This window comes from Peromyscus eremicus, chromosome 4, assembly GCF_949786415.1.
Source record: "Peromyscus eremicus chromosome 4, PerEre_H2_v1, whole genome shotgun sequence".
NCBI classification, from domain to species: domain Eukaryota; kingdom Metazoa; phylum Chordata; class Mammalia; order Rodentia; family Cricetidae; genus Peromyscus; species Peromyscus eremicus.
The window spans coordinates 55,393,604-55,505,814 of record NC_081419.1 but is presented as its reverse complement, the minus strand read 5'-3'; the positions used below and the strand labels follow the sequence as shown (position 1 = coordinate 55,505,814).

The 112,211-nt window shown below is 42.4% G+C and overlaps 1 protein-coding gene and 1 pseudogene across 3 annotated transcripts; one reads left to right on the top strand and one right to left on the bottom strand.

The window, feature by feature from the left end:
• Nucleotides 1–5,365: 5,365 nt before the first annotated feature.
• Nucleotides 5,366–101,908, top strand: Sestd1 (SEC14 and spectrin domain containing 1). 3 transcript variants are annotated; one of them, XM_059260772.1, is made up of 18 exons: nt 5,366–5,459; nt 45,230–45,309; nt 48,554–48,662; nt 56,105–56,195; nt 59,104–59,217; nt 64,462–64,575; nt 65,874–65,971; nt 68,616–68,671; nt 71,567–71,778; nt 79,167–79,289; nt 86,844–87,038; nt 87,515–87,629; nt 90,295–90,454; nt 94,499–94,580; nt 95,300–95,422; nt 96,120–96,311; nt 99,333–99,454; nt 100,732–101,908. In XM_059260772.1, the coding sequence occupies exons 2-18, from the start codon at nt 45,255–45,257 to the stop codon at nt 100,859–100,861; spliced, it is 2,091 nt and encodes a 696-aa protein (XP_059116755.1). In that variant the 5' UTR covers nt 5,366–5,459; nt 45,230–45,254; the 3' UTR covers nt 100,862–101,908. The 3 variants fall into 3 exon arrangements, with proteins under 3 accessions (XP_059116755.1, XP_059116756.1, XP_059116757.1); XM_059260773.1 differs by lacking the exon at nt 59,104–59,217; XM_059260774.1 differs by lacking the exons at nt 5,366–5,459; nt 45,230–45,309 and having other exon boundaries at nt 48,563–48,674.
• On the bottom strand, nt 92,249–93,110 carry LOC131909277 (nucleophosmin-like; annotated as a pseudogene).
• Nucleotides 101,909–112,211: the final 10,303 nt, after the last annotated feature.

Here is a 112,211-nt window from a genome sequence, read left to right as displayed (position 1 = left end):
AGGCTGTGGTATTTTGTTCAATGACTCTGGAGTTGGGTTTGTTGCTTAGCCTCTCTGTGTTCCATGAAAAACAGGACATTGGAATAGAGAAGGTTTCCAGCTTTAAAAATAATCCTATGACCTCATGACTAGAAAAATAAGTCAGTTTAGTTTTAAAATGTTTTGATGATTAGCAACAGCAACACCAGATATTACTTTTTACTGTTTCATTTGGCTTGTTTATAAAACAAAACAAAACAAAATAAAGCCAGTTCACACACGTAGAGACAAGCTTACATTGGTCTTACATTGGTCAATGTAAGCTTGGTCTTTTCCTAAGACCAATGTAAGCTTCCGTGGGGTGAAGGTCTCCAGTCATTGGTTTACATGAAGAGGCCAGGAGAGGATAAAACAAGCCAACGAGCTCCTCCAACTTAAAAGTTAGATTCACAGAGATTCGGAATTATGAAAGAATATTTAAAAAGATGACCTGATTTTTATACCTGTCTCATTGAATGAGAGAAATTCTGATCTGGATATTAAAATGTCAAATCTAAAAATGATAAAATTAGACACTCCATCATTTTTGTAAAGCTATTAAACATTTTTCTTTAAAAAATTTAATGATATATTAAATGTGCACTATTACAATTTATGCCATCTAGTTCAGCAATTTTCTTTTCCTTTCCTTTTCTTCAGAACTGAGGAATTGAGTCCAGGACTTTAGGTGATTGAAGCTAGCCAAGTGCTCTACAGCTGAGTAGCATGCTTATTCCTGCTTGGACAGTTCCCAAATTTTGATTTTTACTTGTTAAAAAAGTTCCTAAGGTTCTGTTTTTTGTTTGTCACTAAAGGCCAATTATAGGAATCAGGCCTTAAGTCCAGTGCACAGCGGGACCTCCCTCATAGCTTGTTTGGTTCTTGTTTAGTTTGTGTGAAGAAGGCTCAGAGCCAGGCTTTGGGTGCTCAGTCCCATATTTCCTGACATCTGCTCCCATGGCACCTGCCTCGTGAGGACTCCCCAACTGCCTGGATCCCTCTGTTTCTACCCTGTCTCCATGTTTATCTTATCTTTATCCCAGGCCCTCACAAGCACGTAGTAGTGTCTCCTCCTCCACCGTGGAACCTTCTCAGTGAGTTCTTCCCTGGCCTAGTTATAACAAATGTACTCCACTCCCTGTATTTTTTATTTGTTACATTGCTTATCCAGCATGCATAGTCTTCTGATATGTCATGTGCTTTTCTTACTTATTGTGCTTGTGGTCTGTACCCCCACTGAAAACATGATTCCCAAAGCAAAGTTTTTGTTGTGTCTGTACTGTATATGTAACCCCAGTATCTAAGGTAAAGTGGGTGCCTAATAAATAGTGTGGATGAGTGAGAACAGATGCTCTCTGCTTAGTCACACTGTGGCTGACCTTAACTCCTGTCCAATAGTGCTATGTCAGGGCTCTTCGTGATCCTGGCTACTCTTGTTTTTGTTTTTGTTTTGTTTTGCTTTGTTTTTCAAGACAAGGTTTCTCTGTGTAGCTTTGGAGTCTGTCCTGGAACTCGATCTGTAGACCTCTAGACCAGGCTGGCCTCGAACTCACAGGGATCCACCTGCCTCTGCCTCCCTAGTGCTGGGATTAAAAGCGTGGGCCACCACTGCCCAGGAATCCTGGCTACCTTTGTATCTCTTTTTCCATTAGGCTTCGCCAGCTGATTGCTTGATTGGACCAACTTTTTTGGACTAAACTTTTCCCCCCAGGTCATTTTTTTGAAAAAGTGTGACCTGCCTGCTCATTACACCCAGTAGAAATCAGTAATAATTAGGGAGCACACATATAGCCCAAGAATACTTCCTGGGCACATCCCTTCAGCAAGGGCTAGCTATGGGAAGTATAATTTCTACAGGAAGTCAGTTTTAGTGCTAGTGGTATAAGAGGTGTTTTGAAAACTGCCTGTAGCCAGAAGGTTTCTCCGGTCCCCACCAGCCCCACAGCCGCTTATATAATCACTCAGAGGCTTAATATTAACTGTAAATTATATGGTCTATGGAAGGCCTCTTGCTAGCTAACTCTTATATCTTAAATTAACCCATTTCTGTTAATCTATGTTTTGCCATGTGTTCCTGGGCTTACCGGTCCGCTGGCATGCTGTTCCTTAGGTGGCAGGCTGGCATCTCTCCAGACTCTGTCTTTCTCTCTCCTATCTCTCTCCTTGGATTTCCCGCCTGCCTCTAAGCTTCCTTGCCATAGGCCAATGCAGCTTTATTTATTAACTAATGGGAACAACATATATTCACAGCGTATAGAAAGACATCCCCCAGCAACTGCCCAGTGCTCCAAAGCTCCAGTAAAAAGGCATTAACAATACTGGTCTGCCTTACCTTGATGAATTCTAAAGAGACCCAAACATACCATGCATGGAACATTCTCATAAAAAGTGGTTTCTGACATTAGTTTGTTAGAAAAAGGAAACAAGATGAGTTTAAGAATTCACATCCTTTAAAATGATATTTAAATGCAGCTTTAAGAAGCTCCAGGGAAATTGTACAGGAAAACATGAAATTTAGAAACATTTTACTTAAAGTGCCCTTCGGATTCTTTGTCCCTAACCTTGAATGTTCTTCTCCTTGCACACTGCTATCTACTTGGCAGGGGCTCTTCGTGCAGAACATCTAAAATGATATTTAAGAAGCACTAATGTAAAGATCTCCTCAGAGCTACAAAATGCAGTTTGGAGAAGATATGTTTTTAACCACTGTGTCTGTGGTAAAGACCTAAAAAGATTTGGGGATAATTTTGCTTCTTTTTAGTTGATGATACCTTGATATGTATGGATAGCACAGGGAGGTAGCAAAGCAGTCATGTGATGTCAAGCCTGGTTTTAAAATGCCATCATTCACAGGCAGAACTGGAGGTTCTGTTTTGGGCACAATTTAAGAGTCACTAACTAGATGGAGAAGGTGGGTGCAGTGTGAAGAAGGGGCATGGATGAAGGAGAACATGCTGTGATTGCTGTTAGCAAATGTTCCCAAGGCTACATACAGAAGAACCTGGCTAGTCTGTTCCCGGAAACATACTTCAGTTCTAGATTCAGGTTTGTGGACACTTTGATATACTTCGTTTCATATTTTATCAGAATGACTTAGAGTGCAATCATTGTTATTACTACTCCCTTTTAGGGTAGTCATCCTGGTAGCGTTTGTGCTTGTCCAAGGTCACAGAGCTAGGCAATTATAGATCTAGGAGCTGCCTACTCTACTTAGAATTAGAGTTAAGCCAGGTGATGTTTCTACCAATACCATTGTCTACCCACTACATTAGTAGAAACACACAGTTTAGTTATACTGAGGAGGTGGCAGGACCTTTCAGAGAAAAATGACACTGGGTAGTGAGGAATGGTGACTGGGAGCTCAAGCAAGGGATGGATACTTGTTTTGCAAGGGTCACTATAGTAATCCCATCCCCCCCCCCCCCCATTTTACACATACACACTCCAAGTGCTAATACAGAACCAAAAGAACTCTGGATGTGGGGCCTACTCAAATGAAATGATGGAGTTAAGCTCATTTTGTTTGCCACTGAGAGGTGCAGCATCTTCAGCCTGTAAATTCACAGTCTGGTATCTTTCATTTGGTTTTGTTCATTTCTCTTGTCCCTTATCAAGTAACTGGGTGATACAGCACGGAAGGGACCGGTAGGAAAAGTGTGCATGAAAAAGTCAGGGTGGTGTTGTAAGTGACAACACATTCTTCTGTTATTAGGGTAAGCAAAGACTGTGAGCGGAGAGAACAGGTTTTTAAATGGTAAGCAGAGAGTCCCACGTAGTAGAGGGAGGAAAACCATCACACTGGAGTGGTGATTTTGTTGTAGTTCCTCTTCTTTAAATGGATTGATGCTTAGTACTTTTTTGTTGAATAGAAAATGACTTAACCTCAACAGTTAAAGAAGAACTTTCCTCGTGTTGTGCACTGTGTTATGTTCTGAGGAATGCAAAACGAGGGAGGTTAAATCTCCGTCCTTTTAGGGATCACATGATCCAGGAAGTAAAGACCACCAAAGAAAGAAATGCGAAAAGAAAAGTGCTAAGGATAACCATAGGAAATCAGGGGCTCTATGAAAGTAGAGAGGAAAGAAGGTCTAATTTAGTGTGTGGGGTGAGGATTTGGGCTGGTGAAAGGATGGTTTGTGAGTCAGTGCTGGGAAGAGGAAGCCCTGTGTTGTCTTTGGGGACAGTCGACATTCACCTGGTTAAGCAAGGGGTAGGTTCCAAGCAGGAGGGACTAAGGGAGCACAGCCTCCGACCGAGCCTGTGGACTCCGTGTGGTGTGTGGATATGGAAAGAAATGGCACTTGAGTTGAAGAGGGAGAGGAATCAGACCCTAAAAGGGTTTGTCTCCTGCCACACTCAACCTCTGAGGATTTTAGAGGCAGATGTGGCAATGCTGGGCTCCGTTTTTTGGAAGGTTTGTTAGCAGTTGCGTGGGACTCAGGCAGAAGTGAATCTGGAAAGCCGTGTGGCCCTCCGTGTGGCCCTCCGAGTGCTAAAAAGCAGGACTTCTTAATCCAAGTAGCAGTAGATACAGATTGGACCCCTAGAATTAAGAGGAAGGAATCTCCCTCGGATTTTCAGCCAGAGAGCTTAAATAGAGGAAAGTTGGGTGTCTATTTGGAATGGAAAGAGTTTCTCAACTGAGCTGGGTGATACTGGAGTGACAGTGTAGTTCTATGGAAGGCCTGGAATTGGGACCATGTGGCCATTGTGGTTTTGTGTGGATGACTCTTACGAATTGAATTCAGGAAATGACCTAAAAGTGACTTGTGCAATAAAATAAGAAAGAAGACTCTGAAGCAATCCTCATCAGAAAGCCCCATTTGTGAATTTTGGATCCTCCAATGGAAAGATCCCCAGAGCCAAACAAAAGTCTGGAATCCCACCCAGCCCTTCCTGCCTGCAACCCTTTTACCTCCTTGGCTTCCCACCTTGGGTACATGGGACCACAGGCATCCCAGCACAAAGGGGTCACCTTAGACCAAGGGGGACCTCGGAGACCCCGGGAGGTGGATGAAGCAGGAGGAAACAGACAAGGTGTCGGGGCCACTCCAGCTCCAGCCACACTTCCTGACCCCCGTCCGGGGGGGCTGCTTCCACCACCCACGCGGTCCGGCTCCTCCCGGTGGGGACCACCGGACGTCAATCCCGGGCGCCCCGCCCCCTTCCGTGCCGGGCGGGGTCTCGGCGCCTCCGCCACCGGCGCACGCGAGGTCGCGCGGACGGGGCCGGGCCGCGGGTGCCGGGAGGTGGCCGGGCCACCCGCGCCGCCGCCCCCCAGCCTGACGCACGGAGGGCCGGGCAGCGATTTGCCGCGGGCCCGCCGCCCGGGCCGCTCCGCCCCCGGCCCGCCTCCCTCCCGCCTCGCCCAGCTCTCCGCCCGCCGCGCCGGCGTCCCCGCGTCGTCCCCAGCGCCCGCCAGCCCGGCCCGCGCCAGCCAGGTGAGTGCGGCCGCGCGGGGCGGGGGGCGCAGGCCACGCGGGGCTGGGACGCGCGGGGCGCGGGCGGGAGGGCGGGCGCGGTCCCCCCCCCCCCTCCCATTCTACGCCGCCGGCTGCTCCGCGCCCGCCGCAGACAAAGCGCCCGAGGTGCGAGCCCCGCGGGCCCTCCCCGCTCCCGCCGCCTCGGCCTCGGCCCGCACCCGTTGCGCCCGCGTCCTGGCGGGGTCCCCGGGCCCCGAATCCAGCAACAGGTTTGAGTGTCAGCCTGGATTCACGGGGTCCCCTCCTTCCTTGCGTGCGGGCATCCCGGGCAAGCCCCTGCGTCTCTGCGTCCCGGCCCGCTCCTTTGTGTGCGCTGGTGGCCGCCGGTGCGGGACGCGGGCTGCAGGGCCCGAGCTCAGGGGTCGTCCGTAGGACTCGGCTTCCTCGGGGCCTGCGGGCGGGTCACAGCCCTCCAAGCCCTAGATGGCCACAAAGGGAGGCCCGAGGTACTTGGCCAGGGTGCGGGGACAGTGTCCCCTAGAAGGAAGGCGAGCCGCAGTCTGCCTAGCTCTGGAGGGGATGGTGGGATTCACCCTGCCTGCGGCAGGGGCATGCAGACACTGACAACCCGGTGGCTTTCTGAGCTTTGACATCCTCTCACACATGGCCCTCACCCAGAGAAGTTGGGAGTGCTGCTGTGGGAATAACTAGGCAGCTGCTCTTTGACAGGTCCTAGCTGTCTTCAGGTTTTGTCTGTATCCAGCATAACCCACCATGCCTGCTAGCAGTATAACAAGCTCTCACATTAAAATTGACACTCAGGGTACCCCCATGTTGGAAAATTCATGTGGTTTTCTTTGGTTGGATCAATTTTATTTTCTTAGTGGGATGGATTTACCCCCATCCAGGAAGAAATCTCAATAAAGAACAATTTATCTTTGTTTACAAACCTTGGGTCTTGTCACACCTCGCTGGTTTCATTGGTATGCTATTTTAGTATAACAATACTAAATAGAAGGAAAATATCTTCCTTTTGCTTTAGGCAATAAAATACTTTCTTTGTTCTAGCACCAGGAAGCCTTTATGCATAATACTTCTTGTGGACAGAACTTGGTGGCTGCTTTTACCCTATGACAACAAAAACTCCAAAGGAATTGCAGAGCATTTACACTTCTCTATGGATTGTTTTTATATCCCGAATTCCAGGAAATCATTTTGCTGAATATGTATTCAGACATTCCAGATGAAATTGAACCTTAAAAACTGGTCCTACTCTATGCATGTAAAGAGTTTGCCCGCATTTTAACCACTGTGGATGAGCGCTGGAATAGTCCATGGAAGAGAATAGGATGCAGTGATGGACCTGGCAATCTGAAAGCAGAATGCAGAACGTTATAATGAGGACAGAAAAGTTGGGTCTGCCTGGGTTTCAGGTGATTGGCAGGTGCCTAAAGGTGTTTTTAAACAGGCATTCTTACTGATGATGTATCTGAAAAGTCAGAAAAAAAAATCACATTTTGATGTATGTATATGTATCCTATAAGGATTCCCTTAGAACAAACACAGTCTCTAAAGTTTATTCTTTTTAAGGAATGAGATTATAGCAGATTAATCTGCTTTGTTCAGTGTCTTTGGAATAAGTTCACTTTATTAAAAACACCATTTGTGTGTAATATCTAACTTCAAAAAGCTTTTTCAGCTCTTGCAGGCAAACAGGAGTAATCTCTTGGGGGAAAGTAGGCCGTTTACTTAGTGTTCTCGTTAGCTTTTGTCAGCTAGACTGAAACTAGAATTTCCTGGGAAGAGGGAATCTCAGTTAAGGACTTACTTCCATCAGATTGGTCTACTGTAGGTGAGTCTGTGGGGCCTTTTTATGATTGGACTGATGCTGTTGCCGGGTTGGTGGTCTTGGCTTATATAATAAGAAAGCGCCGGGCGGTGGTGGCGCACGCCTTTAATCCCAGCACTCGGGAGGCAGAGCCAGGTGGATCTCTGTGAGTTCGAGGCCAGCCTGGGCTACCAAGTGAGTTCCAGGAGAGGCGCAAAGCTACACAGAGAAACCCTGTCTCGGAAAAAAAAAAAAAAAAAAAAAAAAAGAAAGCAAACTGAGCAAGCCATGGAAGCAAGCTGGTAAGCAGCACTCCTCCATGGCCTCTGCTTCAGTTCCTGCCTTGAGATCCTGCCCTGATGATGGATTCACACCATGGAATTCACTCTTACAGTGTACAGTTTTGTAGTTTTTGTATATTCACAAGATTGTGTAAACGTCACAGCCAGTTCTAGGCAGGCACTGCTATTCCATGTCTCTGGATTTGCCTTTTCTGGACATGCCTTAGGTGGAATTATGTGCTGTGTGGTCCTCAGTCCTTTCACTTAACATCATCAGTGTTCATCCATATTATAGTATGTGCCATTTTTATGGGAGAATAATATTCCATTGTGTGGATATACCACAGTTTATTAATTCAGCTGCTGCACATGTGGGTTACTTTCACTGTTTTGTATAATGCTTCAGTGCATAGTCATTTTCAAATATTTTATGGATATATTTTTATTTCTCTTGGGACTATACTTCTGTGTGGAGTTTCTGGTCACAGGGTGACCGTAGCATTTTGAAGGACCGTTCCCAGAGCTGCTATACATTGGCATTCTTATCACTAATGTATGAAGGTTCTATTTTCTTCTATTAATTTGTTTTTGATGTGGTCTAGGTGATGACACTCAGAGTCTTGCACATGGAGGAACCTTACCATCTGGGCTGTACCCCCCCATACCCGAGGGTTCCCCCTGTTCTGTATCTTCCCTGGTAAAGATTGTCTTTTTGATGAGTCCTGTCAGTCCTAGTAGTTGCCAGGTGATGTGTTTTTATTTACATTTTACCTTTTTATGTTTCTATGGTATTTGTGTATTTTCTTTGGAGAAATGTTTATAGCTTATGTCTTCACAGGTATTTCCATATTTGATCTCTAAATCATGCTAGAAGGTAGATTTTATGTAGTTTACTGGTAGGTGCAGAAAGAGTCTATGCTTTGCTTGTTTTTAAACTTTACAGTTAGAGACAGGGTCTGAATGTGGACTTCTGTCTTTTGACTTTACTTCCTGCATTCTTCTACTTGGTGAGGCGTGCAGAAATTACACTTTGCTTGGTTAATGAATGACAAAGTTGGGGGAAAAAATTAAACCAGATAAAAGGAAGCAAGTGTATGAGCATACTGCTGTGTTACCAGATTTTGTCATGCTTTTAAGAATAAATTGTTTTCTCCCATCCTAATAGAGGGAAGGCATGGTTTCCTTATTTCAGGTGGGGAAACAGAGTCATGGTTGTATCTAGTATCTGCTTCTTCATGCCTGCCTGATCCTAGAGCCCTGTGTTCACTCTCTCAGCCGGTGTGGCTTCTATTTTCCTATTAATTTGTACCTCCAGGGCTAAGATAATTGAACAGTTTTGTACAAAAAATAATGTTGTTTCTGTGGATCAAACGAATTCAGTTTTGTATTGGAGGGTACAGTTTAGCTTTGAAGTTTTGGCTCTTAGTCCAGCTTTTCTGCACCCCTTAAAATTCTAATGTGTGGGGATGCCCAGCTCCGTAGAATCTAGGCAGGAACCAGATAATATTCATTCTTCATGGCAAATCCATTGGCAATGTACCTGACACATAATCAGGGACTAATATTTGTCAAATGATTATAAATACATTTAGTCATTGGAAAAATGATAATATTTTTGAAGTATAAGATTTTGAAAATCTGGAATGGATACAAATTAGAAGTTGAACTCTCTCGTGTCTTACAGAAGTATCTGGTCTGTTTAAGAACATGGCGACTAGCATGCTTGTTTTCCAACTTAACTCAGTAGACATATGTAGTAGTTGGACCCTGGGTGTCTGTTGAATGAATGAAGAAAAGAATTAGAGTTGGTTGTACTAACTAGAGCAGCTCTAGGAAATGAATAGTTGGGTTCTGCTTTTAATTTGTATTTTTATTTATCAGACATGGAGCATGCTAATTATAAAAACCAAAAGGATCATGGGAATATAGATTAGAAGCTGAATGTCTCCCCCTTCACTTCCTGTCTCTCTACCCCTTTACCCTGCAGTCACTTGTGTCTCAAGCAGCGTCTGTTAACAGTGGCACTCACATTTCTGTACCTCTGTCTTTGTACTTGTGTGTGTGTAAACACATGTTCACATGACCCACTACACATATATGTAGCCATGCATTCACAGGCAGCTTTTATTTCACAGATGGGATGATAGTACATGTATCTTTTTGCTTTTCACATAAACATATCAAGACCTCTGCACTGTAGTCACACATGATAAGCATAATAATAAGCATTGTGTTCCTTTTTTCAGTTTGTCCTTGCCTGGTTTTGGTGTCCAGATTAAACAGAGCCTTCAGAGATTAGTGGGATGCTTTCCCTGTTTCTGAGCTCTGGGACAGATACAGATGCCTGTCTTGTCAGTATGCGTTAGCTATCACCTGACACCTGCAGGGGATGGAGCACTCTGAGGTGACCTTTCTGATTTTCCCCCATTTGTTCTGGACTATCAGATTCCAGCATTTGCTTCCTGTTACACTTTATGAGTTAATGAAGGTAGATAATTAACTAGGTTAGCATATGTAGGGTTAGCGTGGCTGTCCTCACAGAGGTTGATAACATGAAGTCCTACATGCCTGTTTCCTGGCTGTGAATCGTAGGCAGGCTTCTTTCTCCTCCAGAATCCCACTGTCTTATACCGTTCAGTACTTTCTACTCACAGGGTCTGACTGTCTTAAATGACATATGAGGTCATGTATGAGAAAGCCAAGTAGTTGCATGTAATACAAATTAAAAAGACTGCATAGTTTAGTTGCTAGAGTGCTTGCCTAACATGCTTCATGCCCCTGGTTCAAGCCCCAGCAGTACATAAATCAAGAGTGGTAGCACATGCCTGTAATACCAACACTTGGAGGTAGAAGCATAAAGTTCAGAAGTTCTGTCCTTAGCTGGAGAGGGAGTTTGAGGCTAGCCTGGCATACATGAAACCTTTTTAAGAGAAATGAAAAGGGGGCGGGGGTAGTAAGATTTCTCAGTGGGTGAAGGTGCCGGAGGTCATGAGTTTGATCCCTGAGACCTACCTGGTGTGAGGAGAAGCAGTCCTCACAAGTTGTCCCTGACCTCCACAAGTACACCTTAGCAGATGTTGCCCCCTCCCCCGCAAGAAAAAGAGAAAAAAATTAAAAGTTGTCTAGTAATAAACTGCTGCATGCCTTTAAGTATAATTTGTTACTGTGGCTGTTAAGATTATGTTTTAGCTTAGTAAGAACAGACTTAAGGGGATGGAGTGACGGCGCTTGGCTGGTTTCCAGAGTTAGAAGGAGTTACAAAAACTCCTAGGCTATTTAGGCTTTACTTTTAGCAGACAGTTCTTTCCAAACACTGAGTCTTGAGGCAGGCTAGTAGGGGAAATGGTAGAGTGCACAGGCCTCTACTGTGGGTTAGCCTTGTGTTATCTATTATCTGTTACCTGTTATCTATTTGATTTCAGAGAAGTGAGTGACATGTTGGCATTTGAATACTTTCTTTTGTCTTTCTTTTTTTTTCCCCCAGTAGTTAGTGATGGACATTCAGGTCACTTGGATGAGTAAGATGAACCATAGGCCTAAGTCAGAGTTGTAGTCCATATCACATTTGCTAACCATGGATACCTTGGATATGTCACCTACCTTCTCAAATCCTTACATGCAGGAGAGCTGGTCTCTTTCTCACCTGTCAGTTCCTAGCCAGGTCTTGTCATTCATTATAGCTGTGCCCTCTGGGGGCAGGCATACAGGGAGTTAAGTGTGGAGTGTCCTGGAAACTGAAATACTGATGTACAAAAAGCCCATCCAGGTTCGAAGGAGACTACTTATTTATTAATGATTTCCACGAATAAAATACAGATAGAGGATTGTTAATGTGTCCTAATGTCTGTGCTTAGGAGTGGTCTTTTTTTTTTTTTTAATACTTTGTTTTGCTCATGATGGTTTTACCTACATAATTTATTACTTAGTACTCATTCCATTTTCCGTTGTGCCCAGGTAGGGGGGCTGGGGTAGAAATCCTAAAGGGAAACACAGTGTTCTCTGACAGTGGGCTGTGCATGTATTCGTGTTAAGACCCGGACAGGACAATTCCTGACAGTTGAGGATTTGCAGAAAGTGTAGCTCCTTGGAAAGATGTGGAGACAGTCTGCCTGAGACTTCCCATCTTCCCTGCACTTGCAGAGTCATTTAGAAAGGAGCCTGCTCCTGTCAGCTGCTGTGTAAAGAGCTATTGATTCTATTCTTGAAAGATGGTAATATTGTTTTTCCTTTAATAGGGATTGCTAGAGCGTTTGCTTTTCTTTCAGTTTCATTGATTGGATATCTTGGCAAGCTTTGAGTTAGGGATATGCAAAACTAAAAATGGTATTGGAAGATCACAAATGAAATTGATGCCCAATAATCCCACAAAAGGACTGGGAAACTCCATGGAGGCTGCAGCTAATGTCTGCTTAATGGGGGTGGAAACTGCAGTGTTTAGGTTAGAGAGAACTTTTGCCAGGGAGAGCTCAGATTGCGTCATGTAGACTTTCACTTACATTGAGGGAAGAGTTCATTGTCGTCGTCCTCCTCCTTCTCCTCGTGGTGGTGGTGGTGGTGGTGGTGGTGGTGGTGGTGGTGGTGGTGGTGGTGGTGGTGGTCGTCATCGTTGTCTTCCTCTTCCTCTTCTTGTAGAACGAAAAACCCATTGGAACTATGGGTAGGCATTAGAAGAGGTGAATCTTGTCTTCATAGAGCTTATCATTTAATTGGGAGGCAAGGAATGAAGATGCTAAGTATAAAGACAGGGCTGTCAAGCTTGTGTCTGTTCTTTGTAAAACCAGTGCTTTGGTAAAGTGTCAACAGTCCCCTGAGGAACACTGACAGGAACAGTGCCACCCTTTGAAGAGGTGCTTGTGTGTCTTGGTTGTTTTATAGATGTTGCTTTGCTTTATGTAATAAGTCTCTTTCAAGAATTATTCTATGTGGACTGGGTATCCAAACTGGCTCTGAAAGCCAAAGCTGGATTTGAAACCCACCCCGGGGTGGCCCAGTAGGTCTTAATGCTGGACAACTTGTAGCCTTTGTCTCAGCACCAGCCTAGGTTCTTTGCTTTACATTTTTAATAGTTTATATAGTCTTACGTCCTTAGTCCTTTTCTGAGCAGAATGTGGTATAAATACATACACACGAACTCCATGGAGGAGGACAGGAGGGCAGATAGACTCATATAGCAAGGGCCAGATATGGTGAATGGGTTTTGTTTCATGGGCCAGTGTGGTGGGAACGCTACTGTGGTCACTGAGCAGGGCTGTGGTCATGGGTGGGAGCCCTGGCATCGTGAGCCTTGGTACTTGCTGTCCCTGGTGTAGATAAGATACACAGAATGCTAAAAAAACCATAGGTGGGTGGCTTTTAAGTTTAGATTTTTCAGGGAGAGAGGCCAGTTTGAAGAAGCAGGGGACAACATGCTGGATTGGCAAGCAGCCCCACCCAGCCAGGATCCATGTACATTTAAGGAGACGCAATGTTGGTGGGAAAGACTCACCAGATAGAGGAGGAAAGTGGAGAGTTTCTTTTCATTTCTGAATTTGGATTTCTAATCTCTCCCACTCCCTACATTATTTTCACAGTTTGTCTTGGTGCAAGTCCTTTTTATTATAAAAAGCTAATTGTGATTTGAATAGGTAATACGGCCTACATTTCAGTTTATAAGAGGCAAGCAGACACGTGGTGTAGAAGACTTACTTTTATTCTCCTTCCTTGAATCCTTTCTTTTGTGAAGTGGCCGGTCTTAGGTTCATGTGCCCTTCCAGAAGTATCTGTTTTATATCCATGTGCTTTCTTATCCTTTTGACATAAAGGACACCTCAGTCCCTGTGCCCACACTCTCTTCCAGGACAGTGTGCATACTGTCTGACCTTGACTTCTTTTCCTCTCATGCCAGGACATGAAGAGCCTTGTTCTCCTCCCCCTTCCCTCTCTTCTCTTCTTCCCTCTCCTCTCCTCTCCCCTCTTCTAGCACTCCCTCCTCCCTCCCTCTCTCCCTTCCTCCCCTCTCCCTCCTCACTCCTCCCTTCCCCTCTCCTCTCCTCTCTCCTTTCTTTTGCTGACAAGGTCTCCTGTAGCCCAGGCTTGTCTGGAACTCTGTGTAGCTGAAGATGACATTAAACTCCTAATCCCCCTGCCTCCACCCCCAAGGACTAAGATTAAGTGTATGAGCCTCAGCACTTGGATTATTTATTTGTTTTTTTTTTTGAGACAGACCTTGCCATTTGCCCAGGCTGCCTTTGAGCTACACTGGGTCCTCTCTTAGCATCTTCTTTTTGAGAGAGAGAGAGAGAGAGAGAGAGACAGAGAGAGAGAGAGACAGAGAGAGAGAGAGAGAGAGAGAGAGACAGAGAGAGACAGAGACAGAGAGACAGAGACAGAGAGACAGAGAGAGAGACAGAGAGAGACAGAGACATAGAGAGATTGATTGATTGATATTATTATGTTTGGTGCTGGAGATCAAACTCAACACCTCATGCAGGACAAGTGTATGCCTAGCCTCACGTGGGTGAGTGCTCTGACACTGAGCCTATCTGTAGCCTCTTGGTCTGGAATAGTTTTAGATGTATTATACAAGGTATCCCTCTCATGTACCTCACCCAGTTCCAGTTTCCTCCGACTTTATCTTAGAATAGCAGATTAGTCAAAACCAAACATCATCGGCATGTAACCAGTGACTAAATGACTCAACTTCAGGGTTTATCTGGACATCATCTGTTTTTCTACATATTGTCCCCTTTCTGTTCAAGGACCCCTTAGAATACTAATAAAGTAGTAATTGCATTACTACTTTTCTGTCAGCTTAGCCTTGTGTTTTTGGATGACCCTAAGAGTTTTGAGAAGTACCAGTGAAATAATTCTATTAGAATACCCCCAGAACACCCCTGAATTTGTGTGTGTGTGTGTGTGTGTGTGTGTGTGTGTGTGTGTGTGACATTTTCCTCATGACCACAACAGTGCTGTGTACATGTCCTGCTATTTCTGTAGTCCAGCCTGCCGCTTGTTTTCTGTAAGCCTGCCATGTAACAGTCACTAGGTGATTTAGGAAGTTATAGTGGTTAGGACTGGGTTTTGGAGCTTGATCACCTCTGCCCAAACCCTAGCTCTGCCCCACAATGTCATCTTGGGTTTCTTTTCCCTGGCACCCACTTTTAAGAGTTGTGGGAGGATTAAATGAGAAAATGTGTGAGATGCCTAGGGAAGCATCTGATGTGATTCTGATGCTAGATGCATGCTTATTATTATTATTAAACTTTTACTGTTTTGGTTGTTAGAATAATACTGTAATCATTCCTGTTTTGTTATTTCACAGATAATGGAGAGGGAAGGTGTATGTCAGAGTAGTTCTAGAAACTGGAACTTAGGTCTCTAGTAGTCACTTTAGAGGAGGAGCGCTGATAGAGTGAAGAAATGGATTCCAAGGGGATTTGTTAGATTGCTTGACAGGATGCGGTCTGGGCAGCCCAGCAGTGGCTGTCTCGTAGTCACTCAGTACATGACATGGATGGCTGAGCAGTCCATTCTAGCACTCGAGCCTGGAGGATTCCTAGAGAGCTGCTGGTCCTCAGTCTGTGTTGGAATCCCAAAGAAGTTGGTTCTAATAGCGTGGAAGGAGTGCCACAGCAAGAGGACAGATGAACTTCACCGAGAGTGAGATGAGAGCAAGCAGGCAAAGAGCAGTGTCCTTCCCGACCTTCTGCGTGGATAGCCACCAGGATGTGCTGCCTGGAGTTAGGTTGGGTCCCTTACAGCACTGTGGAGGTGGCTTGTGGTGCAGTTGATTCTAGATATAGTCAAGTAGACAACTGAGATTAGCCACTAGGAGATTCTTGGCACTTGCAGTTCTAATCTCTGGAGGTAATTGCCGAGTTTCCCTTCATGGAAGTAGTAGTTTGACTATTGGCCAGGGGTATCTGAGAAGAGTGGTGTTACCGTGCTAATTTTATAAACAAATTATTTGATCTTTGTCTGTTGGTCACTTCTTTTGTTATGAATTAGTTTTAACATCTCTTCAAAGTGAAGTATTTTAGAGTTTAGGATTTGCTTATGCCTATAATCCTAGCACTTGGGAGACTGAGGCAGGAGGATTGCCACTGAGTTCAAGGGAAGCCAGAGAGGCATATCGAGTTACAGTTACAGGCTAGCCTGGGCTATATAGTGAGACCCTGTCTTGGACAAACAAGCCATCAAACAAGCATAAGCTTTGGTTTGGATGTTGACTTTTCAGAACTCATTTGTTCCTCGTTAGCTGGGAAGTGACAGGAAACTGTTGAGGTGAGGAAAGCTTGGGAAAGACTAAAATACTGTAGTTGCAGGGCAGACCAGCTGAACATTGGGATCCCAAATTGCCGGCCTCCTGACCTGGCCAGCTTGGTGACTGGGGATGCTTAGAGTTTCAGGAGGAGCGGCCCCGCTGCTTTGCAGCTTTGTGATTGACCACGAGGAAGATGCCCAGAGAGGGCTGGGAGCTCAGAACACATCAGTCCGATGGAATTCATAACATGCAGATTTATTTTGCATAATAATCAGGCATGAAATAACAGCCATTTGCATATATAACCATGATTAGCAGTAACAGCCACTTGTAGAAGTTTGCCTTCTCTGTCGTGTGCTCCAGCATGTCTGACTGCTGCCAGTCAGTTGGGACTGATACTTCTGCTGTCCAGTAGCGTCATCATTAACCTGCCTTCCTCCCCTACTTCCCATTGCTCAAAAGCCAGGGCAGAGCCTGCTTCCCCAGCTTGCTGTAGTTCGGGTGTCTGCTTTTGTTTTCTTCTGTAGCCCTGGGCATTCTGGGCGAAGCTTGGATCTAACATATTTGTCAAAGGCCCATGTGTCAGAAGCTGGAGCCTGGCCTGGTGGTATTGACAGGTGGTGGAAACCTTAAGAGCTGGGGCTGGTGGTGGGTTCTTTGGGTCATTGGAGGCAAGTCCCAAAGGGGTCTGGGAACTCTCTTTTTCTGCCTGCTGTTAAGGGGAACAACTCGACTCTGCTTACCTGCCATAATGTCCCACCCCACCCACTGTACCTCCAAGTAGTAGCGCTCCAGTAGTGGGCTACAGCCTCCAGCCTAACACAGACGAGCCTTTTCTCCTGACAACCTGCTGCCCCTAGGGTTTGTTAGAGAGATGGGCAGCTGGTTAGTTCTCAGCTGGCTGGGGTTAGCATGATCAGGCCTTTGCTGTTTCTGTGTTTTGTTTGTGTGTGTGTGTGTGTGTGTGTTGGAGAGTCTGTGAGGTAAGCCTAGCACATTATGTGTGTCTCCTACTTGATCCTCACAGGATGGACACTCCAGCACTCTGGAACACGTTATTGGCACTTAGGTGACAGTGTAGTTACAAACGTGGCCACCATGCTGAGGAAAGGAAAGGGATGGTAAATTAGGAGGGGAGGTAAACACTTCAGTGGAATCTGAGTCTGTTCTGAAGCCGAGTGACTCAGCCAAAGGGAAACACCCATTGCCATCAAGCCCGGCTGAATCCAAGAGTCAGAATTTCTCTTAGTTGCCTTAAAATACAGTTCAATCCCGTTTAAGTCTTTTTGTCCTAATTTGAGAGGAGAGACTACAGACTACTGGGGGCTGGCGATCCCATCAACACGGATGCCCTAGAGCACTTAGGAGACAGGAGTAGGCTTTAATGGCAGCTGAGGGGACCAGCGCAGAGTTTACAGATGTTGGTGGGGCTTGGATTGTCTTTATCCAGACAAGAGCTTCCGTGCTAACTATCTCCTCTCTGTGGGAAAGGTGGCAAAGCCCCTTCAGGATCTGGGTTTGTAGCAAGGAGGAAGGTACTATCAGTGCTTGGTGATTTAGGACTTGTATCCCACTTACATCCTAAATACTAGAACTACCAGGTTAGAAACGGGGCTGGAGGGTGTGATAGGCCCTGGGGCAGCTGAGTTAAGTAGATGAGAGAGAGCACTTGGCTTCTGTTCTGTACACACAGTTTCTGTTACAATGTCCTTTGGGTGAGTGTTTTTGTACCTTGGGACTATTCAAGCTCAGCAGTTACTCATATGTTAGTGTGAGTCATCTTCGCAGATATTTGTTTTTTTTTTTTTCTTTTTTTTCCTAATACTTCCTTGAGATCAGATATTTTAGAAAAAAGAATGTTGGTAGGACAGAAATTTTCATAATTTACATCTGTTTTTGTTTGTTCAGGCTGCTATTTTTATCTAGTTTGTTTGTTCAGGCTATATGCTGGGTGTGTTATAAGCAATACAGGTTTATTTTGGATGCTTCTAAAGGTAGGAAAGTCTGAGAGATAAAGGCAGTGTCACATTTGGTTTCTGATGGGATTCGTAGATGGCCATCTCCTTGTCGTGGCCTTGCCTGGAGGAAGGCAGGAAGGGGCTTTTTGGGATCTCTCATGTTTTGTGGCGTTGAGAACTGAACTCAGGATCTTATACACACAAGACCAGGTGCCTTACCTCCACACTGTATACTTGGCCTTCTTTGCATTTTAAAAACGTGAGATAGTCTCAGTAAGTTGCCTAGGCTGGCCTTGAGCTTGCTTTGCAGCCCAAGTAGGCATTAAACTCGAGGTCTTCCTGTCTTTGCTTCCTCTGTGCTTGGGCGCAGGTCATGTGATTTGGACATCTCTCCCAGGGGGGTGCTAGTCCTGTCCTCACGACCTAGTCAACTACAAGAGGCCCATCGCCCAGGACCCTCACTTTGAGGGTTAGGACTTTTGAGGGACCCTAGCATTCCGTGTATAGCACATCTGTTGTGTAGGCTGGTGCCAGGGCCTGCAGCTGCTTTGGTGACATTTGAGTGCCAAGCTCAGGCTGATGAGGGAAGCATTGGTAACACAACCACCTGTGCGTGTTCATTACTCTATCAGGCGATTCAGTGATTCAAGTCATAGAAGAACTGAAATGGCAGTGCTAAGGATTGAACTCAGGGCTTTGTGCATGAAAATATGTGTTCTGCCTCTTAACAGCACTTCTAACACCACAAAGAAACTTTAAAAAAAAAAAAAAGACAAAAACCCTGATCTTATCCTATTCAATATAAACAATGCCTACCTAACCAGCAAGAAATACTTGCTGAAATGAGGTCTATAATGGGAGCCCAGTTCTTACATCACACGTAAGCTCAGAGTTGGAGCGAGGCCGACTGCGGGGTAGGTTCCCAGTGAATTGTACCTTCACCCCGCTTTGGTCACCGTCTTCCTGAGGATTATTTGAAAACTGCTCCTTGGCTTTGAAAGAGTGGAAAATGTATTTCCCTTTCATCTTTGTTACTGATTTCTGGCTTGTTACATTGTGATCAGAGAGTACATTCAGTCTGATTTCAGTTGTTTTATGGTTCCTGAGGCTTGCTCTATTGCCTGGGGTCATCTTGGGATGTCGTCCATGGGCATTTTGAAAGATATGCAGAGAGGTACATTCTGCTATTTGATACACTGTCCCATACATGTTGGTTAGGAATTGTTGGTTGATCCGGGACTGTTGGGCTCTATATTGTTTGTTGTTGGTTTTCTGTTTATGAACTTTTGAGGGGCCAGGGGCAGGGTGACAGAGGGTGGGGGGAGGAAGAGTGAGGGGGAAGAAGTGGGGTACAGGAGGGGTGGAAGAAAGGGAGGGAGGCTGACAGTTGAGTGTCCAGCTGTGACTGTGGGCTACCTTCTCGGTTCTGTTTTTCCTGAGTTTTCCAGCCCTGCTGTTTGTCGGACACACGTTCGGGTGTGCTGTTTCTTGATGGAGTAGCCCTCATTCTGTGATGGACTTCTCTGTCTGATGGTCCCATTGCTCTGAAGTCAGCTTTCGACATTGTTAGAGCTCATCCTGTATTCCTTTGGCTACTATTTACATGATTAATCATTTTACATTCTTTTACTTTCGGCCTGCCTCAGTAGTTACTCTGTGGTGAGCTTGAGTTGGGGTAGGTGCTGTGTGTTCTAATTTTGTTTAGTCAGGAGGCGGAGGCAGAATCAGTTTGAGGTGTGCTTGAGCTGCAGAGTAAGTTCCAGGCCAACTTAGATCTTGTCTCAAACTAAAAAGAAGAAAGAAATGAGGCTTGCTTCTAGGTCAGTGATAGAGTGATTGCCTAGTGTGCCTGAGGCCTTGGATTCAATCCCCAGTTCCATAAATTGTGACGGTTGTTACAGGCAGCGTACAGTTGGGTCATGTTTCCTGAATATATTCTCAGTATATTTGGATTATTTATACTTAGTGTATTTGCTGTTAGGGCAGAAGTCTGTATTGTTGGTTTGTTTGTTTTGTTTTCTGTTCCTAGTTGGTGCAGAGAGGCCGAGGCTGGTGCTCAGCTCAGGTCTTTTCATCCAGGCCTGGACTCCGGCCCATGGAATGGTGATGCCCACATTGAAGGGTGTTTTCTACCTCAGTAAACCTAATCTAGAAATTTCCCTCATAGACATGCCCAGAGACTTTGTCTCTCAGGTGATTCTAGATGTTGTCAGTGTTCATCGTCAGAGCATGAACTTCCTGTAGCCCACTGTCACTGTTTACCAGTGTGGTGAGATACGGAAGCCTCACCCGATTCGCCCCCTCTGCCTTTGCGGTCTGCCTACAGGACTCCTGGCAGCCCGAACGACTGAGGGGAGGAAAGATGCTTCCGTGCTCACGGTTTCAGATTTCTCCTCCATGTGGCAGGCAGAGCTTGGAGGAGATCCAGGCGTCAGGGGCATCCCACAGCAGCTCTTCACATCATCGTGGGGACCAGGAGACAGAGCGGCAGGAACTGGAGGCTGGACTCAATGTCCTACTTCTACCAGCAAAGTCCTGCCTCCTGAAGAGAGCCCTCCCCAACCAATAGCACCCTATGCTTTAAAATATTTCCCATGCGCGCCGGGCGGTGGTGGCGCACGCCTTTAATCCCAGCACTCGGGAGGCAGAGCAAGGCAGATCTCTGTGAGTTCGAGGCCAGCCTGGGCTACCAAGTGAGTCCCAGGAAAGGCGCAAGGCTACACAGAGAAACCCTGTCTCGAAAAAATTTCCCATGCGCAAACCACTCTGCTTTAATTGTCAAACACAAGGACAGAAAAAGTGTATTCACCAATGTTTTTGCTCATCACATTGTTTCCTCATCAGGTACGGTTCCCTCTTTTGTTAACACAAATTTCTTTGACCCATTCTTTTAAACTATGCCTGTTGTTGACACATTTCTTCAGCTTCCTTTCATCTCTGAATCTCTTAATTTTTCCCTTGAGCTCAACGTATTTTTTGTTGAGTATAGGTGTTTGGGTTGACAACCTGTTTTTTTTTTTTTTTCTTCAGCATTTAAATCATATTGTGCGGCTGGTTCCTTCTGCTTACATGGTGTCTGAAGAGAGGCCTGCTGTCACTTGAATTGTTTTTCAGAACACTGGGGAAGATCCCATTTTTCTCTGAATGCGTTCTTTGTCCTTGGTTTTCAGAAGATTGATTATGCTGTGGCGTGAGGCAGATGTGTTGGGTTCTGTCCTCTTTAGGTTTCACTTAACTTCTTGAACCTGTGCGTGTGTATCTGTCTCCTGCCAAATGGAAAGCCTTGTGATTTCTCCTAGTACATTTTTACCCGACCTTCCCTTTCCCTCACTCCTGGGAGCAGGCTGACGTGGGCGATTTTTGTTTTGGCCCCTTGGATCCTTGGAGATCTGCTCTCCTGTTTTCTCCCTGTTAGAGTTGTGTGCAGTGCCCTACCCTCTCACTGAGATGTCTCACCTGTCCAAGTGTCACAACACTGCGTGATGGCCCAGCCTGATGTCACTATTCAGTACTGTCAGTTCAGTAACCCCTCTCATTTTCATGATCCTTCACTCTTTTTTTTTTTTTTCATTGCGATTTAGTCTATTTAACTTGCCATGTTTCCCGGTTGACTTCAAGCTCCCCATCCTCCTGCCTCAGCCTCCAGACTTCCGGGATTACAGACACTGTAGGTTGTGCACTGTGTCCAGCTCCCCTTTCACTTCCTTGGAGCTTTTGTTTCTTTGTTAAGAGTTTATGTTTCTTTAGTGAGACTTTGTTCTTCTCATTTGTTTTAGCCATGGTCAAAATGGATGGTTGGAGTTTTTGTTTGTTTGTTTGTTAGACCAGACCCGCCTTAGGGTTTCTATTTCTGTGGCAACTCTTATTAAAGGAAAAACATTTAATTGAGGTGGCTTGCATTTTCAGGGGTTTAGTCCATTGTCATCCTGGTGCAACATGGTACCTTGCAGGCAGACATGGTGCTAGAGAAGTAGTCCAGTGCCCTACATCTTGGTTTGCAGGCTACTCACTGGGAGTAGCTTGAGCATAGGAGACCTCAAAGCCCACCCCCACAGTGACACACTTCCTCCAACAAGGCCACACCTCCTAATAGTGCCACTCCCTTTGGGGGCCATTTTCTTTCAAACCACCACAAGGTCTTGCTGTGTTGCCAGGCTGGTCATCCAACTCCTGGGTCCAGATGATCTCTTTGCCTCAGACTTCCAGTTACTGACATCACAGCTGTGTACCACCATGCCCGGCACCGAGGCTGCATTAGTCTTTGATGGAATTCTAATGTGGTCCTCATGTGAGTTCCACCTGCACATGGGGTGGGGATAAAGGGACATGGGGAAGATGAGACTCTTGGATCTCTGTGGCCTTGTGCAGGTGGGGTAAGGCTGAGTGCAATGTTTCCTGTCCTGTCTGGCTGGGGGGCAGCGTAATTACTGTCTGAAGTTTGCTGCCCTGCTGCACTGCCTGTCCTTGTCTGGCCCAAGGCTGCAGTTGTGTTAGTAACCCTTCTGTTGGGGTTTTCATTGATAGCCGTTCACCTTGGCGTCTGAGATGCGGTGAAGGGACAGCAACTCTGCTGAACGCATGGTAGGTTGTTCTTTGGGTCTCATGGTCCCCAGACAGGCTCTTGTCTGTTCCTTTCACTGACTCCTTATGCTTGTTTTGGTAAATGTCTTGTGCATTTATTTGTACCCAGGAAGAGGAAGAGGAAAAGAAAAAAAAATACTTCCATACTCTTTTGGAAGGACACCATGCCACTCCTTTTAAAACCCTGTGCAGTGACACTTTCTTTGCATGTAGACTAATGTTGTCAGGGTTTCTCAGTCAGATGTTCACCCCTTGACAGTCTACTTGACCTTCCATCTCCTCTGCACTTCAGCGTCTCCTTCCTGTTTGTCTCCGTAACACCATCAAACGGAGGGTCTAGTTTGTTGAGTATTGGATTTAAACACTGGAATACAAAATAAAGATTGGCATTTGATTGAATGACAGTTCTTTTAAAATAAAGTATTAGTGCCAGTTAATACTTTAATATTTGAATGTATTAATTCTTAGAATTGGCCAATAATTTTGAATGCATTGTGGTCAGCTCGTGTAGACAGTTGTTGAAAACTCCCTCTATAACTCTAATGTGGAGTCTGGTTAAAATACAAGTGAACACCCATGGCTTTTGCTGCTCAAAACTTCTGTCCTGGAATGCTTCCATTTGCAGCCTTTAAGTTTTGTTTTTTAAAGTCTTTGTCTTTAAAATTTTTGCTTTGAAAATTCAATTGGGGCTTTATAGTGGTTAGTATTGTCAAATTGATAAAATCTAGAGCTATCTGGGAGACAGGCTTCTGAGCAGGCCTTTAGGGGGTTGTCTTGGTTACATACATGGAGATGGGAAGCCCTGCCCCCTGTGGGTGACAGCATCCCCTGACTTAGATCCCGACTGGAAAGGTGGAGAAGGGAAGCTGAGCAGCAGGGTGCATTGATCCCGCAGTGTGAACAGCTGCTGCCAGTTCTGCCCCTTGACTTCCCTGCCATGATGTCATACCCCAAACTGTGAGCTAAAATAAACTCTGTCTTTGTTAAGTTTCTTTGATCAGAGTATTTTTATCCCAGAAACAGGAAAGGAAACCAAGACACACATCCGGCAAATGGCTTACTTACCTTGTGGAAAGCGTTATATGAAATAGTATTTGTTTTGCAAAGAGAAAACATCAGTTTGTGAAACTAGATATCCATATTAATTATTTCTCTTGTTCTTGTGACAAAATACCTTTCACAGACAACTTAGGGAGAGCCGGGGTATTTTGGCTTACAGTTGCAGGGTCCAGCTGTCACCGCAGAGAGGCCAGGCTGCTTTGGCACAGAAGCAGGGTGCAGAATGCTGCTGCCCAGCTCACGTGCCCTGTGCCTGCAGTCCTGAGCCAAAGCCCAGGGAACGGCGCTGCCCATTTGAGTGGGATGTCCCTCTCCATTGAACCTGATATAAGCGTTCCCTCACAGACTTGCCCATAGTGATTCTAAATTCCATCAAGTGGACAGTCAGTATTATAACCATCGTCATGTTTTTAGGCAACTCAAAAATGATAAAATCCTATATTAACTTTTCAAAGATATGTTTTAATTCCTTTGTGTTTTTAAAAAGGTACTTATAGGAACAGAACAGACATTGTAAAGTTCTGTATATATTATTTAAATGAAGTCAACTATCGTTTTCCTTGTTTGCTGTTTATTTTGAGACAGGGCTCTCACTATAGACCATGCTGTCTTGGATCTTGCAGTGAGCCCAGGCTCTACTTGGGCTCTTCCTGCCTCACCTTCCTGGTTGTTTGGATTACAGGGTACATAACCAGGTGCAACTGAAATTCGTAGTTCTCTTTTTTTTAAAGAGCCTTTCTCATGTAGTTTAGACTAACCTCCACTGTACTCTGTGACCCAGAGGCCTTAAGCTCTATATTCTCCTGTCCCTGCCCCCAAGTGCTAGGATTATAGATGTGTGACACCATGACCAACTCCAAGGCAGTCTTAATCTATTTAGGATTTCTCTTTGGTCCAAACAATAACATACACAGCTACTGAGACTAAGAATCTCTGGTTGCAGACAAGGAATTGGCAGTTGACCGTGGTAACGGTTGGTAAGGGGCACTCCAGGGTCTTGTGTTAGGACTCTAGGTTGGTGGCTTTGTTTTCTAGTAGTGGTAGGAAAGGTGGTTCAGCCTGAGGAAAGAAGGGGAAGTCAGAGGAAGACAGAGAAAAGAGGCCAGTTAATAGAGAACATGGAGATAAAAATAGGAGACAGATAAGAATTCAATTAACTTCTGTGAGGGTGCCTTTCCTCTGAGGAAGGAGTTTGCGTTCTAGTTCTCTCGTTTGGGCATGCATATTTAGCTCAGGTCTTTGTGTATGACCTCTAGAAGTAAGATGCAGGCAGAATTATAAAGTGATACTAACTTGCCTCTACTTAGTCATTCATCAAACATTACGTTTCCAGTTTCTGAAGGAAACCAAGGCTGAGAGCCTACCACCACCAAGGGGCTGGTGCATTGTAGTAGATGACGGAGACTTTACTGCATTGTTGTCAAATTCTCACCAGCTTTTGTTTTTCTAACAGTAGTAGATGCTGTGTGTTTTCTTTAACATGTATTTTTATAGAATCTAAGCCTTTCCTATGTGTTAGTTACTATGTGGTATAGTTATGTACTGTCTACAATATCATTTCAAAATTTCAAAAAATCCCTGATTGGATCTCCATCTTTGTGATGGGAGTATGGTTGCCAGCTTCATGGACTCTTGTCTTAGTGTGTGGAGGCTGAGTCTCTGTATCTCCAGACACTGAGGGGAGGGTCTGAGGTGTCATGGCACTGGAAACAGGCCTATCGCTGTGTTAGGCATATGTGGTCTAATTATCCACACTTGTCGTAGACTGTAAACACTTTCGTAATTCCTATAGAAAGCAAAGTAAAGCCTTATTAAAACTCGCCATTAACAAAAAGTCTCTAGTTCCCTAGACAGGGCTCAGCAGATAAGCCCGGGGACCTGGATTCCATTCATGAGACCCACATGGTGGAAGGAGAGCCGACTCCCTTGGGTTGTCCTTTGACTCCTGGGTATACATGTGGCATGTGCCCTCTTCCTCCCCCAAATAAACACATGTAATAAAGCCTCCAAACTAACTCAGCCGTTTGCCTTACACTCATTGTGTTCGGTCTGTGTTGTAAATCTCAGGACCCATGGGGAGAGGCAGACATACTGATAACTGAGGTTGGCTTAGTCCCTTCGCTGCTCAAGCAAAGACATTTAGTGGATGCTCAATGCCACATCGACTCTGATAGGAACACATGGGAAGGACAAGGTGGGTAAAGATGAATCCCACAAGTCAAACTGGTTATCAGCAAGCTTGAGAAATGTCAGGAAGCCTCCCAGGACAGGGCTAATGTCTGTGCTCAGGGTTTTACACACTTAGGTTTTACAGGATTTTTTTTTTTTTCCTAGAGAAGTTTTAACTTGGATCATTGTGTCACTAATAGCTTAAGAATGTCTGCTTTAAGACTGAAGTAATTCCGTTTCTCCTGTATTGTATGCAGTGGAAAGAAGGGCAGCTAACACGGATAATGCTCCCTTTGACTGCTTTTCTGATAAAAGATTATACATAATGGGTTTGGTTTTAGAACCAAGACAGTACGATTAAGGACTGGATTTTTAATAGAACTGAATTTAGAGTCGGGAGTCTCATCTCTTAAAGCACCTTGACAAAAAGATGGTGGTTGTTCTTAAATAGTGCAACTGCCTTCGGTTTTTATGTCATTTTACTCACCGTGCTCATTTCCACCTCACCTCAGTTCATGATTTAAAAGGCCGTGAGCCACAGTGTCACAGTGCTGGCTAGTTCTGTGTCAGCTTCACACAAGCTAGAGTCATTTGGGAAGAGGGAACCTCAGTTGAGAAAATGTCCCTACCAGATTGGCCCATGGGCAAGTCTATGGTACATTTTCTTAGTTAGTGATTGATGAGGAGGGCCCTGCCAGTTGTGGGGGGGTGCTACCTCCAGGCAGATGTTCCTGGGTTCTATACTAAAGCTTGGTGAGCAAGCCACGAGGAGCAGCCAGTAAGCAGCACTCCTCCATGGCCTTTGCATCAGGTCCTGCCTCCAGGCTCCTGCCTTAAGTTCCTGCCCTGACTTCCCTCAGAGATGGGAGTATGACTCAAGAGCCTTCACAGCAATGGACACCCTAAGACAGTGTCCTTTACCATAAAACTATGGAAATTAAATGTAAAATTTGCATCAGATAAAACATTAAGTGTGGGACTTGTCGTTCTTACATTACTTAGTGAGCAGAAGCATGTGCCATTTCTCTTGGCGATGTATCTTTGACTTACAAGTTTTCAAAAAAATTCTTAGCTTTCTTCATTTTTCAGCAAAACATTATTGGGCCTTCTTAATGTCTTTATGCTTTACTGTGTGCTCTCTGCATGTGTGTATGTGTCCATACAATTCCTCATATTACTGAACACTATCTGAGGACTTTTTATATTGAGTAATTCAACTATGAGCTCACTTTAGAGGAGGCCGCCCATCTGCCCTCACACTTCTCAGGGAACGCTGTACTGCTGCTGAGGCAAAAGGCAAGGCTTTAAAGGCAGATAGGGATTCCTCAGAGCAACCGAGCCATGTAGAAGAAAGTGTTGCAGGAAGATGGCAGCAGAGCCCAGGGCATCAGTGCAGAGGTGGGATCTGTGTGTTGCTGGTGAGAGGCACACAGCTGAAGAGTCAGGGTCATGATCCCACAGAACTGCCTTGTGACAGTCCAGTGGAGTTCGACCACTTCACAGCAGGCACAGCAGTAAGGGGACAGATTGTTTTGCAGCTGCATGAAGCTTGGTTGAAAGGGGTGTGCAGTCAGGAGGTCCACCAGAGGCTGTCCAGTCAGGAGGCAGCGGTGCCATTGAGAAGGTGGAGACGCAGCCTGTGCAGCCTCGATTGTGTGGAAGGCACAGCAAACAATACCATGGACTTTTCCATTAGATTTTATGATGTGTGTGAACTTGCATGTGTGCTGTGGAATAATATGGGGAAACTTCTGAATACTGGAGTTTTACTTAAATTGCCTTCATCTTGAAATAATTTAGGGTTTAACAGAACAGTAACCAAAAAGAATCTGAAGAATTCTTATATACAGTCTTTACCTTATGGTCTCCTAATATCAGCTCCATATCTGTATTTAATTTTTCCTGTGCTGGAACTAAACCCCAGGGCTGTGCACATGCTAGGTAAGTGCTCTACCCGTGAACTGTATCTCTTGGTCTTGTCTCCTTTTTCCCATTTTAGTTTTCAGTTAGCATACAGAGTAACAGATTTCCTTGTGACATTTTGTTGCATATTTAGTTTTGGTTACCCCCCTCCCTGTTGTCCCCCACTCTCTACCTGGACTCTTTAGTTCCCAGAATTCTCCTTTCATATTGCACATGTTCTGTTACCTTCCCCACAAGTCTTCCTCAGAGACCCCTTTTGACCTTTCATGGGGCCATTCCTAAGTTTCCTGCCCTCTACTCACACTAACATCCACTTACACACACATACCCATACCCACTTAAACCCACACATACGTATGTAAATGCACATGTATATACACACATGCACACACATGCTTACTCACTAGAAGCTACGGTTTATACAGGAGAGAGAATGCAATATGGTTTACCTCAAGTAATATTTTCCAGTTCCATTCATGTTCCTGTGGATTTCATTTTTCATTATAGTGAATAAGATTCCATTGTGTGTCTGTGTCAATTTTCACTATTCATCTGTTGATGGACATCTAGGCTGATCCAATTTCCTTGCTATTATGCATGGACAGCAGTGAACGTGGACATGCAGGTATCTCTGTGGTAGGTATAGACTCCTTTGAGTATGCTAGGAGTGTGATTACGGGGTCATGTTGTTGTTCTATTTTTGGTTTTGTAGAACCCTCCAGGCTGATTTCCATGGTGGCCACCCCAGCATACACTCCCACCAGCAGTGACTAAGGGCTCCTCTTTGCCACATTCCCAGAGCCATTCCTTGTCATTTGTGTTCTTGATGAAAACCATCTGACAAGATGAGAAAGAATCTCAAAGTAGTTTTAATTTGCATTTCTCTAATTGCTAAGGATGTTGAACAGTTGAAAATTTGGCCATCAGTATTCTTTCTTTTGAGATTCATCTGTTTAGCTCATTGGTGCATGCGTGTGCACGTATGTCTGTGTGTGTGTGTGTGTGTGTGTGTACACACACACACACACACACACACACACACACACACACACACACACGCTCGCGCATGGTCACGTGCATTCATGTACTTGCATGTATGCATGTATATGGGGCCCAGAGGTCAACACTGGGCATCCTCCTCATTCACTCCCTACCTTATTTTTGAATCTGGAACTCATTGATTGATTGGCTGGACAGTGAGTCTCGGCATTCCCCTCTCTCTTTCTCCTCAGTGCTGGGATTGCAGGTGTGTGCCATGAGCCTGACTTTTTATTTTTACTTTTTTAATGATCAAAAAATTGCCTGGCGATGTTGTAGGGCCAAGCTTCACCGCACAGGTTTGGAAATCCAATGTGCTCCGACTGTGGAGAACATATCTGAGAGGAAATCGTAGGACTCCAGTGGAAGTGGGGTTGGAACCTGGAGGCACCCTGGCGCTTGTCACCTCAGTTCCTTAGGAACCCATGAAGATCTGAACTCAGGACCTCATGCTGGCAGGACAAGTCTTGACGGACTGAGCCGCCTCCCAGACCCCAGGCCTCAGTGTTCTGAGACAGGATCTTGTTATGTAGCCAAGGCTAGCAGCAAACATTCGGTCCCTGAGTGGTGGGTCACAGGCGTGTGCCACTATACCCAGCACTGTATTTACTCTTCATTAAACAACAAAGGGATATTATTTCTCTCCGAGCCACTTGAGATCAATTTGTATATATTGTATTTCTTTACTCTAAATATTTTAGTACTTACCTTTCCAGAAATACAAACTTGGGCATTTTCTTATATAATCATAATATAATGTAAAATCAGGGAATTATTATGGATAACATAAAGGTTTTGTTCAAATTAGTGTGTCCTTTTGAGTCAGAGACGAACCTTATTTTCTTGGCTCTGTTTTATGTTCAGTACTGCTTTGGTGTCATGCTCTCTTCCTTTAATCAGAACACTCTCAGTCTGTGTTGCACAGACATTTTGGGAGAACACTCGCCAGCTCCCTTTTAACACACCCCACCACCGACGTGGGTGGGATACTTCCTCATCGTTAGATTTGGGCTGTGTACTTTGGCTGTGGTTCTGCTGCAGTGATGCCCCATATCTTATCAGGAGGCCTGTGCTGGTGTATTGTTCCATTACTGGTCATGTGCACTCATCTCTTGGTTCTGGCGATGCCTGCCAGGTTTTCCCTCTGTCAGGTGACTGTCCCTTCATAATTAATAACCCTACCTTGTGGGATGGTATTTTGAGTCTGCAAATATCAGAGTTCTCATATTTTTACTTATGAGTTTGAACATACAGTCATGATTCTTACCTGGATTGTTTGGTGTCCTTTTGACAAGGGCTCATAAATCTTTTAGCATTTACATTCTGGCAGGCATACCACAGTCTCCCATACATGCCTTATCCACCTTTGGGATCTGCTAGAGTTTCAAGGAATCCTATTTCATTTCATTTCATTTCATTTCATTTCAAGGAAATGCTATTTAGAAATCAGGATGTGGGCGCTTGCATTATTGTTACAGAGAGAGAATTGCTTTTAGGCCCTTATATTAATCAGAGTTCTCTGAGAAACCAACCCAACAGGAGATATGTACGTCTGTCTATACCTGTGCCCATGTTTATTTCATTGTCTGTTTCTGTGTATTGATGGAGGCTTGAGAATTGCAAGGTGAGTGTGGGCCAACTCTCAGGGTGTGCTGATGTACTTCAGCGGTGGTCAGGCAGGAAGGGCTGACCTCGTAGAGCAGGTGTGAAGGCTGTATACCTGCTGCAGAGGGGCTCTTAACTGGGGTTAGAATTTTTGCCTATTAATATTCAGGATTTCAACTGGTTACATGAGGCCGACTCATTATGGAAAGCAAACTCATTTACTGTACAAATTAGATTGTTAATGTTATCCTAAAATACCCATGCAGAAACCCAGAATAATGTTTAATCAAGCAGGTGGGACTCAGTTTCTGGGTCACAATTAGCACATGAAGTAACCATCAGTGCTCTCAGTGGACCGGGCTGGGGTACCCTGCTCCCCCAATCTGTCTCTGTACATCAGAAACTGTATTTGTTTTCCCTAATCCAGCCATCACTGAGGATCCTGGGAGTCTCCTCCTCCTTCCCCTCTTTGACAGTAAGACACCAGGCTCCTCTCTTCCATGACCTTATGGGCTCAACCCTAGAACACACAGCTGGCAATGTCTGCTGCCCCCATGTATTGGACCCCAGTGTGATCCTGTAGCTCTCATGCGTACAGCCTGAGAATATGTCTGAAAAGGAGCTTAAGAGAAGCTTGGTTCCGTGCGTCTCCCCCTTGAGTGTCAGTCAGTCTGTCACCTGAACTTCAGCTGTGACTGCTCTTCTGCTGGATTCCATCCCAGAGGTCCGCATCCACTCACCTCGCTGGTGTTCCTATCTTCTCCACTTTTTGTCAGTGGTTTCTCCTTTGTACCGTCTCTCTTTACACAAATGGAGCAGGTGAATGAGCATCGTGTTTCCTTTGATCTGCTCAGCATACTTAGGTTTTTCCTACTGTGCAGTGCTTACAGGCTGGCCATATTGTAATCTTTATTTCATGTGTATATGTGTTTGGCCTACATGTATATCCCTGCATCACATGGGTGCAGTGTCCACTGAGGTCAGAAGTGGTTGTCGGAACCCTTGCAGCTGGAGTTACAGATGGCTGTGACCACCATGTGGGTGTTGGGAATTGAACCCAGGTCCTCTGCAAGAGCAATGATCGCTCTTCACCACTGTATTGTCCCTGCAGCCCCTTCTGTTTTAGCATGTGAAATGTTAATACATTTTAAAAGGCTGATACAGAGGGCTGGAGACCGCACATTGGGCACCCTTCTGCTGCTGCTGCGTTCCAGCTGTTCTCCCTTACCCCACCTTCCCCGCCACCTCAACAGGGGTTACCCCACCTTCCCGCCTCCTCAGCAGTTTCTCTAGCTGCTCCCTTGTATCATTTTGCGCCAATGGAGCCGATAGATGTGTATCATTGTTCATTTTTTGTTTTGTTTTTAAATATAGCCAGTGTTTTTATTTTTTAGATGAAATGTCTTTATATTTATTTTTTCCTTTTATTGAAAATAGTTTCTTTTTTCACATAATATATCCTGATTACGGTTTCCCCCACCTCTACTCCTCCCAATTTCTTCCCACCTCTCCCCCCTGCCCAGATCCACTCCCTTTCTGTCTCTCAGTAGAAAAGAACAGGCTTCTTAGGGATAATAGTAAAGTATAACAAAATAGAGTATAATAAGATAGAATGAAAACCATCACATCAGGGTTGGACAAGACAAGCAAACAGGAGGAAAACAAGCCTGAGAGAAGGCCCAGGCACCAGAGGGCCACTCCTCCCTTTATTTACTAAACATTCTTAGGTTTTCCCTTCTGTGGGGTGCTTACTGTCTAGCTTTAGACCTATGTGCCAGTCCATTGTGGTGTCCTTATTTATTTATTTATTTTTTATTTTCTTAGCTTTTGTTAGGAGAAGGTCTCGCTGTGGTCCTCAGTGGCTTGGAACTCATTTTGTAGGCCAGGGTGGCCTTGAACTTATAGAGATCTGCCTGCTTCTTCCTTTACTTCTAGGATTAAAGGCAGGTGCCATCAAGCCTGGCTCCATTGTGTAATTTCATCCACTCTTAGTTCAGCCAGTCTTCTGTCTATGTGAACATAGGCTATTTCCAGTTGGACTTTCCGATCATGAATAGTGCAGAAACAGAGTCTTAGGTAACATGTCTTCTACTGTGGTTGAAAACATTCCTTCCACTTCTTATTTTAATATTGTGCTTTTTCCTTTTGTCTTTTCTATATGCACCTTGCATATTTCCTTTTTTTTTTAAATGAAGCTGGTTTGAAGTTTAAGACGTTTTATTATTTATTTATTTATTTTTAAATTACCTCTCTGTCTGTCCATGCACATGAATGTAGTGCTTTCAGAGGCCAGAAGAGGGGATCTGATCCCCTGGGGCTGGAGTTAGAGGCAGCTGTGAGCTGCCAGACATGGATGCTGGGACTAGAACTTCACTCTCTGGAACAGTAGTACCCGCTCTTAACCTCTCTCCATCTTTCCAGCCCCACGAAATGTCTTCAGTACAGGTTTAAAGATGAGGGCTAGGAGATGGCTTAGTGATGAAGAGCACTGCTCACGCAGAGGACTGGGGTCCAGTTCTTAGCATTCAAGCGTCCACACAGTGTCCTACCCGTAACACTGAGGGTTTGACACCTTTCAAGGGCACCGGGTTGTCACATGTGCACATACACATATTCGGGGAAAAACACTCATGAAATAAAAACAAACCTTTTAAATGTGGTTAGTAACGGGGGAGGGGGGAAGAGACCTGTAAGAGGGCAGTAGTGTGTGTCAAAGTGAGAGTGTGCTGCTCGAGACAAACGTGCTGTAATAACAGCGGAACAGGTCGTTTTGTTGGCTTTGGAAGTTCCATTGCTGAAAGAATCGAAAAGATGAGAAAGTTCCAGTTGACTTTTGCGTTTTCCTTTGTGTGGATTGTGTTATCTGACAGTTTCACACAGGTACCTAATGTATTCGTACTGCTGTCTTCTTTCTCTTTCATCCCTGGTCACTCCCCAGTTCCTTTCATGGAACACGGTTGTGGGTTTTGTTTTGTGACCCATTTAGTTTAAGCAGGCCATCTGTGTGACCACCAGGTTGCCTTTTATTTAGTTTTTATTTGAGTATATTTAGTAACTTAGTCTGCCTTCAGCGCCAATAAGACCTTCCTATTTTATTCTATTTCTTGGCTGTGGTCAGTCATCTCATTGCTTTTTGCCATTGCTTTTAGACTTAAAATTTCTGATCTAAGATGTGTCTTTTCATGTCCCCAAAATGTTTGTTTAAAGAGAGAGAATTCCATTTGGCATGGTTATTAAGGCCTTTTACTCTGTTCTTATTAAGTTTTTAGCAGTTTGCATGTTCTAATTTTATTTTTATACTAGTTTATTGTAAATGAAAATACAGTCTTCATATAAATGAAGATGACTTCTGGCTGTATTTGTAAACAGGACAGTTTCTTTAGTAGACTGACTTAAGGTTGCTCTCATTGCCAGTGTAGGTAAATATGGTTGTTTCTCTTACCTCCTTTGGAGAGGAGTCAGTCTCCCTCCCTCCTTCCCTCCCTCCCTCCCTCCCTCCCTCCCTCCCTCCCTCCCTCCCTCCCTCTCTCTTTTTTCTTACAATAAATGGAAGCACATAGTAATGGAGGCAGAAGTAGGACCAAAGGAGGGAGAGAGCTATCGTGCACTCGCTTTCTCTCTTGCTGTCTCATAGGGATGGAATCACACAGTTATGGAGGCTGAACTGCCCCAGGGTCTGCTGTCTGCAAGCTGGAGACTCAGGAAAGCCTGTGCTGTGCCTTCCAGTCTGACACTAAAAGCTTGAGAACTCAGAACAGCAATGTTGTAAGTTCTAGGTCAAGGGTAGAAGAATGAGGTGAGAAGAATGACTCGCCAGGCCATTGGACAGACAGTTCTGCTTTTCCTTCCTTTTGGGTTCTGTTTGGTCCTTCAGTCTGTTGAGTGATTCTTCTTATGAAGGAGAGAGCAGTGTTCTTTGACTAGTCCTCAGTGCAGATGCTAATGTCTCGAGAAGCATTCTTGAGCGTGTAAGACATCATGTTTAGCAGGCACTGACATCCTCTGGTCAAGTTGGTACCTACACACCTTTGAAGCTTTGCCCTCCTGAGTCTGCTGCTGGCCAGTCTTGATAATGCTGCTACTGTCACAACTGTTCTTCAGGAAGTTTTCACCTAGGGTGGCCCTGCCATTCTGGATGATTCTGGTTAGTGTCAGGTCTTCTGTTACTGTCTGCTTTCTTCTACATGACTTTCCTTTTCTCTTAGATCCACTCTCATTCTCTAGGGGCTAAGGGAAAATCCTTAGAACTATCTCCACAGAAACATGGTTTGTGTTTTCTACCTTAATTAAAGTTAGTAGTTGTCCTGGGGTGTGGTGAAGGTGCAGACTTAGTGTGGCTTTACTTGTACTCCTTAGTCTGTCCAGACTGTGAAAGACATATTGGGAGATGCAGACTTGCATGGTCACCAATATCTTGCTTAATTTATGAATTGTGAAACTGTGTTACATGATACTTTTCCTCCTACCGAGAACAGAGTGGGCATCTGATTCCATAACACAGTGTATAGTAGCAGCTAGCATTCCCGATGGATGAACTTTGCATGCTTTTTCTTATGAAGACTAGTCCTCAGGGATTTCAGCCTTCCACTTTAATAAAGTCCAGCCCACTTTTACTGCTCACCCTTTGTGATAACAGGTAGAACCATCACAACGGTTTCTCTTTTTTTGCTACGGTTTCACAAACCCCCAAATAGAACTTCTCACCTCCCAACACACAGAGGGTATCTTAGTTAAAAACGTCGTACAACCCCTCAGCACAGAAGCATGGAAGAAGTATGATGTCTAGTCTAGGCCAGAATAGTGGTAAGGCTTTCCATGTCTGCAACACACACACACACATGCACACACACACACACACACACACACACACACACACACACACAGTGTCTTTTATGCCAACAGAAGTTGCCTGGCAACTCATGATGTAGCGTACACATTTCCATTGAGGGTTGGGTACCATGAGTAGACTGCTGCCGTAGGTGGTTGACAGATGCCATGGTAGATTCCCAGGCATAGAGAAGACCACAGGGGAGGGAGTCCAGAAGAGTGATTGTTTTAGCTTTGGTCCTCTTCTTTATTTAAGCCTTTAAGTCTGTGTGAGTAAGTTTGAGCTAAAAGGGGGATTTAATAGAAGAATTCTGTCATACTATTGTAGTAATGCTGAGTGGGAGGCACAGTCAGGATTTGACTCCTGTCACTTGGCTCTAGATCTGATCTAGTTGTCACCCCGTTCCTGTTTAGGAACAGAATGCAGCAGTTAGGGCTCAGCTAGCACTGCAGTCCCTAAAGCGGAAGTGCTGTCTGGTCCCACCTGCTGAACTGGTATCTTCTGTAGTGGGGCAGTGATACTTGGAAAGAGTCCCCTGAGTCTTCAATTACTTTGCGGCACTGTTGATTGAATCCAGGGCCTCATGCATTCTAATTGAGCTACATCCCCTGTCCTTTCTTTAACACACACACACACACACACACACACACACACACACACACACACACACTGGTCCAGGAGCCTTAGATTACTCTTTGTATAGTAAATAATTGCTATGTTTTTTATATTAAAAAAAATTTTGCATGTTGCATGGCCCTATAGTAGATATATGTGTATTTTCTGTTGTCAGCCATCTTGTATGTAGAGTTATAGTAATTATGGTGCTTGATAACCAAAGCGAGCTTTATTGCTTCAAATATTGGGAGATACTTGCCAGTAAAAGTTTTTCTTTTTAACCATCCAGAGGGACCCTAGATTTCCCTCTGCAGTTCTTTTGTGGATAACAGATCAGATTATTTTGCCAAGTGGCAATGGGGTGACAGAGTCAGAAGCCATCTAAATGTTACCAGGAAAAGCTACAAGTTGCAAAGCATTCTAGGTATTAAAGTAAAAAAGTGAGATGGGGGTCATGGTAATTATTGTAATAAAAGCTAAGGTATAATTTCAGGAAATGGAAAATGTGCATGTTAAATACTGATTTGTGTGTGTGTTGAAATACAGATAATGAAAACTCAATGTGTACACAGTGAAATCAAGTAATCCATTTCCAGAAGCCCAAAGTTAGAGTTGGCTCAGCATAAAGAGGGCTTTATAAAGTGTCTCTCTTCATTCATGATCCTAATGGGCCAGGGCCCAAGCTGTTTCAGCAAATATCCCTGAACTATGTAATTTAATATTCTGTTCAAAGCAAATACACACTCTATTCATAATGCTTGGGCTAGTTTAAAATTATCTAAGTTTATTTTCCTTTACTTCCTAATTATTATGCTAAATGGCACCAAAACGAGAGAGCTGCTGTGATTATGAGCAGGGAGAACAGTCAACAAGTACTTCCTGTGCACTGGCCGAGTGAGGGCCGTCCTCCTAGGCCAGCAGGTAGGACGTTCAGACAGTAGAGCCACATCTGCTTTGATCTCACAAAGAGTAACTGCTTTGTTTTTATTGACCACGTAGGCAGGAGAGATTGTTAGTCCATTCAGAACATGTCCTTAAATTTTAATATGCACCATGCACACAGTTTGGAAATCTATTTGTCTGACTCAAACTATAACATTTATGACATTTGTTGATACTTCACTTAGTCGATCCACCTGCTTGTCTGACCAGCCACTACTTCCTGTCTACATATCACAGCGAATAGGTACTGTGGACATAATATTTTGCTTTTCCTAGTAATTAATCACCTGAAAAGAAGTGTGTATGGTGGTGGTGATAGAGAGGGCGGCGTCTAAGAAGATGACTAGCTGCAAAGTGAGAAAGGCGGAGACGTTAGAGTGCCAAGAGGACGGCAGAGCTGGAGCTCTGTGCACTCCACGGCTGCCTCCCACCCCTGTCTTACTCTCTGCCCGTGGAGGTGATCAGAATAGGTCTCTGCCCTCCTCGGCGATCCCGAATGGGGTTCACATGCTTAGTCTTTGCTCACGAAGACCTTTAGACTACCATGGTGAGTGTGAGAACACTGTAAGGGCGCATGCAGTCTGTTTCTGAATCCTCTTGATATTTTTGTTTGTTTGAGACAGTTTCGGTGTATAGCTCAGGCTGTCCTCAAACTCAGTCCTCCCGCCTCCACCCTCTGAATGCTGGGATGATAGCCATATGCTGCCATATCTGGCTTCTCTGTTGATTTTGAAATGTAAAAATAAAATGCTAACTGGGAAGTGCTGTTAAAGGATTATGGCTCCTTTTTCCACAATGTTCGTGTGTTTAAAGATTTGGATTGGGCATTTATCAGGGGCATCTTTAAATATAAAGAAACACAGGGAAAAAAGAAAGCAGTTTTACCCATCATTCACTTTGAACAATTATTGACAAGTGGTCAGTTCTATTCCAAGTGTATGTCCCTTTCCAGATCCCAGTGCTGTGACGACTCAGTGTCCACCAAAGTGGACTTAATCCCTTTTGTGGAGGTGATAGGCAGTATGCTTCGGGAGGTGATGGATACAGAGGCTGCTGACCTCGTGAATGGGACTAGCACTCTTACCAAAGGACTCCAGGTTAAAGGGAACAAACACTCGTTTTCGCTCCTCTGTCCTGCCTTATGGAGATGTAGTGTTTCTCCCTTTGCCCTTCCATCCTGTGAGGATACCCAAACAGTGCCATCTGTGAACACCTTCACCAGGTTCTGAACTGCCTGGAACCTTGAACTTAATTTCCCCATTTCCAGAAGAGATAAAGGACTCCTTAGAAAACATGACCTTAGTGTCATCCAAAGTATGTGCAGTGTTGAAAGGACTTTGTCTTTGCTGCTGAAGCTCTTGGTAGCCTCCTGCTCTGATCACAACAGAGTTGGGATGAATTGCTAAGCATTTGCAGCACAGTGAGTGGACTTCTGGGAGCATGTTGCTTATATATTTTTAGTTTTTGTTTTTTATTCCTTAAATGCACATCATTTGTATCCAGATTTTTCCTGACTTAAAGTGGATACTTCTGTTTGTGTAAATTTCTTGACAGCTTTAGCAAGGTAACATTTATATACCATGAAATCCAGCCATTTTAATTGCACACACTTCAGTGAAATGATGCAAAGGTGGTCATAGATGATCCACTGGTTCCACTTCTATGGGTTGTGATCTGTTCATTTGTGTGGCCTAAACAAATTATTCCTCTGGCCCTCCTTTTCTCCTCTGATAAAATGTGGTGCTTGTAGATATTGGTAGAATGACCGATGAAGGATTCTTGGGCCATTGCAGATTGTCTGGACATGTGTTATTTATTTATAACATGGCTGTGATAGTGGGAATGCCCTGACTGTGGCCTCAGTGGTGGTAACTAGCCATGAATGGAGGAAGGAAAATTTAGCTATAGGTAGTAAGCAGTGTTCATTGAGCAATTACTATTTTATATGCCAGATTATATATACATAAATAAATTATATATAAATAAATAAACGCACCCGATCTTCAATCCTGTGAGCTAGTTTCAGTGATTATGTCCATAAAAGTAGAGAATTCTCTGGGGCTGGAGAGATGGCTCAGGGGTTAAGAGCATTGGCTGCTTTTGCAGAGGACCAGAGTTCAGTTCTCAGCACCCATATGGTGGCTCACAACTGTCTGTAACCCTAGTTCCAGGGTGTTGGGTGCACTCTTCTGCCTGCAGGCATGCACACACTGTCCATACATACATGTAGGCAAAACAGTCATATACATAAAATAAAAATTAAAAATAGTTTTGATGAGGGGGCAGCTTTTAAGGTAAGGGTAATCCTTTTTATATTATGTAAATAAACACTCCAAAAATGTCAATGCATATTATAGGTAATATTTTATTTGAACAAAAGTACTCTTCCCTTTGTGATATCTGACATACCAGTAACAGGATTAAAGCTAATTTATGTCCTTACTGTTTGTAATTTGGGGCCTTGAAACACATCTGGCTGAACCTCCCTTGAAATGTATTAGGATCATCAGTGTCTAGTAAATGAGATTTAGTCTGAGTTTAGCCTGATAGAATGCGTATGTGTCTTTGTTGAGGCTAGAAAACCAAACAACAGCAACAAACCAAGCACTTCTTTCTAGAAGCAAGGCCAGGGGAGAAGAGAGATGATCATAGCCCAGAGAAATTCTGACCCGGCCAGGCCAGGACCACCTGCAGCAGGTGAAGGGGGGTTGGAATCTGGAAGTCCGAGGGTGGAGGAGGATCTTCATAGATCCACGTGTTGAAAGACAGCCATTGTTCACTTAAAGTCTTTCCAGAGGATTGTTGTTCTTTCCCTTGAAACTGTCACTGTTGTTTAGAACTAGGTTCCTAATCAGCACGGCACCTGTGATAACAGAGGTCACATGACAGTTCCGCTGTGTCATCCTGGTGCTGAGCAGAGCTTGTGCCTGCACTATGCCCTGTGTGGGGGTGGTGGGCCAGGCAGGGAAGCAGTGAGCTCTGGCCTGTGTCTGTGCTTGTTCTCATTTCAAAGACAGTCGAAACTGTTCCCAGCCTGCTTTTAAGGAGAGCTATGTTTCAGTATTTTCCTGGAAATACAAGGCTAAGGAGCCTGTGTTCTGGTTTTGTTCTTCTCCATTATGTGTCTACATGATGTAGATTTATTAGAGATGATTTAGTTAGCCTCAGGCAATCCTAATGGGTTTTCTCTGGTTGTTAAAAAACACTCTTCAAAGAATCTAACTGAATTTTCCTAGCAGACCGGTTGATTTATCCTTATTGAAAGAAGAGTTCCAGTACCCCGCACATATCATCAATTACAATCTCTTTTGAAGTGTAATTTGCCGAGTCTTGATTAAAAGGCCTGTAATTGTCCTGTCCTGCTGCTCGGGACATGCTCTGCTGCCCTCTAATGGCTGCCCATTGATGGCAGTTATTGACTTTTCTGGCCACCTTCAGAATTAGCCTCTAGGTATCCAGTGACTCCTGTGAGCTGCTGAGTCTGTGGGTCTGTGGGAGGCTGTCTCGGTGGACAGACAGCTTGGTGGGGTGTGGGTGTGGGTGTGGCTGCCATGAGGATGGGGCATTCAGAACTTAGGTTGATTTTGTGCAGGCTCAGGGTTGAGTGTTTTGTTGCATTATTTTACATCCTTTTGTTCAGTGGTCCATTGCCGATTCTGGTACTTCAGACTGCCAAGGATATCTGGTACCTAGCCATGCCTCCAGCTAGTAACTTGTTACATAGATATGTCAGGGAGTGGGTGAGAAGATGCAGACCTAAAGATGCTTTTCTATGCTCTTGGGGACGACAAGATGTCCACAGAACTACTTGATTGTCCTGCTCTTTCAGTTGAGATCTTGGGGATCAAGCTAGAGTGTCTGCAGTTATTAGGAGAAGGTTGTCTCCGTGCGTTTCTGTCTCCCAGATTTTGTCACTTCTTGCTTTAGAAGGAACCCAGTGGCATTTAAAATTTTTGTCAAGAAATACATTAAAATATGACTTCATTACTTAAGCTATTGAGACCGAAAACAGTACAGACACAGAGCACTTCCCTGCCCACCCTCTCCTCGGTTGAAGTTGACGGGCAGCCAGGAGTGGATTCCTTTACCCTCACCGCCCTCCAAGGCTATCTGTTCCTTTTTGTATAGTAACCTTTTATTGATTTTATTTTTATCTAATAACTGTGTTAGGAAGAGGCCTGCTTTAAATGACCACATCTTATTTTCTGTTAAGCATGTTCTATTATACTTGGCAAATTTTTAAAAAGTCTATCTTCCTATCCCAGTTTTCAGTGTCATACCCTTGCTGGCTTTGTGGCTCATTCATATGTTTGGAGTGAGTAACCTTTTCTTATGAAAAATAATGCTTGTCTTTGCCCCTGTGGAGAGAGCAGGAGCTGGTGCCTCTGTCTTATCGAATATCTCACTCTGGAGGGTCCTTATATTTTATAAGAGCTTTTCTTTATTTTCTGTACTTTATACATAGTTTAACTCTTCCACAAGGCATTAACATAACCTAGAGAAGAAAATTAAAAAAATGGTTCTGTAAACACTTGAAAAGCTAAGCCATAACAACTTAAAAAAGAGATTTGTATGTTGTGTGCGTGTGTGTGTGTGTGTGTGTGTGTGTGTGTGTGTGTGTGTGTGTGTACCAGTGAATGCCACGGAGGGCATCAGATCCTCGGAGCTGCAGTTACAGGGAGCTAAGCTGCCTGACGTGTGTGCTGGGGATTGAACCTGGGTCTCCTGGAAGAGCAGCAAGACTCTTATGGCTGAGCCGGCTCACTGGCCCCTAGGCCGTTACTTGAAGATGGAGGTCGCGGTACAGTCACCATTTTTGTGGCTCATTTCCTTAGTGGCAGCAGTGGAGGGACTGGTAGGAGGAGGCTGTCTCCACGGCTTCACATCTTATACTTGGTTGTACTTGATTGTGGCCCCTGTACCCTCAAATGTGTGTTTCTCATTGCCTTGTCATGTTCAACGTGAACCAAAGCGAACAAGAAGCTGTTGGATAAAAAGCATTAGTACTCTGCCACACTGTAAAGGAGATTCAGCTGCCTCCGAGGAGAAAGGGAAAAATCAGAAGGCTGCCTCGGGACCAGCCTGACAGGGGGAGCCTGAAACATAAGATGGAAATTTATGTTTAATCCTTGAGCACAGGAAAACTCACTGGTTAACAACTAAACTTCTATATTAATTGGCATAAAATCCATAACCTGGCTTGCAAAGCTCCAGAATCACAGTATGCGTGCCCAGGCTCTCTTGTAGTCATTGTTTCTTGTGGCTAGTGGGGTCTCAGGAGTCCAGATAGTGTTGTCTCCTGGAAGACCCAGGTTCGGTTCCCAGCACCCACATCAGGCAGCTGATAGCTCCCTGTAACTGGAGCTCCAAGGGCCTTGCCCTCCATATATTGACTGATTTTTTAAAAATTTTTTATTTTATGTGCCTGAGTGTTTATCTTTGCATCACCTATGTGCCTGGTGTTATGGAGGCCAGAAGAGAGCATCTGGTCCCGGACTAGAGTTCCAAACCATTGTGAGCTGCTTAGGGGTGCTGGGAACCAAACCCAGGTCTTCTGTAAGAGGAGCCAGTACTCTGCACCACTGAGCCAGCTCTCCAGCCCTGACAACAGACTTCCTAATAAAACAGGAAGTGATGAGAGCCGCTGTCTGCTAAGTGCTGAATTGCGGTGTTTTTCCCTGGTTCAGTCACAGTCCCCTTGACTGAAAGAGAATTCCCCACTCCTGTTGACCTAAGCAGAACAAAAGAATTTACTGGAAAAGTGTCGTACAGTGCATGGAACTGATGAGAAGGATGGAAAAACAGACTTCAGAACCAGAAGGAATTAAAGGCGGCTCAGAACTTGTGCTTGAAACCAGATAGGAACGACCTGGTTAGGAAGCCAGCTTTACTGCATGACTGAGGGACCTTGAGGCTGAGCTTGCCCTGTGGGAGCATCTTACGGATGGTCTCTCTGTCTCAGCAGCTCTGTTTCTAGCTCTCAGAGAGGTCAAACTTACTTCTGGTAGTAGGTGTTATTTTCGCTTCTTATGGTTTTGTATCATGTGCATACGTATAACTGTCATTACCACATACTTCTGACACTAAATATAAGGGTTTTCTCTCATAATCAGTTCTCTAAGCACTGTCTACTGTCCACTTCGCTTCAATTTGGCATGAAGTTCTAGAGTTAGTGTCAAACTCCTAAGTTTAAAGGCTGAATTTCACTTGACTGACCTCAATTTGGATGCCAGGAGCAGGACTGGGTCTTAGGCTACTTCTGTTTATAGGCTCCAGATAGAGCTTCACAGGACCTCCATAGGTTTGCTCATTCACTAGAAGGACTCAGGTCCCAGGAAAGCTGTTTCCTTGATATATAATGGACACAGCCCAGGAATAGCCAGTAGATGACACACGTGTGGTAGAGTATTGAGGGGATCAGAACCACAGCCTTGTCCGGTGTGCTGACTTCTCTGCACCCTGTGTGTCTGCTGCCTGACCAACAGATGTCTTATTATGTGGTCATGACTGATGAAATTATGGGATACTGGTGATTGATTCTGTTTCTGTTCCCCCTCCCCCCTCAGAGTTTTGGAGAGTGTGGTGGCTGTTCAGGCGTCCCCTTGAACTCATGGAGACTCCACCATAATTTGCTCTATTAGCATGGGGTATTTAGGAAGGGGCACTTTAGCAGTGACAAAAAACATTCCCTTCTATCACTCAGGAAATTCCAAGGACAAAGACTGTTTTGCTGTATATCTGTTATTTGCATCCCGTCTAGACAAGTTTGGTGTTTAATTGCCTAGAAGTCACTGTATATTTTCAGAGTTGTTGATTGGTAAGCTGATGGCATATTAGGAAAGTGGCCTTGATGGAACCAGACTGCCTGAGTCCCAGTTTCCACACTCACTAGCTCTGTGATGTTGGAGCAGCTAGCTCTTACCTCAGAAATGCTGGGAACATTAAGTCAATACTAGAAGTCATTACAGGGCACAGTTTGTAATAAACACTTGAGTGTAAGGTACATGTTAATTAATGTAATCATTATTAGTGTCATTGTCAAACCTCAGATTAGGGCCCCAAGGTGATCACGGGGTAGGCTCTAGGATGTGAACACAAGTTTCCTGCATTCTTGATTAGCTGATAACAACTGATCAAACGCAGTATTGATTTAGAAACATGAAATGCTATAAATTTTCTAGCAGAATGTAAAACTGTGAGCTCGTGTGAACTCCTTTGTGGTAGCTGGGCTAATACAGAATTACTCTGAGAAGAACAATTGAAAACAGTGTTTAAGGAGTAAAACTTAAAGGTACATGAAGTAGTTTGACAAGTTGTTTTCTTTGTAGGCAGGTGGGAACAGCGGTGGTATTTTTTGTTTTTGTTTTTCTCTTAACCACAAAGCCTGTAAAATGCTTCACTGGCTTACCTAGCCTTGTTTAATTAGCCATTATCAGATGACTGTATAGATATTTCTTTTTCAAATAAGGGATTTCTTTTTTAAAGAGTGTGTTTTTTGCAGGACAAGGCTGCAGCTTGAGTGTTTTGTTCAGCCGACAGCACAGTGGCTGAAATGGGATGGGCTCGTGGTAGGTCCTGGCTGGACACGGAATCCACAGTCAGATTTTCCTCTCTGGAAACCTGTTTTGAAGAGAGCAGCTCTCCCTGGGTTCTCACTCTCCAGGACCCGCCTGCCCTGTGCTGGATGGGGTGAGCTGCCGTGCAGGAGGGAAGGACGGACAGTGATGGAGACTTCTCTCTCGGACTTGCTGCTTAGTTTAAGAGGGCAGTAAAGCTGAGCCTTGCTTTTTTTTTTTTTTTTTTTTTTTTTTTTTTTTTAAGGTCTTGCTCTCTTCAAATTCTGTCTAGTAGTATGGAGGGCTGGCCAGGTCTCAGAATGCCTGCCCTGCCAAAGCCTCCTTTTAAGGAAAACTGCCTTGCTCCCAGCACTGACTAGTGAGTGTTCCCTTTTTGTAGGTAGCCATAAACCCTGGCTGTGACTGAGTAGACTCTGGAAAACCAAACAGTAACCGTGGCTTGCCCTAGAGGATGAACTCAGCCCAGCACTCAGGAGGCTAACAGGAGGAATGGTATAGGTCCAGGCTAGCCTGGGGTACATAATGAGTTCTTGTCTCAAACAAAACCAACAGTAGTCACTACAAAGCAAAAGAAATGAACTCAGCCAATAAATAGACCCCACCCGTGGAGCATTTAAGACTGAAATGTGGAAAGATGAAGCGAGTAACTAAGACTTTGTTGAGTTGCACCTTGAAGTAAACAGAGGTTCCAGTCTGTCATGAGGTGTTAGGGAGGGAGACCGTGGGAAATTAGAGACTGCTGTTAGTACTGTAGCAGAGGGAACCAAGTATTAGGAACAAGCTGTGTAATGTGGAAAGCAATGGAGGATTGACTGGCTACTTGATGGATTAATAAAATAACTGAAGTAAGTTTTGAGCTGTTGCTGTCTACAGTCAGGATGCTGGCCCAGGAGTGTTGCTCTGGAAAACATTTAAGCCATTGTTTTTCACCCAGCTGCAGTGGTGCCTACTAAGGAATGTTTGGCAATGACTAGACTTAGGTTGGCTGTCACAACTGGGGATTGGGGTGTCCCTGGTATGCTACTAAAATGTCTGCAGCTCCCTGAAAAAAGGAAAAAAAAAAGGCTTACCTGGATAAACCACTATGAGTATGAGTTAGAATAATTGTCGTGTTGCAGTTGACATTTCACTCTGTTTTGCAGAGGCAAGGACTTTTGCTGGGGTGAAATGGAGGCCTCGGTGATACTGCCTATCCTGAAGAAAAAGCTGGCCTTTCTTTCAGGTACGTGTGCTGCTCCAGAACTCTTCCATGTGTAAGCTTCCTTTGATTGGTTCAACGGATGCTGTAAAATTCCTTTTATAAAGGTTTGGTTTTAGGGCATTTCTTTAATGAGTTGTTGAGATCCGTTGCTGCTGGTTCACCATGATCTGGTTTTTATTCTGTTCTGTGATTTGATTAAACTGAGCGCTACTCTCATGAAATCACGACTTTCACTTCCGAACTAAAAATCAAGTAATTAGTGATCGTTGTCATTGTCGACAGACAGCATTTCAGCAGTTGTTCCTGGAGTGACCAGTTCTGATCCCTTCTCTCTCGGCTTCTGACCTCTGTGTTCTCAGGAACGCTTTCACTGCCCCAGGAGAGTTAGAAAATTCCCCTTCTGCGTTCTCCTGCCTTGAATTTGCTTACAGTGATTAACGGAAGTGTCGTCCACTAAGATGACTTAGGGAGAAGACGGGACCGTCTGTTCCCGTGAGAGTAGAGGTGTGGTTCCTTCTGGCCCAGAGACTTTGGAATCTGAAGAGAGACTGTAGGCTCGTGGCCCTGCCGGTTTAGGGTTACTCGGATTATACTGTTTTCCCTTTTCTTTCCTAGTTCCCTGAGCTCTTGTCATTGTCTCGATGATTCTAATTTCTTTTTTAACCTCAGACATCTGGGGTATCTTTGTAAGTTGACATAGTTTTCTGATGAAGGTTGTGAAGTTGACAAACAAGATGCTGAGTTCTATTGGTATCGCTACTCCTAATTTAATATGTATTTTCTTTTTTAAATTTGTGTTATCAATTAATTGGTATTTCTATCGTCTTCATGCTGTTCTGATATGGATGATATTATTATCATTTATATTTGTAGCCTTGTGAATTTCATAATGATTGTTCAATAATGTGAGTTCTTACAACTGGAAGTATCGAGCAGGCTATGAGGGTTGGTAAATTGGCAGGCACCTGTGTAACCCCAGCACTCAGGAGGCTGAGGCAGGAGGATCAAGAGCTTGAGGCCAGCCTGTGCTATCGGAGTTCTGTCTCAAACAACAACACAAAAGCAGCCAAACAGACATACCAACTGCCTTGAAATGCTCGGGGTGCCAGCTGCCCTCCAGGAAGATGCTCCCGTACCCTTCTTCTCCGTATTGAGATGCCTGTCTTCCTACACTAGTCACTGTGGATGCTCTTTTTCTTCACACCAGTAACATGTCTGTGTCTTACAACGTTTGTCTGCGTGCATCATCTGACCCTGTTCACCATAGCTGTCCTGAAGGTCTGTGTTTCTCTCGGCTTCTGACTCTTCCTTCCACTTTCACACCAGTGATTTTTTTTCTAACCCCCAGTAAAAGCTGAGTGTGGGGTTCAGGGTGGTGTAGTCTTGAGGATTAAACTTGACCCCTAAAGGAAGATCTCAAAGTGGTTTAGATGTCATCTGCAGTCTAGGTGTGGACTCTTGTGCATTTAGTTTAAATGCGTGAGCAAAACTTACCAGTTGTGAAGAGCAAATGAAAGTTCCCTTGCCCACTCTTAAAATTTTATCTCTTGACCATTAGTAGTTAAAGTCAGTTATTCTCAAACTTTTTTTTTTAAAATAATGAAACTGTTTTCAAACCAGCAGAATTACCCAAGGGCCACTATCATTTGGAAGTCACCTGTGTAATCCATTAAAAAATAAAATAAAGCCGGGCGGTGGTGGCACACACCTTTAATCCCAGCACTCGGGAGGCAGAGCCAGGCGGATCTCTGTGAGTTCAAGGCCAGCCTGGGCTACCAAGTGAGTTCCAGGAAAGGCACAAAGCTACACAGAGAAACCCTGTCTTGAAAAAACCAAAATAAATATAAAATAAAATAAAATAAAATAAAATAAAATAAAGCCTGTATTCTAATCACCAAAAATGCTATTGAGCCACTGTGTATGAAGTCGAATCTTCCAAAATTGTGGTTTATTGATGTTAGACAGAGTGGTTCAGTATCAACAGTTGCATAGAGAAGAGCCCTTTACGGCTGCCATGCCATGAATCACATTTCTGTCACTAATGGCAGTCCTCTTCACCTCGGGCTTTTCGGTTTTTAGTGATGAATTGCTAGAGATTTTACAGAATTGTTTTCTTCAGGATTTGCTGCTTGTTAGGCTTCTTAGACTATTGTAAATGTCAGTGGGTTCTGACAGTAGGCTTCGGTGTGAGTCAGGCAGAATTTTGAAAGACGGGAGGTAGGAATAAAAGTTCTAAGAGTTCCCTTGTTTCACTTGCAGGGCTGGGAATTGAACTCAGTGCCTTTACTATGCTCTATCCACAGTCCGTGGCTGTGTGAGGATCTCACTTTGTAATTCACCCTGGTGTGGAGCTTGTCTTCCTGCCTTTGCCTCTTGAGGGCTGAGATTGCCGGCCCGAACATCAGGCATGAAAACATTCTAAAGTTACATTTTACACTTAGGGCAAACGGGACAAGGACTTAAGCTACTTGAGATTTCGTGTGCTCCACCCCTGGCTTTCTCCTGTCCCCAGGTCCCGCTCCGTGTTCTCAGCTGTGTCTTCACTGCCATCTAAACCTCAGCAGCGGGCTGTCCTGCCTGGACACAGCAGTGACCGAGCGTGGTGTTTGCTCTTGATCAAATAATCACATACGTATGTTATTCGCTGTCAATCTATTGCGTAGGAGATGAGTCTTCCATTGCTTTCCATATTACACACAGATCCATGTTTCTTCCGTAAGTGAACTCAGGTCATCTGTCACCATGGGATGTTCTTTTAACTTGGTTTTAAAACTTCTATAAGTTTTCCCTCAAGTCTTTACTTACCACAGCTTTTTTTTAAAGTTCATTTTCTTTATTGTCTCAATCCCTTTTTATAGCATATTAATGCTATATGAAGACACCGTGTGGCAAATTAGTGACCGTAATTCATACTGTTATTATGACTTAAAGCTTTTTTTTTCAGATGCAAATTTGTTTGACTTGCAAGTGCTGATTGTACTAGGCACACAGGAAATGTTTGATGAGTTGATTCAATTAGGCAGTAGCCTAAATGGAAGAAAATTAAAACGATTTTGGTTTTGATGAAGATTTCATAGATGCATTTTCTTCTGAATTTTTATGGAGTTTTTGCCTTTACTATTATTAGCATTTATAAACTACAGATAGCCATTAGATATTTTCCAAACTGTGTCCCAAACTTGTAATTGTTTTAATAACATTGGATTAAAATGTTATTCATATGACTTTTTAATATCTGGTAAATCTTAATGTGTCTTTTCTGTAGGAGGAAAGGACAGGCGCAGTGGACTCATCCTGACCATTCCGTTATGCCTGGAACAGACAAATATGGATGAGCTGAGTGTCACTTTGGACTATCTACTCAGCATTCCAAGGTGACTCTAAAGGTGTCTTTTTCTTCCATTTCAATATTGTTTCCTATTGATTCTTGCTGTTGGAGTACCGCATGCCTTTTCAGCAGTGAAGTTACAGTTAAGGACTAGGAGCAGGAGCTGATTGATGCCAAAACACAGATAAGATACTTTACTGGTCGCTGAACTTCATGGCACACAGATTTCTAAACATGTACCTTCAACCTCTCAAGAACAGTTAGGCTCAGCACCTGTTTACCATGGAGCTTCAGAAAGAAGAGAAATTGGGGGCTGGGGAGAGGGCTCAGTGGCTAAGAGCACTGCAAGATCTGAGTTCTAGTTCCTAGCACAGTCTTAAGAAGTTGGACCTAGCCCCTTGCGAGTCCACCTATAACCCCGATAGATACTGTGAATGGCAGAGACAGGGGATTGCTAGGGTTTGGTGACTGCCAGCCAAGGTCCAGGCTCAGTTAGTGAGTACTAGAGCAGGACTCCTGATGTCCTCCTCCGGCCGCCATGTGCACACAGTGTACACAACTGCATGGGTGTTTAACTCCCCCACACATGGGGCGTGGGGTAGGGAGAGAGAGGGAGAGAGGGTGAGAGAGAGGGAGAGAGGGGGGGGAAGAAATTTAATCTACATGAACTCATCTTTGTTTTATTTCACTATTTGATTAATTTGGTAATAATCTCTAAAATGAGTGAAGGCTATTAGTCTTCAAATATTTTTATTTTAAAAATACAAAAATGTATATATAATTTAAGTTATAGGTCCCCAAGTTTTTAATTTTCATAGTTATGAATAAAGAAAAGTTTCAAACATTCCTCTCTGCTTAAGTCTACCCGTCACCTCAGAATCAAAGCAGGGGCTGGAGAGATGGCTGGGCAGTTAAGAATGTTTGCTGCCCTTCACTGTTTGCAGCTCCCAGCACCCACATTAGGTGTCTCAGAAACACCTGTAACTCTGAGGGATCGACTTCCTCTTCTGGCCTTTGAAGACAGGTGGCCCACCACCTCTTCTGCTCTGCCGTCCACAGCATGCACAGCTCTTATGGTAGGCTCATGTCAAGGCCGGCTCCACACTACACCGCCTCTGCCCTCTGGTGGTTGTCCCGTGGTTCTGGGGTCCCCACTGCAGTCGAGGCTGCACCTCTCTCGGCCTCTCACAGTACTAAGCCTCAGCTTCTCTCCAGGACCCCGTTAGTCCTGCAGCTTTCGTCAAAACCAGCTCCACATGGGAGACTCTTCAGCTTCCAGTTGAAGATGCAGCCTTGGCCCTCTCTGGCCCACAGCTTCTGTGTACCGACCTTGATGAAATACTCCCCGGAGGATTTTAGTCACAGCTGGGTCTTTTAGCTTCAGTTAGCCAGTACCTATCGTCTCCGTAAAGCCAAGGTCTCACTTCAATCCTGCCGCTCTTTAGTTAACTATAGCTGATCCTTCAGCCCCAGCTGGCCAGAGCCGGTAGAGTCTTTGAGGGACCCTCAGACTTCCCTCTAGAACTTTACAAGCCAGGTCTGCATTGTGTTCAGTATTGTCTTGCAAGTCCCAGAATAGTTTATTAATCTCTGAGCACTCAGTGGCTTTTCTAGCCCCCAGAATCTTTCCACAGACCTTCCAAAAGACAGTATGGTCAGGTCCATTGCATCAGCACCCCACACTTGGAACCAACAGAGGAACAGTGCCTGCTGGCCTGCTCCCTGGTTCATGTTGAACTACCTTTCTTATATACTTGGTGCCAATGCTCTCCTAGTTTGCTCGGTTGCTGTGGTAAATACCATGACCAGAGCACCTTGGGGAGGAAAGGGCCTTTTGACTTGCAGATCACAGTTCATCATCTTGGGAAGCCAAGGCAGGAACTCAGAGTAGGAGCCTTAAGCAGAAACCACCAGGGCACTGCTTGTTGGCCTGCTCCCAGGCCCGTGTTGAACCATCGTTCTTATCCAGCCCAAGGTCTCCTGCCTGGGGAGGGCACTGCCCACAGGCCAGTCGGATACAGGCCTGAGGTTCAACTGAGGTTCCCTCTCCTCATGGGTGTCAGGTGGACAACAGAACTGACTGGGGCACAGACCCACTTCCGGTATGGTGCATCATTCAGTGAGCTGATGCTGCTGGCCTTTCAGTGTTAGAGAAGCACAAGTCTTCAGGTAAAGGCTTCTGTCTTTCTCCTCCTTTTTTTGAAGGAAAGTGACGAGACCCATAGTCAGTGCATTCACAGAGTGGCCTTGCTGATCTGTGTTGCTAACCACCAATCTGTCAATTCCCACTGAGTGATAAACCCCTTGGTTTAGTAACTGAGATTAAGTAGACTCGCAGCTGTATAAATCATGAAAATAGTCCCGGATGGACCGTTGGGGCCAGCTTTTCTGTTTGATGGTTGAGGGACTGAAAGTAAGAGACTTGGTTTTGTCAGGATCACACAGCTAGTCAGTCATAGAGCAGGGCTAGAGTCTGCTGTTTCTCACACTGAGTCAAGAGGGGATTTTCTTGTTTGTTGTTATTTTTTGTTTGTTTCTTCAAATTAGTACAAATCAGCATAGCTGCAATTTCTTTGAAGTCTAGTTTGGAGTTTCAGATGAGATGCCAGAAGGATCGTAGGTGAAAGGCTAGTGCAATGGCTCAGTGCATAAAGGTGCCCGCTAGTTCACACCCAGGACCCGTGTGGTAGAGGGAGAAACCGAGGGCTGCAGGGCGGTTTCGGACTTTAACATGTGCTAACCCCCACACAATAAATAAATAAACAAGTAAATAAAATGTAATAAAAGTAAGCAAGGCAGGATTAGAGGCCTACATACTACTTTTCCATGAGTATGCCTCCAACACTGCCACATGTCTTTGAGGCTGAGTTCCAAAAGATACATTCACCTGTGATGAGGCTGCTCTGTGGATTTGTGGAATCACACTCAGCCCCCTGGGAGGCTACCCTGCAAGAGGCATGGGTAGCCACGGCTGAGTGAAGGCACAGCAAATCAGCTCACGTCTCCTGACGTGTGTTCGCCCAGGAGTGTGCACCTAGGAAGTCAGGTGGTGGAAGGCAAAACGGGTGGAGAGTTAACCAGCTTAGTCTCTCTCTTGTCTCTCTCAGGCATACGTATTACAGATTTAGTGATGTGCTTAAGGTAGTTCTTCAATTTTTACAAGCATTATTTAGTTCTTTTTAAGTTTTCCAAGGTTTATGCAGTTTCACTAATAATGAACAGCTTCATGTCAGTTTCTGCCTTTATCTTCCTGGGCGCTTCCTTTTCTTCAGAACTCTGCGTACACCTATGTGGGCTTGTAGGACCTACTAACTGACTATTCTCAGGGATTCACATTTGTCAAAAAACTAAATAGATGTAAAAGTTGTGAGCACAGTAGTTGTTTGGAGCAAGCTTGTGGCTGCTTTGAACTTTGTTTTAAAACTTTAATTACAGTAGACCTCAGGTTTGACCTGTGGACGGGGATTGGGTGGTAGATATGGAGAGAATACCGCATATCTAAGGAAGCAATAGGTAGTATTCAACATTTAATTCTCCTGAGAGGAGCGCTGTTCCCTCTCCCCCACCTTATGAGGGAACTCAAGCATGGAAAGGGTTAGCACAGTCAGCTTGTCCAGAACCCTGTGGCAAACCCGAGCTGGGGACAGAGTTAGAGCCCAGCCGGTGGGCCCCCGCCTGCCAGGAACCACTGCTCCACGGCCACGTCTCTCCTCACTGTGCGTAGCCACCTCTGTTAGGATCACAGTCATGGCTTCATACTTTCTAGTAAATGCTCATGAAACTTGGACCTGTCACAACTGATAATTGACATGAAAATAACTGAATATCATATTCTAAAAGAAATCCTGGATATCTTGTAAAATTTTAGAATTTTTCTTTCAACGGTATGTTTGGCAGTACTTCAAATCATGCTGTTTTCTAGTTCAAAAGGACTTGCTGACTGTGTGACAGTGTCAGGGTTTGAAAGCACAGGAGCTGTCTTCTGGGCCCACAACTTAGGTCTTTCATAAAATGCTCCCAAGGAATTGTTCACGTAATTCCTGATAGAAATTCAACACCTGTTAGAACTAGCTTGTACATTTCTCAAATTTTGATAATTTTAAAAGTCTGAGTTCTGATTTTAAATCAGCTTTTTCTAGTTGTGGAGACACTCTGTTGCAGAGGGAACTTCTGAAGGAAGGGGCTTCAGGAGGTAGGAGTGCTAGGCACACGGCCGTCGAGGCCGTAAGTCTCCATTGCTTCAGGAGGTAGGAGCGCCAGGCACATGGCCGTCGAGGCCGTAAGTCTCCGCGGCTTGGGGACTGTGTGAGAGCCTGCAGGGGTGCCTCAGTGTTACAGGTGTTGAGTAAGCAGGGAACCAAGTGGACCAATGGTCAGCACTCCCTAAGGACCAGCACACAAATGCCACAGACACGTCCTCAGTGTGTCAGGCGTCCCTGTGCTGAGACAGCAAACACAAAGACTCAGGAGAGGCAGTGGGAGCTTACAGGACAGTGAGGTAACACTTTACCAAGATGATAGAAATGAGTGTCAGCCCCCAAAGTACTTGATGAGAGAATATTGTCGGGGGCAGAGGCCCTGAGACAGGAGTAGGTTCAGCATTCTGGTGGGTACCCCAGCCAGAGAAGTGTGGCTGGTGCACTTGGAAGAGGAACGAAGTGCTTGGACACGGGTTAGAGGAGAGGCTGGGTCCATGGAGACAATGGTCAGGACACATCTCAGCATAGGAACAGAGCTGTTGTATTCTGATGCAGCCATTTTCAGACAAGTGGTCACACATTTTCCAAGGCCTTCTAATCTCGCGGCATTGAGCTAGGAGTTAACGGTCTTAGAAGACGACATTCTGATATTCTGCAAGCATGTCCTCTGATGAAGATGAATTCTACACACAGCATTATAATAAAAGCACACTCAAACCAGAGCCCTAAGATAAAATCAAGAAATAGTTATGAGCATCAGGGCACTGACCCTAGAAATCCTTCAAAAGGCTTTCATGGGTCAGAGGTGAGGGTGTTTGGTATCCACATTTCTTTTACAGAGCTGTTTTAAACCAGCCTTGTGACCCTTGAAAGGTCCTGATGAGTTAGGGTCTTAAATTTTTTTCTTTTTCTTTATTGCGTGGTATCTTACAGCACCCTAGACCTGTGAACATGCCCTTTGTAAAGCATTTGAAATATCACTTGGTTGGCAGTTTTGAAATAGTATCTCTGGGTTGTATATATTTTCATTTTTTAATCTTAGTGAAAAATGTAAGGAAATTAAAATTAAGGGTCTTTTTAAGCACTCTAAAAGATTTAGTGTTTTATCCTTTAAGATCATTACAGATGGCATTTGCAAGCTTCATTACTTTCACAGTATTAACCTGCAGATAATTTATAATATGCATTGAAATATAAATGTGTTGTTTTTTAAAAAACATATTTAACAAATGATTGTGTGACCTACGTCTCACAATATAGATGCTAATAAGAAAACAGCAAGTGTTGGGAATGATGTGTGTCTTTGGGTATCAGGCCCACACTGGAACCTTTGTCTTGGCTCCATTTCTTGCAAACTTCTCAGCATCAGGAGACCCTAAGTTCTTGCCTTCCTCCAGAGGCCACTTAGCATCCAGCTCCCCTATCTTGGCTGGCCTTTCTGGGCTTGCAAAGCTACACTAAGGCAAAGTGACCTTCATATATGTCTTGTTGGTAGGACCTCTAGGAATTTCTTCTTTACTTGCACCTACCAATGCCAATGGGTGTCTGGTTTCTTCCCGTCCCCTGCAAGCGTTTAAGTGCTACTGTGAGCCTAGGCTCAGGCGTGTATTGCATCCCTCTTTCCTTCCACAGAAACGTCGAGAGGATCCCTTTTCCCCCCTCAATGTAGATCCCAACATTGAATACTTAAAATTTTAAAACAAATCTCATTAACTTGTCATAAAATATCGTTTTAGTAAAGTATGCAATTCAGTGATTTGTAGTATAGTCACAGGGTCGTGTGGTCACACTAACTCCAAATAGTTTTCATCTGTCCAAAAGAATCTCTCTACATTAGCAGTCCCTCCCTGTTTTCTCTCACCACCTGCTTCATTCAGCCACTAATCTGCTCTGTGGACTTGTACAAGAGAATTAAACCACTTCTGGGTGCTCAAGTCTGGCTTTTGGGCATAATGTTTTAAAGGGTTATCTGTATCATCTGTATCATGGTACGCACGTGTCAACTGCTGACCAGTAATTTTTGATGTGGCTGTACTGTTTAGTTTCCTGTTTAGCAGTTGATGGACATTGGATTTCTCCTTTTTTTACTATCAGAACTTGCACTATTCTATTTATGTTCACGTTCTTGTGTGGTCATGTGCTTCAATTGGCATTATCTTTGGGATACATCTTGGTTTATTTAACCCAGTTTCTGTCTTTGCCTACCAAGGATCCTGTGTCTCTTCCAAATACTGAACTCTGTTTCTTCATTCTTGGAGTTCTCACTGCTTCTCAGGAGAACTAGACATGCTGTTTTGCTTGTCTAGTTAGATATATGCTAGAGTTAATATATATTTAAATTAACTCTTGTGGCTAGTGTGGATGCTGGGAGGGAACAGGGAAGGGCCTCTGAAATCTCATAGACTGCCAGATTGAAATCCAGGGAAGGTCAGCTATTTACCTTTCTGATAATGGGTGTAATTGAAAGGACTCTGGGCTGGACTGCCTTCTTTTCCAAATCCTTGCTCTGGTCAGCAAGGCTGAAGTTTCTCCCTTGTACTGAGAGAGGGCAGTTGAGGCCCTTGCACTAAGGTGCATAATGATAACAGTGAGGGTAGCTGTGTAGTTTTGTCTTTGGGATGGAAGTTTTCCACGTAGCAGCCATTACATTGCGTAAATATTTGAATAATTAAATACGGTACAACACATTTTGCAATACTGAAGATAGCATTTTGCTGGCCAGATGACTAAGAATGAGAAAATCAAAGCAGCGATGGGTTAGAGGTGGTGCATTTAAGCTTTCAGTAAGTTTGTAAAGCAAATATGACCTCATTGTGTTAAATTTCCTGTGCACAAAGAAGCCAGTCTCCAGTGGTTTAGTCATAGCTTATTATTTTCCACCTGTTTTAAGCTGTTTCCTCACAAATCCTAGTGAGAAGTGTGCATAGGGCATGTGGCAAGTGGTAGTTACCTGATTCTCTTTTGATCCCATTTTACAGATGGAGAAATTGAGAAGCTGTTGGTACTGTTGAAATGGTACTTGGGTTTCATCATTTTTTAAGACCTTAAGTTACCATGTTTTAGAGTATTTTCCTTCCAAATTAGCTTGTGATTAATGCTTCCAGAAATGAGAAAAATAATGTTAGAAAATGGAAAGAATACTCGGGAGAATTTTATCCATTGATATTGTAGATTAGACCAGTCGAGGTGATTTGTACCCTACCTGCTATTAAAGCTTTCCCCTTCTTCTGCCAGGGTTATGAGGAGAATCTGGACCTGGTTTAACATCCATGATTGTGTTTTGTTTCAGTGAGAAATGTAAGGCCCGAGGATTTACCGTGATCGTGGATGGCAGGAAGTCTCAGTGGAATGTGGTGAAGACAGTGGTCTTAATGCTACAGGTGATTCTGTTTCCTTTGTCTGTTGGTCAGGAAATGCTGTTCCTTTTTCAGCAGGGTACCATGATGAAAACTGCAGTTACATATAATTTATCAGGCCATGCCCAGGCTTCTCAGCAGGGACTGAGTTCTGAAAAAATATTCCCACACTACCAGTGGATTGCTTAAATTCCATTTTTATATGTTTAGATTTGTGTAGTAGTAGAGTTGAGCCCCACCTTGCTGTACAGGTTTTAAAGGCTGAAAATAGTATGGCATTTTGGAGTAGTCTGAACAAGAAAGCCTGTGGTTGTCACGTGTGCAGACCAAGAGCACAGGACTCATCTGGGTGCTCTGGGTGCTCTGCTTTCGGGGTCACACTCCCTACCCTGGGCTACTTCTTGTTGGTTATACAGGAAGCAAGTCAAGTTTTACAGGTTAGTCTTACATGCTAGTAACTTCTTAAAACAAAAACAAACAAAAACCACAACAAAGAAACAACAATAAAAATGAAGGGTTTGTGATGATCATACTAAGAATTTATAGCCCAGAAATTTATTTCATAGCTGTGTCTTTAAGACATTAACAGCTCACATATTCACATTGAATAAACAGTTACTAAGTCTGCAGAGTCAGGGGTAGGGCATCTTGTCTTGTATTTCTTTGTGTCTCTCACACTGTTCTGTTGCTCTCTGGCATGTACAGAGACACAGCCAACTCTTGTTATCTGCTGTAAGGCTACTGAAAATATTGTCATGTGACATGTGGACATTTAAAGGAGTGGATTGCTCTCGGGCACCTGGTCTTCTTTAGAAGTGTCCAGAAAAGGCAATATTTGAGCTACATAAAAGAAGTTTTCTGAATAAATGGAAGAAAATGAAAAGCCACCCCTGGCAGGGATTGTCACCTAGTAACACCCCCAGATGAAGTAAATTCAGTGAAATGAGTTGGTTGACTAATTTGGGGAAAATATAATTAATTCAGCGGGAGCAGGCAGCATGTGTTCCGTTCAGTGAGCACCAATGGCATCTAAAGGGGGTCAGTGAACGTGAGTGGTGACTGGCTGCTCTTTTAGGTTCTGTGCAGAGAAATGGGACTGAGCTTCTAAATCCTCCACTAGGAGGATCCTGTGCAATGCTTCATCCTTTACTTAGGATGGTTGGGTTGAAAGGGTTTGAGGGTGGCAACAAAGGGAGAATTTTAGGTTTTAGCTTTAGTGTTGGAGCTTAGTGTGGCTCAAGTACTGCGCACATTATTTTGGTTCAGCCTCATGAAGGTGGGAGTTGGCACAGTCCAAGTACTGGGCCTCGGCTGTTCCCACGAGTCTGAAGTGATCCCAGATTATCTACCATTGCTCTATTTTTTTTTTTTAAATTTTTTAAAATTTGTATGGGTGTTATACCTGCATGCATTGTCTGTGTATCACAACTGTGCCTGGTGACCGAGGAGACCAGAAGTAGGTGTTAGATCCCCTGGGACTGGAGTTACAGACAGCTGTGAGCTGCCATGTCGGTGCTGGGAATTGAACCTGGGTCCTTTGGAAAAGCAGCCAGTGCTCCTCACTGCTGAACCAGCTCTCCAACCCCTATTGCTTCCTTCCTAACGATATGACCTAAATGCTTCCTCATTAGGCTCTGTCTTGAGTTTAAAAAGTGTCCTCAGAGGACCAGTTTCTAAGATTGGTGCCCCATAGCAACCCCTCTGTCAAATGTGTGGTAGCCTCCCCACCCCAGAGACCGGTCTGACTTCTCTGAAACAGTTGTTAAATTCCACTTAGGTAAGCCGTCCATTGACGGTGGTCTTGTGTTCTTCCTTTGATTGTGACACTCACCCGTCACAGGTGAGGACTTGGGACGGGCTAGGAACTGCACTTTGATCTGCGACAGTTGTGGAGGACAATCAGTTGACTTAATCCCTGCTGTGATTTCAATCCCTGATAGGTAATTTTTTTAGACATTTAGACTGACTCAAATATAACTTTTTCAGAATTCCCTTTGCCATTTTCTCCTAGTTAACTATCTCTACTCAGGAAGTGACTTGCTGCTTTGATCTTAGGGGCTGGGGCCAGCTATTTGGGAGTGCTCCCAGCTCCCTGAGAGCAGTTCTGCCTGTCACTAATGTTCTGAAAGAGGGACCCTGTTTCTCTTGCTTCTCATAGCTTTCCTATCCGGTGACTTTGAAATACAGATTTTTTTTTCCCATAGGTTTATAAATGAATAAACCACACCCTAAACTTCCCAGCCTCTCTGATAAGGGTTTTGAAAACAGTTGAGTTTATCTTGCTTCCCTTAGCTACATCCTAGTCATTACAGGAGCACCGGATTTCTGCTCATACTCCACCACAGAATTGAATGGTTGTATTTCCAAGTTAGACTTCTATGCAGCTTCCTAATTCATAAGAAGTACTTACTAAGTTAACTACCACTCCTGGTCATTTTAGAAAGTGTGAAATTGTGTTGTGTGAAAAAGTGCTTTTGTCTTCTTCCAGTTAATAATCACAAAGAATCCTGACTTTTTATGTAATGGCAGATGAGAAACTAACTTTGTGAGAAATGGATTTCTCATTTCCTGAAGAAATTCTTTATGATGGTGGTATTAGAAAACATTTATCCCATACCATAGAAAAACCAATTTTACTAGTTTCTTAGCTAAAATGTAAGTCTTGTGGTGTAATCTAAACATACTTCCAGCAGGGATACTGTGTATAACAAATGTAATTGACGTGTATGGTATGTTTAGAACTGTTTGAAAACTTTCCTAATAGCTTGTCTTTCTTTATTGCCATTTAGGTTTTGAGTTTGGAGAGTTTCTTCTGCTTTATTATTTGATTTCTTTTCTAAGTATTGTAGCATCCTCTCAAGTGTTTAGTAATTTGCACATTTAGTAAGTCATTTGCATGTGTAATTTGTACTTATTCTTCTATGTTTTGCAGAATGTTGTTCCAGCTGAGGTATCCCTTGTATGTGTAGTGAAGCCAGATGAATTCTGGGATAAGAAAGTAACACATTTTTGTTTTTGGAAAGAAAAGGATAGACTTGGCTTTGAGGTAAATATAATCTTTATGAAAACGGTTGTGTTGCATCCTTGAAAGTAGAGTTTGCTGATATTCCTGTGCATGATCAGTTAGTTACTTAAAAGCACTTGCTTTGTGCCTGCTGAACCGTAACTAGTCTACACTCAGCACTCATATACTTGTTGAATGAGAGTTTTTCATAAACTGTGAAAGTTTTATTTCCATCTGTACACTCTTTACTAACTCCTAGATAACTAGAATCTTTGTATTTAAGGTTTTCAATGATTATGAAGAGGAAATGTAGCAGGTACTAGGCTGCTCTAGACCTTAGAGTGGAGGTAGGAGTGTGTTGTCCGTGATCTGCCTGTTTGTTTTCGGGGTTTTCTCACATGGACTCCGCTGTATTCGTCTTTAACCTTTACGCTTCGGTCACTCTCTCCTTTTGACAACCTTCAGGATTCCACTTCGATTGGGTTTCAGCACTTCTCTTTCATACGTGTGGATCTTTCACTTGGCATTCATTCTATTTGTAGTCTCTAGAGTTCTTCTATCTCTAGACTAGGTCCCTCATTAATTGTGAAAATTCTCTGGCACTTTGATTTGAAATATCTCTGTTCCCCTGATTTCTGTATTTCTGGAATTTAACTATGTCCATGTTAGGTGATTTGAAATTTTCTCACTTTTCTTATTTGATCTTTGCTTTATTGTAAACCCCGTATCATCCCCTTCTTGTTAGTTTTTTTTTTTTTTTTTAAGTTCTGGGGATTGAACTTAGGGTTTTGTGAATGATAGACAAGTGCTCTTCTATGGAGCTATGTTCCCAGCCTAGTTTGGGTGTTTTCTCTTTTGGAGTTTTTTCAATTTTGAAACATTTTCAGGCTCTGTTGTTGGTTGTACTCAGTGTGTTGACAAGACCACTGGAAAGTTTCCTCATCTGTTGCCAAGGTTTTGCTGTGTAGCATCTCCATTTGATTCCTGCATCCCCAGCCTTCCATCCAAGTATTCACATTCGTGGATTCAAATCACATAGGAAAATATTTGAAAAAGTTCCTTCTGGGATCAGGAGATGGCTCCATTGCTAAGGCGCTTTCTGAGCAAGCATAAGGACCTGATTTCAATCCCTGAACCCAAGTGAAAAAGCCATACACGATGGCACACAATTGTAATTCCAGTCCTTGGGAGATGGAAACAGATTCCTGGGGCTGGCTAGTGACCTTGGTGACCTTGATGCCAATGAGAGACCCCATGTTTAAACAAACAAACAAACAAACAAAAAAGGGGTGAATGGCACCCAAGATCCTGAGGAAGGATATCCAAGGTTGTCCTCTGGCCTCCACTTAAATTGTATAAACAGACAAGCAGGCAGGCAAGCAGACATGCACACACAGCCACACACACACAAACCCCCCAAAACCCACAAAGAGATGCATGCACTTCTTTCTGGACTGAACATAGCCTTTACTCCTAAACCATATACTTTAACAATTGTTTATCTACCATTTGCATTTTATTAGGTATCATAAGTAATCTAGGGTTGATTTAAAGTATGCAGGAGTGTTATGTGGGATAATACAAATGCAGTAACACTGTACTTAGAAAACTTGAAAATCCTTAGATTTTGGTACTTGGGGTGGTATCAAAAAATCCAGCCCCCTTAAACCCTAAGTGACGAGTGTGTTTTTTCTCTTTGGTGATCTCTCATCCATCCCTGTCCATGACCTTTTGTTCTCCACATTATAGCTATCTACATAGTTCCCACTACCTGACACATTATCATTTGTGTCTCTTAATGTTTATATTGTTTACTCTGAGTCTTGACTGTGGGGTTTCTTGTATGCATTTCCATTTTATTCTGAATTGACTATTGGATGTTTTAAGACAGAAAAAGTCGAGGTAAATTGCATTTGTGTCTGCATGTTAACCCACTTATCTTCTTTGGGTGTTAGAGGGGAGGGAAAGTGTTGAGCTACAGTAGCCGCGAGTTGGTTTGGCTCTTGGCTTTGTATTATTTTTTTCCCCAGGGTACCACAGGCTTCAGATTTCTCTGCAGTTCCTTTGGTTGGAGCAGTGCTCTTTCTGGCTGTCTACATACTAAGTAGAAACTAAGCTGTTTCTCCTGTTTGTTCTCGCAACCTTGGCGTTAATCAGTGGATTTGACTGATATGTGGACTTAGTGGCGAGATGTGTGCTAGCCAACTGAAGGAAGATGGCTTTAGCTAGTACAGAGTATCCTAACAGTTGCTGTGGGAAACCACATCCCAAGAAGCTGAGGCCAAGAAAGCCTGAACGCTGTGGTTGGCACCAAGGAGAGCGAGCACTTCAGACTCGTAGTTCATAGCTAGGACCTGCAGGAAACATTGCCCTGTGAGCATGCAAAGTAAACAGGTGCCAGCTGTTCAGACTCAAACTGTGAGCAGAATAGGGAAAACCCAGTGCCTTTTATGAAAGCCTGTCACATCCTGCTTAGGCATTGGTGTCTGCTCCTGTGTGAATGAACTAGCATCTTGGAGGATAAAAGAAAAAACAGCTTTGGGCTGATGTCATAGATGTTTGACTTAAAATGGAAGAGTTTAATAAATGAAGCTTCTTGTATCAGTATATTTTCTCTTAGACACTGAAGAGATTTGGTTTTGATACTTACCCAGTAAATAAGTGCTTATTAAAAGCTTGATGTCCTAAAGAGATGGGTTTAATTTCAAATGCTGGTTGTTTTGCCACTAAACATATTCAACTTTAAAGGGAAGTTCAGCACCAGCTATTAAGTGGTGCTTAGAGCTTAGAGATAGAATTAAACTCAACAATGATTCTTATTTAATTGAAAATTATTTTCCTTGGAGTCATTTCTGATAATTTGGGCTTTGATGAAAAAAAAAAAAAAGCCTATGTCTTTGTAGATATTCTACTTATTTTTTAACAGTATAATTTTGTTACAAATACTGATTGATGTTCTTACAAGCATGACCAAGTTCTTTGCTTTCTAGAATTAGATATAATATATCAAAGTTCCACTATCAGCTTTCCACAGCATTAATCAGCTGAGCAACTTGTGGTCCTGTCAGTCGTTTCCACAGGCTTTCTCATTTTCTTTCCCATCCATGTGAATTTTTCCTCTAGTGACCTCTCTCCCATTCACTTGGACAGTACTGCTCACTGTCCACTGGATAGGCCTTGCCTTGCTGCCTTCAGTGTTTCTCTGTCATCCTTCTGGTCTGAATCCATACCCACTTGCTCAGCTTCCTTTTCCCTAGCAGTGTGTTCAGGTTCCTTCTGCCCCTCAGCAGCACCTCACCAATGACTGACAAATGTCGCTGGTCAGAGGACAGTGTCTGTGTATTAATGACAAGACTAGACCTGGCATTAATCCTGTCCTCAAATGTCCACCAAAACTCAGAATGCTGCCCCCACCTTTTTTTAGCTGTAAATACTCATAATAATAAAAGTATGTTAATTCAAATTTGTGTTCTTCTCTGTTCTTATTACCTTTCTTGATGTCTGTCAGTGGTGAGATCCAGGACCAAAGGTGTCCTTTATGTTCCTTTGTCAAAGACACCCCTGGCCACATTTAGTCTTTTCAGTTTTGATAGAAGTTTATTAGAACTTTGTGGAGAGTTGGAATGTTATAGATCTAGAGCCAAATTACTTTGGGCCATCCTTAGCCCCCTGAATAGCTCACCTCTGTGTCCTACCTACTGTAATTTCAACGACAGATAAAAGACCTTCAGAATGTATTAACAGCAGACCACTAGCTTCACCAACCTGAAAGCTAAGAACATCATCAGAAAGTTTTGATTGAAAAAGGCTTTACATGAACCACTTTCTTTCCTTCTGTGTCTATAAAGTCCGAGTAACTGCTTCTACATAGGAACATGTTATTTGGGCAGCCTGAATGGGGCTGTGGTCACGCATAGTTCATGTACAGCTCAGAATAAATTGATTTTTACTCTTTGGAAGTGTTGTTAGCAGTGTTTTGTGTTTTTTGGAAATTTGTTTTATTTCTTCAGTTAGGTTTTTGTTTTGTTTTCATCTGCTGAGGTTTTCTTTGAGGACTGTTACAAGCACAGGAAGGGTTTTGAATGGTGTCTCCTTCCTGGGAAGGAATATGCAGTCCTCCTGTTGTCGGTTGTGAGGTCATGGGCTTTTCCATTAAGTGAAGCTTTTTAATCCTCAGTTTCTTTTCTTTTCATTTCTTTCTTTCTTTCTTTTTTTACACATTGTTGTCATTCTTGGGCAGACCAGCTTTCATCTTTTGCATCTTGGACAGATGCAGCATTTCCCATCATGAGCACATTGCAGTGAGCATCCTGCAGTATATTGAACACATGTTCACTATCTTTAGCCTTGATTTCCACAGTCACATTTCCCCAAGGCTGCTCTCCTCGAAATGTGTTCCTTGATAATGAGATTCCCTTGTTGACCATTATCTCTTTTTTTGTTAATAATTGTGCCATTCAGTGTCTCAACCTCTCCGTTCTACTGCACTTTCTCCGTGTCCTTGCTGGAGCGTTTGCATAGTGAGAGGCTTGCACTCTCTTGCTGTGTGCCTGCCATCGGTCCCTCTTACAAAAGCTGCTGCCCTTGTTTGCCACCCTCTGTTGCTGATCTTCAAAACAACAACTTCATCCCTTAGCCTGAAGATTCCCATTTCTTTTAAGTTCACAGATTTAAACCATTCAATGTTTCAGTCCACTTTAATTTTACTGACGTCTTTAGTCAGTGAAGATCTTTTCAGGACTCTTCGGTGCTGCCTAGTGGTTTCTGTCAGTGTTAGTGGCCTGGGCGAGATAGTGTTCTTCTGCATCCTTCGTCAGCACCCTGACTCGTCTGGTCCTTTCACTGAGAAATGGTGTTTGGATGTCACAGTCTGGATGTGCTATGTGGGAGTACATAGTCCTACAGGGTTTGCCAAGAAAATACTTCATTATCATTTTAGTTCAGCCAGCTAATTTTAAACTGTTATAAAAATTCTTTGTCAAATGATTTTATTAAGGAAAAGATTTTTATTACCAATGGATTTTAATATTGATAAGGTATTAAAATAGATTTATCTGAGGTGCTAGTATTTTTTTTTAAAATATGTTGGTATTGTCAGAATTTTTTGGTAGATTTTAAAGCAGATAACCATAATTCATTGAATTGATTTAAAATGTTGCATTAACTAAACAATGATAATTTGCTATCATTTTGAAGCAGTATTGCATGTTTTACCCTAATTCTATTTCCTTATTTACCTTTGGATACTTTAATAGTTTACTTAGTGTTTTTTCTTCTCCTCCATAGGTTATTTTAGTGTCTGCCAATAAGCTGACTCGTTACATAGAGCCATGCCAGCTGACAGAAGACTTTGGTGGGAGTCTTACCTATGATCACATGGACTGGCTAAATAAGAGGCTGGTTGGTATATTATTATAAAACAAGATAGTCAAATGTCTCTACATGTGACTAACTTTCTCATTTTAATCAACTGAGATGTAGGTTGTTTCTGTAAAAATGAAGTAGCACATTGTGTGTGTCATAGTGTAGTGTTTGGAGGCCACACTCTGTAGTCAGGGTCACTTGGCTAGAGTCCTGACGCTAGAAACTGGGTGTGTGACCTTCCCTGATAGATTTAATTTCTCCATGTTTTAGTTTTCATATCTGTAGCACAGTGATCATAATAATAGTACTATCTTGTGCAATTGTGAGCAAGACAAAATGAATATGGACTGAAACATTTAGATCAGCCCAGCAGGGTTCAGTAGCACTCTGTGTTAGCTGTACCATTGGATCAGGACCTTCAAGTCGAATGACAGCAGCACAGTGTCTTGAGAGGTGGTCTCCATGACACAACCATTTCAGAGGATAGTCATCATGTGAGTTATCAGCCTGCGGTGCTGTGTGACAGACTAAGCTTGTCATTTTGGAAAGCTTCTCCTTGTCCAGACTTCTGAGGTGTGCTGCTCTGTGTCACACAGCATTGTTTTTTTGAATTGTGGAGAGAATGGTATCTAAAGTAGCTTCTTGAGACTGCATACTGACTTCAGGGAACTTTGGTTATCCCTGAATGAAGAGCCATTCTTGCCCTGTATCTAAACAGTGACCCGTCTATCAGACAACTGTGTGTCTGTCTGCCTGTGTTCAGATGTGCCCAAATCCCTTCTCAGAAATACTTATGGACTCATGTTAAAATGATAAGTAATGTATCTTTATACTACATACTTGTCTGTAAACCTCTTGACTGTTACATACGATCAGTCTTGACTGGTGATAGAATAAGCTGAAGAAATAGTCTGTAACTAGAATTGGTGGCTATAACTGGTCTCAGTAACATTTGTGTAGTTGTGAAATTTTTTATTGGTACAGGTGTATCTTAAAGAAGGATAAGAATGGAAATAAATTCAAATAAATTATATTATTCATTATACATTATATTTATAAATTATAATATAGTAAATTATAAAAAATAAAGTTTGAATACTTTAATGCATTTAAATTTGAAAATTCCATTGCCATTAAAACTCGTCATTGCTTGAGATATGATTTTGTTTTGGGCTGTGTGTACTGTTGTGCTCTGGTGGTTGAATTGCATGCACCATGTGACTTTGGGAAGGAAAAGAAATCCCACTGACTAATGCTGCTGCTGTTCACTGAAGTCCTTAATATGTATTGATTTGAGATTATTCATGGTATGTCTATACAATCTCCTGTTGCAGGTCTTTGAGAAGTTTACAAAGGAGTCTACATCATTACTAGATGAGCTTGCTCTGATTAACAATGGAAGTGATAAGGGGAATGAGCAGGAGAAAGAAAGGTAGGTGAGGTCATCTGGTGAAGGATGCCCATGCTTCTGGCTCAGGTTAAGAGGACCACAGTGAACAAAGCTCTACTCAGAACTGCCACACACAGCTAGTGAGCGCCTGCTTGACACACACAGCGCTCCTTTGACTTAAGTTGGCTTTAAAAAAACTACTTTCTGATGTTTTCCTTTTCCCTTGGCCTGGGAAGCGTTGTGTTATAAGAGCATACTTTGAAAATGAAGCCACTTTCTACTCTTCTTGGTTTTGCCTTTTCCTGAGAACACCTGCAGCTCGAAATAAAATTCTTACAACTTTATTTAAGTTCATTAGTACCAAATATCTAACATATAGAATTCTTGTCCTGAAACTTGATAGTTGTAAGTTTAACATAAAGAGTTCGGCATTTCGTCATACTTGACATAGTATGTATCTTCCAGCTGTAGCTTTCCAGACTTACTACCTTACCAGGGTGTTCATTGCCCTCTACAGCCTAGCCAGTCTTAACCTTTTGGTTGGTGGACCAAGTTCCTTTCTGCCTAAGGCTAAAGCACATTAAGAAATAAATCAGCCCTGAGCTTTTGATTGTCAGTGGTCACTAGAACTGTGCTTTCTCATTAGGAAGTTTGCAGGAATCAGCAAGCATTCTCATCTAGCTCCTTTGTATCTGACCGTGACCCTCTATTGGAACCTATGCATATGAATGTAAATATGGTCATGTGTCAGTCACCTGAAATAACACAGTCACAAGGATGTAAGAGGATGATAGTTTTACCAAATGTTGATTAAAATGAGTTCAGAATATAAAAACAAATACTTTGAATTTCAGTCTAATTAAGGATAGCATAAATAGTCACAACTGTTAATGTCTTGTACATAGTCTGTATTGTGTGGCTTCTCCCATGGAGGCCCAGACAATGTCTTTTCATCCCAGACAGAGCACCTGTGACCCACTAGAGTCATGGTTCCACACAGTTCTAGCTTAGTGAACCAGTAATTTATTTAGGTTACTTATGAGAGCATGGGTGAGAGGTTACCTACAAGACAGTAGCAACTTATAGGCAGCTGTGTCACAAAGAAGAGACTCTCGGTCTAGCAGGTGTCAGCCCCTTGTATATCCAGCAGGTGGGGAGAGGCCTCTTGTGCTGTCTAATGCACCCCCTCCTCTCTCACAGGAAAATGTTAATGGGCCAGTCTTAGGACAGTCTCTTGATGGTAAATGTAGCTGCTCTATTTCAAAACAGCAGTTGGCATAGCCTACTTGGGGAACAGAGTTCCACAACACCTTGTGAAAGAGTAATTACATATATATGGCTAAGTATGTGATTCCTATATAGCTGTCACATACACTTTTATTTCTCAGGAAAGACGTGCATATGAAGAAGGTACCCATAGAAAATGAGTTGATGGACAGAATTTAATTCTGTATTCTATCCCTGCTGATGGCTGTAAACCTGGCCTAAGGACTCTGAGGGAGCACAGCATCAAAGAAGCCTGTCTAATTGCTTCTTTAGACCTCCCATGCTTATATGACAACGGTTCAGGGCTCCGTTCTCTTTCTCTAGTAAGAGTGTTTGAAAAAGACTTTGGGAAATGCTGACTTGTGTGTCCATATGAAGTATTAATAAAATCTCGTGTCTACCAGTCTCTTTCCACACTCAAATGTTATTGTTCAGTTTTTTTCATACTTAAGTAATAGAATCCCTTCTATCTCTTGAAAATTTTTATCAACCTTCATTATGTTAGCCCTCAGGGAACATCTTGGCTACCCAAGAGGTGAGGGCATAGATCAGCTAACTAATTACAGGATTTAGTTCAGCGTATAGCAGTATGGTCTTTGGCTATGATTTGCTAGCTCCTATGTCTTGAATTTTCTCTTTCTCACATGTTTCAGAAAGTGAAGGCAGACATCCAGCTGCCCAAGAAACAGGACCACAGTAGGGAAGGTGTGGAGCATAACTGTTAAGACACCACACATGCATGCATATGTGTATTCATGTTAGTCATTTCTGCAGGTTGACTTTTGCTAAATGTGTTTTAGCAGGTCTACGAGTTTTCTGTAGGGTGTGTTAGTTATATGATCATGGACTATGTCATCTTCATGAAGGGATAGTTTGACTTTTTCCTCTCCTTTTTGTATCCCTTTAGTTCTCTTCCTTCACTGCTCTAGCTAGGACTTCAGATACTATGTTGAATAAGAGTGAAGAGAGGGGGACCCTTGTCTGCTTGTGTCTGTTGAGGTTTCTGTCCTGAAGTCTGTGTGTTCTCTATTACATTTACTAATTATGTATGTTGAACCTTTCTTATATTTGCTGTGAAGCCAGCCCAACTTGGCAGTTAAGTAATAATCCTCTTAATGTGTTGTTGAATTTGGTTTGCAAATATTATATTGAAGATTTTGTGCATTTATTTTCATTCAGGGAAATTGTTCTCTTTTGCTGTGTGTGAAGAAGCACATTTTGGGTTCATAAGATGAGTTTGGTAGTAATCATTTCCTGCATTATGGAGCAGTTTGAGGGACGCTGGTGTTGGCTCTTTAATGATCTGGTAGAAGTTAGCATCGATCCTTCTGGAATACATGTATTATGTGTAAACCAATTTCTGAAGTAGCTTTATAAGAATATGATAGCATTTAAAAATGATTCTTTTGATGCCTGCCAGGTCTGTGGATTTAAACTTTCTTCCGTCTGTTGATCCTGAGACAGTCCTTCAAACAGGTAAAGTGAAAAACAAAACATTTATTAGTGATAATAGTAGTATCTAGTAAAGTACTAGTCTGTTTAAAAAATTTATTCAGCGTGTATATGGTTAATATAGTAGAAATTTAAAGGGAACTTTTTCAAACTGCTTTGGGATTAACCTGATGGTGTTAGTATAATATTTAAAAATTAGTGACAAATTATCTCCTCCTTGAAATACTGGATTTATTTCCTGTTTTATAAAAAGGATTTTACAAAGAGTATTTAATTCTATCTCATTGGGTTGTTACGAGGATTATTGAATACCTGCTATGTGCTGTATTCTCTCAACAGTGTTTGAGATATGTAATTTGTATTATTTTCTCTATTTTATACTTCAAGAAGTCAAGGCTTAGAGATGAAAAAATAACCTAAGTAAATCAGTTGTTCATAGTCAAGTAAGAAAACTTATCAGCACAGTTCAAAGGAGGTCCAAGTACAGAGGCCGTTGACAGCAGTTTGGGCTCATCTGTGTGGAACACTAAGCCCTCGGCAGTGGGCTGAGGCCCCCTGCTCCATGCTGTGCACTGATGCCCCCTGCTCCATGCCGTGCACTGATGCCCCCTGCTCCATGCCGTGCACTGATGCCCCCATGCTCCATGCCGTGCACTGATGCCCCCTGCTCCATGCCGTGCACTGATGCCCCCATGCTCCATGCCGTGCACTGATGCCCCCTGCTCCATGCCGTGCACTGATGCCCCCTGCTCCATGCTGTGCACTGATGCCCCCTGCTCCATGCTGTGCACTGATGCCCCTGCTCCATGCTGTGCACTGATGCCCCCTGCCCCATGCTGCGTGTGTGCTAGCCCCATGTCTGCAACAGAGAGCCATCAATTCTAGGAGAATGCATTAGAATCCTTTTAATATTTCTGATCTTCTCAAACATTAATAGCTTATCCTCCCAATCTTCCTGGGTTCAGGCACAGATCTAAGTTTTCTGTGTGGTAACTCATTTATCCTTCAACACGATCTGGGAGGGAGCGCTTGTTTTACATCGTTTTCAGAAGGTGTGACACTGAAGGAGAAATAGTCACACTGGGCCTGGTGGCGCAGCTCCTAGGAGGCAGGGTCAGGAAGGCAACAAGTTCAAGGTCTGCCTGATCCAGATGAGTTAAACGGAAGCTTGAGGGGCTTGTGCAGACCTCATCTCAGAGTCAGGAATGTAAAAAAGGGCTGAAGGTGTGGCTCAGGAATGGCACACGTTCCCAGCAGGCACCGGGCTGCAGTCCTTCCTTGATGGCAGAGTTAGTTAATCATGCGTATATGCAGCCAATAAACCCTCTAGTCAGAACCTGAGCCCAGGCAGTGAGGCAGAAGATTGTTTTCTGAAATAATTGTCCTAAGTGCTCTCTGGTAGAAATGCTAACATAACAGTTGTCAGGGTAGGAAAAAAATGATGGATTCTGATATTAAAGATATATATGGAGCCCATGCAAACATTCAGATGTGTTTAAGTATTTGTACAGATTTTTAAAACAAATGTTTTTCCAATTATAAAATGCCAGGGATAATTTTTTAAAATCAGAATAGATTTGATATATTTATTCAGCTGTATTTCAGTTTTCAGTATGATATAGATTTTAGTTCCTTAGGGAGTAAAGGAATACTTACAATCTACACATTTTACATGCTTAGAAATTACAATAGTTGGTCAGTAAAAGTACTATTGTATATGAATACTTAGTTCCATGAATTACTTAGCATTTTTGAAAGCATCTTATTTAAACTACTGATTTAAGAGCATTTCAATATTTCTATATGTGCACTAAGTTTTGTTTTATGGACACTTAAAGTAGGCATTAAAGTATATAATGGAGATTTAGAACAATCTAGTTTGCTTTTTTTTTTTTTTAAGAAATTGGTTATATCTGAAAGCTATAATAAAAATGCTTTCTATACTTTAAAAGCTATTTAAATTTAGGATACTTCCAAAATAAAGATGAGAAGAAGATTTATAATGTCTACATTTTGATACCTGTGTAATAATCAGAATAGTTTTATCCTAGGCAAACAGTCTCTTTATTTTTAAAATTGTAAATATGCTTGTTATATATTCTTGTTATATATTCTTCTGTGTCAATTTCTCATGTATGGGTGGATTCCTGGGTGAGCTTGCTATAGGTAATTCTTCCACTACTACGGCATGTTCACTAGTCAGTCAGTACGTTATAGACGTTCCTGTAGAAATGATTCAATAGGTAATTCTTCCACTACTATGGCATGTTCACTAGTCAGTCAGTACGGTATAGATGTTCCTGTAGAGATGATTCAATAGGTAATTCTTCCACTACTACGGCATGTTCACTAGTCAGTCAGTACGGTATAGACGTTCCTGTAGAGATGATTCAGGATCATTTTGTACTGCTCATCAAACTTTTCTTCAGTTACTTTGATAATGCGTTTGCTTCACTGTCAACTTTTATTTTAAGTTCTGTGCTTGAGAGCGAGGAGGTGAAGCCCTCTAACACATTTCTTGAATTAGTAATGGAAATTACAGAATATAATTTTGCTCTACAGAAAAAGAAGATTTATTGACACAATACCTTGAATAATTATTCCACCAAGAACCTGATAAATATAGATTTCCACATAGATTCTACATTTACTATGGTGTATAGGGTTTATATAGTTACACAATTGGCCATTTGTTTCAAATTTTTTCCTAGTATATATAAAATGATTATGTTCTCATCTGTATGTACATATGCAGTTTTTCTACTCATTGTGATATATAAAGTTTTAACTTGCATTTTATTCTCTATGAGAAGGCAGAGGAATAGGCTTTAAAATCAGGGACTATAATGTAGAAGATCGACATGTAGGGATTGTATTTTTTTTGTGGGCATTAATTACAAGTATCTTTCGTTTGTAAAGGGCATGAGTTGTTGTCTGAATTACAGCAGCGTCGGTTTAACGGCTCTGATGGAGGGGTCTCGTGGTCTCCTATGGATGAGGAGCTGCTGGCACAGCCACAGGTTATGAAGTTGTTAGACTCACTCCGGGAGCAGTACACACGCTACCAGGAAGTCTGCAGGCAGCGCAGTAAGCGCACACAGTTAGAGGAGATCCAGCAGAAGGTGATGCAGGTGGGTGTCAGCCTGGGGCGCCTCATCCTTGGGAATCCAAGTGTCTTTTCCCTGATCATGTCTGTCATGTGACTGACCACACAGAGAACTTGACAGATTTCAAACTGGACTCATATCTTCATAGGGAGTGTCTACATTAAAGTGACATTATTTCTACAATGGTGGAATTGATCACTTAACTCACTAACAGAATGAACTTCAAAAACGCTAGTTTAAAACATAAATGGTCTCTATATTCATTTAATTCATAATACTTGAATATGGTTGTTTGATTCATTTTTTTTTTAATTTTTTTTTTTTTTTTTTTTTTTGGTTTTTCGAGACAGGGTTTCTCTGTATAGCTTTGCGCCTTTCCTGGAGCTCACTTGGTAGCCCAGGCTGGCCTTGAACTCACAGAGATCCGCCTGGCTCTGCCTCCCGAGTGCTGGGATTAAAGGCGTGCGCCACCACCGCCCGGCCGTTTGATTCATTCTTAATTTCTAAAACTTACTAGACTGTTTACTATCACTGTGAAGTATTCTATCTTAGCAAAGTAATACAATGGTGTGGGTGATTCAGATATTATACTTATCCTTTTATGATATTAATAAAATGTTAAATGTACTTAATTATTAATTTTAGCTGCTTTTGGAATTGATTTTCATAAGAAATATGGCTGGAAATACCAAAAACAAATGCTAGACATTTCTGTTCTTTAGATTATGGTGGATTCTTATCTACTAACAATTAAGAAAATTGATCTTTAAATAATTTTACTTAAAGGTACAAGCTGGAGGAGCTGGGAGAGCTGGCTCAGCAGTAAGAATGGAGCTCTCTCTCTTGCAGAGGATTTGCATTTAGGTGCCAGTCCCCACTTCAGGGGGCTCACAGTTCCTTGTAACTCCAGGTCCAGGAAATCTGATGCTGTGTGCTCTTCTGTCCTCCACTGGTACCTGTGCTTACTTACCTGTACATACCTATGCACAGACACACATGTACATGTAATTAAAAATAAAACAAACCTCTAAAAATAAGTAAATAAGTATAAGTACAAGCAGCTTGGAATGCTGCAGTGCAGTGTTGTTTTGAAATCTAGAGTCATTGGTTCTCGAGGTGAATATTAAGTGCTGCTTACGTGTCAGGCATGGTGCTGGATTTTATATGAGTTATAAAAGTGGTTTCATTTTGTTGATAAACTTAAGGAGAAAAAGAATTAAGCATCACAAGTAAAGAGCCAGAGTATTTTAGGCATTTGCGGAGGGATCATTTCTGTGGCTGCTATAGTCTGGGAGGGCCTAGTAGGTGGAAGTAGCAGTTGACTTTATTCTCTGAATGTGGACGATTTCACTGCACAGAAGAAAGGTTTATAGGAGACTTGGCATTTCGTTGTGGTTAGAGAATAGCATGATAAGAAAGGGGGAGCTTGGGGTCTTGGGTTGCACTAGATTCCACAAAGCATCTTCTCGTTAATTGAACCATGTATAGTACCACTTTCAGAAGGCTAGCATTTGGAAAGAACCCAACACATTAATGGTAGTGTATATTTACTAAACTAGACCTTATATAAGAGAGCCCAGCCTGCATTATGGTCCAGGACAGCAGCATCAGACAGAATAAACTCATAAGTGGTTTCATAACCCATGGGTAATAGGTTGGATACTTCCTGGAATGTGTGGCCCAAGGTAATTCTTTATCCAGTGTGGCACAGAGAAGCCAAAATGTTGAATGCCCTGCTAGAAACCATTAATGGACTTTCTCTGTAAAGGCTAAATATTTAGGCTTTATGGATCACATAGTGTTGTAATTACAGCTACATAGTCGTCCTTTGTTGTATAAAGAATGTATAAGTATAGTATTTGTGTATGAATGTACATGGCCTATTTCCAGTAAAACTTGATTTTCAAAACAAGTGATGGGCCAGATTTGACTTGCAGGCTCCAGATTTGCTGACCTCTGACTAAATCAGTAAGATGTCCTAGGAAGAAAGATGTAAAAGAACAGTGTTGAATTCCAGGCAGAAAATTGAGGCTTTTATTTACTTTAATCCCATTTAAACCAAAAATGTCAGGGCATATGTTTAATTGTGACTATTTCTATGTACTCATTAGTAAGTTAAAGCAGTCTGCATTAAGCCCAAGTAAGCTTTAGCCTTTATGTTGGAATTATCTTTGGCAACCACAGAGATGAAATGGCACAGTGGTTGGGACAACACTCAGATTCTGAACCCAAGTGGTCTGGATCTGACCTTTTCTGATTCTGAGCTGGTTGGCCTTGGAAGACTGTTCTATGCCCTAGTTTCTTCCTCCATAAACAGAACGGTTATGGCAGTCAAGACAGCAGCACGCCTATTTACATGAAGATTTAAAGTGGTGATTTTAACCAGTTCTGGCTTTTGGGTTTATGCATAGGGATAAGATTCATCACCATGTATGCTTTGCTAAATAGATAAGATAAACAATAAGATTAAGAAAGTAAATGTATTGACAAATGCATTTTTAAAACACCCAATTAAGAGATTAGAGAAGGGCCAGGCGTTGGTGGCACACGCCTTTAATCCCAGCACTCGGGAGGCAGAGCCAGGCGAATCTCTGTGAGTTCGAGGCCAGCCTGGGCTACCAAGTGAGTTCCAGGAAAGGCGCAAAGCTACACAGAGAAACCCTGTCTCGAAAAACCAAAAAAATAAATAAATAAATAAATAAATAGATTAAAAAAAAGAGAGAGAGATTAGAGAAGGGAGGTGATGGTGGTGATGATGATGATGATTGTAGTGATGGTGATAAGGATGTGGATGATGGTATTTATAATGACTGTGATGATAGTTAACAGATCATTGTTAAAAACAGATAAATTTTATTGAGGCTCGGCTTTTTTCTTTTAAAGATAAGGTCTCACTTTGTAGCCTAGACAGGACTTGAACTCATGATTCTCCTGCCTCAAGCCTCAGCTTCCTAAATGCTGGGATTTTAGGCATGTGTGGCCATCCCCAGCTGTTTTCTTTATGAAGTTTGTAAATATGCTGCTGCACCAATGCTCAGCATGCAGTGTTGCCAAAGACCACAGCCTAAAGAAAGATCTAGTTTCCTTGCCAAAATGATTGTTTAAATGTAACTGCAGTAACATGTGAATGATATGCTGAACACATGGCATACACCATAGTGTCTTACAGATTTGGGGGAAATCAGTTTATAGAAAGCTAATCGGAAACCTGCATGTCTGTTTAAGTCAGTGAAAACAGAATTGTCCACATGACTGTCATATCTTGGAGAACATGACGCATGAGCAATCAGTAGTGCTGATAAACGGTAGCAAAACAGTCATATGATAATTTTCGGTAACTCTGATAAACTGTGTGCTAAGTAGTCGTGTGATAATTTCTAGTCACTGTTTAGCTCGGCAGTGTCAGACTTCATGAGGAATGCAAATATTCTCCATGCTGCTTCTGTGAAGTTAAAAATTCGATTTCGCATACTCCTGGGTGGCGACAGCACCACTTCACTGAAGAGGGCTGCGGTCTTCCCGTTACTCACCGCAGCAGGAGTTCTGCCAGTGCTGAAAGCCTTATTTTTGGAACAGTCCGTGCACTTTTCTTCCATTCTAGAGAGATGCCGTAGGTGCAAAGTAGGAACACTCTCAGTTGCCTAAGTGCGCAGCTAGAGGCTGTGCTCTCAGTCCCTGTGCCCCCTGCAGTCAGGTGCTTGGCATGCCCTCCTGCTGGGTTGACCTTGTGTGTGTCCTGATATTCCCTCAGTCACTCCAGCTATGAAAAAATGGTGGATTGCCATAGACATTTTTGGCTTGTGCAAATATTTGTCCTCATAGGTTTTAAGGACAAATCTCCAAGGTTAAACATTGCATTTAAATGTATTAATAACTGTGTAAAGGGTCATATTGTTAGAGATTGTGCACAGAACTGTTTTTGGAGTAAGTTAACATTCGTATTTGACTGAGTAAAGTGTGAGTAAAAATTTTATAACACCATTTGTCAAGCCACCATCATTGATGCATTTAAATGGACTTGTTTACTGAGCATTGACCCCAACTTGAATAATTTTATTAGAAATTGTCATACAGTTACTGCATGTACACTATGAGGTTGCATACTGAAGAAAACAGTTTCTGAGTGTGTTAAAGCTGTGTGTGTGTTGGTCATGTAATTGGGTTTCTGTGTCAATGAGATGCCTCCTTTATATGCATTTCATATTTAGAGTTATGGCGTCTTCACGGTTCTACATTCTTAATCGCTTTTGTGTGCTGTACTAATACATCAGATGGACTAATGATGAAGAACAAAGGTTTGCTTTTTATAGTTATACAGGCAAGGAATTCCAGGGTCAAGAGGTGTGAGCCTGGTTGGGACCTTCATGCTGTGTAGAAGGCAAAAGGGCCAGAGTTTGAACAAGAAGGGGGACAGCACAGGAACACATGAGGTCAAGTTAGTCAGCAAGCCAAGAGCCTAACTGCACCCGTGTGAGTTCTGCCTCCGCTCCCACTCGTTGAAAGGCTGTGTTCTTCACTTTAAATGTGGCGCACAGGACTGCTGTCGGGATGTGCCAGTCACTCCGTAAGACTAACTGTGGTGGATTGGGTTTGCTACTCTTCACCTCTTTGCTTTCCTACCTCCCCTGCAGGCTAGCTCCTTCTGTCCTCTCAGGCTCTATGGTTTGTCCCTCATCTATATTTTCCATGAGGTTTATAGGTTTCTTAAGAAAGTGCCTGTCTTAAGTGTTGTATCTACCACTAAAATATGGAACAGTAATGATTGTCTTATGTACACGGACTGGCATATCCTGAAAGTAGCCCTGCACACTCTCTTCAAGGTAGGAAACAAAATCTTTCTAGTAGGAACAGAGCTGGAATTTAAACTCACACCTGTTCATGGCTCCTTTGTGAAAAAGATACTGGCTAGTGATGTGAAGCAGGTCCTCGAACCCTGCTCCTGCAGAGACAGCTCGGGTGAACGATTGAAGAAGCAACAGTGACGATGTTGAGGAACAGACTTTTTTATTCTGAAATATACCTGCCAATAGCGTTCACAATGAACTTGACAACAGAGTTCAGCCAAAAGAAAGCTCAATGGTTATTCCAGTGACTCAGCAGTAATGCTGTTTTATTGTTGAGCTTTGCATCCTAGTATTGAACTTTAAAGTAGAAGTTAATATAGTAAGTTAATAAAGTAAGAATATAAGATAAAACCACAAAGAGAAATCATAGAAGATTCCATACCTGTAGTAAAAGACATTTCCAGTGTATTCAGTCCCACTAATAAGGGTATGGAGAGCTTTCTTTTCTGATTGGCAGGAATTTTTCCACAATAGTTTGTGTATCTTGCAGATAACTGTGTTATTGGAAAACACAGTTAAAACTGATGATTAAGGTGTTTCAGATAGAAGCAAATATTTTACAGGATTGTTTTATAATATATACCATTAGCCATTAGCATTTTTATCATTGAACAAGAAAATTCCAGTAGATGTTTTCCCAAGGAAATAAAAGAGAATTAGAAAAAATACTATATATGACTGGTTTGTAATTTTCATCATATAATCACTTAGCATTGACTGTAAATGTCTTCATATGATCACCAACCCATATAACAATAGGATGTTGAACACAGATATAACAGTTATGTGAAGTGGTACATCTTCAGGTTAGTGGGTTGCTGGATGGGTGATTGATTGGACAGTTGGAGAAAGGCAGACACAGAGGTGGCTTGCTTAAAAATGAGGTTTGTAGCCGGGGTGGGGGGGGGTGGGGGGGGGTGGGGGGGGGGCGGCGGCGGCGGCGGCAGGCGGATCTCTGTGAGTTTGAGGCCAGCCTGGGCTACCAAGTGAGTTCCAGGAAAGGTGCAAGGCTACACAGAGAAACCCTGTCTCGAAAAAAAAAAAAAAACAAAAAACAAAAAAACAAAAAAAAATGAGGTTTGTAAACTCATCTAAAATTATAGTGGTTGCCACATGGAAAATTACTACAGCATTATATTTTAGTGCTAAATGAAAACCACAGGTTAGAAATCACTTGGATCTTGGATCTTAAAGAGTTGGCTACAGCAAATACATCTAGAATGATACAGGAAAACGGCTTTCAAAATTAACAGAAGGAAATGCGTGTGATTTTCCTTGTGTTGTATGTTTATATAATTATAAAAAAGAATGCATAAACATTTAAAACTGAGTGTGTGTCAACCCTGTGTTAGCAGAATCGCACTGTGGGAGACAAGGTACTCTTCACTGTTGTGAGGCCATCCCAGCAAGGGATGGAGGCATGTGCTGTTACTTCGAGAGAACTGTCCAAAGTTTAGACACAGGTGTCACTGTCCCTCTAGTCTCAGATCCCCTGTTCTCACTTAGTGACAGGTGAAGCTTGATGGCACTCTTCCTGCTTAGCTTCTTTAGAATTCCTTAACAATGTCAGTGTCAGAAGAGTTAGCAAAACCTCCTGAGTGAGTCTGGCCCTTGCTGTATTCCCCGGAGCACCTGACAAAGATTGGAATATAACCAGCGTTACATAGTAATGTCCTTCTACTAAAACACCCAGGGTCTGGTCTAAACTGTTAGTATCCGATGGAAGCTACAACTTTGGGTATCACAAATTCAGTGTTTCAAGATGGACCTGACCCTGTGGGACATGGACTTTTGACACTAGAATGACTCTCCTGTCGATACCATATGGTTCTTAGCTCCTTACACCTGCTGCTGGGACTCCACAGATGAGCACTGGGTCCTGTCATCCTGGCAAACTATAGATCCCTCAATATTCTTTTGAACAGAGTTTGTGGAACTTCTCCCAAGAAGTCTGAATGTTTAGTTTATCCTACGAAGACACCTAGAGAGTATTCAAGTAGTCTGATTCTGCAGTTTGTTACTACTGTGAGAAAGTAATATTTTAACTTTGTCAATTAACTCTGCTTTTAGGTTTTGGCAAAAACATTCCACTGAGTCAAGACATGGGTCTTTTGGTCCTAGTTTTCAGTCATATATTGTTAGCTTGGACAAGCTACTTCTGCAACTCAGTTTTCTAAAGTGCTAGCTAAAACCTTGGACTAGTGTCATTCCCGATTTCCTCCCAGCTCTTATCTCCTGTAGTTCTGACTCGCCCACTCTAAGTAGAAGTTCAACCTTTAGTAGAAGTACTCCAGTGTTGTTTGTCCCCCAGCCTGGCAGATGGTCGGGTAGCTTGAAAGTCAAGTGTTAGCTACAGTGTTCATTCTTCCAAATTCAGGTTTTTGGAAGTGATGTCCCACTATAAATACATAGTTCTAAATGAAACATTCACTACCAGTGAGATGCAGAGAATATGAATAGTTTAAGGTATAAACCCTTGAGGAGTTCAGGAATTTAGGGGAGGGAAACTAATCAGAATGAAATTTGCAGAGCATGTGGTTATTTTATCATCTCACCTTTCGTTTGTAGGTTGTGAACTGGCTTGAAGGGCCTGGATCTGAACAGCTGAGAGCGCAGTGGGGCATTGGTGACTCCATCAGGGCTTCCCAGGCCCTGCAACAAAAGCATGAGGAGATCGAGAGCCAGCACAGTGTGAGCAGCTTTCCCTCAGCGAGGCACAGTGTGGCCTTCTGTGGGGGTCACCACTTCTTGGGTGGGACTGAGTGCTCTGCATTGGGTTGCTCCAAATGTTGGTAGAGGACACAGAGTGCTTGTGTTGAGTGCTTAGAGGTCTGAAAGTACATGTTGAGACTTAACACAGAATCATTGATAGTTTGGTCTTAATTCCCGTACAGTTCCATGATTTTGTTCTAGAAGCACAATTTGGATGACATTTAGTGTCAGGGAACAGGTGACCTGAAAATACAGAGCCTGGGACGGAGAGTTCTGGCTTTAGTTGTTGTTTCACCAAGTATTTCTCACATAGAGTAACGGGGTTCATTGTGACATCTTTACACGTGTATAGCAAATATTCTGATCATATTCACCTCCCTTTACAGCCCTCAATTGTCCCCCATTTCCCCCATTCTCCTTCCTTTTCTAAGTGACACTCTTGTAGTCTTTGGAGTGAGGGGCCTTCCCTGCTCTACTGGGAACATACAATACAATTGAATGCTGAGAGCCACACCACGGCCGCTGTGTTAAACTCAACCATGGAGCTGAGGACATGCCATACAGAACATCTGTCCACTCTCTGTTGATTTAAAGATTTACTCCTGTATTTAGGAAGGTGACAATCAGGAAACCAGATATACATTGGACACTCAATTAATCCCTAAACTGGTTGTAGATAATGACGGCTCAAAAGAATTTAAATTGTAAAACTTGGTAGGTGGAGGAGTCTCGTATTCCTTAGCTTCTGCTGTGGAGTAGTGAGCCTGTCCTCAATGAGAAAGTCATACCTGGCTTGTGAGGTGTGACTTTCTTGAATAAAATACTAAATATTAGAACCTTAAATATCATAAGCTATTATCAACCTCAAGCTGTGTTACTCATGTTGATTTTAAGTGGACTGAATATAAAATCGGAAAAATTGACGTTGACTCTGTTAGTTTGCGTCTCCTTAGACTGTCTTCAAAAACTGGCCAGCAGTAATAATGTTGAACTCACACTCATAAGAAACTTAAAAATGAAATCCTATAATTGAAAATGTGTGTGTTTTAATGGATTGCACAGCTTCCAACATGGCTCTTTCTTATATGGTTAAACAAAGTTGTAATGGATGATTTATATTTAACATATAAGCCCTGTTCCTGGGGTTATAATCGTTTTAATTCTCTTGGTCCTTTTTAAATGATGTAATACTATCGAGTTGGTTTGGGATTTTCTTTTATTTTTTGATAGGGATTTGGTTTGATAGAACTATGTGGATTATTCTGGAGTACAGTATTATAGTATAACTGGATTCTAAAATGTGTTCCCTTATTCTTTAGTTCTTGAAAACAATGTTTGTCATAGAGCATTCTAGACTTCGTCTGAGCAGACTTACTATGTAAGACATTTAGTGAGGGTTTGTGATGTGAGGAGCTTGAAGACAAGTATTTGTGTTTTGTCATTTTAAAAAGAAACCAAGAGAAACACCTGTAGGTAGAAAATGGATATACACATACCATATGTAAGTTCACATTGGATTAAAAAGTACATTGTGTGTTCTGTGCAGTAAGGATAAATGTGCAGATTACACACATAGACATGCTTGTATAACATTGTCTTTAAATCACAAGGTCATTAAGTTACTTTAAAGAAGCAATGTGCTTATGGGATCGGTGTGCTTCAGGGTACTTTAGCATGTTGAAATGTATGTAGAACTTTTAAATTGGAAAGGCCACCAGCTAGTGGAGATATCTAACTGTAGATTCTTCTGACGCCACCACATTGTTTTCTAGATGCAGACTCTGTTGACGGACTCTGCATGCTTTACCAGCCCCCCAGCGGACATCTGAGTGCCTGGATGCAGTCCTTTCTATTTCTTCCATAGAGAAATCACTCAATTTAATGAAAAACTTAAGAGACACCATGTTCTTGTTTATGTCTTAATTCCTATGCTGTTAGTCCTTGGGGCCTTATGTAGGTAAATTGACATCTTCATTCATGGTCTTAAAGAAAAGAAACACTCGAGGGCCATTATAGATTCATTTCTTTAAGTCATGTGATATTTGGGATTCATTGTAAAACTGGTAGGTGGAATGAGTGGGTGAGAGTCTGGATGAAATGGAGTCAGCCGCAGTTGATAACTGCTAAAGCTTGGTAGACATGGAGTTTCATTATTTTGTTCTGTTGCACTTTCATTTGATTTGAAAGTCTCCCTTGCAGGGTTTAGAAGGAGGATTGCACTGTTTTAGCCAATAGGTGGCGCTGCACTGTTGACTTGTGAATGGGTTGGTTGATAATAAATGTGCTAGCTTATGATATTTAAGGTTCTAATATTTGGTATTTTATTCAAGACTTTCTTAACTGGCTGTGGTATATAACACATAACTGTAATCCCAAGCAGAGGGTAGAGCATTCCCACAGTTTGAGGCCAATCTGGTCAACATAGCCAGTTATAGACTATCCAGGGCTACATACTCTGTGTCAAAACCAACCAACCAAAAACCCAAAAACAGGATTAAAACTCTATTTGTTCTTTGTAAATAAAATCCAACCATTGAAAGAATTTATTGGCATTTTTCAGGTCTTATGAAGTAATGGCAAAATTCTAGTATTGATAGCTAACAAAGATAGAATTTGGAAAATTTTAATATACCATTTGCGTTAAATTACTATGCTAAGCATTAAATTTCAAATTTTACATAAAAGCATAGTGGAGAATTAAAACTAAAAACACAAATGTGTTTGGCTTCTAGGATTACTGTAAAGAAGAATGAGATTCCTACCAACATGCAGTTCTTTGCAAGGGATTATGGGTTAGAAATTCATTCAGCTTTTTAATACAATAGGAAAAATAGTAAGAAGCAGGGTAATAGTTATAGGATTGATAACAAATTTTAAAATATTTTAATTGAAGTTGGGTGTGGTGTTGAATACTTGTAATCTTAGATCTTTAAGACAGGGGAGTTACAATTTGGGAGCCAGTCCTTGTCTCAAAAAACCACGAAAAACATAAAAAAAAAGGAATTTTAGTTCAGTGAAAGTCTTTTTAGATTTTGGTGGAGGCTAGTGTGGTAGAAAACATAAGGTAAGATGTGGAATATAGTCTCTAAAGTCTTTGTGGCATTCTGTCTGTGTCCTGGCCACAGAGGCCACATGTTCCTGCTCTGTGCCATCTAATAGGAATCAGCAACACAGGTTTGCTTAAGGAGTCAAGACATGTTTCATCTTGATGTAGACTGTGTGGGAGTCACCTTGATAGCCTAACTTGGCAGTGTTTCATCTGCATCAGGATGCTGTTCCCTGGGAACGCTAGCATAGATACTCGTCATCCCAGCTGTGCGCCTCTACCACACACACTGGTGGCTGGGGCCTGACTGTCTTAATAGAAAGAAGACATTCAAGCTCATTGGCTGATTAAGTCTTAATTCAGGCCCCAACTTTTGTGCTTTTTTTATTTTCCTATACTTAATCATTTTCCATACAACAGAGTGCAAGCTAGATAGACTAGAGTGAATCAAAGGCAGTCTGCTTGCCTGAGGTCACATATACCCCATGCCCCCCTCTTTTCTAGGAAGAAACACTTTGATTAATTTTAAGTATATATTATAGGTGAGCCAGGTCCTCCCTGACCCTCATCCCAGATAGGCTGATTTGTCTTTAGAACAACCTTAGTTATGTAAATGAGTAAAATTCCGAATCTCCAGTCAATGTATTGATTTCTTGAGGCATACCAGTTCTTGTGTTATATTTACATCCCTGGCAAAGTTGCAGAACTTGTATGTATATTATGAATTCATAAAAGAAAAAGAAAACACCTACGCAATGGTGATTCTTCATCATAGTGGGCATAACTTAAAGGGTGCTTTTAAAAACGTACACCCTGGAGCCCACCAAAGAGTTTAGACACTTTGATATGCACCAAGCCAACATGAGAAATTGTATTCGTGACTGTTAACACTTCAGCTTACTACCTTGCTTAGAATCAGTGCAACTTCTTTTTCAGGAACTGGACACTTTTCTTCAGAATACTAACTAAGTTTCCAAGTGCTATAAATAAGACAGTGAAATCACTTCCTATTTAGGAACACGACAGCAATTTTTCTCCATGATATTTTTCACATTAAGACAGCCATTATTGGGCTGGTGAGAAGGTGCCTGCTGTCAAGCCTGATGACCTGAGTTTTGTCCTCTGTACCCACATGGTGAGAAGACAAAACCGACTCCAGAAAGTTGCCCCCACACATATGCTGCACAGTAGTGCCCACACTTTCTCCCACATGCACCCAACACACATACAGTGGAAATAAGATTTTGATAGCTATACTTTATCAGTCATTGTAATAACTTCATATTTTAAAAAATAGTTTAAAAACTAATTGTTTCTAAGATAATATAATAGTAAGACAGTTTTTATCACCACTGTTAATGGAACAGTAACTTGACCTCTACATTTCTGTCAGTTTAGACACATAGGTCTTGGTTATATAGACTCTCATACATATTACTACTGTGTTCTTCTTAGTCATATTAACCAAAAATTATCTCCAGACATTGCCCAAATCATCCCACTACCCACTTAATTTAAGATCAAATCTGCAATGTCTATTACATTTTGTATATTTATTCAATGTGTGTTAATTGAGCGCATTGTTCTGAATTCTTGAGTTATAGTAAAGTCTTACCATACAGAATTTACATTCAAGTCAGGAGAGATGGGGAGTAGAGAGCAATAGAGGTATGGTGTTGAAGAAAGGTCTCTCTAGGAGATGACATTTAGTACCCAAACCTTGAAATTCGGTGAAGGAGTAGTCCGAGCAAAGGACACGAGATGGAAAACGAGATGTGGGAAGCAGGCTGCTGTAGAAGCATGATGGAGGCAGAGTGTTGTGTTGCCAGGGAACAGGGAGCAAGGTGTAGACAGAAGCTCCAGTGTTGTCCAGTGTTGAGGGGAAATCTACGGCAGGAGTGTGTGACGTCTTTAACATGTGGAGAGGAACTCAAGCTACTGTAAATGGTACTTGAAAGTTTGGGAGCATTTTTTTTGAGCATAGAGTTGTATGGAGCATAGAGTTAGAGATAATAAAAATGAAAGACTAGAAACTACTTAAATGAAGTCAGCAGGCATTTGATGAGCTGTTAGGTTCACAGGGTGGAGCCAGAAGTACTTGTTGGTAGAGGACTAAAGCTCTGGGAATTTTCTAGTGAATGTGACATGGTTGTTTCAGAAGAATGGAAGTAAAAAAATCTGATCAGGAGAACTTCAAAAGAGAATAGGAAGGGAGAGAAAATGAGTATTGAGAACTATAAAGGGAGATCCTGTGTGTGTGTGTGTGTGTGTGCGCGCGTGTGTGTGCGCGCACACATAAGCACATGTGTGATTTAACTTAAAACATTAAAATGTAGACATCCTAAAATGTGCTTTTAAATATATTTCATCTTACTTAGATGCTGATGAAATTAATCCAGTTGAAAAAGCATTGACGGGCAATAGAGACAACTTAACAGCAGAAGCAAAGCTGTGTCAGCAGCAGTGGACTGGCTACCGTGAGCAGCCGGTGGCTGCAGAACACTGGCTGCAGTGTGAGGCAGGGTGTAGGGCCCCAGAAGAGGGCAGACATTTTCAGGTAGGAAGATGAGAGACTTCCTGTTTCTCCCCAGTGAAGGAAGCAGTAAGATCTCAGGAGCTCTCTGTTCTTTCTCGTTCTCGCTTATAGTCAATAAGTGGGAGGTGAGTGTAGGTACAGGTTGTGGAATCTGAAGAGATGATACCATGTTCTCGCTTATAGTCAATAAGTGGGAGGTGAGTGTAGGTACAGGTTGTGGAATCTGAAGAGATGATACCATGTTCTCGCTTATAGTCAATAAGTGGGAGGTGAGTGTAGGTACAGGTTGTGGAATCTGAAGAGATGATACCATGTTCTCGCTTATAGTCAATAAGTGGGAGGTGAGTGTAGGTACAGGTTGTGGAATCTGAAGAGATACCATGAAAGGGAGAAGTGAGGGTCTGAGAAAGAAGTGGGAAGGCCAGTAAGATACACATAATGGGAAAGTGGAAAGTGGTGGGGGGCGGGGGCACACCGGGAGAGTGCCAGGAGTGTGTGGGAAAAGAGGGGAGAATAATAACACAAAGAAATTTATTTTTGAAAATGACACTGCCGAATAAAACCTAATACTGTGTATGCTAATTTTTTAAATAATAAAAAAATTGAGGTCTTTGATGAAAGCACAAAGTGGGATATTATACACGCATGGGAATGTCACAGCTCTGAAACCCTTTAGTACATACAAGTAATATATTAGTAATTATAAGCTGTTTTAAGTCTAAGAAGAGGCCAAATGTTTGGCTGCAAGTAATAAGATTTTAAAAGAGAGCTGGAGAGGTAAGGCGTGAAAAAACCAGTAGTCATGAGAATGGAGAAGAGTTGACCAGAGAGACACAGAAGCATTGCCAGGGTCTGATGGTTAGTGACAACAGAAAAAAAAAAAAAAATCTACCTACTTCCCGCCACTCATTACCCAACTGTGGGGTGTGGGGGCAAGCACTGAAAAATATGTCTTTATGTTGCAGAAACATTGTGTGAGTGACTGTGATTTTGGTGAGCTACATAATCTGTGGTACCTCATTGTAATATGTGTTCTACTGAACCTCGTTGTATATATAGCACATGGCTATAGTACCATAGTGACGTGATCTTGGTCTAGTCACAGTGAGCAGAGAAACCTGCTTGCAGGTTGTGAAATGTACGTCAGGTGGTCATAGTCTTTGACCTAGGAGAGAAGAAAGAACAAGAGGCCGCCAGGTTGTGGGCAGTAAACCTGTTAGTCATAGATTGGTGGACCCCATGGGACTGTAAGTGTGAGCCTGCTAAAGGAAGACAACTGGGGTCAGTACTTGGAGGTCAGAGAATAGAATTCACGAAATTGAGGTTTAGGGAGCTGTGTAGTAGTAGGCAGTCAGTTTTTGTGGTGTCTAAAATAGGTCAGTGAGATGAAGTGAGAATAGTACAGTTGAGAAAGGAAATCAGGGAGTCAAGGACACAAGTTCAAGAGTTGGTGTTTGTATATGGTGTTGGTACATGGTGGAAACATCACTGAGAGAGAGACAAGGCCTTTGCCACAACCCCTGTGGATGGACTGGGGGGTGGGGGCTGGCAGGGAAAAATTCACCAGCATGTACTGAGAAGGTGGTGAGGTTTGGGGGAACAGACGAGAAACAGTGTGGAGATAATAATGAGGAGCCAGTCTACCTTTGAACTCACTCAAGGCTTGTGGGATGTTGAGTGACAAGGAAAGACTGCAGTAGGTTTGGGAAAACTTCAAGGCCCTGTGTTTCCTGAGTGTAAACAGGCTTCCACTGGAGCAGGGACTAAGGGGCCGTGTAGAAAGGCACAGGAGAGACTTCCAGGGAGCACAGTGGGAGGATTCGATGATAGGGAACTTATCCTCTGTTTAAATAATTCTGCCTTACAAACCTTTCTGTTTCTCTTCTTGAGAAATTATAAACAGTGCTCCAGGAGCTAATCTGACCTTCAGTTTGTAATGTCCCTGTTACAGGAGTGGTTTGCAGTGTATGTGGAGCTTAACCAGCAGATTGCAGCACTCTTGAACGCTGGGGACGAGGAAGATCTCGTGGAGTTGAAGTCTCTGCAGCAACAGCTTAGCGATGTTTGCTACCGACAGGCCAGTCAGCTAGAGTTCAGGCAGAATCTCCTACAGGCAGCTTTGGAATTTCATGGTGTGGCCCAAGATGTGAGTTCCTCTTCCGATTGCTTTCCATGTCTCCAAATAATGCAAACAATCTGTACGAAACTTTTGTAGGTTTGCATGCCCCATGGTTATTTTTCGGGGACAGTAATTTACTGGTGGAGGTAATGAGATAAAATTCTTCAGTTAAAAATTATTTTGTTATGATGCATGCAATTAAACCTATTGTCTAACTAGAGTGTTCTAAGCTATTACTTTACTTTGATGGTTTCTTGATAATATGTTTTATAACATAGACAGAAATGGAGCCATCACTAACTTCTTGCATTCTGCTAACCTTCTTGGTGCATCTGTATGTCCCATCTTATAGATAACATGTATTCTGATTGCTCTTCCTTGTCTTTTAACTGCATAGTCTCTTCAAGTGTATTTGTGATGACCTCATTAGATAAACCTCATTAATCACTGAAGACTTGAGATGCCGGTTACATCAGGGTTGTCTCTTTGTCCCTCTGCTTTAGTTATCTCAGCAGTTGGATGGCTTATTAGGTATGTTGTGCGTAGACGTAGCACCAGCTGATGGAGCATCGATTCAGCAAACTTTAAAACTGCTTGAAGAGAAGCTGAAAAGTGTTGGTAAGCAGATTTTAAAAATGCTGAAACCTACAGGTTCTTTGTAAAAAATATTACCGTGGTTAGACAGTTAATTTATATACTGAACTAATTATCATTTGTAGGGAACACAGAAAACATAATATTGAAAGGTTTTATTCCCTTGAAGGGCTATAATTTATGCTGAAACATTTATTTTCCATTGTGATTGGCCAGCCCTGCCTTCCTCGGGCCTTTCGCCTTCCTGTTACTCAATCTAAAGAGCTATGTCTTGCATATTCCAGGGACAGATACTTGTCATGCACGCAGAAACTGTAATTAATTGTGACGTGTTCCATGATAAACCTTGCATGCCCTAGACCGTGTTTTATGCAATGATTTTTGTTGTTGCTATATTCTAACCACGAGAAAGAATAGTTGGTTTGATTCTGTGTGTTGTATGTCCACACTGAGAGTTATCTTCAAGGGGAGTGTGGTCCAGTTTCATTAACCCCACTCTGTCACTTGGTATCAAGATCCTTTATATGGGTTTGCAGTAGCACACACAGTTCACTTCCTTAGTTGGAAGTTGGACTGATAAGGGGGCACCTTACAAAAGGGGTGAATGGGGAAGATGCAGAACATGAAGGCGAGTTAGTAGAAAGTAATGATACATGACTGAACCAGAGTCATTCATTATGAAAACAACTTCAGGGAATTAGTTTACAAAGCATTTTTGTATTGACATTTTACTTGCTTACATCCTTTGTTAAGTTAATGGATGCTATGCATAATACATATTTAATATTTCATATGCCAAGTGTGATTTAAAGTATCACAAATTTTCTTGGACCATACTTTTCTTCAAAAGAGAACTCCTGTGCAAATGTCTAATTTGGAGTCCAGACATCTTTGATGGAACATCCCATGGCATGTGAGCTGCAACGACCCTCCTCACAGTGACCCTCCTCACAGTGGCCCTCCTCACAGTGACCCTCCTCACCTCACAGTGACCCTCCTCACAGTGACCCTCCTCACAGTGACCCTCCTCACAGTGTTCATCCTCACAGTGTTCATCCTCACAGTGTTCATCCTCACAGTGACCCTCCTCACAGTGACCCTCTTCACAGTGACCCTCCTCATAGTGTTCCTCCTCACAGTGACCCTCCTCACAGTGACCCTCCTCACAGTGACCCGCCTCACAGTGACCCTCCTCACAGTGACCCTCCTCACAGTGTTCATCCTCACAGTGTTCATCCTCACAGTGACCCTCCTCACAGTGACCCTCCTCACAGTGACCCTCCTCACAGTGACCCTCCTCACAGTGTTCATCTTCACAGTGACCCTCCTCACAGTGTTCATCCTCACAGTGTTCCTCCTCACAGTGACCCTCCTCACAGTGTTCCTCCTCACAGTGACCCTCCTCACAGTGTTCCTCCTCACAGTGACCCTCCTCACAGTGACCCTCCTCACAGTGGCCCTCCTCACAGTGTTCATCCTCACAGTGACCCTCCTCACAGTGACCCTCCTCACAGTGACCCTCCTCACAGTGTTCCTCCTCACAGTGTTCCTCCTCACAGTGACCCTCCTCACAGTGACCCTCCTCACAGTGGCCCTCCTCACAGTGTTCATCCTCACAGTGTTCATCCTCACAGTGACCCTCCTCACAGTGACCCTCCTCACAGTGTTCATCTTCACAGTGACCCTCCTCACAGTGACCCTCCCTCCTCACAGTGTTCATCCTCACAGTGGCCCTCCTCACAGTGTTCCTCCTCACAGTGACCATCCTCACAGTGACCCTCCTCACAGTGACCCTCCTCACAGTGACCCTCCTCACAGTGGCCCTCCTCACAGTGACCCTCCTCACAGTGTTCATCTTCACAGTGACCCTCCTCACAGTGACCCTCCTCACAGTGACCCTCCTCACAGTGACCCTCCTCACAGTGTTCCTCCTCACAGTGTTCCTCCTCACAGTGACCCTCCTCACAGTGACCCTCCTCACAGTGACCTTCCTCACAGTGTCCCTCCTCACAGTGTTCCTCCTCACAGTGACCCTCCTCACAGTGACCCTCCTCACAGTGACCCTCCTCACAGTGACCCTCCTCACAGTGACCCTCCTCACAGTGTTCCTCCTCACAGTGACCCTCCTCACAGTGTTCCTCCTCACAGTGACCCTCCTCACAGTGACCCTCCTCACAGTGACCCTCCTCACAGTGACCCTCCTCACAGTGACCCTCCTCACAGTGACCCTCCTCACAGTGACCCTCCTCACAGTGTTCATCCTCACTGTGGCCCTCCTCACAGTGTTCATCCTTTTACTTTGATTAAACATTGTGAGCATTTTTGAAATCTTTCAAATCGTATGCATCTTTTTAAAAAAATGTGCATCATTTCCCTAAAAATTGGAACACAAAAGGAAAAAGGGAAAAATAGAAAATCATATTTGTTGAAATAGAGATTCGTATACTTTCAGTTTTTAAGAGTCGTCATCTATGCAGATTAGCGTTTCAAAGCTTCCCTTTATGGAAAATTTGTCAAAAGAAGAAAGCGTTCCACTTTGAGCCCCATTTAAAGGTTCTGTTGCTTGAGGTAATGAGAGGTCTGCGTCCTGGCATGTCAGTATCTAAAGCATCTACATTGGCACCCATGTCTAGCTGCTGAAGAGGACATACCCTTGTTACGAGATTCAATCTGGTGTCATTTGTTTTAGATGTGGGATTGCAAGGCTTACGAGAAAAAGGTCAAGGTCTCCTGGATCAGATCTCCAATCAGGCTTCCTGGGCCTACGGAAAGGATGTAACTATTGAAAATAAAGAAAACGTGGACCACATACAAGGAGTGATGGAAGATATGCAGCTTAGAAAACAAAGGCAAAGTTTGAATGTTAATGTTAAATTCACCAAGATAGAATGCTACTAAGATAGAAGTTAAATACTCTATGTTTTGCATACAAAATCAAATCCCTTACTTGTTATATGCTACAGGTAGAGTAGGTTTGGGGTGAATATAATAATTATTATATATAATTGTTCTGACAACTAATGCCAATTCATTTGATGAAGAGATACCTTTCTCCCTTTTGCCTGGTTGTAGAGATTTTAGTTATACTCAGATATTCACACTAAAAGAAGACTGTTTTGAAAAGTGTGCTTTTCTGTTTTCCGTTAGAATTCTGTTAAACCTTACCCTGTTGTCTCTCTGTCTCATCTCTTATGTCACATATCCATTGTTGTGTTGGTTGTAGGATTAGACAACGGGCTGGCATTGATTTTTTTTTTTTCACTTGATAGACTAACAGGAACTTAAGGCTTTTTAGAGACTCAGTCTATAATGACGACCTGAAAGTGTTAGAAAGTACAAGATTAAAATTACAGAGGCAAGAATGGGCACAGATGAGTACTCTGGCATGGTTGTATGGAATTTTGCGCACTTGGAAACTTAAGTCATGAGGAGAACTTTCCAGACATTTCCACTCTACACCATGAAGAGTCACAAGGCAGGAATCCCTGTTGCATCCTGTCCTGGACCTGCAGTGTCCTTACGGCGGGGTGTGATAGCTCTGTCAGTTTCTAGGGTGAGTCCTCACCTGGGCTCTGGCTTCTTACTCTAACAGTATTTGCTCTCCACCCTGGTTCTAGTTCCTCCTGTGGATGCTGAGCTCTCTCCAATATGAAGTATAGAAGTGATGGTACACGTAGAGTTGTCACAGGAGAGCGGCTTGCTCTTCACCCGCTGTCCTCCCAGCTCAATCGCTTGCAGGTCTAACCTGTGCTCCTTACTTCCTCTAGGTTATTTTCTGTCCCTCTTTGTTCTCCTTTCTGCCCTCCCTGCCTCTCTGTTCGCTTGTTCCAGTGTCAGTAACTTCTAATCGCTGTATGGAATAAACCCAATCTTAGAAAAATCGGGCTGTTTCAGGTCTGACCTGCTTGATTCTAAATAGCATTGGACATAGTTGGTACTCTCTCTTTGAAAGTCAGTGACAACTGTGTCTTTTTTCAAAACACCCTCCTGGCTCTGTCCCTCCTGGTTTCTCTCTCTATTGCTAAAGTTGTGGCTTCCAGGCTGTGTTCTGTCATTCTCCTCTCTGAGTGTTCTCCCTGAGTCTGCCCTGCACGCTCATGTTTTGCTAGTTACCAAGACCTCCCTGACTTGGGTTGCCTCTGGAGGACCTCTAGCTAGATATGCCACATTCTCCTCCAACTTACTGTGCCTGGATCAGATTCATCTTCTCCTAAACTTTGCTCTCTCTTTCTTAGTTCAAGTTGCTGTGAGCTACCAAATTTAGAATTTATCTCTAAATTTAAATTTATCTCAGATGCCCAAGATTTTCTTTTTTCTACCTTGGGTCTTGCTGCTCATCAGGCTGTTGCAGACAAGAGTAATCTACACAAGTACAAGGATTGGATGAAGCCTTTGACTCTCGTTTCTATTATTAGAATACTGAGGGGTTTTCACACCTTATTTTTGTCTCCCCACCACTATTACTGTGTCCTACCCTAACATTCCATGCGTGTTTAAAGCCAAGTCAAGAGTGTGTTTTTATCCTTGAAAATGAAACAGGCATCAAAAGAGAACATTTTTTGGCAATGAAATCTCGTCAACATTTACCAAACAGTGTTTGAGGGGGGGTCCTCACTTCAAATTATAAAAACGACAGCCGGATATCAGCTGCTACAGCAGTAAAGTAAGACAGAATATTTCAGAGTGTTTCAACTATTTTCTTAAAGAGACTTCCTCCATTGCCAGAGATCTCAAGGAGCTTCCTGATTACTCACCCGGAAGCAATTCTTCACATATTTGAGGAACTTGGCTCCACTTTGGGAAGAGAACCCTTCTTTTCTGTACTTGCTTACATTCTTGCCTTAATGACTTCTATGGAACTAGGTCGTTTGGGTGTTTTTATTTTGTTTTGTTTTTCCTCTTCTTTGTGTTTGTGTGTTTGGTTGGTTGGTGGTCGGTTGGCTATCTTTGGATTCCTGTCCTTTTGATCTTGGTGTTGATGGTTTTGTCTTTTCCATTCTGGTTTGGTTCTTTTGAATTTTGGCTGGAGGAGCTCATACAGATCCCTTCACTGCAGCTGCCTCTTCAGTTTACTTCTCCTCATCAAGCTTTACCTTTTTCTGTGGAACCTTGTTACCACTTCCAGGGGCAGATCCCTTCCCAGCCATCCTGCTCATCTCCATCCTCTGACTGGGTATCTTGCTCCATGCTACTAGGTGCTGTCCACTCACGTGCACAGGCCCTGAACCATGCAGGAACCTGAAGACCACAGGTGGCGTCCTTCGAAGCACCCAGCTGATGGGTGTGTAAATCTTTTCATAGTTGCCACTGTCACTGTGACCGGACTGCCTTGTGATTCATCGCTTCTGCTTCAGCCACATGAAATTCATCTTTAGCCTCCATATCTAAACCGATTCATCATGATAACTGGTGGTCATTTCCACCGTTATCCATCTTAAAGTAATAATCTTTGTCAGCCTTTGGTTCACAACCAAAAGGATAGTTGTGGGGCCTTGACGGTCTCATATCATCATGTCTTCCATGGGATGGAGGCTTGAATTTCGGTGAGAGAAGCTGGCCACAGATGGCTGACTGTGGACTACTCTCCTCAGGACAGATGTGCAGGGTGGAATTGCACTGGGCCCATCTTTTGAGATGGAGTTGTATCCTTAGGACAGTGTAGGAGAACACCTTCTGCTCTGCATTCTTAGCATCCTGTAACTTCCCACAGGATTGCAGTTGCTTTTAGTTTCTTAAATAGCTTGTGGTTTTCATTCATCCATGACTTCTTTCTTTTTTCCTTGCTTTCTGTCTGCTGGATGCTCATGCTGGGCTGTGAGTCACTTGTTCCTCTCCACCCCCGCAAAATGTTTCACGTGGATATGTAACAGTTTTTACCATGTTACCAACTAAAATTCATTTCCCATAAACATTTTCTAATCTGACTCCTGTGTGTTTAGATGGTATAATTTAAACTGAGCCAAACTGTCTTGTTTTCCCAATGACACACAGTATGTATTGAGCTTAATATGGCAATCATCTTCATCATTAAGGTGTTTTACGTATTTTGCTTTAGATCTGAGAAATAATTATTATTATTTCTCTTCTGTCACTTGTAGACTTAGCTTAAATAAGCTGCATTGTAACATTAGGCTGTGACTGAGAAATCTGTATTTTAAAGTAGCCTGTTAGAAGCTGCTTCTGTGTTATCATTAGACTTTCTTCAGGAACACTGACTCGAGAGCCTGGGGCCTAGTGGATTACCTGTTTCTCATACGTGGGACTTTACAAGAGTCCCATTCCTGCCTCTCCTCGTACATGGAACTGCATGGGGACGAAGGAAATGGATCATATCTTAGTTATGCCAAGACACTGTTTGTATATTATCTATGCAGAGCACAGTGAGATTAAAGCATGTTCTGCATTGTGTTTGTCTTAACTCAAAAGATATGTGGGTTATTTTTTCTTAAAGGATATAGGTATACAATTTTATTCAAAACTTAGTATTATCCTAGATAATATAATTTGACAAAATGTATTACATTTCCACGGAGCATCATCCTCTGAACTTTTATACTTTTATCTTTGAAGCTTGTTTAATAAAGTTGGTGATGGAGGTTTCTTTGGTTTTTGGTGGACCATTGAGTTTATGCTTTGCTTCAATATTTTGCAGAATCCATGCTATCCTCAAGAGGGTTTGTCATTCAGTATCATTCCAGGTATTTTGAGGTCTTGACGTAACATAGATAATAGATTAGATATTCATAAACTTCTGACAAGTCAGTACAAAATAGTTGCAGTACCATAGCATAGGACTAAGTTTCTTAGTGTACTGTTAAACATGCGTGTCAGATGACGATGCTGTAGCTCACTGAGGCCAGAATACTAAGCCGAGTTTGTGTTTGGTTTATTAGATGTGAGGACATGGTAGACGTGCGGAGGCTGAAGATGCTTCAGATGGTGCAGTTGTTTAAATGTGAAGAGGATGCTTCCCAGGTAAGGCCTGGTCAACCCCATAGGAAGTTAGCTTAGATTAAGTTCATTGTGGGCTAATTGAGGAGGTTAAGTTCTCTTAACTACGGACAGAGTGGGCTCCTGTGGTGCTAAGAAAGCCAGTTTATTACGTCTAGTCCTACGTCTCCTGTAGAGAATAACGCTGGGTATTTCAGCTAGTTTACTGATCTTGTTACACTCACCCTGTCAGTGAAGTCCTCTGTTGAACTTGAGACTGGGAATATTTATTAATTATTGTTGTTGACGGCGGTGTTAGTTCTGTCCTGGAATGAAGGCTGGTGAAGAACATTGCTTTCTCTTCCACAAGGGAATTCTCAGTGCTGTATAAGCAACTTGATGTAATCATGTATTTAGTATCACAAAATCTTGAAGGACAGAGAGAAGTTATGATTTTAAGTCATAATGCACATCTGTAATGAGATGCCAGCAGAACTGTATTACAGGGACCCATTGCCCTATATCATGTGATACTAGCTGTACACTGAGCACATCTCCTCAGTAGGTCCTGCCTTGACATTTGAGACAGCAGTTTGAGAATCCGGAGAGATCATTAGTTCGTAGAGCATGGCATCAGATGAATGCTAAAACTGGGGTTATGATTAAAGAGCTAACTAATCACACAGAGGTCATTTTTGCACAGAGCTGGTGTTTCACCACAAGGAAAGAATTATGAGTCCAGTTTTATTCTGTGTGTTCCTTAGGCAGTAGAGTGGTTAAGTGAACTTCTGGATGCCCTGCTGAAGACCCACATCAGATTGGGCGATGATGCTCAGGAAACGAAGGTGTTACTGGAAAAACATCGAAAATTTGTTGATGTTGCACAGGTATAGACCTTCTCTTCTTTTCTTCAAGGACAGTGTGTGAATGGCTTTCTGCAGATGATGGTGTAACTTAACCTTCCAAGTCTAAGAAGGTCAGTTCTGTTACACAGAGCTGAGAAAATGCTAGCTGGTATACCAAGACTGGGCCACGGGGACTCAAGAGGGTTTGGCTCCCAAGTGTAGGGTCTCTGGGCTCCTCTGCTTTGTATTATATACTGTGCCATTTAGACTATCAGGCAGTTGACAGAATTACTTTGAGGTTCTTGTTAGTGACAGCAGATTAGAAGTGGCATTCCCAGTGTGTCACTAGAATTAGCATAGTGATACAGAGTTGTTCTGGGATTGAGAGTATGTTTGTGTATTTTCCCTGATGCAGAATTCACACTGTCATACTTTACTTTCCTGTATGTAGTGTAGGAAAGCTCACTTCACCTCTTCTCTTTGGTAATCAGAGAGCTGACACTCTTTTTGGCCAGCAGAATTTAGCTGGCTGAAATGGCGAGCACAGAATAAGGACAGAAGTTTAAAGAAACAACCTTCGGAGCTAACTAGATATGTTGCTGCATTTGTTAATTGTGTTTGCAGATTGCTGACAGGCCACTGGATCCATGTGGTACAGATGTACAGTGGTGCCACACAGTCTGCCTACCTCCTTCCTTACGAATTGCTTGTGTTCTAACTCGATGGGTTTCCTCCCTAGAGTACTTACGACTATGGCAGACAGTTGCTGCAGGCCACAGTCGTTCTGTGCCAATCTTTGCGCTGTACTTCCCGGTCCTCAGGGGACACACTTCCTCGACTGAACAGAGTGTGGAAGCAGTTCACAGTAGCATCTGAAGAGAGGGTGCATAGGTTGGAAATGGCTATTGCCTTTCACTCAAATGCTGAAAAGGTAGGCAGAATCTTAGAATTATTTTTGAGATTTTATTTTATTTTATTTTGTGTGTGTGTGTGTGTGTGTGTGTGTGTGTGTGTGTGTGTGTTTGCCTGAATTTAAGTCTGTGTACCACATGCAATGCAGTGCCTGCAGAGGCCAGAAGAGGGTGTCAGATCCCCTGGGTCTGCAGCTGCAGACGGTTTTGCATCATCATGTGGTTGCTAGAAATTGAGCCCAAGTCCTTTGGAAAAGTAGCCAGTGTTCTTAACCATTGAGACCTCTCCAGCCCCATTGTATTCTCTTTTAAAGTCTAAATAACAACAACAACAACAAAATGTTTCCTTGATGGTATTCATTGGAAATGTTTAAAATGTTAGTTGGAATAATGTAATTATATCATTAATCTATGTGTTACTGTTCATGTTCATTTTGTTGCTAAGGTTCATTGAATATGTATTATCTCAAAAATGTCTACACTAAGTCTCCTGAGTTGACTCCGGGCTAGAGTGCTTGGCCAGGGGATCCAGAGCTACAGGGGTCCTGGCTTCCTCTTTCCTTGCCCCTCCCAGGCCAGTCAAGGTCCAGGTCTCTCTCTGTACTCCGCTGCCACCTTGTCAGGCTCTTTCATTGGGCCTAGAAAGGAAACTATTTTGGAACTATGTCTGTAGTAATTGTCAGAAAGTTTTTAAAAGTTACTTGGTGATTTCATAGTTCAGGGTAAAGGCTGGCCAAGTAAACTAATGAAACTAAAAACAAAACCTTTGTTCCATGATTATTTTTAAAGATTCATTCTAGAATTTATTTCTCCATAGTTTTATGTCATTAGGTAGAGAAGCCAATAATAAAAATAGTCGTGTTATTTGGGCAAATTTTTGTCAGAACCCATTTCTCTTCACAGTGGTGATGCTGAGTACATTCCCATTCAAGAAGGAAGTTTTATTAGGTAGTTAATTCTGTGTTGATCTCTTACAGTGGGAGTTTATATGCAGATTTAAAATAATTCAGTAATATGTGGAAAGCCTAAGTTATAGCCTCATCTCAGGATGAACAAATGTGACAGGGAGCCTCAAGAATTTGGAGCAAACAGATGTGACAGGGTACCTCAGGAACTGAGGGGTTTCATATTTGAAGCACACTGTTGAAAGTGATGTAGCTGATTCTCTCACCTGCTCGCTGAACTGTGCAGATTGGTGTTTTTGTTAAAATAGGCCCAGTGACATTGAGTATGTTGGTCCATACCTATGTGTTGGTCCATACCTATAGTCACAGTACTCCAGAAACTGAAGCAGGAAGATCCTGAGTTCAAGGGTAGGCTGAGCAAGAGAAGCCCTAGTCAGACAATAGACAGACAAAGGCCTAATGAGGATGGAAAAAGTATAGAAGATTGCTGTGGGATGTCGCTTTGTATGCTGTGAATGTGTCGCTCTGATTGGTTGATAAATAAAAAGCTGATTGGCCAGTAACCAGGCAGGAAGTATAGGCAGGACAAACAGACAAGGAAAATTCTGGGGGGGAAAAAAAAAAGGCTGAGTCAGGACATGCCAGCCCGCCATCTAGGGAGCAACATGTCATGGCACACAGGTAAAGCCATGGAACATGTGACAACATATAGATTAACAAAAATGGGCTGAGTTTAAGTGTAAGAGTTAGTCAATGGCCGGGCGGTGGTGGCGCACGCCTTTAATCCCAGCACTCAGGAGGCAGAGCCAGGCGGATCTCTGTGAGTTCAAGGCCAGCCTGGGCTACCAAGTGAGTTATAGGAAAGGCGCAAAGCTACACAGAGAAACCCTGTCCCGAAAAACCAAAAAAAAAAAAAAAAAAAGAGTTAGTCAATGGTAGGCCTGAGCTAATGGTCAAGCAATTTTAATTAATATAAGTTTTTATGATTATTTTATAAGTGGCTGTGGGGTCCATGGGGCTGGACAGGACCAGAAAAAACTTCAGCTACAGAAGATGGCTTGACTTGTTTATCTGCTGATGATTCCAGTGAGCATTTTCCATTATTATAAACTATGCTACTCATCCAGAAAAAGTGTAGACCTTAAATGTTGTACTTAATGGACTTGTACAGGGTGAGTGTGCCAGTGCAGGGCCTGAAGCCCCACCCCATCTTGGGGCGCAGTACCCTGCCTCTATCAAAAGAGAATCATTCAGCTTCCTAACCCACAGATGACATTTTAGGAGACTATTTTTAAATGTGAGAGTATTTTTAAATTGAGAATTCTTTAAAAGGTATATAAAAATACATATAGTTACAAGATTTTAAAATAGAAAGTTGGTGTTTTTGTTTTGGGTTTTTTGTTTGTTTGTTTGTTTGTTTTTCATCCCTGGCCTTCATCTTGCTTATAATGGTCCATTTTATTGAGCAAACTTAATAAAATTGTTTGTCGTCGTGTACTATTTCTCCTCTTAAGGTAAGCCTGAGCTCGACTATGACGTAAGCAAATTGTACAACATAATAACTGAAAAATATCCTAATTTGAATCCAAATCTTGAGTTTTTAAATAAAAAAAGAGAATGAAATGTCTTTGAAATAGTAGAGCTTTCTATATTAGAGTTATAACCAGCGAAATCAGCAGATCTGCATGTCAGTTACGTTTGCACACACTATGTTGGTTGTGGTTTTACAGTTTCTTTGAGTTTTGAAGTCTATAAACTCCTTAAGAGCAGAATCTGACATTCACACTCTGCTTTGCTAAGTAAACATCTCATTAAATGTTTAGTAAATGGTTGTCTAATAAGCTAGACACTATTTCTTAAGCGTGAGTTCTATTCATTTTCCAAATAGCATTCCATTATTTCTTTCCTAGAAATCACCAGAGATTTTTTTTGTACTCCTGATTATATATTGTTACCAGAGATATGCTTCATTTGTGATGAGAATTTCTTCACCAGCCATAGCTCAGTCTCATGTAGTTGATGCTCACCGCAGGACACTAAGCATGGAACCAGAACACCTTCTTCAACTTACAGAGGTCAAGTGGGATTGATTCCCTTTACGGTTTTGATTGGTACTACCCCTTTTGTTTGCTACAGATTTTGCAAGACTGTCCAGAAGAGCCTGAAGCAATTAATGATGAGGAGCAGTTTGAGGAAATTGAAGCCGTTGGGAAATCACTTTTGGATAGACTCACTGTCCCGGTGGTTTACCCCGATGGGTATGGTACATGTTCTTATCATTTAAAAGTTAAATCATTGAGAGAAGAAAATCTGTTCTTCAGAAGGCCAAGCACTTTCATTTTGGTCCACATTTTCAACTCCTACAATAAATCAGTTTAACTTGAAAGTGTCCAAATCCGGCTGTTGGCAGCAGTGATAGTTGGTGTTTGCTGATGTTCTTGACAACTTGTAGATGGACAATTGCAGATTAGTTTGAGTCGTGGACTTCTAGCTTGAGCTTTGACAATGGGGAGTTGTGAGATTTTCAGCCTCATTCAGAATGGGGAGGGTCAGGAAGGGACTGAGACTTATGAGCTCCTAAGATACACCAATCAAGCAGCTTCAACTCTTTACCTTCATTGCTTAGACCAGATAGATCCAGGCCAGCGTGATTATTTGTGACTTAGAACTGAAGGAACGGAGACTCCAATTTAGTAAGAGGACCAGCATTTTATAGTTTCCAGGTGTTGGAGATAGTCTCAGTTCTATCCGGCTCCAGACCTGTCTTCTTCTCTTGGGCCCTAAGGCATCTGAGATTTGTCATATGGAAGGTCATCAGACCCTGATCTGTACCTTCTTTTCTGTTTCTAATGTGGGATGACCTGATGTCAAAATCAACAAGCCAGGAAAAAAATCAAGAGTTTTTGGATCGCTGGAGATCTAGACCTTGTCACTGAGTCACTGAGAGGTAGTACAAAGGAAGTTAATTCAAACAATAGAGAAACCAAGCCATCAAATAGAAGCAAAGTATCCTTGCTTTGTGCTTACATGATGGAGGAGAATACCAAGGCTGGAGCCTAGTGTCTCCACTCCTTTTGTTACTTCCTAGCAGTAACTGCAGCTCTCTGTGTCTTGGTTCCCACACTTGATAACAGGGTGGAGTAACAGGGGGCATCTTGGAGCCAATATATAGAAAGAACTTAGATATGTGACACAAAGGACACACTGCAGTGTCACAAACTTCTAGTGAGTGTTTGGAATTCATATTGAAAAAAAAATTAACAGTTTTGTCCCTTGGAAGAACATTACTCATAGTCTATACTGAGAAAAATCTCTAGGGATATCTGGATTTGAACTTTCAAAAGTAGCTTAATGTCATATGATTTATCTGCAGCAAAAGAGAGCAATCCCAGCAGACTGGGTTCCAGGTGCAAGTGAACAAGTTTCTGCTCATAGGCTGTATCACATTTTATGATAACATTTGCTTTTATGCACTTGTTATACAGTTAAATGAATTTGTATTAACCTGTGTATTTTCCATGTGTTCTGATTTTAGAACTGAGCAATATTTTGGGAGTCCAAGTGACATGGCTTCTACTGCAGAACACATCAGAGACAGAATGAAACTGGTCAGTCTCAAAAGGCAGCAGCTGAGACATCCCGAAATGGTGACCTCGGAAAGCTAATGTCCCCAGCTCCCACAGATCTGCAGGTCATATGCCCACACATCTTTGCTGTTGGCATACTGCTGTGTTAGCCACAGCTCACTAAGATGAATTTCCCAGCAGGATAAGCCTCCTTTCTTCCCACAACACGTCTCTAAATGCTAACACCTCTCAGCTACCAAGGCATAATCACGTAACATGCTTTGATGCTATAGACTCCAGGTATCTTAGAAGAAGGAACTGTAAACACTGCGCTGAGTCCATGCTTTCACGCTTGACCTGACTTGTCAGTTTGTAGATGAACAACTGATAATAAGCTTCTGAATGGTGCTAATCGGAGTTTAGGAATTCTCTATAAAAACATGATTGCCCTTCCTCCCCAGGTGATGTAGAATATTTAGACCATAGTTAGACTGTTAGTGGATAGTGGTGTCCTCAAAATTTTACTTTGTAATTCTTCAAATTTGATTATTTTTTATTGTCTATATGAAGAAAACCCTTCAGATCTTTGATATATCATATTAATTGAAAGACATTTTCCTATTGTATTCATAATGTATTAAAAGTTGTCTGTGCTTAATAAAAGTCTTCTCTAATTTGGTAGTTACATCCTAATTCTAAACACGAGTGCCTTACTAAAAGGGCATTCTTAGGGTTGTGAGGATGGGCTAATCATTTGGTTTTAATGGTGGCTGCATGTATTTTAGGCAGGAATTTCATATGTATGCATGTGTATATAATAAAAAATAAGCATGTTTATTGTGAAAAAATTAGACCTTTAAGAACATAATAATAGAAGACTATTTTTAATTTTTCTCTTAAAAAATGCTGTCCAAATTGTTAACTACCCTAAAGATGCCTGTCTTTGGGGAAGGAGGGCTGAGGACGAAGGTATGCTTAACTATTTCTATGTAATCTTTTATATCACAGTAATTACTCTGGAACTAAAGCAGAAATTGTTAATAATATTTAATATCTCATGATACTAGAGTCAAAAATCATCCTGAAGAAGTCTAGTCACAAAAACTGTACAGATCTTTAGAAATAAAATTTGTCATAAAATGGTAATGCTTTTATGTTTGTATTAAGTTATAAAATGTATATAATTTAACATTGTTAATTTTTATTTTAGAAGATTTTTTTAAGGTGAAAAACAACTGGATTTATGATTAGTACAGAATTATGCAAAGGATTGTATGCTGGTTTATTTTTGCGGTCTGTAAAGATGCTCACATACCCTCCTATGCTAAAGCCAGTTTTCTCCAGCCTCTTCTTCTCTGCCAGCCTTGAAGTCCATGTTCCTTGCCCTTCCCTCCTCATCACTCATTCTGTAGAACCTTTCAGTATCTGTTACACCTCACTCTACAGGAAGCTGTTCTTCTGAAAATCAACCTTAGTCTTCCAGTTAACCAAATTGAATGTTTGTGCTCTCTGTTACTTCGCCCCCCTTTCTCTCCATTTCTAGCATCTCCCCCAAATCCATTCCTCAAAGATGATATCTTCTGCTGTATCTGAGCGTAGTTCTGAACTCATTTAAAACAGATCTGTTGTACATGCGCACTCTTGCTGCTGTCCTCAGCTCTGGGTCATTAGGCACCACATCCCCATCCTGCATTACATGTCTGATCTAAAACGCACAGCTTTCAGCTGCCTCCCTGCCATTCCCACCTAAATGAAGGATGTATCGTACTTGCCTTTTCTTCCTGGAGTAGTTTTGATTAACGGTGCCACAATCTCCAGGGAAAAATTCAACTGCTCCCCCTGTCTCACACTGCCACTGCCACTGCCTCTGAGACCATCCAGAAATTCTTTCTATACTTGATAACCCTCCTTCAGGGCTTGCCTCCTGTGAGGAAGGAGCTCCTGTGACTCTCCAGTCTTTATGACGGTGCTAACCCTTTCCTGTTTTCATAAGGTCCTTCATGGGGCTGACTGTTGCCCCACATGTCTTGTGCCTAGACTCTTCCTGAGTGTCACATGCTCAGTCCCCCTGTGTCCCCTTGTAAGCATTAGACATAATCCCCTGTGCTCTGGGGTGTATTTAAACAGTGGCATGTTCTAGAGTTAGGACTGACTTGTAAATCTGCTTCTGTGGAATGTGTATGATGTTAGATCCTTAGACATGTAACTTTTAGATGTTTGTTTCTTATATTCAGTACCTTTTTCTTTTCCTGAGTTTCAGAGTCATCAGTGTTTTATTATGACTTTGTAATTATACCATCAGCTCATGGATGCATAATTCCAAATGAGTTAATTTTCATACATCTTAAGCTCTCTTTCCTGCAAAAAAGTAAAGTAAGACAAAATATGGGAATGCCGTGTGTGATTTGAATAATCACATACAACTAGATATACAGGATGAGCACGGTTACTCTTCATTGGCACTTGTGCTGCCCCTTTCTGTGTATGTGTCTTTGTAGACACACAAGAGTTAGGAATTAAGAACCCAGCAATGCCCCAGACCGACTTTCCTGATAGGGTCGCAGTTCTCTTAGAGGACACATGAAGGATGTGGCTTCAGTTTGTCTGAAATCTCAGGCCTTTGTTATGTTGATACTAACATTACATAACAAGTGTAATTAAAAAGAAGTACGTCTTTCTTACTGGTTCAGGGCCATGGCCCGTGCATTACTTTAGTCTCTCCTAGGGATTGACTGACGCTAGCTGGGCGACCTTTGTTAGGTTGTGTCTGTTTGCCTTGTCTTCTTTCTTTCTTGTTTATTTGTTTGTTTGTTTGTTTTTTGCTTGTGTCTTTGTTCCCATGCAAACTCAGTAGACAATGGCAGTTGGATGTCTTCTCTTCGTGCATGTCTGACTCAGCAGAGCTGTGAGGCCAAGATGACAGCTTCCTGTAGATCAGTTTGCCCTCCTTCCCAGTTCTCGTTGGTTTGACCCTGTTTTACAAGGGTGATTCATTAGTGATATTGGGGAAACTGCTCAGCCTGCTCACGGGGATTCAGTACTGCAGAGTTGAGTGGATCTCTTACTTTACTGGGATTTAAATCGGCTTGTGAACGTTACCTGCTCTCAATATGCTTGTCACGTCATTACTTTCAGCTGATGTGTGGTGTGCTGTTAGTATTGTTACTGTCGTCTTCTCATTGAGAACATGTCAAGTTACTTTTTTGGTAGTGCTAAGCAAATCTTATTCTCTCATCTAAACCCCTTTGCATGCAGTGGTATGATTGTTAGGTTGGGTGACTGTGTCCACTGCACAGTATACATTGGTAGAGATCATTCAGCGTTCTTTTATATGCTATATAATTTTTCAGAAGAGATTTGGTACTCTTGTGTATGTCTCACATCCTACTGAGTCATAAGAAAAACATGATGGCTGCTAAAACCTAAAGTTACTGTAGCTGGTGGAATTCTGTAGACCTTGAGTCTGTATAGAAGGGACAGGCAGAAATAAGCATCAGTAAATAGACTATCATCCACTTAAGCATCCAAAGAAAAAGCTCTTTAGGATTTAAAAAGATGTGTGAAGATAGCCAAAACAGTTAACTGAATTAGCAAACTTATCAGTGTTAACTTTCAGTTCTAGAAGAGTCTCAATTGAGAGCAGAAAGTATTTTCTGATATGTAGCCAACAAGTATCTTGGTGAAACAAAATGAATAGCAGTTGACATTCCTTGACTTCTCAGAATCAATATATGTCAGTGAATATCCCTGAGACTCTAAAATATGAAGTGCACAAGTCATCAGTTCCAATAATGAAATATAATAATCTACAGAAGTATTGAAAACTGAAGGGGCATGTACACTGGAAGGCATCATTGCTATAATCCTGCAGAGTAGAAAATAGTGTTCCTTAATCTTGCCCTGTCTTAAGTGACATTCATGGAGTGGTGGAGAGGACACACTGTTTATTCCTTCTGCTGCATGCTTCCCTCACCTCTGCCCACTTCACCCCTGCCCTCTTCATCCCTATCCCCATCTCACCAGTGGATAAGGAAATGTGCATTTAGATTACATGCCTGAAGTATCAAGGGTGGGGCTGGTGCCCTCATCAATAGAATGAAGCCTTAAAGCTGACAGACTCTGCTGTGGGAAAATAAAACATTAAGATGGAGGACACGACACAAGTATCATCTATGTTGCGTCTGACAGGGCATGAGACAACTCCATTAACTCCACTAATTAACACAAGCCAAAGAAAGTCACGGTTGGAGTGTATTAAGAAGGAAACATGCTATAAAACCAAGAGTGTAAATCTGAGGCTATTTGTAGAATCTCCCAAAACTGAGGTAGACATGGCTTGAGACCACCATTAGTGCTGGTCTTGGGTAGAGAAGAGGCAATTTGACAGACTTAGTCAGTGATGGTAATGGGGAATGACCAGTCCTGTAATAGAGGCTTAGAAATGAGGGTGTGCCATGACGGCGCCAGTCTGTGGATGTGATGCACAGTGTGACTTAATGCCCCTGCAGTAGTTTAAAGCAAACCTGAGGAGACTTGAGAATAAACGCTAGTCTGTGCCTTCAGGACGCAGCAGAACCTGTGCTCGGACATGATGATCAAGAGCACAGGGAAGCCAGCGCTGAAACTAAATATTATGAAAGCTGGTGAGTAAATATTTCAAAGAATCAAGATTATTTTTGGGAGAGCTCTTTATGAGGCAAGATACAGTATATAATTCCTATATGTCATGAGACAGGAATTCTAAACATATGCTAAAAATAGTTACTGTCAGGCATCTAGAGCAGAGCTGTGAAGGGGTTCGAGTAGGACCTGTGGAGCACCATTTCTGATGGGGCCATGTGCTCTGAGGCTAGTTCCCAGCAATCTCGGGGCCGAGTCTTTAGAGGGACCAGAGTCCGGCCTCTGGAGGATGAAGATGCCTGTCCTCTGAAGCCTCCTCACGCCTATGTGCTTTATTTTCCTGACTGATGTCGTTGATAAGGTGGAGCACAAACCATTCTTATGGTTGTTTTTTCTCTGAAGAGTGTCTTCCTCTTAGCCCAGGTGGTAGTCTTCAGCCAGGCAAGTTGCTCTGAGTATTACATGAGGGTAGATATAGTTCTCCAAAAATGTGAGAGGATCCAAATATTACTCGGGCGGTTTTGAACCAGAGTAGATTTGGGAGCTGATTGCTCACCTCATACTCTGAAGAGAAGCTTAATTTTCTAAATTGGCACATAGAAGTATTTGTTGATAATATTTTTGTAAGGGCATTTTTTGGGGGAGGGGGTAAATGTCAAACCTTCTGTTTCCCAAAGTTTTACTCTAAAACTGTTAAGTCTATAATTTCAAACAATGTCATAGTATCCTCACCACCTGGGCCTTAGTTACACTTGCTTTGTCATGTGCCCATCCGTCTGTCCAGCCATCCAGATTATTTTTTGAGGCATCTAAAATTGCAAACCTCTATATGCTTCCAGCTAAATACTTCAGCATACCTCTCACTAGCAAGGGTTCCAGACTTGCTTATAGCTTTCTTTTGGTATAAAATTTACATGCACAGAACATTCACATGCACTGTATTTTCATAAATACATGGAGTACTATATAGAGGAAAACCTGCCATGCTAGAAAGCTCTCAAATGGCCCTTTTCATCCATCACTGACCCCCACATGACAAGCACTGCTCTTTTTCCTACTATAAGTTAGACTGTTCTGTTTTAGAACTTATCTTTATTAGCTTCAGACAACAGTTACTCTCTTTGACAAGGCTTCTTCACTACCATTATGTTTGGGAGATTTTTCCATGGAGTTGGTATATTACTAATTCATTTCTATTTTATTGCTGAGTATTGTGTCCCCATTTATATTACCACTTGTTTTTCTTATTGGCTAACTGGGCTGTTTGCAGGAGCAGCAATTATGAACAAAGCTGTAGTGATCATTCTTAAGTACATCTGTGTGAATATCGTCATTTGTCTGCTCATGGGTAAATACTTAAAATTGCTGGCTCATAGGGGTGTTTTTAAAAAGAAGTTACCATTCTTTTTCCCAATATGATTGTTCTGTACTCTGATTTTTATATTTGGAGTGTGTAAAAAGGTGTAAACTATTTTTCTGATTCCCATATTTAAATAGTAAGAGAAGTTGGGGTAGAAATGATAGCACTCACGTTTGAATGTGGTAGTTGGCATTTGAGGGAAGTTAAGAAGCCTGTCTGCCACAAAACAGCTCCCCAAGAGGTTCCTAAGATGTGAAATCTTAGAATTAGCTCCACTCTGTGAAAGGTTACACTCTAAGCATGCTAGTTTGGTAGCTAGAAGAAAGGGCACTAGCTCAGTCATGTGACATTTCCCACCCACTTTCAGTAAGGGAAGTAGGAGCACCTTGTGAGGGAAGTGGGTGGATCAGAAGAAAGCAGGAAGATATACAAGAGTCAGTTCCTGGTGCCACAGCTTGAAAAAGACAACTGTATGCGGAAGTGCCCAGTGGTTGTCAGGAAAGCAGAAAAGAGGACAGCAAGAACTCTACCTCACAGTTTTACACAGCGGGTCGGTATGGTTTTGTAGACTTTTAACCTTTGAAGGGCATAGTTTCCATCTTTTCAGCCCAGCTTTCTTTGTTTCATACTTGGGTGACTTTTTTCTACTGTGTACTATTCTTCTGTTCTGTTCCATTACACAGAGTTATGTAAAGTTATGATCATACATATGTTTCCAGTACCCATGTTCAAATATACCAGTGTGTGATTTATCTAACCTTTCCTATAGGATTTTTAAGGGCTGGGAAATTTGGCTTCTATTGTATATCCTTATAATGTGCCCAAATTGTAAATATGCAATAAAAACCGTAAAAATACAATGGCAGCAGATTTTGATATGTATTTCTTTGCTATATTGTTATTGGACAAGTTTGATTTCTGTAAATAAAGGTTGTTCATAAAATCTAGGGAGAATTTAGTCATTACTGGTCTCTATAATGTAATCTGATGAGTTTTACATCTTTAACCCTATTTTAATTATTTCTTTAAATTTTTGACCAATATTTTCTAAAAATCTTTTATTTAAACAAAAGAAAAGGTAGATTGTTTGTTCTGGAATAATTTGAAATGCTAGAAAATAAGGATTTCTCTCTACTTTAACAACCCAGCCACCTTTCCTGGGTGGCTTAGAGATGAAGCTCTCTTGCCCCCTACTGCATTACCAGGGTAGGTGTGTCATCAGAGGTAGATAGTGCTTATATTTCTTCCCTTTCCACAGGATTGGTGTGTATGTGTGTGTGTGTGTGTGTGTGTGTGTGTGTGTGTCTGGGGATTGAGCCCAGGGCTTGGTGTGTTCTAGGCAACTACTATGACACTGATCTCCAGCCACAGAAATCAACTTTTTTATCCACCAAAATCCTGTTTTTCTGTAAATAATTGCAGCTCCAGAATTGCTGCCATGAATTATTGATTTCAAAAATTTGGAAATTTGCCAATGAAGTACCTTTGAATTATAGTTCAAGATGTAAGCAAAATACAGCATACAGAGAATTTATATTAATAGTTATTTTCATCTTAAGTTAATTACAGTGTCCAAATGTCTAGATTTTTCTATTGAAGACTTGATATATCCATAAAGTTGTTTAAAACCCCTGAATGTTAAGAGCTCTTGCCTATGGTCTATGTCCACAATAAAGAGAGAAAATGTGTGTAGCTCAATATCAACCTTTGATATTTCTGTCTGCCTTATCTTCAGAGTATTCTTAGGCCTACCAGCTCTACCCGTTATCCATACACACAAACAGTTGCACACATGGATGTATTAGTTATTTTTTCTGTTGCAGTAATAAGACACCATGACCAATGCAACTTAATGGAAGAAAGAGTTTATTTTACAGTTTCAGGAGATTAGAGTTCACAATGGCAGAGGCCCGGGAGACCAAGCATCAGCTGAGGGCTGACATCTTTAACTGTAAGGGGAGACAGGCAGCACACTGGAAATGGTACCAGTACAGAAAGTAAAAACTTTCCACACCCCATCGATTCAAGGAACATTCAGTTAACATTCTGTGCATTTATTTCCTTTGTGTTTTGCATAACACATGTACATAACAGATATGTATATAACACATATATACCACCACCCAGCTTCATCCCTGCCTTTTCACTATGATTATCTTCACACCTCACATTTCCCTTTGTGAACATTTTTTTTCCCCTGTGCAAGCCAATGCTAACATTTGATAATGCGTAGGGACCACTATTTATGATAATGATTTACTTGGTTTTATTCCCATTCCTTTTTAGCAGTGTTCTAAGCTATGCCACAGTGAACAATGGACATTACTTACCATTTTGACAGCATGTAACTGGACATTTCTTGTTCTGACCAACTGGTCCCAAAGAACTGACTCAGAGGCTGAATATGAATTGTAAATGCTCGGCCGATAGCACAGGCTTGTTACTAGCTAACTCTTATACTTAACCCATATTTCTATTAATCTATGTATTGCCACATGGCTTGTGGCTTTACCTGTCCTCTAGCATGTCTTGCTTCCTGGGCAGCTCACTGGCATCCCCTCTGACTCTGCCCTCTTTCCCATCATTCTCAGTTTGGCTTTCCCACCTAACTTTATCCTGTTCAGCTACTGGCCTGTCAGCTCTTTATTAACCAATGAGAGTGATACATATTCATAGTGTAGAAAAGGATTGTTCCACAGCAACAGCATCTAATTTTAAGGGTTCTGAAGGTAGAAACACTGACTCAGAATTGTCTATATTCTTAGGCATGTGGCATGCCAGATTGCTCTCAAGCAGGTTGGGCAAGTTCATGCTCCCTTCAACAGCTAGAGCACCCAGCATGGCTTTTTTTTTTTTTTTTTTTTTTATTCAGCACAGAGGATTGTTTCTTTTAAGCCTTTGCAAATCTTAGAGAGGAACAGTTGAGTTCACATTTTTAACTGAAAATAGTGTAATGATTAGCAGTAGCCACTACGTTGCCCATTGGTGATTTAACTACCCTTTTTCTATACTTCTCCTTTGGAGCCCTAGCATTTTTATTTGTTTGAAAGATCTTTTTTATAAAAGTAATAATTTATATTTGTAGCATGCATTTTCCCCAATTTGTTTAGTCTGTGAAGGGACACTAGCCCACTTGAACATATGGCTCTGGCCAGCCTTGCCCTTCTTCCCCATTTCCTCCGCCTTGCTAAAAAAAAAAAGTTAGATTACATTTCTAAAGCTAGCCACCAAGGTCTCTTTCCTTATTTGGCCACTTCTTCCACCTGAGACTGACTACCGAAGTCCAGCAATCAGAAGCCCCTTTTGGCTCAGCAAATTAAAATTAACCCAATTAAAATTAAAATTAGCCCAATTAAATTAACCACCTCACCTTAACAGATTTCTCCCTTTACCTTCATAAACCACCATTTGCCTGTGTACCACGCCTATCTCCTCTCTATCCAGAGGCAGTTCTTTGTCCCTCTGGGATAAATACTCCCTCCCCTCCCCACGCGTTCCCTTCCCCTTCTCCCTCATCCCCTATCTCCTTTACCACTGCATCCTAGCCCATCCTAACACAGGCCTTCCCTTCTGAAAATCACACCTGCAAGGTCATTTGCTGCTGTTTTCTGCCCGAGCCAGAAAGCAGCCATTTTAACTTTTCTTTTCAGCTTAGTGAAGAATCTCTCTGTGAAAACAGGTGTTTGGGTGTGGTTTGTGCCTAATCTGGGGTCTGGGAGGAAGCCCCACTGTTCCGGGGTCTCCTTCAGTATGTCTTTGTGAAGTTTCGTGACAGCATTCACATGTCTTGGGACCTCTGCTCACTAACTGCCTTGGATTTTTTGTGTGGCTTTGATGCTTGGAAAATCCTTGAGCCTGAGTTTTTTTGTTCCTCTTGTACAGTTTCTACTTCTCCATCTCTTACTGCCCCAAGCATTTCTGGTAGATTGTATGAGGTGGTGATAGATGAGAGATTGTTTCCCAAACACCGTATGCTCCAAACATCACATAGTGAATAGTTTATCCCTCCCATTAATTGCTGGCAGTCCCTTGAAATGCTGTCGATTTTGTAAGTCCCGGGGTTTACATCTACACTGGCTATTCCATCTGTTGATCACTTTGTTACCCCTGTTCCCTTACCACATGGCTTTCCAGTATGCTTTAAAAGCCAACAATGAAAAGGTAAGGTTTTGTTTGTTTGTTTGTTTGCTTGCTTGCTTGGTTTTGTTTCTGTTTTTAGTTTTTGGTAGCATTGCACAGAAGTAGTACTTTATTTCTGAAAAAAAAAAAACAACTGTTCCTGTTTTGGTTGTATAAACAAAGAAGGAAATGTAGGTGAATACAGATGCTGGCCAATCTGTGGGAATGGAGAATTATGTGCTTAGATCCAGCTAAGAGAAAGGAGGGGAGGGAAAAGCAGTGGGTGGTGAGTGGATTACCCACAGTTCACAGCACACACAGAGATCTGGAGACGGCTACAGGATGCACAGGCAAAGGAACCTGCTAAAGCTGGAAGGGGAAAGGAAATGCACAGATAACTGAATCATCTGAGAAGGTGATAATGACAGCTAATCCCACAATATATTTTCAGGTGTGTAGCACATTTGCTTGTAGAAGGCAAAGCATATGAAAATCAAAACCCACAGAATCAACAATGCACAGAAAGAAAATTAACACTCACATCAGTGACAGAAGAAATAGAGAGCCAGGCCCTGCACAGGCACACCATAGCCACTCGTCCGTTGTGGTTGGATCAGAAGAAAGAATTCTCAAGGTCGCCTAGATGTTTCTGGAAGTGACAGTATTTTTTTTTTTTAAATTTTTCAGTTTAATAAATTTCTTATAGTTCTACACTTATTCAAAATAAGAGTTGCTTCAGACAATAAGACACAAAATGAAACACTTTGGGTTTCCATGATATGGGGCCTTTGGGGAAGACTCCTGCTTCGGTGTCAGGTTGATAGGTTCAACCTTAGGTGCCTTATAGTTGCACACAACTATTTATTGTATCTGGGTCAATGTCCTCAGTGAAAGGAGAGCCATAAGAGAAATTTTTTTCTGGTAACTCAAGGAGGTAACTAACTGTAAGGTGTTTAGTGGGTAGCTGGTTCATGGCCCTACATTAATATTTCCTGTGAGAAATATTTTCTGGACATAAAATCGCTGAGAGTAGAGACCCGTTGTCTTCCTTTTTAAGGTTTGCTGGCATCTTAGGTCAGTGATTTATGTCACAAATACTCAGGAAGTGTGTGAGGTTTTGTTTTCTAAGGAAAATGGACTTTTGCATAAACTTTAAAATGCCATTACATTTTTGTTACATTTTGAGGATTGCTGATTCCACCCTGTTTAGGAACACCAAGTCTGATGTTGGGAAAGTTGAGAGCAGAGAAGGCCCACAGGTTTGCTTTGGACAGCCCATTCTGATTGGGAAGTTCTGCCTCTGTCCAGGATCCTCTACTGCGGCTGCTTCACCCTGGGACACATGAGCCA

Excerpts from the sequence above, each read along its gene's own strand:
- Sestd1 (XM_059260772.1), top strand. The coding sequence starts at position 45,255 with ATGGAGGCCTCGGTGATACTGCCTATCCTGAAGAAAAAGCTGGCCTTT. Across the intron at positions 56,196-59,103 it reads CAGTGGTCTTAATGCTACAG|AATGTTGTTCCAGCTGAGGT; the intron begins GTGATTCTGTTT and ends TATGTTTTGCAG. Across the intron at positions 94,581-95,299 it reads GTGAAGAGGATGCTTCCCAG|GCAGTAGAGTGGTTAAGTGA; the intron begins GTAAGGCCTGGT and ends TGTGTTCCTTAG.